The sequence below is a fragment of the Strongylocentrotus purpuratus genome, unplaced genomic scaffold, assembly GCF_000002235.5.
Source record: "Strongylocentrotus purpuratus isolate Spur 01 unplaced genomic scaffold, Spur_5.0 spur5_scaffold_2, whole genome shotgun sequence".
Classification (NCBI taxonomy): domain Eukaryota; kingdom Metazoa; phylum Echinodermata; class Echinoidea; order Camarodonta; family Strongylocentrotidae; genus Strongylocentrotus; species Strongylocentrotus purpuratus.
Window position 1 is genome coordinate 11,056,181 of NW_022145605.1, and position 120,046 is coordinate 11,176,226.

At 35.5% G+C, this 120,046-nt stretch overlaps 7 protein-coding genes and 1 long non-coding RNA gene across 8 annotated transcripts; 2 read left to right on the forward strand and 6 right to left on the reverse strand.

Annotated features, from left to right (window-relative positions):
- Nucleotides 1-15,317: 15,317 nt before the first annotated feature.
- Nucleotides 15,318-19,939, reverse strand: LOC115926657 (slit homolog 2 protein-like). The gene has a single exon (XM_030991640.1). The coding sequence runs from the start codon at nt 18,979-18,981 to the stop codon at nt 16,231-16,233; it is 2,751 nt and encodes a 916-aa protein (XP_030847500.1). The 5' UTR covers nt 18,982-19,939; the 3' UTR covers nt 15,318-16,230.
- Nucleotides 19,940-25,124: 5,185 nt separating this feature from the next.
- On the reverse strand, nt 25,125-30,774 carry LOC105438591 (slit homolog 3 protein-like). Its single transcript, XM_011666588.2, has one exon. It carries the CDS (start codon nt 29,516-29,518, stop codon nt 26,768-26,770), a length of 2,751 nt encoding a protein of 916 aa, XP_011664890.1. The 5' UTR covers nt 29,519-30,774; the 3' UTR covers nt 25,125-26,767.
- A 1,137-nt stretch (nt 30,775-31,911) lies between these two features.
- Nucleotides 31,912-41,203, reverse strand: LOC579272 (ubiquitin recognition factor in ER-associated degradation protein 1). The gene is made up of 12 exons (XM_779398.5): nt 41,136-41,203; nt 40,221-40,335; nt 39,687-39,719; nt 38,808-38,929; nt 38,183-38,319; nt 37,096-37,168; nt 36,337-36,405; nt 35,881-35,949; nt 35,392-35,448; nt 34,864-34,952; nt 34,592-34,679; nt 31,912-32,837 (listed from the first exon to the last, which is right to left on the reverse strand). The coding sequence occupies exons 1-12, from the start codon at nt 41,136-41,138 to the stop codon at nt 32,766-32,768; spliced, it is 927 nt and encodes a 308-aa protein (XP_784491.1). The 5' UTR covers nt 41,139-41,203; the 3' UTR covers nt 31,912-32,765.
- Nucleotides 41,204-41,647: 444 nt separating this feature from the next.
- Nucleotides 41,648-57,885, forward strand: LOC753011 (cell division control protein 45 homolog). The gene is made up of 18 exons (XM_001180929.4): nt 41,648-41,809; nt 45,222-45,374; nt 45,773-45,910; nt 46,456-46,527; nt 47,044-47,115; nt 47,488-47,595; nt 48,970-49,031; nt 49,467-49,517; nt 50,116-50,235; nt 50,613-50,684; nt 51,134-51,292; nt 51,901-51,955; nt 52,825-52,875; nt 53,831-53,886; nt 54,328-54,550; nt 55,085-55,206; nt 55,541-55,617; nt 56,110-57,885. The coding sequence occupies exons 1-18, from the start codon at nt 41,759-41,761 to the stop codon at nt 56,172-56,174; spliced, it is 1,707 nt and encodes a 568-aa protein (XP_001180929.1). The 5' UTR covers nt 41,648-41,758; the 3' UTR covers nt 56,175-57,885.
- Nucleotides 57,886-64,185: 6,300 nt separating this feature from the next.
- Nucleotides 64,186-65,912, reverse strand: LOC105438592. Its single transcript, XR_971019.2, has 3 exons — nt 65,698-65,912; nt 65,279-65,349; nt 64,186-64,833 (listed from the first exon to the last, which is right to left on the reverse strand). It is a non-coding gene; the product is annotated as an uncharacterized LOC105438592 (long non-coding RNA).
- A 309-nt stretch (nt 65,913-66,221) lies between these two features.
- On the reverse strand, nt 66,222-86,402 carry LOC582272 (probable ATP-dependent DNA helicase HFM1). Its single transcript, XM_030991019.1, has 28 exons — nt 86,177-86,402; nt 85,447-85,489; nt 84,567-84,826; nt 84,081-84,143; nt 83,640-83,707; nt 82,777-82,909; nt 81,907-82,058; nt 81,451-81,531; nt 80,655-80,837; nt 80,045-80,091; nt 79,453-79,606; nt 78,750-78,882; nt 78,097-78,198; nt 77,041-77,234; nt 76,642-76,688; nt 75,841-76,022; nt 75,338-75,421; nt 74,584-74,675; nt 73,920-74,074; nt 72,626-72,723; nt 71,790-72,004; nt 71,397-71,480; nt 70,217-70,374; nt 69,698-69,801; nt 68,625-68,882; nt 67,888-68,195; nt 67,243-67,537; nt 66,222-66,889 (listed from the first exon to the last, which is right to left on the reverse strand). Exons 3-28 carry the CDS (start codon nt 84,625-84,627, stop codon nt 66,222-66,224), a joined length of 4,119 nt encoding a protein of 1,372 aa, XP_030846879.1. The 5' UTR covers nt 84,628-84,826; nt 85,447-85,489; nt 86,177-86,402.
- A 1,520-nt stretch (nt 86,403-87,922) lies between these two features.
- On the forward strand, nt 87,923-95,927 carry LOC100891361. Its single transcript, XM_003731488.3, has 5 exons — nt 87,923-88,028; nt 90,860-91,552; nt 92,407-92,450; nt 93,018-93,072; nt 95,484-95,927. The coding sequence occupies exons 2-5, from the start codon at nt 90,882-90,884 to the stop codon at nt 95,674-95,676; spliced, it is 963 nt and encodes a 320-aa protein (XP_003731536.3). The 5' UTR covers nt 87,923-88,028; nt 90,860-90,881; the 3' UTR covers nt 95,677-95,927.
- Nucleotides 95,928-99,524: 3,597 nt separating this feature from the next.
- Nucleotides 99,525-100,805, reverse strand: LOC100888281 (melatonin receptor type 1A). The gene has a single exon (XM_030991641.1). It carries the CDS (start codon nt 100,655-100,657, stop codon nt 99,749-99,751), a length of 909 nt encoding a protein of 302 aa, XP_030847501.1. The 5' UTR covers nt 100,658-100,805; the 3' UTR covers nt 99,525-99,748.
- Between the last annotated feature and the right edge of the window lie 19,241 nt (nt 100,806-120,046).

Sequence of the window (120,046 nt, forward strand, 5' to 3'; positions counted from 1 at the left end):
TTAAGAATAAAAATGATGACTCATCGTAATCCTCTTTAGGGACCGAGTGCTACTTCGATTTTCTTTCAGTTTACTCGCATCAATTCAGTATCAGCGACCTGTTGGTTGGAACTCATGATGGCTGTGTACGCTCATGCAATAAGCTTCGTAGTACTGTGTGGAATCACTCTGCGATATGGTGTAATGATGGATCACACCAACATAACCCTTAATCATACGTGCTCGGAAAACTCGAGTGACCGTAGCGCCAATTGCTCATATCGTGGTCTTACATCGGTTCCCCGGAATCTTTCACACGACTTACGTTCCCTCAACGTTTCTCATAATAACATCTTTATGCTCCTGGACAAATCGTTCGTGAACTATACACAGCTAGAAACTTTAGACGCTAGTTATAACTCCATCTACCTCATTGAGAATGAAACGTTTGATAATCTCCTGTTACTTAAGGAAGTAATGCTCCATCACAACAATATCAGTGTCCTACCCTTTTCCCTCCTGGAGAAGAATGTTCATCTATCATTGCTAATCCTTAATAATAATAGACTCATTGGAATTCCTCGCATCTTTGGAAACAATCTGCAAGCTAATCAGTTTGCAGAAGATGGGAAGGACGCATGCGGATGTAAGAATTTGTCACGTTTTGATTTGTCTTTTAATAAAATCGGATCACTGGAGCAAGGAGATTTTATAGCTTTACGGAATTGCTCCTTCGATGGATTCAACTTGAATCATAACGATATAAAGAGTCTCCCTCGTGCCGTTTTCACGGATCTACCAGCAGTACATTTACTCATCAATTATATATCACTGGCTAAATTCCACGCCGAGTCCTTTCTGGGTAATAAAGCAATAGTAAAGGTGACATTGACCAGATCGGGCATAAAATCTATTGTACCCATGAATATATCGGAAATACCAAGAGATCTTTTTCCAGGTATAACAAAACTTTATCTACAAAAGAACAAATTGATAAGTATTCCAAAGTATGCCCTAGATGGTTTCGAAAAACTCCAGGTACTAGACATTGGATTCAATCATTTAGCTAGTCTTCATAACGAGTCGTTTTGTGGATTGAAGTCGCTGGTTAATTTGAGACTGCCTGCAAACAAAATTAAGTCGCTTCCACGGGGATCTTTTGCTTGCGCCGAAAAGCTCGAGAACATTGATTTATCACGTAACGACATTTCTGTATTAGATCCTCAATGGTTCGACGGAAGCCACCGTCTCAGCACTTTGACATTCTATCAAAGCAACATTCATGATATCAAAACTCTACCATGGAACGCAACAAATCTTCAGACTCTTATCTTAGCCAATAATAACCTTAACTCCGTGAACAGAAATACGTTCGTTGGTTTAAGAAATCTAAAATGTATTGATTTCACCAGGAATTATCCTCTCACAATATCCGTTGATGCTTTTGAAGAAAACATTTCTTTGGAAATGATCATAATGAAAAATTTAGCCAAATTCACTATGACTGGTTCTTTTAGAAACATGCATCAACTAGTATTCCTCGATATGTCATATCTTCATAGTCGCTTAGAAGTTACTTCCCGTGGTCAATTTACTTATACGTCGGCGCTAAGGAGTCTAAACATGTGCAGAACTTACATCAAAGCCGAAGATCTTGTCCAACTTAAAAGCAATATATCACTGTTTTCAGGACTGGTCTCGTTGCACACCCTAAAACTGGCACATAACTTCTTTGTTGATTTCCACCAGGTTCCTAACGCATTTACCACACTTTGGAATCTTCTTGAGCTAGATCTGTTTGACTGTCAGATACACCAAATTGATTCGGGGATATTTAGGAATCTCACGTCACTTACATATCTCTCGTTGGCCGCAAACTTTATTAGAATCATTCCCGAGAAAGCCTTTCAAGATTTACAGAATGTACGTACCCTAAAACTAAATTCTAACTCTATTACAATTATCGAGAAGCAATTATTTTCTGGAACTTCCAGTCTCCAGAATCTATACCTCCAGAATAACCAAATCTCCACGATAGAACCTTTTACACTAATACCAACAAGTCTAAAGGTGTTAATAATTGCGAAAAATCCCTTCACATGTACCTGCCAACTTGCGTGGTTCAGAAAATGGCTGGACAAGGTGAATACAGAAACCGATCAAAAAAATGAGACTCGTTGCTCTAGTACCTCCTTCAAATCGCTAAAAAATCAGACTATCTGGTCGTTCCATCCTAAAGATTACTGCGGAGTCAATATCTATCTTATTGTAGGTGTATCTTTGGCAATCGTGACCGTTCTGTCGCTAAGTATCCTTGTGTACCGAAAGCGTTGGTGGCTGAACCACAAACTATTTCTCTTAAAGTTGGCCATCATAGGGTATCAAGAAATCATTGAAAATCAAGGTCCTGAGGACTACGAATATCAGCTTAACCTCATGTTCCGTGAAGATGATGAGTGGTGGATTAACGATTGCATGAAGCCATTCCTGCAGGAGAGAATGCCACACCTGGAGCACATCGTTTTCGGGGATAATGGCCTTCATCCAGGGTCTTTTTACTTAAACGCCATCTTTGACGTCATCGAGAACAGCTACAAGACGGTCTTGTTGCTTAGCAACCAGTCAGTGGAGGATACCTGGTTCATGACCAAACTCCGTATGGCCGTGGAGCATATGAATGACACCAAGTTGGAGAAGGTCATCCTCATATTTTTAGAAGACATCGATGATGACCAACTACCGTATCTTGTAAGGCTGTTGCTGAGTCGGAACAAACCTTATTTGGTGTGGGTGGATGATGATGAAGATGGTCAAGAACTCTTCTGGGCAAAGTTTGAGAAGAGCATGAGGGCTAACAGGGAAATGAATAATGTGATTCCAGTTTAGTAACATAAAGCGTGGCCTTGAACATAAAGCATTTCCCTATGCTGATATATAGAGTCATGATAACTCTTGTTGAAGTATTAAAGCATAACGATGTACAATGAACAAATTTATGTGGGCGAGTGGAATTTCGAAACGCATATTCCAGTTTCTGGATCGTGCCCTTTCAACACTAGTGAGCACTAATTTTTTTGTTTTTTTGTGTGTGATTTGTTTTTCTCCTGAAAAATTGAAAATCGCGCCGACGAATATGTCGCTCAGTGGGGGGGGGGGGGGGTGGTGAGTATTACCTATTCTTCCCTTTTCTTTTCTTTTATGCCAGGGGAGGGGCGCCGTCTTCTTTCTTTAAATATAAAGAGGTGAAATTAACGTGTTTTTATCTGTTTTTTGCCAGGGGAGGGGGGCCTGCCCCCTTGATCCGCCACTCTGTGTGTGACCTCAATTTCAAGATGGGTCAGGTGCACAGAAGTGAAAAATATGTATTTTCAATTCTGTGGTCAGGTATAATCGAAGCAGTTACTAAAATGAGAATGTAAATTGATTCGTAGCCGGGGTATTAAAGAATTAAAGATTAAAGAAAAAAAGTGTAGGATATTATTTGGGGTCTATTTCTGATATAAAGGAAAAGGTATTTTTATGATCTACTCTTAAATAGAATTAATAAAAAATGTAGTCTAGACTAACTCGATATAAGAGCCAATTGACATTAATTTACCAAACGTTCTTTGGCTCGGTGGTAGAGCAGTGGTTTCGTAACCGGGAAGCCCTGGGTTCGAAACCAAAACGATGCTAAGGTTTTACTCGTTGTCGATGGAAGAAGTAAAAGAGATAACGGTCATCAAAATAACGGAGTTTTCATTATTTCTATCTCTCTCTCTCTCTCTCTCACAATATACACACACCCCTTCTCCCTCTCTCTATCTCTCTATCTCTCTCTCTCTCTCTCTTTCCCTTTCACACACTCTCTCTCGATCACCTCCTCTCTATCCTTTTCTCTCTCTTACCCCTTTATGCTATGCAATGGGAGGGGTCAAATCGATTGCGTTCACATGAGAAAAAAGAATGTCAGATGAAATTTCTTGTAATTTACACACCCTATGAAATTTCAGGATAGTCAATTTCGATGACAATACTTGGTTGCATAACAATTATGTAGATTTCAATCTCCATTTTGTACAATAAGAAATCAAATAATGAACTTAACATTTCAACATGAAATATAATCTGTACTTGAATTGCACTAATATTCGTCTTGATGTATAAACTTCTATTTCTTGTTGGTTTTTACCGTACAATTTCTCCTGTAAAGACCTCTATTTTTTAAGAAAATTTTCATTATCACGGACACATGGAACTATGAAATATTAAGAAATATTGTTTTCTCATTTTTGTCTTGTTTTTGTTTCTTCTTTTTTTCCTTCACTTTTTAACCTGTAAATAGTTTGTTAATGAAAATTTCGCAATGAATCAATTATTTTCTATTGGTTCAGTTAAAGTAATTTTAGTAGTTCTTTAAATATATAACACGAAAACCCATGAATACACTCACACAAAACACATTTGTAAATGTGTATATTATATATGCTTATACGCATATGAAAAAGAACTTTGATTCGATATTTTTGAATGAATAAATAATCTATTGACAGATGTTAGTCCCGATATATTGATTTTGGATTCGCATGATGATTGCTCTTGTCTCACTCCCATTGAATTTTATTTAAATATACAAAATTATAATATCAACGTTAGTGTTATACATAATGCCCGTAGTCTCGCTAGAAACTTTGAATATATTCACATATTTTGGTAATACACTTTCATCAAAACTCTCTGTTATTGCTATATCAGAAACTTGGATTTATGGTATTCCTATTGTTCCTTTTCATTTAGATGGTTATACTGTTATACATTCAGATAGAGTAATCGGTAGATGAGGCGGTGTTTGCTTTATTTCTACTGTTCGCACTGATTTATTTGATTAGTAAGATGATTCTGTGAATATTTATGTGTAGATCTTATGTTTATACTGACCTTTAATTATACAGGTGTTATTTACAGAAAACCTAACTCTGTTATTGAGAATGTTTTACATTTTTATAATGATGCATTTGGTAATTTATCGCATGGGCATGTTGTTATAACCGTTGATTTTAATAAGATCTTCTTAAATTAAATAATGTTTAAGTGATAGTTTCTGACGCTTGTAAATTTGTAAATACAAACGCCTCGTTCGGGCTTCAAAGTTGTAACAAATTGCAAATGCACGAGTGGAACTATAAATACTGACATTGTTGAAATATTAACTATGTTGTAGTTATTTGAGTTAGTTAAATACACTAACAATAATAATCTAATAGCCTCACGTTCGTAAAATCACCAAGAAATCTGTCACTTAATTGAGAGGGGTTTAAACGATATAGATTGGTCATGTTTGTATATGTATTACAGTGCAGAACAAATGTATAATGTATTTACTCTCTTAAGTAGATTTTATGATAATTATTTACCTTTTGTACTTAATAATTCTAAAAGAACTAATATACCTTAGCCATTGGTAACTGGATATTTATTAAGGAGTATTGAGAAGAAATATAAATTGTATAAAACATTTATTCGTAATAGATCTTATAGAAATGAACATAAGTTTAAATCATATCGAAATATAGTAAATAATTCATTAAAGAAGGCAAAGAAACGTTATTAGGCCTAAAATAAAAAAATTGTTGTATTGCCTTCAGGTGCCGAAACATGGGTCGGTCGGTCGGAAGAGATTTTTTTTAAAACATTTTTTTTGTCGCACTCTTTGGGCCGATATTTTTCAGTTTAGGATGTTTTTTTTTGTTTTTTTTTCCTCGCCCTCTTTTGGCATATATTTATCAGTTTTCTAGCTGGTGCAGTACTATAAACACGTACAAGAGGCCGGGGTCTACTTGCATGTTTACGCTAGTAGGATTTTGAATTTATTTGAAACTAGGGCAGAAGACGAGTGAGAATTTGGGAATAATTTGATTTTATATCCCATTTAAACAAACAAAATACATATTTTTGTATTCATTAATAAAAAGAAATCTAAAAAGCGGTTTAAAAAAAAAAAAAAAAAAAAGATTGCCGACCGTAGATTTTCAAATTTGTGGGTCGGTCGCAAAGGGCAATACAACAACCTTTTATTTTAGGCCTTATTGTGCTCAATTTGGGGATATGGAATAAAATGGTAAGGGTACATGGAAAATTATCAATACTTTATTGAATAAATGAATGCCCTCATTGCCTTAGTATTTTGTAAATAATGCTGAATTTATACAGAATGAACAAACTATCGCAAACGAATTTATTTCCTTTTACTTTGCATGCAAATTTTGCTGGAAAGGATTCGTTGTCCCAAACTGATTATTTGTGTGATTCTGTATCGGAAACATTATATTTTAATGATATGACTGAAAATGAATTGTTTGTAAAATTACTAAAAGAACACTTATTTGTGTGGATATATGATAATATAAGTTGTAAAGTATTTAAACAGATGATTCGATTGTTCGAAAACTTAACCTTTGGAATATTTTTAATAATTTGTTAACAAGTGGTATTTTTCCTGGTAAATCAAAGATTGCAAAAATTATACCTCTCCGTAAAAAAAATGATTGTCATTTATTCAAAAATGATCGATTGATATCTTTAATGCCTTGTAAATCCAAACTATACTGTCGCTCATAAAGGTGGATTTTTGTTTACCCCAATTTATGGAATTATTTTGACAATGATTTATTCCTAATAAATATAGATAATAGTATAAATTCTCAGAATTTGTTGAATAATAATTTTCCAGTGTTTGTTTTGCGTGACTGCTAAAGCATGTGTATGCTACTATGATTATCAACTAGGGGACCTACGCCTTTAAGTCATAAATGACAGTAATGACGATTAATGCCGCACAAAAGGGCACTAATATGGCACATCGACACGGTTTTGATCCTGGGGCCTCACAGTAACGAGACCATTGCTTGGCCATTGAACCATGACTGTACGCAGCGAGGGCTAGGGTAGGGGGCAGCAGTTCCCACAAATAAAACAAAACAAAGAAAATACAATAAATTTTCAATAATTCATTGAATTTCCCCCCCCCCCCCCCCGGTCCCCAACAGAAAAAAAAAATCTTCTGTGTCTCAATTGCTAAAGTTATTTTATCCTGTAAATCTATTAAAGCTTATATACCTGATTATCAAATAATTATTGATTCGGTGTTCTTAATGTCTATCTCCCTTTCTCTTCTATTGCTCTTTCTTTCTCTATCTCCCATGCATATTCTCTTTCTTTCTCCTTCATTCTACCACGTTTAGTCTTCTTATTTTTGCCTCTCTGTCTCTCTCTTCTCTCTTTCTCAAATACTCATTCCATGTTGGTGTGTGGTTTTGGTATATAATTATCTCCTCATTTTTAAATGAAAAATACAGAAAGGAGTCATATTTCCACTCAATGCCCCATGACAGATATATTACAAGAATATATAGCATGCATGTAATATCATTACTCTTCAAATCCTTTATGCTAAGCAGAATATCAAGTGCCTCTTGAAAATAAGCTGAGAAAAAAAAGTGGAAATATTAGTTAAATTGAACCAGTGACTGGATACTTTATATAAACAAATTGTGTTCTAAACAAATGAGCGGAGCAAATTGATTTGTATGTGTGTGGCAATGTTTCGGTATGAATGGGAACATTGTAAATGCAGTGTGTGTATGCAATGTGAATTGTAGTATATATTATAATTGTAAGCTTAGAAACACCTTTACATGTATGATCTAACTATAATACACGTTATTAGGAAAAACAGCCAAAACATATCGCTGTTATTAATTTACTATAGATAGTTCATTCGTCGTATAATATCCTTCTTTGATAAGACGGTAGAATAAGCACAGTAAACCAGGTATAAAACATTTTTTTCCAGGAAAATTATTCTGATTTATAATTATGAAAAATGAAGACCTTTTCCTCTTATACATGTACTGATGCCCAGTCAAGACACTCATTCGCTTAGGGATCGTAGTCTAGTATTCAACGCACTTTAATTGTAGTCTCGGTCCGAGTACACTTTATTCAGCGGCTCTCAGTGATCCCCACCCCCTCCCCTTCTCTCTCTCCCTCTCTCTCTTTCTATCTCTTTAATGTGCACACACACTTCTACTTTGCGTCGCTTTCTACCTTTTTTCTTTCCCTCCGACTCTCCCAGTTGGTCTGCATTCACATTACTATATATCTCTTCTTCTTCGTATGAAGTTTAAAACATCGCGTGCACTGTGGTAAACTATTCCAAATGGAATGTGAGGCATTTCTAACAGATATTTTTGGCAAAAGTTGTTTTTACTTTCCATATTAAAGTGAAATGATTTACAAATGTAGTATTTTAAGCTTGAATTTCATTAGTAAATGAAAACAGTGCAGCTACCTTACATGTTAGCAATAAGAGACAAAATTGAAGCCAACTAATGTTTTGTGATATATAAACAAATCGAAAAGATTCAAGCACTTACATCTTAAGAATAATGGACCAGAATGAAATGTATAACTGTAAACTTTTCTGTAACTTATAAAGAGTGTTAATTTTCATTCGACTTGAGTTTCCCCAAATAACAATACAATATGAATAATGAAACAATGTGAATAAATTATATAGTGTAATTAATATCGAGAAAGTTACACAAGTCTTTAATTTATGCAATATATCTATACAGTTTGACACTTTACTTAATATAACATTATTATGTGTGCATCCCAACAAAATATCTACAATTTACCAAGAGAATTAACAACTTCTTTCTTAGATATATATATATACCCAATAAACAGAACACTAAAAAGTAACCTCTTTTGGGAGTGTATTTTAAGTGATTTTAAAGTATGGTGCCTTTTGAACTAGATTTAAACGTTATCGACACGTGCCTTCATTCACACAAAAAAGGTACTCCTGTTCACGTTTGCATCTAACCTAAAAACAACCAATTTATCACGCGACTGGAGTAACGTGATTCCACTTACCTCTGTAAATCAAGTGTTTATGACCAAATAACCACTTGACCAAGCAACGAGTTTTTTGTCCGTTAACTGATGGTGGTGATAAATACGTAATTATTTGGTATTGTAAGCACCTTTATCGATTGGTTTCACAGGTTATCCAAGGTTGATGGTAATAATCACGTTACTTACACCGGCTAATCGTCTTCTTGTTCTGTCCGTGAATCTCTGGTTATATTAAATTAGTAATTCTGAGGTGTCTTACACACCTCTTTAAATGGTTTCAAAGTTACCATAAATTTCTTGGTTATGATCACGTGGCTCAAGCTGATTAAAAATCTAAGCTGCGAATACGTGATATTTAGGTGTGAAAAATAGTAATTATTAGGTGTCTTAAAACACCTTTTTAAATGGTAGTCAAAGTTGCCATAAGTTCCGCGGTGATGATCTCGTAACTCAAACGGATTATTAATCTAAGCTGGGCATACGTGACTTTTAGGTGTGAAAAATTAGTCATTATTGGGTGTCTTAAAACACCTATTTAAATGGTTTCAAAGTTGACAAAACTTTTATGGTGATGATCATGTAGTTAAAACTGATTACTAATCTAAGCTGTGAATCCGTGATATTTAGGTGTGAAAAATTAGTAATTATTAGGTGTCTTAAAACACCTATTTAAATGGTAGTCAAAGTTGCCAGCAGTTCCGCGGTGATGATCTCGTGACTCAAACGGATTATTAATCTAAGCTGGGCATACGTGTCTTTTAGGTGTGAAAAATTAGTCATTATTAGGTGTCTTAAAACACCTATTTAAATGGTAGTCAAAGTTGCCAGTAGTTCCGCGGTGATGATCTCGTGACTCAAACGGATTATTAATATATGCTGGGTATTCCGTGTTTTCCAGGTGTGAAAATGAGTTATTCTTGGGTGTCTTGATGGTTTCACAGTTACCATTTAAGTTCCGTGGTGATAATCCTGTGACTATTGGCATATTTCTGTGTTCACCAGCTGATAACGGACTGTTGGCATATTTTCATTGCACCAGTTGATAACTGGTCTGTGTGCATATTTTCAGTTGCACCAGTTGACGACTGACTGTTGGCATATTTCCAGTTGAACCAGCTGACACCAATTAATTTGCATATTGAATATGGGGTGCGTGCAGATCTATGTTTTTTAAACAATTTATCTGAATTTACAGCATATTTCTTAATTACTTTTGATTTAGTTATATGCAATTCCTTTCGAAAATACTACAAATATAAATTACCAGTTATTAGGACATTTCGCTTCTTCGTATAAATTACATTTAGTTAAACACGAGTAAGGGAAACATTAACTATGAACTAAAATAATTTCAATAAAATACAAGTATATGAAAAAAATTCGATTAATTGAATTATGTAAGTCTACTTATTACCAATGCCTTTACATTGGAAATACAGACGTACCAATATTGAAGTGTTGTTGCCGTTCAACTGGTTGGAAGTTTTACCAAATGGTTCTAATGGCTCAGCTAGACCAGTTGAATTCTAACTGGCCTGGATCAACTGGATCATTTAGCCCATTTCAATTTTCAGGTTTACCAGTTGGCATTAACTGGTTCATCAACTGGACCAGTTGCAACTAGCTTTCTCTCCTGGGATGTTTGCACTCTCTCCTCCCCCCCCCCCCCACCCCCTCTAATCCTAAACTGCTTCCGGCGCGCCTGGACGTAATTATGGAAGATCCAAGACACGATGTTCAGAAACGGGATGAGAATAAGAATAAATTCATTTATTGTGTAACATTTGCGTAATTATTGGGTTGAACGCGGGTTATAGTAACATATTTCCTCTTCGACGTAAATTTCACGTGAATGAAGAACATGATTTATCTCAGGTCTGCCTCGTAATATTCACGTGAATTTCACGCAGATATTTTGACTAAAACTATCACTAACGCTTCACGTGTTTCTGTGACGCGATAATTTCGTTTATGAAGATGTAATTTCTAACCAAACAAAAACGGGAGTATTAGGTTTACAAACCATGGTCTCCAAGGTAGGGATAATCACGTTATTATAATGGTGATATTGCAGTGACAATTGCGTGATTTAGTGCACGTGTGTTTTAAGTGACCTAGTGCAATAAACGTATTAACACATTTACGTAAATGTCAGGTGTTTGAAAAACGTAACTCTCCTCAAGTCGATACCTTGATATTGACGTGATTTTCACGTGATTTTGTTTATTGGGTATACATAATTAATTCGGATATATATCAAAATACACACACCTACTTCAAGCACTCTACCAACAATCAAACAATGCAGTCAGAGTGAATGGTGAACTGACCGACTGGTTTAAAACCACAGTTGGGGTACGCCAAGGATGTGCCCTTTCCCGAAAACTTTTTAACATCTTACTCAAAGCTGTGATGCTTTACGCAATACATGACACCAAGATCGGCGTAAGAGTACAGGGACAGCTGATCACCAACCTAAGATTTGCTGATGACGTAGTCCTTATAGCTGACAATGACAGAGACCTCCAAACAATAGTTGACCTAGTACATCATAGCATCTCAAACTTTGGACTGAAAATAAACATTACCAAAACAGAGTTACAAGCCATAAGCAAACAACCTCAACTATTGAATATAAACGTTGTAGGAGAACAGCTAAAACAAGTAGATAAGTTCACGTACCTGGTAGGAACAATAAGCCAGACAGGATCCTGCTCGGAAGAGGTAAAGCACCGCATTGGGAAGGCAATAGGAGCATTCCAAGCACTCAAGAAAATCTGGACATCAAAAGATATACGCTGCTCAACAAAGGTAGAACTGTACAAAGTCCTGGTGTTGTCTATTCTGTTATATTTTGCAGAAACATGGACATTAAAGAAGATCGACGGAAATAGACTTCACACTTTTGAGATGGCATGCCTCAGGAGAATCATGGGTGTGACCAGATTTGACAGGCTAAGGAACACACATATACGAACACAACTAAATATGGAAGAAACCATCATCGACAGGGTTGCCACAAAAAGACTGAGATCCCAGTGATGGTGTGGACGGCTTAAGTCAAGTCAAGTCAATTCGAAGTGATATAGGCTTGTTACTAAATTAATTTGAAACAGTATGTTTTTTTAATGAAATATACAATAGTTGGTTTTCAGATTAAGAATCAATCTTTTAGCTTTAAGCCACTTAACCACGTTATTCACTTCTTCATTAACATTACGTTTCACATTACTAGTATACGATTGATTTAACATAAGAGTCATCGGCGTACATCACAAATTCTAAGTTTTCAGAGGATCTAAATAGATCAATAATATGTATTAAGAACAACAAGGGACATAGGATAGACCCTTAGGGAACTCCACATTTCATAACAGAAAATCGGTTATAGAATATTTAAACACAGTATATTGGAGACGATTGTGTAAATAATCTTTTAAACAATTAAATGGGATCCCACGTATTCCATAAAAACACAATTTTGACAAAAGAATTGAATGATCAACAATATTGAAAGCTTTCGATAGATCCATGAATATATTCCAATACAGAAATTATGTTCAATTGCTTAAGTTATTTCATCCTGTAAATCAATTAAATCATGGATAGTATCATAAAATTGACAATCAGAAGGTACATTATTTTTAGATAGAAATTTATGAACACATTTTTCTAATAGTTTGGATATACAAGGCAATAAAGATATCAGTCGATAATTTTTGAAATGACAATCATCTTTTTTATGGACAGGTATAATTTTTGCAATCTTTAATTTGCCAGGAAAAATACCACTTGATAACAAATTATTAAGAATATTACAAAGGTTTAGTTATTGAATAAATTATCTTTTTAAATACTTTCACTATGAATATGACGGACAAAGAAAGAGGACAAAATATACAGTTCTTCAGGTAGACGAAGGAACATCCCTTCCCTGCTATTATGCAAAAATGTGTAGAACAGGTGTCACATGCATATTCAACTGTTCTACACATTTTTACATAATAGCAGTGAAGGGATGTTGTTTTGTCCACCACAACAATTGTTCAGGGTAGAATGAGGAACTGTATATTTTGTCCTCTTTCTTTGTCCGTCATATTCATAGTGTTTACAACTTATATTATCATAGCCACACGAACAAGTGTTTTTTTAAATAATTTACAAACTTCAAACAATCCATTTTCAGTTTTAGCATGAAAATATAATGTTTCAGATACAGGATCGCACAAATAATCAGTATGGGACAAAGAATCAATTCGAGCAATATTATAATGCAAAGTAGAACAACAAGAACTAAAATATGAAATAAATTCATTTGCGATAGTTCGTTCATTCTGTATCAATTCATCATTATTTACAAAATACGAAGACAATGATGTTATTCTTTTGTTCAATAAAGTCTTCATAATTTTTCTTGTACCATTAACATTACCGTTCATTTCCCCCAAATTGAGCACAATAATAAAAATGTTTTGCTTTAATAAATTATTTGCTCTATTTCGGTATGATTTAAACTTATATTCATTTCCAGGAGACCTATTGCGAATAAATGTTTTGTACAATTTATTTTCTTCTCAAATCTTCTTAATAAATATCCAGGTCTTTTAAATTTATTAGGTACAAGAGGTAAATATTTATCATATAATCTACTTAACAAGATAATTAAAAAAAACATTATACATTTGTTTTGCATCGTAATACATACACAAACATGACCAATCTATATTATTTAACCCCCTTCTCAATGCATTGACAGATTATTGGTGATTTTACGATCATGAGATTATAAGGTTATTATTGTTAAATTATTTAACTAACTCAAATAACGATAATATAGTTAATAGATCTGACTTGTCAGAACATATAGTTCCACTTAATAGTAAACATATTATCACTATTACCTGTAATTCGAGTTAGGATGTATTTAAATTTTGAAGCCCAAACGAGGGGTTCATATTTACAAATTTACAAGCGTCAGAAATAATCACTTGAGCATTATTCAATTTAAGAAGATCTTTATTCAAATCATCGGCTATAACAACATTTCCATGCGATAAAGTACCAAGTGCATCATTATAAAACTGTAAAAATATCAAAATAACAGAGTTAGGTTTTCTGTAAAAAAACCCACCTATTGTATAATTAAAGGTCAATCCAAACATAAGATCTACACATAAATATTCACATAATCATCTTACGAATAAAATAAATCACTGCAAACAGTACAAATAACGCAACACCACCTCCTCTTCCTGAATGTATACAAATGAAACCATCTATTTAAACAAAAATTAACAATTTGGGTATCAAAAATCGAAGTTTCTGATATAGCAATAACAGAGAATTTTGGTGAAAGTGTATTCCCCCAAATGTGAATATTTTCAAAGTTACTAGAGAGACTACGGGCATTAAAATGTATAAAAATAACGTTGATATTATCATTTTGTATATTTTAATTAAGTTCAATGGGAGTGAGACAAGAAATCAATATATCGGGATCAACATCTGATTTAAGATTATTCGAATATCGAAATATCGCATCACAGTACTTATGTATGTGCGTATGGGTATACATGCATATTTACAAATTTGTTTTGTGAGAGTGCATTCATGGGTTTTTATGACATATATTTGAAAAACAACATGAATTACTCTAACTAAACCAATAGCAAATAATTGATTTGTCGTGAAAATTGTACATTAACAAACTATTTACAGGTTAAAAAGTGAAGACAAAACGGGGAAACGGGGGTAAACTTAATGAGAAAACAATATTTCATAAATATTTCATAATTTCATAAGTCCGTGATTATAACAAAATTCTCAAAAATAGAGTTCTTTACAGGAAAAGTTGTACTGTTAAACTAACACGGAATATTGATTGATCTATTCATTTATTCAAACATATTTATACATGATGACAAAGCTGTTTTTCACATTGGTCCTGACATACAGAATAACAATGAAATAAGCCAAACATAAAACATATATAATACATGGATATTAAACAACTTGACATTTTATAGCGATTAGAGACATGGGTGAACATTTATAGATTTACCCAGAATCCTAAAATGACATTATCCAATGATTGGAAACACAGTTAAGAAAGAAAAAATATATAAAAGTGTATACAACAAGATGAATATTAGTGCAATACAAGTACAGATTGTCGTGTTGAAATGTAAAGGTCATGATTTAATTTCTTATTGTACAAAATGGAAATTGGAAGCTACATAATTGTTATGCAACCAAGTATTGTCATCAGGATCGAGATTGACGATCCTGAAACTTCATAGGGTGTGTACATTGCAATACATTTCATCTAACATTATTCTTTCTCATGTGAAGGCAATCGATTTGCCCCCTCCCGTCACATAACATAAAGGGATAAGAGAGAGGGGGTGATCAATAGAGAAGGGTTTGTGTGTGTGTGTGTGTGTGTGTGTGTGTCTGTGTGTGAGAGAGAGATAGAAAAATAGAATAACTTCGTCATTTGATGGCCTTTATTTCTCTTACTTCATACATCGACAACGAGTAAAACCTTTGCATCGATTTGGTTTCGAACCTTTGGCCCCCTTCTGGTTACGAGACCAGTGCTCTACCACTGAGCAAAAGAACGTTTGTTAAATAAATTTCAATTGGCTCTTATATCGAATAATAATAATAATAATAAGCTTTTATATAGCGCTTAATACAAATGTCTAGACTGCATTCTTCATTAATTCTTTTCAAGAGTAGATCATAAATAATACCTTTTCATTATCAGAAAAGATCCAAAATGATATTATACAGTTTCTCTATTCAATTCGTTAATCATAGAGAAATCTTTATTACCTCGATTACGAATCAATATACATTATCTTTTTAGAAGCATGCAGTGATTATACCTGACCACAGAACTGAAAATAATATTTCAAAGTTATGCTCTGTATGTGTGAGTTTGGGAGGTGCATGCGTGTATGTGATGTGTATGCGTGTGTTGGGGTCAAATTCTCATTTTAACCCTAACGATGTTCTCTTTATATTCTTGACAAAGAACGAACTACTTCACTTCCACAAATAAATCATCATCTTGGTGCGGGGGGGGGGGTTGAAGTGTATGCTCTTTTCAATACTTCCTAGTTGAACACTTGACAACTTACAAGTATGTTCAAAGTTTTGACTGAAATTGTATGAGACAAACATAACTATAAAGACGCATGTCACGTTGGATTCGCCAACATATTATAATTATACATTAATCTCGACTAGAAGATTTTTTTTCTTTAACGCACGTCTAGTTATAACCACGCGTCACGACACGCTATCTTTTACAAAGTGTAATACGCTACTTTTTTTAATATGTTACTAAACTGGAATTACATTATTCATTTCCCTGTTAGCCCTCATGCTCTTCTCAAACTTTGCCCAGAAGAATTCTTGTGCATCTTCATCATCATCCACCCACAGCAAGTAAGGTTTGTTCCGACTCAGCAACAGCCGTACAAGATACGGTAGGTGGTCATCATCGATGTCCTCTAGAAATATGAGGATGATCTTCTCCAACTTGGTGTCATTCATATGCTCCACGGCCATACGGAGTTTGGTCATGAACCAGGTATCCTCCACTGACTGGTTGCTAAGCAACAAGACCGTCTTGTAGCTGTTCTCGATGACGTCATAGATGGCGTTTAAATAGAAAGACCCTGGATGAAGACCACTATCCCCAAAAACGATATGCTCCAGGTGTGGCATCCTCCCCTGCAGGAATGGCTTCATGCAATCGTTAATCCACCACTCATCATCTTCACGGAACATGAGGTTAAGCTGATACTCGTAGTCCTCAGGACCTTGATTTTCAATGATTTCTTGATAACCAACGATGGCCAACTTTAAGAGAAATCGTTTGTGGTTCAACCACCATCGCTTTTGGTACACGAGGACACTTAGCGACAGAACGGTCACAATTGCCAAAGATACACCTACAATAAGATAGATATTGACTCCGCAGTAATCTTCAGGATGGAACGACCATATAGTCTGATTATTTAGCGATTTGAAGGAAGTACTAGAGCAACGAGTCTCATTTCTCTGATAGATTGTTGTATTCACCTTGTCCAGCCATTCCCTGAACCACGCAAGTTGGCAGGTACATGTTAATGGATTGTTTGCAATGATTAATACCTTTAGACTTGTTGGTATTAATGTGAAAGGATCGATCGTGGAGATTTGATTATCATGGAGGTATAGACACAGGAGACTGGGAGTTCTAGAAAATAATTGCTTCTCGATAACTGAAATCGAGTTGGAATTTAGTCGCAGGGTACGTAAATTATGTAAATCCTGAAAAGCTTTCTCGGGAATGATTTTAATCGAGTTAAAGCGCAACGAGAGAACTGTTAGTGACGTGAGATTCCTAAATATCCTCGAGTCAATTATAAGTATGCGACAGTCAGTCAGATCTAGCTCACGAAGATTCCAAAGTGTAATAAATGCGTTAGGAACCTGTCGGAAATCATAGAATGAGTTATGTTGCAGTTCAAGGGTGTACAACGAAACCAGTCCTGAAAACAGTGACCTATTGCTTTTAGAATGGACTAGATCTTCGGCTATGATTTTAGTTTGGGATAAGATTAGAGTTCTCAGAGCCGACGTATGACTAAACTGGCCATCGGAAGTAATTTCTAAGCGAGTATGAAGATAGGACATATCGAGGAATACTAGTTGATGCATGTTTCTAAAGGAACCAGTCATGGTGAATTTGGCTAAATTTTGCATTATGATCTTTTCCAAAGAAATGTTTTCTTCAAAAGCATCAACGGATATTGTGAGAGGATAATTCATGGTGAAATCAATACATTTTAGATTTCTTAAACCAACGAACGTATTTCTGTTCACGGAGTTAAGGTTATTATTGGCTAAGATAAGAGTTTGAAGATTTGTTACATTCCATGGTATAGTTTTGATATCATCAATTTTGCTTTGATAGAATGTCAAAGTGCTGAGACGGTGGCTTCCGTCGAACCATTGAGGATCTAATACAGAAATGTCGTTACGTGATAAATCAATGCTCTCAAGCTTTTCGGCGCAAGCAAAAGACCCTCGTGGAAGCGACTTAATTTCGTTGTGACCCAGGCTCAAATTAACCAGCGACTTCAATCCACAAAATGACTCGTTATGAAGACTAGCTAAATGATTGAATCCAATGTCTAGTACCTGGAGTTTTTCGAAACCATCCAGGGCATACTTTGGAATAGTTATCAATTTGTTGTATTGGAGATAAATTTTTATTATACCTGGGAAAAGATCTCTTGGTATTTCCGATGTATTCATGGGTACAATAGAACTTATGTTCGACCCGGTTATGGTCGCTTTTACTATTGCCTTGTTACCCAAAAAGGACTCGGCGTGGAATTCAGCCAATGATATATAATTGATGAGTAAATGTACTGCTGGTAAATCCTTGAAAACTGCACGAGGGAGACTCTTTATATCGTTATGATTCAAGTTGAATCCATCGAGGGAGCAATTACGTAAAGCTAGAAAATCTCCTTGCTCTAGTGAACTGACTTCATTAAAAGACAAATCAAAACGTGACAAATTCTTACATCTGCATGCGTTCGCCCCATCTTCTGCAAACTGATTAGTTTTCAGATTGTTTCCAAAGATGCGAGGAATTCCCTTGAGTCTATTATGATGTAGGATTATCAAGGATAGGTGAACATTCTTCTCCAGGAGGGAAATTGGTAGGACACTGATACTATTGTGATGGAGCATTAATACCTTAAGTAGCAGGAGAGCATGAAATGTTTCATTCTCAATGAAGTAGATGGAGTTATAACTAGCGTCTAAAGTTTCTAGCTGTTTATAGTTAACGAACGATTTATCTAAGAGCATAAAGATGTTATTATCAGAAACGTTGAGGGAACGCAGGTCGTGTGGAAGATTCCGGGGAACCGATGTAAGACCGCAATATGAGCAATTGGCGCTATGGTACCTCGAGTTTTCCGAGCACGTATGATTGAGAGTTATGTTGGTGTGATCCATCACCACACCATATAGCAAAGTGAATCCACAAAGTACTACGAAGCTTATTGCGTGCGCGTTCACAGCCATCATGAATTCCAACCAACAGGTCGCTGAAACTGAATTGATGTGATAAAAACTGAAGGAAAATCAAAGTATAGTACTCGGTCCCTAAAGATGATTACGATGAGTCAGCCTTTTTGTTCTTAAAATGAAGCCCAGGTCTATCGTAAAGAGAAATATCCGCGGTAGAACGGTGAAGTCTTTGAGGCTGCTGTAGAAACTGTGTTTGATGCCTTCTCAAAATGTGTTTGTTTGTTTTAGTTGACTGCTAAGAATGTATAATTGCATCACATACCTAGAATATCACCACTTGATGTATTAAAGTTGGAGTTATTTAAGTATCATCTCTATCTTTAGCCAACCAAGCTGATCCAAGAGTTAACTGGATGGTCTTGCTTTTCCTCCCAAGAAGGTCGAAAGGCCAATTTCTGGACTACATCAGAGAGATATCCGCTGGAATGAAAGGTCAGTAGCTCCTACAACTGTGCTCTTGACTGTTCCTCGGTGTTCTTTTCGTTCATTTGTCATAAATGGTACGCGCTTTTAAGTCTAAGTTCTCTGTAACACCATTTCATTGACTCATTTCCAGCTTTGTCATTTTTCTTTGACTTTTGAAACAAGCATCTAATTTCCTTTCGCCAAATGTGCAGTGTCTATGAACATGATACACCTATGTAAGATTGAAGTCCAGTGACTCGGTTCTCGGCAGAGAATTAAGGCTAGTCTAAAACTAGATCCTTCATCAGCAGAATTGTTTCAAGATTGTTCCCATCAAATCGTCCTTTCTCTTTTTGATGACCCTGATCAACATTTTTCCTCTTCCCTCATCTTGGCGTGTATTTTTTTTGGAATAAATCCTGTCAAAGCGGAGTCAAAGATGCTTTAAGTTCAGGTATTATTTCAAAATGAGACAAGAGTCGAGATTGTGAAACACCGTGAGATGCAAAATGAAATGAAGCGTTGGTTAAGCCATGTGATCAGTTTGTTAATTATATCACACGATCATTGAAGGAGAAAAAAAGACAATACAATTACTTCAATTGGGCGGTCTGTGATAGATAAGGAAATGACGGCGCTTAATATTGAGCAAACAAGGAACTGTGATACTTAGTTTTCAAGAGGAAGGACACTTTAAAGAAAAATCCCGGGGAGAAAAAAACACCCATTGATTTAATCAAATAGATTTTATGTTTAGATATTTCATTAATTAAAGAAACGATGTTTAACGGTTACTTTACAGCTTGTGGCTGATATTCTTGGCTTTGATCCATTTTTATTTCAAGTTTTGATATAATCAATGCCTTTCGACGACCGATATCCTGTCTTGAGTGATAGTACTGTACTAATTTTTGTCGAGTGTAATACGATATGTTCTGTTTTCTTTTTAAATACTTTTTGCCTTTGTTTTCTTAAGTTTTTAACAATTTTTATTTTTATTGCTGTCTTTTGTCTGTCTGTATGTTTGTTAAATTGAATTGAATTGAATTTATATATTTATACAAGGTAAAAGCCCAAAAGGTGACAAAACTGGATTCTGGTGGGGCCATGTCAAACATAAAGAAATAGATAAAATAAAAAAAATTAAATAATTAATAGTAAATAATGATATATTAATACATGTAGTTAAAATAAAGAAATTAAAACAAGTGATGGTTACAAAAAAAATTATACAATCTTAGAACAAACGATGAAACACAAAACATTAATACTCAACAGATCGATAAGTTTAAAGGTTTAAAGTGTAAAAGTTCAAAATAAGTATGAAATATTGTAAGCAAACAATGCCACCTGTTTATCCAAGCGTGAACACATACCACACAAAAATGATACCAAATGATTTGGGATAAAACACTCTTTCATAATAAGATGTATACTAATTTACTGTTCATAGATGATTTTTAAAAGAATTAGCAATTTTCTAGGTGTAAACTTTTTTTTTTGACTCACACGGTATATATACATAGAATCAATTTGTCACAAGTGCGCAGACTCTGTGTGATATTTAAAGAAAACATCTTTAGAACTTTATGATGGAAATGGCAGAATAAAATGTGATGAATCACCAACGAATAACAACATTAATTTCAAAGGAGTCAAACTTACAATTGTCAATCCGCTTTTATACCAGATGTTCTTGACAACCTGAGACTTGCCCCTGGATTGCCCGACATGGCAATAAGTATTTTATGCAGACTGGTATTGTACTTCATTCATTAATAACACGTCGTTAATGAAACGAATCATCACTAGGTCCCCAGGGTGTGCATCTGTCCCATTCTACCACTTTTTTTTTCTTCTTATTTATTTCCTTACTTCCTTCCTCTATCTCTACTGCATACATGTACCTGACTCCACGCATGGAAGCACACACATGCATACATGTAATTGGTATGTTATGCTCTGATCACAACTTTATATATGTCTTTTCATGTAAGCAAGGTCACTTTTAGATAAGTATTTTTTAAACAGTTGTTGTCTTTTGCCATGCTTATTTTAATCAATTGTAATATTTGAAATGTTATTATTAAGTGCAATAATGTAACCTATATTACAGTAAATGTCTTCAACTCAACAAATTTGTATGTTTAAGAAGAGGTGCTTTTATGATATTTAAAGGAAATAACTATCTTTATGACAGTGTTTAAATGCCATTCACTTTGTCCACAATGATGCAAAATAGTGATCTCTTAATTGATGAATAATTTAGTTGAGTGCATGCATGAATGCCAGCTGCTATGTTCCTTCTCCTTCCCTCTTCCCTCACTTTACCTGAAGCTTTGTTTTAGGTGTGCATCTCTCGATTTTCGACCACTTTTTCTTATTTCTCTCCTTTCTTCTACACTGTGTCTCTATTGTATACATGTACCAGACTTCATGCATGCCCTCTTTACATGATTTTAGTATGTCATGGCCGCTGTATATGCAAATAAGTGACATGTCAACCTCTGATACACAACATAGTGCACTTCCCCCACCTTGAGATTACAAGGTGGGCTTATATACCTGATTATCAAATAATTATTGATTCGGTGTTCTTAATGTCTTTCTCCCTTTCTCTTCTATTGCTCTTTCTTTCTCCTTCATTCTACCACTTTTAGTCTTCATATTTTTACATCTTTGTCTCTCTCTCTCTCCTCTCTTTCTCAAATACTCATTCCATGTTGGTGTGTGGTTGTGGCCTATAATTATTATCTCCTCAGATTCTAAGTGTTCCAACACTAAAGATATAAATGTAATTATTACATATGCACAATATGCAATATATAAAATGTACATGTTAAACTATTTCCAAGGGAAAACTTACAACAGTCTTGCAATATGGCATGTTTTTAAAAATGAACTGTGTTTGGATAACATTTCAGATGTTATATCAAATGCCCTCCAACATTAGAGCCCTAGATTTTTACCTAATCGTAAAAATGAATGTATATTTCGGTTTCAATTATTTTGTTGTTAAATGTATTTTATAACCTAATAAATACCTCTGAAGAGGGAAAAAAATTATCTCCTCATATTTAAATGAAGAATACAGAAAGGAGTCATATTTCCACTAAATGCCCCATAACAGATAAATTACAAGAATATATAACATGCATGTAGTATCGATATACATAACTCTTCAAATCCTTTATGGAAATAGAATATCAAGTGCCTCGTGGAAATAAGCTGAGAAAAAAATTGGAAATATTAGTTGAATTGAACCAGTGACTGAATATTTTATATAAACAAATTAAATTGTGTTCTGAACAAATAAAGGGAGCAAATGGATTTGTGTGTGTGTGCCAATGTTTCGGTATAAATTGGAACATTGTAAATGCATTGTGTGTATACAATGTGAATAGTAGTATATATTATAATTGTAAGCTCAGCAACACCTCTATGCTCTAACTATAACACATGTTATTAGGAAAAACATCCAAAACATATCGCTGTTTTCCCAGGAGAATTATTCTGATTTATAATTATGAAAAATGAAGACCTTTTCCTCTTATACATGTACTGATGCCCAATCAAGACACTCATTCGCCGAGTGAGCGTAGTCTAGTATTCAACGCACCTTTATTGTAGTCTCGGTCCGAGTACACTTTATTCAGGGGCTCTCAGTGATCCCCACCCCCTCCCCTTCTCTCTCTCTCTCTCTCTCTCTCTCTATCTCTCTTTAATGTCCACACAACACTCTTACTTTGCGTTACTTTCTACCTTTTTTCTTTCCCTCCGACTCTCCCAGTTGGTGTGCATTCACATTACTATATATCTCTTCTTCTTCGTATAAAGTTTAATGCGTCGCGTGCACTGTGGTAAATTATTCCAAATGGAATGTGAGGCATTTCTAACAGATATAAAAAGTTGTTTTTACTTTCCATAAGTAAAATGATTTACAAAATGTAGTATTTTAAGCTTGAATTTCATTATTAAATGAAAACAGTGCAGCTATCTTACATGTAAGCAATAAGAGACAAAAATTTAAGCCAACTAATGTTTTGTGATATATAAACAAATCGAAAAGATTCAAGCACTTACATATTAAAAATAATGGACCAGAATGAAATGTATAACTACCTCCTGTAACTGTAAACTTTTCTGTAACTTATAAAGAGTGTTCATTTCCATTCGACTCGAGTTTCCCCAAATAACAATACAATATGCGAAATGAAACAATGTGAATAAATTATATAGTGTAATTTATATCGAGAGAGTTACACAAGTCTTTAATTTATACAGTATACCTATACAGTTTGACACTTTCCTTAAAGAGAAACTCCAGTACTGGTAAAAAAAAGAAAATGAATTCACACAGAATCAAACGAAACTTACACCGAATGTTCAAGATTACAAATAAATGTCATGTGCCAAACAATTTTGGAAGAAAATGTATACTGGCTGAGTAATGAGCATAGAAAGACAAGGAAATCAAGGTAGTACCAGCCCCGACAACATGCGTGTTGTCCCATATATAGCTTTCTGTGTACGGTGCGTGTTACTTTACCAAAACTCGGTCAAATTTATTATGATTTTGATGACTCTAGAACCTTGCAGTGCACACCAATACTTACATTCTACATGATCAACTTTTTCTGATCCTTTCCACACCTTTTCTTTCACAATGCAATCGCATTACCAGTACTAAAGTTTAGCTTTAATATAACATTATTATGTGTGCATCCCAACAAAATATCTACATTTTACCAAGAGAATTAACAACTTTTTTCTTAGCTATATATACATAATTAATTCGAAGTGATATAGGCTTATTACTAAATAAATTTGAAACAGTATTTTTTTATTATGAAATATACAATAGTTGGTTTTGTTCAGATTAAGAATCAATCTATTAGCTTTAAGCCACTTTGCCACGTTATTCACTTCTTCATTAACATTACTTTCAACATTACTAATATCCGAATAATCAGATTGAGTAAAGATAAGAACTTTTTCATTGCGTACATAACATGTTCTAAGTTTTCAGAGGATCTAAATAGATCATTAATATGTATTAAGAACAGCATGGGACCTAGGATAGACCCTTAGGGGACTCCACATGTTATAACAGAAAATCAGTTATAGAATATTTAAACATAGTATATTGGAGACGATTGTGTAAATAATCTTTTACAAAAATAAATAGGATCCCACATATTCCATAAAAACACAATTTTGACACAGGAATTGAATGATCAACAATGTTGAAAGCTTTCGATAAATCCATGAATATATTCCAATACAAAAATTATTTTCAATTGCTTAAGTTATTTCATCCTGTAAATCAATTAAAGCATGGACAGTATAATAAAATTGACAATCAGGAGGTACATCATTTTTAGATAGAAAATTATAAACACATTTTCTAATAGTTTGGATATACAAGGCAATAAAGATATCAGTCGATAATTTTTGAATAAAAGACAATCATCGTTTTTTATGGACAGGTATAATTTTTGCAATATTTAATTTGCCAGGAAAAATACCACTTGATAACAAATTATTAAGAATATTACAAAGGTTTAGTTATTGAATAAATTATCTTTTTAAATACTTTCACTATGAATAGGACGGACAAAGAAAGAGGACAAAATATACAGTTCCTCAGGTAGACAAAGGAACATCCCTTCCCTGCTATTATGCAAAAATATGTAGAACAGATGTCACATGCATATTCACCTGTTCTACACATTTTTACATAATAGCAGTGAAGGGATGTTCTTTTGTCTACCACAGTAATTGACAAAGAATCAATTCGAGCAATATTGTAATGCAAAGTAGAACAACAAGAACTAAAATACGAAATAAATTCATTTGCGATAGTTTGTTCATTCTGTATTAATTCATCATTATTTACAAAATGCAAAGACAATGAGGTTATTCTTTTGTTCAACAAAGTATTCATAATTTTCCATGTACCATTAACATTACCGTTCATTTCCCCCAAATTGAGCACAATAATAAAAAAACAAATTGCTTTAATAAATAATTTGCTCGATTTCGGTATGATTTAAACTTATATTCATTTCCAGGAGATCTATTGCAAATAAATGTTTTGTACAATTTATTTTCTTCTCAAATCGTCTTAATAAATATCCATTTCTTTTAGATTGATTAGGTACAAGAGGTAAATATTTATTATAATCTACTTAACAAGAGAATAAAATACATTATACATTTGTTCTGCATTGTAATACATATACAAACATTACCAATCTAACCCCCTTCTCAATGCAGTAATATATTTTTGGTGATTTTACGAACAAGAGATTATTAGGTTATTATTAGTAGAGTATTTAACTAACTCAAATAACGATGATATAGTTAATAGATCAGTAATGTCAGTACATATAGTTCCACTTGCGCATTTGCAATTGTTCATATTAGTAAATATATTATCACTATTACCTGTAATTCGAGTTGGGATTGTATTTAAATTTTTAAGCCCAAACGAGGGGTTCATACTTACAAATTTACAAGCGTCAGAAATATTCACTTGAGCATTATTCAATTTAAGAAGATCTTTATTCAAATCAACGGCTATAACAACATTTCCATGCGATAAAGTACCACGTGCATCATTATAAAACTGTAAAAATTCAAAATAACAGGGTTTGGTTTTCTGTAAATAACACCTATTGTATAATTAAAGGTCAGTCCAAACATAAAATCTACACATAAATATTCATATAATCATCTTACGAATAAAATAAATCACTGCGAACAGTACAAATAACGCAACACCACCTCCTCTACCGATTAATCTATCTGAATGTATACAAATGTTACCATCTATATGACAATGAAAAGGAACACTAGGGGTACCACAAATCCAAGTTTCTGATATAGCAATAACAGAAAATGTTTGTAAAAGTGTATCCCAAAATAAATGAATATTTTCAAAGTTTCTAGAGAGACTACGGGCATTAAAATGTATAACACTGAGGTTGACATTATCATTGTGTATATTTAAACTAAATTCAGTGAAGGTGAGACACAGCAATCATCATGCAATGTTCCCTTTATATTCTTGACAAAGAACGAACTACTTCACTTCCACAAATAAACTCCATCTTTAGGGGGGGGGGAGTTGGAAGTGTGAGCTCTTTGCAATACTGCCTCGTGGAACATTTGACAAATTACATGTATATTCATGATTTTGAAATAAAATGAATATGAATGAGACAAACATTTTTTTAAAGACGCATGTCTCACGTCGGGTTCGAACTAATCCCGACGCAAGGAACGTTTTTTTTTACACACATCTAGTTACAACCACGCTCATGACACACGCTTTTTCATGCAAGCGTAACAAACCACATTTGTTTGATCTGTGCTAAACTGGAATTACATTATTCATTTCCCTGTTAGTCCTCATGCTCTTCTCAAACTTTGCCCAGAAGAGTTCTTGTCCATCTTCATCATCATCCACCCACAGCAAATAAGGCTTGTTTCGACTCAGCAACAGCCTTACAAGGTACGGTAGGTGGTCATCATCGATGTCCTCTAAAAATATGAGGATGATCTTCTCCAACTTGGTGTCATTCATATGCTCCACGGCCATACGGAGTTTGGTCATGAACCAGGTATCCTCCACTGACTCGTTGTTAAGCAACAAAACCGTCTTGTAGCTGTTCTCAATGACGTCATAGATGGCGTTCAAGTAGAAAGACCCTGGATGAAGGTCATTATCCCCGAAAACGACGTGCTCCAGATGTGGCATCCTCCCCTGCAGGAATGGCTTCATGCAATCATTAGTCCACCACTCATCTTCTTCACGGAACATAAGGTTAAGCTGATACTCGTAGTCCTCAGGACCTTGATTTTCAATGATTTCTTCATACCCAATGATGGCCAACTTTAAGAGAAATAGTTTGTGGTTCAGCCACCATCGCTTTTGGTACGCGAGTACACTGAGCGAAAAAACGGTCACGATTGCCAAAGATACACCTACAATAAGATAGATATTGACTCCGCAGTAATCTTTAGGATGGAACGACCAGATAGTCTGATCTCTTAGCAATTTGAAGGAAGTACTAGAGCAACGAGTCTCATTTCTTAGATCGATTTTTGTATTCCCCTTGTCCAGCCATTTGCTGAACCATGCAAGTTGGCAGGTACATGTGAAGGGATTTTTCGCAATAATTAACACCTTAAGACTTTGTGGTATTAGTGTAAAAGGTTCTATGGTGGAGATTTGATTATCCTGGAGGTATAGATTCTGGAGACTGTGAGTTCTAGAAAATAATTGCTTCTCGATAACTGTAATAGAGTTAGAATTTAGTTTGAGGACACGTAAATTCTGTAAATCCTGAAAAGCTTTCTCGGGAATGATTCTAATATGGTTCGCGGCCAACGAGAGATATGTTAATGACGTAAGATTCCCAAATATCCCCGAGTTAATTTGTTGTATGCGACACTCAAACAGATCTAACTCACGAAGATTCCAAAGTGTGGTAAATGCGTTAGCAACCTGATGGAAATCATCGAACAAGTTATGTTGCAGTTTCAGAGTGTACAACGAGACAAGTCCTGAAAACAGTGATCTATTGCTTTTAAATTGGACTAAATCTTCGGCTTTGATATTAGTTTTGGATAAGTTTAGAGTCCTCAACGCCGACGTATGACTAAATTGGCCACAGGAAGTAATTTCTAAGCGACTACGAAGATATGACATATCGAGGAATACTAGTTGATGCATGTTTCTAAAAGAACCAGTCATGGTGAATTTGGATAAATTTTGCATTATGATCTTTTTTAAAGAAATGGTTTCTTCGAAGGCATCAACGGATATTTCGAGTGGATTATTCATGGAGATATCAAGAAATTTTAGATTTTTTAAACCAACGAACGTATTTTTGGTCACGGAATTAAGTTTGTTGGAGATCAAGTTAAGAGTTTGAAGATTTGTTGAATTCCATGGTATAGTTTTGATTTCATGAATGTTGCTTTGATAGAATGCCAAAGTGCTGAGACTATGGCTTCCGTCGAACCATCGAGGATCTAATACAGCAATGTCGTTACGTGATAAATTAATGATCTCAAGCTTTTCGGCGCAAGCAAAAGATCCTCGTGGAAGAGACTTAATTTTGTTTGCAGATAGATCCAAATTAACCAGCGACTTCAATCCACAAAATGACTCGTTTTGAAGACTAGATAAACGATTGGAACTAATATCTAGTAACTGGAGTTTTTCGAAACCATCCAGGGCATACTTTGGAATAGTTATCAATTCGTTGCGTGATAGATAAAGTTTTGTTATACCAGGGAAAAGATCTCTTGGCATTTCCGATGTATTCATGGGTACAATAGATCTTATGCCCGAACAGATTATAGTCACTTTTACTATTGCCTTGTTACCCAGAAAAGAGTCGGCGTAGAATTCAGCCAGTGATATATAATTGATGAGCAAATGAACTGCTTGTAGATCCGTGAAAACGGCACGAGAGAGACTCTTTATATCGTTATTATTCAAGTTGAATCTATCGAAGGAGCAATTCCGTAAAGCTACAAAATCTCCTTGCTCTAGTGATCCGACTTTATTAAAAGACAAATCAAAACGTGACATATTCTTACATCCGCATGCGTTCTCCCCATCTTCTGCAAACTGAGTAGTTTGCAGATTGTTTCCAACGATGTGAGGAATTCCTTCGAGTATATTATGATGTAGGATTATCGAGGATAGATGAACATTCTTCTCAAGGAGGGAAATGGGTAGGACATTGATACTGTTGCGATGGAGCCGTAATACCTTAAGTAGCAGGAGAGCATGAAATGTTTCATTCTCAATGAGGTAGATGGAGTTATAACTAGCGTCTAAAGTTTTTAACTGTTTATAGTTAACGAACGATTTGTCGAGGAGCATAGAGATGTTATTATGAGAAACGTAGAAGGAACGTAAGTCGTGTGAAAGATTCCGGGGAACCGATGTAAGACCGCGATATGAGCAGTTGGCGCTATGGTCACTCGAGTTTTCCGAGCACGTATGATTGAGAGTTATGCTGGTGTGATCCATCACTACACCATATAGCAGAGTGAATCCACACAGTACTACGAAGCTTATTGCGTGAGCGTACACAGCCATCATGAGTTCCAACTTCCAACAGGTCGCTGATACTGAATTGATGCGAGAATACTGAAGGAAAATTAAAGTAGTACTCGGTCCCTCAAGATGATTACGTTGAGTTAACCTTTTTGTTTGTCTTTCTTAAAATGAAACCTAGGTCCATATCCACGGAAGAACAATGAAGTCTTTGCGGCTGCTGTAGAAATCGTGGTCAATATGGCTTCTCAAAATGTGTTTGTTTGTTAAGTTGACTGCTAAGAAAGTATTTTTTTATCACGTACATACCCAGAAAATCACCCCTTGGTGTAATAGTTGGAGTTATATTAAGCACCATTTCTATCTTTGGCCTACCAAGCTGCTGCAAGAGTTGACTGGATGGTCTTATTTTGCTTCCCAAGAAGGTCGATAGGCCAAGTCCTGAACTACATCAGAGAGATATCCGCAGGAATGAAAAGTCAGTAGTTCCTACAACTGTGCTCTTGACTGTCCCGGTGTTCTTTTCGTTCACATGTCCAAGAGAGTATGCGCTTTTCAGTCGCAGATCGCTGTAACACCATTACATCGACTCATTTCCAGCCTTGTCATTTTTCGTTGACTTTTGAAAAAACTTCCTTTAGCCAAATGTGCAGTGTCTATGAACATGATACAACTGGTAAGATTGCACTCCAGAAACTCGGGTTTTTGGCAAAGAGTTAAGGCTAGTCTAAAATTAGATCCTTCACCAGCAGACTTAATTGTTTCAAGATTGTTCCCATCAAAAGAACCTTTCTCACAAGCTTTAGGTGCAAGTCAATTATTTTTTTAATCCGCTTTTCTTGATGACCCTGATCAACATTGTTCCTCTTCCCTCATCTTGGTCTCAAAGCAACGTGTGCCGAGTCAAAGATGCTTTAAGTTCGAATGAAACAAGAGTCAAGATTGTGAAACACCGATGAGATGCAAAATGAAATGAAGCGTCGATTAAGTCACGTGATCAGTTTGATAGTCATATTACGTGATCTTTGAAAAGAATAACAATAAAAACAACTTCATTCGGGCGGTCGGTGAAAGCTAAGGAAATGACGATGCATATCATAAGTTCTCACAACAGTTGACACAGTGACACGACTGGATTCCGTTGGGGTCCTTTCGAACATAAACAAATAGAAATCCGTACTAGTTGGCAGCTCTGTATGACAGATAAGTTACAAAAACAGATAACATGCTTGTAGTATCAATGCTTGTGACAGAGATATACATTGCTCTTCAACTCCTTTATGCCAAGCAGAATATTTAATGCCTCGTGAAAAAAAAGCTGGGAAATAAATTGGCATATTAGTTAAATTGAACACAGAACAAAGTGAAAATTATTCTTCTATGTTAGCAAATTCTTTTAATGCATATATCATAAACATTCACAAGTATGTTATACAAGTATGTATTAACGAGATATGAACCATGAAGTAGATTGTAGAGGTTCTTTGAGTAAGGATACGTCGCCCAAATGGCTGCATGATCGCTCTCTTAGTTTTCTTCATTCTTGTTGTATTTACCTTGTTAAGCACATAGAGAGAATCTAGTTTATTATGTCCTTTAAATATTAATCGTTATCATTGTTATTATTATTGAGTACCGAAGCTGTGACATCATACAAATCTATTTTTTAAATTTCTCAATTTTGTCTTCATTTTCCGACAGAGCATCAAAAATAATGTCCAAACGTCGAAAAACGATTGAATATGTTAAGTATTGGCTGAGATATGACCATCTGAATAAATAGATGTTCTTTTGGATCTCAGTGTTATACTGCTCTGGCTCATAACATTAGGAGCCAGATGAAGAAAAAATTGAGAAATTCCAAAAATAGATTTTTTGATGACATCACACTTCACCACTCTATTGAGGTTGGTAGTAGCTCCTTGTAATTGTAGCATCAGAAATGGTTATGGTGTACATCCCAGAAGTGCGTTTCTGCCATACCATTACCGGTTTGGAAACAAAAGTATCCCACAATGTTCAATAAATAAATAATACGATACATTGTTAAATTTAATATGATATCAGGCATGACCAAACAGTGCCTAGAAAGTAAGCTGAAAGGTGACATTATATGGTATGTAGTAATACAAGAACCAAGGGAGCCTACTGTTTAAAATAAGGTGAAGGCAGTGTCTCCAATGTATGTTGGGAGACTGGATGAACACTCAATATCTGATGAAGGCCATACAAAATGAACCACTGACAGTGGCCGATAATTTTTTAAATTTTTAAAAATGTAATGCTTCCTGGGAGAAATTTCAATAGTTCGAACATATTTGTGGCTTACACCCAGTAAATAAGATCGATTGATCGATCTGTAATTGAAAAAACAAGTCAGAAAAAATCTTGGAACCAGCAGGATTTGAACCTGCTTGTTTTTGTTCGGTGGCCACTCAAACAGGGCTCAACGTCTTTTTTTATTACTTTGTATTTCAATAAAATATTCTAATCTGTACACTAGTCAAATCAATTGATGGCTAATCAAATCCTATGATTTTGTATTTATGCCATACCCATGCAGGACTTCAGAGTAATTGAGTAAGGCAAGAACACAAATTACAAAGGTCATCTTTTAAACGAGAGAAGCTCATGCAAAATAACCCCATTCTATGAATAATTCTTTGTTTGTTTTTACCTCACAATTCTGGAAAGAACCAATGATATGACTATAAATGACAAGAACATAAATGTGTTTTTACAAATAACCAGAAGTAAAGTAATAAATTGATAATATCCATTTACTTATACATTTTTCTTTTCTTTCCAATATAATTTCAATGCGAAAGCTTCTGTTACTGAGATGGAATACGACCTGCAAAGTGATTTGATAGAACACTTTATCTTTTAGGGAAAACTACTAATCCATGAAGATTTTGGAGAAAAAAAAATGTTTGGAAATGAGTCAAAACATCAAGCAATGGCATAAATACAAGGGCATAACAAATGTTCTTCTGGAGCAAGAAGGCCGTTAAGTTCATAACGACTTTACAAAGTTGAGGGCCGGTTACATACCAACAATTTGATAATAATCATGACGAAAAATATGTTTATGTCTATAGGATCTTAGAGGATCGGCACTACTTGCTCATAAGAATAAATTGGTGATCCCCATGAACATAGACCAATCTTAATCATTATTATTATAAATATAACATCGTTGATATGTTACCAACCCCAACGCCCTTCTGTTCCTGAAGTGACTGTATGGCCCGATACTAAATGTACAAGAAAACAAGGTGACGTTTCAGCCCTATTTAGTTCTCGTTTTTGTGCGTAGCTTCTTTCCGTCTCCCTTGAAAGCCTCAAAAGAGTCCACTTCGTCCTGGGACAGAGAAAACAAAAGGAAAGGAGGATGTCAGAAAGGGAGTGCATAAAAGCTGCTTTTTCATTTGTAGAATTTTTCACTATGTAAAATATTTCAATTGTCAGATATATATAAAACCATCCTTCCAAGAGAGAAAAAAACGCATGCTAATTCTCCCCATGGCATATCCAACTTCATACCCATTTCATCTTGCCCATAAATGTTTTGTCTCTATCCATCTCTCTGTATGTATGCCCATCTCTTTTTCGAATTTCTCCCCTCTTTTCTTATCACTATTCCTATGGCACTATAAAATTTTCCATCATACACACTACTTTTCCCATTTTCTCAACGTAAGCCTCCATTTACATCTAATATTTGAAAGAATACTATTTTTGATAAAGGTCGTCATCTATGGAGCACGATTCCAAACCATCTAAAGAATCGACCTTCCGTAAATAGTTTTAAACGTTCCTTTCGATTGTTTTTATTAAATTTGTACTCAACAACTTGAATATTATATTTGACTCATGACGTATATATTTATACAGTGTATATATATATATTTTTTGTATTATGCTTTCTTTTTCTTCTTAATGTGATGTTAATTACGTACTTGTTTAGGGGTCAACATTCAACAAGGCTAAATGCTCTTTTTTGTTGACCCCTCATTCAACATAAATGTGCTTTCTTAACTAATTTCCTTGTTAATTTTATTGTATTCATATTATCTGTAATGTTACCCTTCTACATGTATTTATGTATTTCAATTTTTTTTTCTTTTTAATACTCTGTATGTATTGTATATGTTTTTTATGAAGAATGAAATAAATACCATACCATACCATACCATACCATACCTATGATCTTTCACCTCCTGACCACCCTCCCCATTCTACCTCTACCCCTAACATCTACATACTAAATCTACAGTATGATATCAACCTTCACTCTTCCATCTATTGTCCTTTCTCAAGCATGGATCTGCACCATACCTTTGTTAGGCACTTTAATTTACCGACTATCCTCCCCCACACCTCTCCAGCTTACTTACTATGCCTACTCCATTGCTAGCTAATGAAGGTAGTATTCTCTTAACACTAACCCTAAACCTGTCATAAATCTCAACTTCTGGAGATGTTGGGTCACCTCCCTCTATATTTCCCACCTTCCTTAATACCATGCCTACTCCTGTGTTAGCTGCTGGAGGTAGGTCATATTCTATTAACCCTCAAGGGCCTAAACATAAACCTAACTTTAGACCAGTTCTGGTCATGCGATTGCACTGTGAAAGAAACGTTGTGGAATCGATCAGAAAAGGTTGATCATCTAGCGTATAAGTATTGGTGTGTACTGCAAGGTTCTGGAATCATCAAAATGATAAGAAATTTGGCCAAGTCTTGGTAAAGTTACAAGCACTGTACACAGAAAGATGTATATGGGACTATGCGATATCTATCCAGGCCGGGTCAATAATTTACCAAATATATCAATTGGTAGGCGGTTTCCCTGTAAATTTTTTATCATCACATATTATTAAAAACATATTCTTTCACATGATTGGTAATAAGAGCTTCCATTTCATTTTTTGAGAGGGGGGTGTTTCCAAAACTGGTCTATACCTTTAACATTCAACCATGACTCTTAACTTAACATAGAACCAAACTGTGACCCTAAATTTATAACCTTACATCTTTGACAAGTTAAAGTCTGGAGAAGATGTTGGGTAACCTCGCCCTCCCCCCCCCCCCCCCCATCTCTTGTTTACTTACTGTTCCTACTCCATTGCTGGCTGCTGAAGGTCGTATTCTCCTGATGAAAGTCAATGTGCCTTTCTTGTAATCGTAATTTGGGATGCCTCTGAAAAGTGATTAAAAGAAAAATTATTTAAGAAAAAATATCAAGGAAGAATTTAGTTTGTGGTCAAGACAACACTATCATTGGGGTTTCCGAGACCAAGGTGATATGTAAACTGTTGAGTCCAAACACGACTAGGTTAGGGTTTGAGTTGGGTTTCTTGAGAGCACGTGAAAGAGATGCCTACCTTTGTGGGATGTCTTCAGGAGGAATGACAGGCTTGTAATCTACGTTCTTCTTCTTGCCATCTAACCTATGACCTTCTCCTTGGAATGCCTGGATGAGAGAGAGACAGACAGACACAGAGAGAGAGAAATAGAAAAATAAAGTTACATTAAAATTAGATTTTAAATGTATGCTACTCTGTACTTTCATAGCAGTGATATTTTTTATTCTTTCAGAGACACATATATTTATAATTTGAAATTACATATTTTGAAATATATGGATTAAAAAGCTGAAGAAAAACAAAAAAGGATTTTTAATGTACTATTACAAAAGTTCATCAGCAAAACGATAGATCAATGAGATGTATAAAAAACAAATGTTACAATACAAAGAATTAAAGAATGAGAAAGGAATTGGGTAGAAGTGACCGAGAGAGAGAGAGAGAGAGAGAGAGAGAGAGAGAGAGAGAGTAAAGGAAAAATCAAAAGGGGTGGGTGGGAAAACGGAGGAGAGAGGGAGAGAGAGAGAGAGAGAGAAAGGGACTTACCCTGAATTTGTTTACATCAATGTACTGTGAATAATCTGTGTTGTCTACTTGCATTTCCTGTTTGAAAGAAACATTAAGAGCAAAGTGTAACAGTATAACACTTGTGCATAATAATTCTTTCTCACACAAAAACACAATGATAGGTGAAAATGTGGTAAACATAAAAAACAAAGAGGGAGAACTTTCTGGTATCGTAGACATAAAACGTACCCACTTCTAATCTCTTCATGAAAGAAGAAAAAGTACAAACACAAATATTAAAAGCAAGTGGGAGGTGTAGACAAATAATTTGTGCTTCTTCTTCATTAAATACATGTCTACATTTAAAAGAAGAGAGTTAACACAGGTAATGAAGCATGTTTCTACAAAACTGCCATAACATCAGCAGCCTACCACTGACACTAGTACAAATCACAGTCAACCAGAGTGGCTACTTCTTCAACAAACATTTTCTGAAGATGATGAAAGATTTTTTTTTTCTTTTCTAACCTCATGTTGATGTTCCTTAGCCCTTGGCATTTGAGGCTCTACATAATCAACTGGTGGGGCAAACTCAACCTGTAATGATAGGGGTAAACAAAATTAAAAGTTATCAGACATACATATTTCAAGACATTCCTGCTTCATAAAATTACCTGTATGAGGCACATACGATAATGCATAAAACTACCTCATGAACATGCTTTTATGCATGCACTTGGTCTATCAGATTTTCTTTTGAAAGAGTAAACAAATCAAGTTTTGACTAGTATAATCAGAAATTGTTCCTTTTAACATACACAGACAATGATTGCATTGCACATGCTCACTGATACAAATTGATCAAATTCTGTGTTTTTAAAGCATTCAATTGTAATGTACAACTTATATTCATTTTATTTACATTTAATTCCAATGTACTTAGATTCAATTTTATTTTATCTAATTCAATTTTAATATACTTACACTCATATCACATTCAATAATTGATACAGCATCGCTGGGCTTTGTTTCCAGAACCTCCAGCTCATAGATCTAAAGAAAGTAACAAAAATAGTCAGAAAATTAATATATCTGTAAAATGTAATACTGGTAGAAATGTTGTTGATATATGAAGGGCTACAATGTATATAAACTCAGAATATTATTATTATCACAGAAGTCAGAATCAATACTAAATTACTCTTTGCACATTTGAATGACAATTTCAAACAGTAAGTTCAGTATGTTGAAATTTTGCAAAATGTATAGAATGTCACCATAACCTACATAAATTGTAATGCTGAGAGGAATACATTTCCAATAATGTTGTACTCTTCATTTAAAAATGTAAGCTCTCATATTGTCTTCAATTTCACAGTATATTGCTACAGTCAAACCTGTCTTAGTTGCCACCTCTCTATAAAGACCACCCGTTGTATAGTGGCCATGCATTTGTCTCCCTCAGGAGTAATTCTGTGTTGTAAACCGGTCTAGAAAGGCAACCTGTCTACAGTGGCCACTTTTTCTGTTTCAATTGGGTGACCTTTATAGACAGGTTCGACTGTATTAACATCTTGATCCATTGGTTACTGAATTCTCATATTCTCCATTGGTTTCATACAGGTACCATCTGCTTTCAGTAGGCAATGGGTTCCTTTTAGAACACACTCGGTTTTTTGAGGAACTAATGACACAACTGAGGACCTGATTTGCCAATTCAAGCTCACAAGAAGTAATGATTACCTTGTCGTTGTATTTAATGGCCACCATGTCCCCTTTGGTGAGACACGCGAATCCTCGCAAGATATTCTCCAGGCTGTTGGTTGATAGCAGGTTAAGAAGACAATGGCTCGAAAGAATATTTTTTACAAGCTCAAAAGTTCATACATATCTTTTGAACATGAACATGCATTTCATTGTTTGAGAGAAAATTAAAATGGTGGAATGTGTATGAATTTGTGAGAGCTTAAAAAGGATATTCAGCAGTTTTAGGCCAATCATACATGAGTACTGTCTACATATAAGGGAAATTCACTTCTTACATATTTTGTTGTGTTCTGAGTGGATTTCACTACATGTATATGCTTGAAAGAGAGGGGAAAAAATAAAAAGTTTACTTTCACATTTGATTTTTCAAATTTTAACAGGAAAGTCAACATAATACTATTAGTAATCTAAATGTTCAAAACAACTTGTGTGGATATTTGTGATATCCAAATGTTGTGTTATCTTTTTATTGATTTATCTTTTAATGAAGAATAAACAAACAAAATCAAATTAGCAGATTCATTTTAACATATTTGACTACAGCAAAATACACACAATGCTAAATCAGCTGCAAATATATGGTACATGTAGATGTGTACTGATTCTAATATTAAAGGTAAAGACCAGTTTTGAAAACGCCCCCCCCCCTCAAAAAATGAAATGGAAGCTCTTATTACCAATCATGTGAAAGATTATGTTTTGAATAATACGTGATGATAACAATTTTGCTGAGAAACCGCCTAATAATTGATATATTTGGTAAATTATTATATCTATTTGGACCTGATAGATATCACCCACGTGTTGCGCACGTGTCGCGCACGTGTCGCGTAATCCCATATACATCTTTCTATGTACAGTGCTTGTAACTTTACCAAGACTGGGCCAAACTGCTTATCATTTTGATGATTCCAGAACCTTGCAGTACACACCAACACTTATATGCTAGATGATCAACCTTTTCTGATCGATTCCACAACGTTTCTTTCACAATGTAATCGCATGTCCATAACTGGTCTTTATCTTTAAGACTTTGATTCAAAGTTGAATGATGAAAGGATACACTGCCTTGGGATTTGATATATCTAGAAAGTCCACTGATTGGGGCTGGAATTTTGAATATGTTGCTACAGGCAACCCATTTGCTTCCACTTGGATGTTGAGAAGATCCCCCTCATCAAGTAATAAGTTCTGCATCATCTACATTTAGATAGTAAAAATGAATAAAAAATAATGATAGATAACTAAAATAATAAGCAAAATGAAGAGTTACAAATACATTTTGGGAGAGATAGAAGGTAAAAAAAACTGCAGGAATAAAAAGTACAAAATGAGATATTCATTTACAAATTAAGACAGGGGAGAGAGAGAGAGAGAGAGAGAGAGAGAGAAGAAAAGGGGGAGGGGGTCTAAAGTTAATGTACAGAGTATGGAGTTAATGGTGATAAATCAGACTTACACTTACATGTATTAAATCAAATTTCATAAAACCTGACGATTCATAGCTTTTGAATTTAAATGGTTATCACCATCATAAAATCACTAACATTATCATATTCATCATAGTTTTCAACACTGTAGTTATTATAATCACTATCATCAGTATGATCATTATAATAATAATCATTAATATAATCAGTATTACTTTAACTTTCAATGTCTCAATTTCATGGCAAATAGAAACTTACCCAGTACGGGAGATAGACTTTGCCTTCGTCAGCCACAAACTCCAGAACTCCACAATTTGTTGTCCTGTTAGCTTTCTTGTTTGTGAGCTTGAATAACATGGGGTACTCAATGTGAAGTCGTGCTGTTTGGTTTGCACAGACACATGGATAAAAATTGTGGATTATGCAAGATAGTAAAGAGGATGTTGGTATAAAATTGATGACCATTTAGTGTACAGTACATGTACATGTATATGTATATATATTTTTCCTCATCTCTCTATGTATCTCATTCTAATTCTATCCCTCTGCGCCTCAGAATAGTTTACTGGATCGATGGCGCATAATAAATGCTGTATTATTATTATTATTATTATTATTATATAAATGGCAAATATTTGATTTACAGTATCTACAATAACCAGTTTCAGGTTAACATTAAAAAATGCACTTTCCACTTTCTTTCCATTTAATCAAGTTATAGTTCTGATTTTGCATTGTTACGGTTACATGGGAATGTAAACATCCATATACAGTAATCATATACCATATTGTTTAAGTAAAGATTAAAGCAATACCTGTAAAGCAGCAATCATCTAGACGACCTTTGCAATCAAGGAAAACAAATGCCTGATTCTCATGAAAAATGAAGTATTGTGATTTTGTACATATATATATAAATATATATATATATATTTTAAAGCAACAATTGGTACTAAATACAAGAAAAGGTGAGAAAACAATTAACAAGTGAAGAAAGTAATGAAGTGTTTATATCTAAAGACTTAGTGATAAATCAAAAAATGAATTTAAAGTTAAAAGATTTTCTTTTTAGTCTAATCAATAAAGAAATGTAGTCATATTTCATACCAAAATCAAACAAACATGAATTGTACTTACACAAAGTATCTAGAGCAGATGGAGGCATTATAACTGCAAAAATAAGATTGTAAAACAGGTATCACTAGTATTCAAAGTCATTATTCGAAACCATACATTATAATCATTGATCCCTTTAGAAGAAAAAAAGAGCCATTGTTAGTTTCATACCTGGCATGCATGAACCTGTGTGCTTTATCCAGCAGGAACTTTATCTGTTCACTTTATTACATTTTAGTATTGGTGAATTCAACTTATCTTTGAGAGAAAATATACTCATTTAGTGACTCTTCAAATGTACAAGAACAAATCTTTCTCAGCTTCAAGTGAACAAGCTACTCTATATCATATGTTTAGATTTAAACAAATATACCTTGACCTCATTTTCTTTCTTTTTTAAAGAGAAAAATCACAATTCTAATTGTGTGCATGATTCAATGCCTATGACATTTAGTGTATAGTACATGTATATGTATATTTTTCCTCATCTCTCTATGTATCTCATTCTAATTCTATCTTTTCATTATTAGCCTGACAATACATGATGATACTTACTTTTTCCTCCTCTCTCTACATCTTCTCTGTAGGTGCCCGAGAGCATAGATACAGAGAAACATCTGTACTGTGTCTTGAATTGGTTGGGAAACGAGGCAAATGAGTTGAATCCAAACTGTAGGGAAGAAAAGTAAAGGTAATGAAATATAAACTGAACTGTGATGACAGGGCATTTACTGCTGCTTCACTCCCACTTCGGAATTCCCTACCCTATTTGATAAAATATCCTTTTTAAAAAACCTTGAAGATCTATCTTATGTCAAAAGAATTAAGTTCAATTCAATATTTTCCACTATGTTTTTCATTCAATATCATGTTTTTGCTTAGTCTCTTCTAATTTTCTACACATTGATTTCCCCACTATTTTTAATATGCATGTTGTTAGGTGCCTTCCTGAGGATTTATTGCTCATAACATGAAAGTCTCTGTACAAAGCCAATGCAAAATGCATCAAGAAAATCACTGCGGAACCCGTTTTTCACATCGACAACGCGCAGATTAGAATTCAGAATCGTCAGCGAAAATGTGGATGATCCTTATTTGTGCGGACGTGTCTGTCCGTGTTTACAAAGACGATCCATATTCTCGGACCAGCATCCCCCACTGGTCACACTCAGCGAGTAAGCTAGCACTGTAGCACCTCGTCTCATCATTCATACTCGGAGTCAGAATCATAGTCATACTCATATTCATAGGCATAATATTGATCAATCATGCCTATGATTATTGCGCAACTCTCACCATGCTCACAGGATCAGGACACACACAACAGACACGTATGACTCGACATGATTTGTCACAAACACAAAATTAGAATGTCGTCCAAAGCCTCCCTCAATCAATTATTTCAATCAATTGCACTTTCGAATGATCATTTTCATAATTTCTAGTTAGAGTAAATGCAAGCAAACTCACCATTATGGCAAATATGCTCCTTTTTCAAAACGTTGATTTCACAGTGTATGGTCGGGCTGTTTGTTGTGATTCTTGATATAAAAATGGATTAAATAGCAGCTTGAATTTCGTAGAGCCAAGTGATGATCTTATTGCCAATTTATAGCTAGCTTAGTGATGTCGTAAATAAAATAATAATCTAATAAAATGTTTTAATATAAGAGACATTGTCAATTTAAAATGTTTTATTTGTTTTATTTAAATTAAATTACATTAAATGGTTTGAAATCTATGCTTCGAAGTACATGCTCTCTGCACAAAGAACGGGGAACAAAAGACATACACTGTAAGAAAGTTAAGAATAAAATTAGATTGAATAAAGATTAAGAATAAATGTTGGAGTAAAAAATAAGTAGAGAGAAGAGGACGAAGAAAAAAATGGGAGAAGAAAAAATAAGAAAACCAAACAAAATCCATACAACAGTTTATAATGGCTTGTCTTTAAATTGTTAACTTAATAATCCATTATATATCCTCTAGCTTCAGTACTTCACCTCTTGACCTCATCTCGCGGGAAAAATGATTTGAAGCTCGTTGACTTTGTCGCCAGATTTGCACATATTTATTCCTTATTTAGAAACAAAATGTTCATTACAGATATACGGACACAATTCTATGACGTCATTTTACATCATGTAAGTATTTTATACTGTATTTTCAAAATATAGACTTAAAAAGAATTATTTTTATTTCTGTTGATTCGCATCGTCGCATTTGAAGTCCGGTCCCATATGTGCTTTTCCATGTTTGTTATTTTTATATTACTTTTGTTGTTGGAAATGGGCACAAAACTCAAGAAAAGACACAAGTCTCAAACTCTCAATTAAAGCTGGTCATCAGGCAATTAGAGTTACTTCCGTTATTTCTAATATTATTTCTGCTTGGACCTTAGGCTTTCAAGTCTACTTTAGCAATGATACAAAAAAAATGATTGATTCAAAATCAAACTAAGTCAAACTCAGTCTCAAAGATTGATCATTTGGCGCTTGTTCAGAAGCCTACCCAAAATTGACCCGTAACTCCGGCGTGGAGATACTCTATTAAAACATACCCAAAATGGAGTAAATATTCATTAAATGTCCAAATAAAGATCATGAGTTCAAAGTCGTTATGACTAAGCCTAACGTTAGAATCTAATATAAAGTTAGGGTCTAACTATCTAGTTTATTACCTGTTTCGTGTAAATTTTCATGTTATTTTTGGAGTATTTTTCGGATAAAAGTTGATATTACTTATTAGTATACACTTTTTCACAGGTTTCATGGCAAACCGCTGCACAATACAAGTGCATACTGATGGTGGGTTTCGGGCGGGCGAGTGCCTGTTTGAAGTTATCTACCGTAATGTCTCAGATCCTCACAGGGTGCTACAAGAATTTTTTTCACCACTTGCCCTGTCGGGCAAGTGGGTTTTCAATTTACTTGCCCAAACAATATTTCCACTTGCCCAAAACTTTAAAGCGAAAAAGGACTCGAGGTTAAAGCATTTATTATCTCGTAATGATAAGTTAGTGTTTTAGATAGCAAATTAATGCACATACATGTACAGTGTAACTGTACTGAATAATAACCTAATATGTCAAAGAAAATGGTCAACAAAGGATGGTTGAAGGTTTAAAAAACGCATTTTATTGATTCTCCATAAATAATCAGATTCACATGAATCTCGGCAAGGTAGAATGGTTCAAGCAGGTTTAAGTTTTTAATATTCAGTCATGTAAAAAAGCATAATGACCCTGTTGTAAAAAATATGATACAAACATGTCATTAATGGTAGCCACATGTACCATGGTGCAACATCACATGTGTGTCTGTGCAAGCCGCTGTCATTTGGAAACGTAGGCTAATTTTCAGCTGTTAATAATTTGGGTCAACTCTTCCATCAAGAAACGTCATGTAAATAATGGGTAATCAACTATTTTAAATAAAGTACGGACATTTTTATTTCATCATTCACTGCTATAAATATCATGCCAAAATTTGTAAATTCTTACTAAATAATAATATTGAAGATATTTTACGATAAATCTCGGATAAGTATGCGAAAACTAGACTAAACAACGTCGCTAAAACCATGAAAACAAAACAACAACGGCTTATATTCTGGGGGTCTCGATACTATTATCAAAATGACTCGCTCGGTCGGATCTTGAGACCGCAGTAATAAATTGAAAACGAGACAAAAACATTCATCTGATTTATATGAGCAGCGAGTTTTAAATAATATGTTCACAATCATTAACAGTCATTATGAATAAATATCAAACATTTGACTTTTTGTACTTACTAGAAAATCCCTGTTGTTTATTCCATTCCGATTCGCACGTGTTCATTTCCCTAGAATAATGACGTCATATTTGGCGTGATTCAACCAATCGGCAATCAGAGAATAGCATAGGCCTGTCGGTGCGGCCTGCAGAGCTAGAGAGAGAGAGCGCGAATAAGCTCGCAGCTGGTACGATCGCGCTAGCTGTCTCTAGCTAGCTCACGGCCGGCCGTGCGTGGAGGCGGAGCGGCATTCATGGCTTGAAGTGTCACTGTTGCATGCGCGCTGAGCTAGCTGAGCTGGCTAGCTGTCTGTGAAGTTTTTTCGAAATCGGAACGATCGCTTTTTTGCTTCTGGATTTTGACGACGGGTAAGAAGTTGACGGGTGAATGGTAGAGTTCTTGGACACTAGGAAATTACTGTAAAAGTATCACTTGCCCGAATCGGGCAAGTGATAATTTGATTTACTTGCCCGACGGCTCAATTTGGTTGCCCCGGGACGTCGGGCAAGCGGGTTTGTCGCGCCCTGCCTCATTACGGCGGTAGATAACTAACTTTACACAGGCGCGCGTGCGCCTGCCCGCAACCCACCTTCAGTATGTGCTTGTATTGTGCAGCGGTTTGCCGTGAAACCTGTGAAAAAGTGTATACTAATAATAATATCAACGTTTATCCGAAAAATACTCCAAAAATAACAAGAAAATTGACATGATTATGAAACAGGTAATAAACATAATGAATATTTAGTACTGTTTTAGTAAGGTATCTCCACGACAGAGTTATGGGTCAAATTTTGGATAGGCTTCTGAACAAGCGCTGATCATTTTGTCATTTTTGATACAAAATCAAAATCTTGTATGGTTATAACTGTTAAATTTAACTTAGTTAAGACTTAAGTTTTAGTTTACTGTTTAGGTTGCACATGTCAAAACCTGTCAAACTGTCAACCAATTCAAAACTTGTCTTAAGAATAAGAAGTTAAGACACAATTGTTCAAAATTGCTTTTGTTTTGATGATTACCTTTACTCTGTTCACATTTGATGTAGTCGAGTCTAGGCCTATAATATTCCATATGCATTGACTATTAGTATTATTATTGTATTGTTATAGACCTATGACTTTTGTAGGTTTATTTGTAATTTTTTGTTTTGTTTAATATGTAATTGTTTAATTTTTTAAAATTGTATTGTGTTTGTTATAGCGCTAAGACTAAGAGACGTGCTTGGAACGTGCTTTATAAGTTATAAAATATAAGTGCTGTTTTTATTATTATTATTGGCATTGCACTTTACAGCTAAGAAGTTACAGGAGTAATATTAATATCATATTTTACCTTAATATCATCATCACTTCAGTTAAGTCAAAATAAAAACTGCATTAACAGTACAATCTCACAGGCACAGATCAGACATTTACATTTACATTAAAAGAAAGGGAAAAGATTTGACATGATCATGCCTCGTGCCATGGGCTGGCAATTTTTTTTAATTCGTTTCCCCCGTCAGCACATCTTGATCTAAACAGACTTAATGATGTTTTTTTGCATAATTTAATAGGGATGGTTTCCAACTAATAGAGAGTTTGTGTGTGCACTGTGTGTGCATGATGATGTTGATGCAGTATAAGGGCAACAATTGAAAAACATTAAGAAAAACAAACAGACAAAAAATAATCACTCTTGATCTTAACTTTGGATTGCCTAGAAATCACAGAATGGGAAGCAATGACATTTAAGCTAAAACCTTTAAATCAAGAATATTTTTTTGTTTCTCTCTCCACAGAGGGTGTTGGTCCTAGTTGCTGATGACGTTGATGCAATATGTGCATGCAAGATCCTCCAGACTTTGCTCCAATGGGATCACGTTCAGTACACCCTGGTTCCTGTATCAGGCAAAGACGATGTAGAACAAGCTTTCCTGGAACACTCTGAGCAGGTAGGTCGCCTCTAATCCAGGCTTTTTTTAAAACGGTGTTTACCCTTGGTCCAAATCAAAAAGGAAACTGTCTTTGTGGTATTTCTGTAGGGTAGTTTAAGAGACCCAAAACCGTTTTGGAGGCGTGTGTGTGTGTAATTGAGTTTTTACAGATGTGTATCAACTATTAATCAGATTTGATTATTTACGTCTGGGGACCGACCTTTAATGTCACCATCCGAAAGTTGAAAGGCTTACGGTATGCTTTCTGAGTATCCTTTTCACAAGGCAACACCAAAGAGTTTTATGGCCAGTCCACCTAGTTTTTTTCTTGTTGGTTGAACAAAAAATTTAAGAGATGCAGTGGGTTTTATGTATTGATATTTACAATATCAATTACTGGTATTTGTCTTCTTCAGCTCAAGTATGTGGTGCTGATAAACTGTGGCGGGACTGTAAATCTGCTGGAATCGTTGCAACCTGATGAAAATGTAGTCTTCTTCATATGTGATAGCCATCGACCTCTCCATCTGTGGAATATCTACAACGAAACCCAGGTCAGTCAGTCCTTGAAATTCCTCTCCCATGGTATTGAATCATTTCGTTGGATAAATACAACAAGACAACCGTTCGAATTCACTAACTTAGGCAGTCAAAGGACTGAATCGCTGAGAATGACTTAACAAATCAACCAGATTCATTATAAGATTATATAAGAAAAATTAATAATTTTACGAAAATGCTATGGACTCTTTTGTTTGAGTTGAGTTTGAGTTTGAAGTAATTATCCAGACAAAAAGTACATCAATATATTCAACAATTAAATGTGAATGCTGCAAGCTAGAATGGTTTATTCATCTCGAATTGCAGTGGAGTTACAAATGTACCTCTAACTTCCTGCAGACATTTTGGAGGAATCGCTCTTTTGTTCTCTTCAAAGATTAAATGACAAATGTAGAAGTATTCAAAAGATATGTATGTTATGCAGAGCATACAGAGGGCTCTTTCAGCCTGCAAGAAAAAAATACAGATGCCAGAAACTAAAATCCCTTTGTCCAGTACAATATTTTAATATATTTGTATGTGTTGTTTTGTAATACAGATCAAACTTTTGATGAGCCCTGATGATGACTTTGATATACCATCGTATGAAGAAGTCTTCAGAGATGACGAGGTAAAAGATTTATTCAGTAGAATTTCAATTACAGAATAGTATTGCTACAATATAAATCTAATTATCCATAGCAAAACCCCATATCCTGTAGCATGTCATTAAAAATGTGAATCATATGGTAAAAACAAAGGCCCGTAATTTTGAATATTCCATCGTATGAAGAACTCTTCTGTCGGGATACCATGTTACAAGCATTTTTCTTTTCGGTGTTCCTAACCATAATTTTATTTACTGTTTTCAATTGATATACTGTTATTGTTTTCATTTGATGTTATTTTATGGTTGGTTGAATAAATACAAAAATTATGAGGTAAATGATTCTTTTAGTAGAATTTCAATTACCGAATAGTTTTGCTAAAATGTAAATCAAATTTTTCATAACAAAAACCAAACATTTGTAGCATATCATTAAAAATGTAGTATCACTAAATTGTGAAATTTTGTAAATAACAAAGGCCCATTATTTTGAGAGATTATAATGAACAGTCTTTGTGACTTTTTGTTAAATTTTTGTAGTCGGACAGTGATGACTCTGGGGCGGAAAGTGACTCATCAGAACCAACGGGCAAGAGAAGAAGATATGATGAGGTATGTATTATTAATTGCTACATGTTGCTGTGATGTATAATATTTGACTTGTATCTAAAATGGGTATTCAAAGACACAGCCCACATGATGAAAGTAAAGTATGAGTACAGAAATGAACTGTTTACAAATAACCAGTCTACCAGCCAAAATATCCATACTACAAAACAAATTAACAGAAGTCATTTGTTATCACTTTATTACACTTAATGAAGCTTACATGCACTGAGGGAGAGCTTATGTTACAGTTGTATGCCGTATTCTAAATCTTTCTTGTGCATGAAAAAATAAAACTAGATTAAATATTCATGCTTCTAGAAGAAACTTTTTTTAGATAAATTTCTATCCCTAAATCCATTTATGTTTTATATGCAGGATGCTCTGGTACGGAAAATGAACAGACGACAGGAGAGGAGAAACTGGGACGATAAAAGAAGCAAGATCCTGTTTGACTACGAAGAGTTTTCCTATTATGGTTCTTCTGTAAGTAATGGGTATACAACTTTCTCACTGTTATATCCAGAAGAAAGGGTTTGAATATTTATGATTTTAATGTATTTAAAAAAAAAAAAAATATCTCAAGGCTTAAAGAGAAGGCATGAGTTCTGGGAAGAGGTGACAAATAATTTGTGAGCGTTATCATTGATATTATGCAAGTGTGGAAGAACATCAGAGAAAAAATGTTCCCTGAAAAACATGGCTCTTCAAATGCCTTAAAGGTATTACAAAGTTTTGGTATGGGGTCATGAATTTGGTTCAAATTAACATATTGGAAGCATATGCGGTCCTACAACATACATTGATCGTTGTCGCGGTTGAAATCGAGTCTAAAGTTATGAAATTATAAATAATAAACTCTTTATGTTGTATAGCTCCCTCTCAAGGTCAAGATATTAATTTAGCTATGAAACAATGCTTCTTGACTAAAATCGACCGATTAGCTATTCCCGTTTGGAAATTATATATCCCAACTACATATTCTGAGATTTTCATGGTCGCAGCTACCATTGTACGGCCGTAGGCGCTATTTGAAATTTATCAACATTTACCGGGAGCACCGGTAAATTTTTATATTCAATTTTTCTCGAAAACAGAAGTGTTGTAGGGGCTAATTTTTTTAGTGCTTATAATACATCCACAGGGGCATAAAAATATATCAAAATTGTAAAGATTCACTATCCACCCAATTTTCAAAATTTCCCAAAACTTTGTATTACCTTTAATATTCTCAATATGGCATGTAACAGCATACAAACAGGGACAGATTTTTATGCCACATGTTCGTGTAGTCCCATATACTTCTTTCTGTGTACAGTGCTTGTAACTTTACCAAGACTTGGTCAAATTTCTAATCATTTTGATGATTCCAGAACCTTGCATTACACACCAATACTTATATGATAGATGATCAACCTTTTCTGATCGATTCCACACCATTTCTTTCACAATGCAATCGCATGACCAGTACTCAACTTTATCTTTAAGTTGAGAATTTAATATTAAGGTATTGAAACAAAATATAATGCCATCTTACTGGCACCCTCATTCAGATTTTTACTGTACATGATTATAGTCCCAGACTTCGCTCTCTCCGGTGCAGTGTATCCTATCAAACTATGCATACAAAAATATTGTTTGTAACATTCTTTGTTCATTAAAGTCTCTTTTTGTATCAAAGTTTTGTTAGCATAATAATTTCAAAAATCTGTAATCAAATGTTATTTCACAATGAAACATTGATATCAAACTTAGTGAAAAATGTTGCACCTTTGATTGTCTTGACCATGAATTGCCTATTAATATGATCACATAAAGAAATGAATTATGCATTTTTTATTCTTTTGTTATCATTGTTAGGCTGCTGTGGTGATGTATAACTTAGCATGGAAGAAGTCAAAGGACACTAATGACTTGCTTTGGTAAGTTTTACAGCTTTGATTAAGTACCTTACATAGTACATTATTTCTTTCTTTCCTTTTTTGGAACACCATCCTGATATCAAATTGCTTTGAAATAGATACAAAAAAGTGACCATTGGAAGTTTAGAAGATAAACGTTCTATCTTTGTTGTTTTGTTTTTGTCAGTTAATAGTCAATGAATCAGTAACATAATAGCAGAACCGTTTCTGCTGCTGTAGTGCTATGTGTATACTACATTTAACCTCAATTTGGCCTGTGGCTGGAACTAATCCAAAGCAAAGATGAATGAAGGTTATTAGCCTCTAATTATCCAATCTTATCTTGATTTGCTAGTTTTGTATGGTTCATTATGTAAAAAATGTATTCTATTGGTCTTGATGTACTTTGTAAACAAGAGCAAACAAAGTAATTATGAATGCTTATCCGTTGATCAGGTGGGCTATCGTAGGGCTTACAGATCAACTCATTCACAAGAAGATTGACAGGTAAGATTTCAATCATCATTTAGTTTATGATAAGATTAGTAGGGATAAGTAAAGAAAAAAGTTTTTTTTAACTATGAATAATGTGTTATAAATGAATTCTTTTTGTGTTAATTTTGTCTTCACCAAAATGGAGCAAAGTGATATATAAATTCACATTTAAATGTTGGGGAAAAAAAGAAATGAAATCTCCTTGATAGATAACAGATTTTTTTCTTCTTTCCATTTATAAATAAAGCCTTGAACCAGACCTAATCATATATGATGTCAAGAGATATCTTTATCACACAAGTATGTTCTTTCTTCCTAACATGCTAGTACATATATAGCAATGGTTAGGGCAGATTGAAACCCTGTTACACCATGCATTAATGCATGCTAGTGAATTCCATCCTGTGATGAAATTGTGTAACAAACGTTACATGAATACTACAGAATTTATTTAGATTTTCCACAGTCTCTTAACAGTTGTAAATGTTTATTGTTTATGACAGAAAGAGAATTCCATTTTGTGTAAACAAAAAAGAAGTAATAATTTCTATGTTCACTGTTGAATTGATCTAAATTTTCCACAATGTTTCTTAATGAATGTTTATGACAGGGAGAAGTATGTATCGGATGTGACAGAATTGAATCGTCATGTTGCGCGTCACAACCATAGAGGAGAAGACGAAGAAAACACTGTCTCGGTCAACACCATGAAGATCTCCTTCTTGCCTGAGTATCCTTTCCATGAAATGATAATAAAAATAACATGGAACAATTAACATTTACAAACATTATTCATGTTAGCATTCTGCCTTTTTAAAATATTCAGAGTGGGTCCCCACCATGACAATCATTTCATGCGATTTTTGAAGAAGGCTTCCAGCTTGTTTTTTTTAAATGGCTGCCACTTGGACTAGAAATTACATATAGTGGCTTATTATGAGCTAGATGCATTCGAATATGACGCTAGAATTAAATAACTATGCAAAATAAAAATGGTAGTATTGTTAATTGTTATGAAGAGAGAGGGGGAATTTCATAAGAAAGCTCTTGTCTTTCATTTTTTTTTAACCAAGAGGTGGTTTATTCCTTAACCGTTGATGATTTTAGTCTCCAACTAGTTCTGTACAGACATTGGTCTATCTTTGAGAGTTTGAAGCACTCATCATACACAGCATGCAAGTGAGTAAAATGTACTTGTACTCTAAAAGTACCGTCACAAGATTAAATAGAAGTAGAGGAGAAGAAGAAAAAAGAGCAGAAGACAAAAAAAGAAGAAGAAGAAGAGGAAGAATGAAAAGAAGGAGGGGGAAGGAAAAGAAAAATAGGGAGAAGAAGAAGAAGAAAAAAAAATTGAAAAAGAAAAGGAGGAGTAGAAATATATAATGGGATTCATGATACATTTCAAAAGTCGCATCAGCAGAATGATCAACGCTGTGTGGTGATGAATATGAAAGTGTAGGAAATATAGGAGTGGGATTACAAGTGCATAGTTGTAGCTTTATTGGTTGTGCTAGCTCCTGTAGGTGTTCGTGTGATAGTTGTGATCATAGATTATACATGCAGTACCAAAAACTTGCAAAATGTAATACATAATACCTTGTATATTGTCGCTTCTCTTTTCATTCCAGCCTCAAGCTATGGACACTGAAAGGTCAGAAGAAGCTGAATGAGTTCTTGGCCGACATGGGTCTGCCTCTGGCTCAATGTCAGCAGAAGTTCTCCGCTATGGACATCACCTACAAGAACAGCATTAGGGAGCTCCTGGAAAGCTCGGCAAGAAAGTTTGGGTAGGCCAATTTTTGATCAAATATTTAATGGGTTTTTATAAAAACACTCTTGTCATTAGAGAGTCAGTAATTGTCTTTGTTTTTCAAAGTTTTCTGTTAAATTTCATTTCAAGATAATGTTACATGCAGAATGATATGACTATGGACCACAGGGTATGGGGTACAAATCTCTTTGCTTTAGGTAGAATTTAGGTCGTTATGTGGTGCTCCAACATTTGTTCTGGCTAGAATGCTCTAGACTTTATATAATATCAAAGATATCGAGTGAAGAATAACCAGTTTTAGGTTTCGTTTAAGGTTAGGTATAGTATTTGGTCCATGGTTGTAGTTAGCAACCCAGTTAGTGTACTGTAGGAAATTTACAATGGAGCAGTTGTTTCCATAGAATGTATTGTACAACTCCTTCGCATTAGATATTAATCAACATTTGCCAATCTCAATTCATCTGTAGTAGGAAGAAATCCCTTGAATGGTTTAGTGCATTATCATGGCATTTTGACTAAAAGCAAATGATATCCAGTGCATTTGACAGGTGTATTGAGTCACTGTTTTGCATGCCATGCATGAATAGTATGTTTGAGCATTATGAGTTTACCTTTTATTCACAGACTGGAGAACATTACGTTACCATCGTTCCTTGCTCAGTATGGATTCAAGAATAAGGTGAGAGAAAAATTAATGATGTATTTATCAGGAATCTCATATTTACAGGCAGAAGATTGCATTGCTGAATCTGTCTCATTGCAAACTACTTTTTTTATTATTGAGTGCTCGATTTATTTTGTGGTGAAATATATGAATATTACATGTATGCTATGTTTGAGCAATCTGTCCTAATGAAAATTGATATGAATACATTTGTGGCTTGTCAATAGGCATACATATGTACTTCATACCTCATACTTCATACCTCAGAGAGAGAAAGAGAGGGGGAGAGACAGAAAAACAAAGAGAGAGAGAGAGAGAGAATGAGAGATAGTGAGAGAGAGAAAGAGAGAGAGAGAGAGAGAGAGAGAGAGAGAGAGAGAAAGAGAGAGAGGGGGGACTATGTGGGAACTTTCTGTTCAGAATGTTTGATGATCGTGGGAGTAGAGAAACGGTTATTGAAAATTATAACTTTAATTGCCTCGAGGAAATTGCAAGGGGTAAATATAATTCAGGGCTTCTCGAATGCGAAGAGATATGCAGTCACAGTTTTAATTTATTACAAACCCGATGAATAAAATATCTTTCATTACTTAACGGGACTTAGAAAGAAAAAGGGGCATTTATCTGAAGTAAAAGAGGGAACTCTTGGGGTAATTCAAAGAGGGGCGGTACTGATCAATTAATCATTAATGGGGGTTGTCTATGATTACATTCAGTTATTTATGGTGGATTGTTCAAGCAAAGACAAAGCTGATCCTTATAAGCCAACTCAGGAGTAGATGTTCTATAAGAAATAAAAGGTTCACACAGTTTATTAGAAATAATTGCAATTTCATTATAGGATTGTCTGCATTTCATAATATTTTTTCCCCATCTCTACCCAGTTCTGTGCCTTTGATATTGCATATGCAGTAGAAGCCATCTTAGAATCAGTGGTAAGTATCTTCTGTCCTCTCAGACTTTTTTTTTTCCTTCTACTTGCTGTCCTTTGTGTCTTGCCTTTATGTGGACCAATATTGTCCACTTGATGCCAATTTTTAGCATTGTTAAAAACGCCATTGTGTGTCTTTTTGTCCACCATGGAATGTCTTTTTGTTACATGTAGGTGATCAGATAAATAGTAGCTGTTTTTCCTTCCTCAAGCAGAAACACTTATGAGCCTGATAAGTTAACTGATAACAGAATGAAAAATGAATTCCCTTTCAGTATTGTACAAAAGCAAATGAAAGCCTTGTTTCCTTCACCCCTCAAAATTACGGGTCAACGGGTCAAATTTGCCGCATTTACGGTGACGACATAACATGTGGACCTGATCGACTCCCCTATATAGCTGAGGCGATGAGCCATGCTTAATTAATGCAAAGTCATTGTGAATATGTGTACTCCACGTTATATGATGTCATCAACTCGATAAATAGTTTTTAGGTTGAAAACTTCTGATTTCAAAGGTTTAGATTTCAAGTTTTCAGAGAGCTGTTACTCCTCTGACAGACAAATTGCATATAATTGATAGTATTGTAATCTTTGGCTCATAGGCTTTCCGTTGATATGATTAGTCTATTTCATTTTTCACTTTCAACAGGGTCTTTAAACATTTTATGGATTTGACTTTTAGTAGGTAACAATCATGGCAACTAAACATTCAACGAATGATATTCATCTCAAATTTCTGTGACAAACCGATCAGACTTTTATGCATATGGACATTTGTTCCCCCATAGGATATCGTCTGTTTGGAGGCAGAAGGGAATTAACTCATATACTTTCCCACAGGCTTTGAACAAACGATATACATTCTGCTCTAATTTTAAGTGAAAGAACTATATTCAATTTGACTATTGGAAGTTAAACTACATGTGTATTTATTTATTTACATTATTTTATTCACAGGACAAGAACAAGTCATCAGAGGAGAGGTTTTTGGATGCACTAGATTGTCTTTCAAGGTAAATATTAGTGTTATTTTTAAGATACAGTAAAGAATAACTGGTACTTTGTTTTGTAACAGGGCCATGCATACATGTACACACATTTACGACATCATCTGAACACCTGCTTTTTATTTTATCTTACTGAGAGCTAACTCTTCCGCCCAAGTTCATCAAAAAACGTGTATCTCAACTGAGGGCCAAAACCTCCATAGTATGTATGTGTACTCATGCACAGAGGGCCGGTGATATTTCCCTTCATGTATATAAGTTTACTGTTATTTGAATGTATTGTGGAGGTTTTAAATATGAGTTTATATGCCATGGGTTAAATCAAACCTTTGTCAATTCAGGCTTTTAATGTTGGAACCACTCAAATATATTTGTTGGTATATCTTAAGTTAGCTTTGTTGCTATGTTGGGACTGGGTCGTAAATCATGCTGAAACTTTTCCCACAGGTCGTACATCGACAAATTACACAAGGGATTGGATGCATCTAAACTCCAGCTTCAGGCCGTGGTCATTCAGGTCCAGAGCCTACTGGACATGGGTCAAGTGGTCAGTGCTGGACCTTTCCTCTACGCCTTTTTGCCTGAGGGGACACCGGAGACCAAGTTCTTTGCCCATCCCAACTGTCTGTCCATGCTGGCAAGGTTTGCTCTGGAGGCCTATGTTAAGATGGTGAGTCGAGTCTGTGATTTTTTTGATTTTTTTTTATTTGTTGTTGAAATCATTTCTTTTTTGAAAAAAAAGGGGAGTGAAAGAGTTTATATAATCATGTAGTGCAATATCAAGTCTATTGTAAGATAGAGATACAACTATAAATGAGTTTAGTAGATTATTGTTTGTTTTGTTGTTTGATTTTTTAATTGTCTATTTTTATAAAATATTAATTATTACTATATTATATAATATGTAATTTTGAATTTTGTTATCAATTAATTATTACAAAATTGAGACTGATCCTACTTGTTTGGATTATAATCAATAACATTTGAATTGAATTTGATTGAATTGTAGTCATCTTGTACTTAATACAGCATAACTTGGAGGCTAAGTCTTAGGCAGTGGACATTTCAAGCTTCTTCTTTTTTGTTTTTATTACCCTGTTGCATGTTTTGTGCTTTGGTCCTTCAAACTGGAATAGTTGCAAGTTTCTTGTTTTCATTTCAACGTTTTATTTTTCATTCTCTAATTCCAATTTTCTTGTGACAGTCTAAGAGCAAGAAAGCCAAGAACCTTCCATTGGTGATGACAGCCCCTCTCAACTCCGAGACAGGCACATCTCTGGTGATCGGGGTTCCTCCTCTACCGGAGCTGGAGCAGTCTTCAAGAAAGTAAGTACCACCAGCCAGAGTAGTTTCATTTGCTTTATTTCATTTCATTTCATTTTTTCCCCACATTCTTACTTAAAAAACATGCAAATACTTAATAATGTACCTTATAAAATACAAAGGAATTATGTTGAGACACATCTATATTCTGACACCCAAGTGTTTTGAAACCCCAATTGTTTAGACACTCTGTTTTCTTACACCACTGTGTTTGTAGACTCCTTATATTTTGATCAACTCTAAAACATTGGGTTGAGTGTGGCAAAAATGCACATTAGTCCAAAATCAAATCATATCCAATGAAGTAATAAATTACTTTTGCTATGTTTCTTTGTAGTTTCTTTGGCCGTGCTTTTGAGCAAGCTGGAAAGAAGACTGGTTCAAGGACTCTTCACAACCACTTTGATTCATCAAGTAAGTATATTTGGTTCATTAGTTTTTCTACAGATAATATCATAATATCTTGTCTCCCCAATGAAAGGTAGAAACTGGTGGCAGCCATTTGCAGATAGGCAAAGGTAGTCACTCAATGTGACCATATATGTTTATGCAGTTCACTTCATATTTGTATTGCCTATGATACAAAAACTACAATGATTTGGCATGGCATTTAACAGTGACAAATTTGAAGATATCAAAATCTTCATTTCTAGAATTACCAGTGTATTGCCCCTGAGACAATGTAGGACCGAGTGCTGCTAAATATTTTGATAAATACAAATTAATATTTCATCTTTGTTTTATATATTATGTTACCTTCATTCTTCAATCATTTTTTTTTTACTCTCTTTATATTCCCCATATTTCTTTCTTTCTTTCTCTATCTCTCTCTCCCCCCACTTCTCTACCCTCTCTATCTCACTCTCCCTATCTTTATCTCTGTCTCCCCTCTTTCTCATCGTACAGTTATGGAGCTAAAGACAGGAGACAGAAGCAAGTTCTTTGATGCTCTGATATCATTGTTATCATAGGAAAACAAACATAAGAAAACAACCAGGTAAATTCAATGGTGCAGACAAGTTTAAACCTGTAGGCAAACAAGGTACAATTCTCTATGTCTCTTAATGGAATCATGAATAGTTGTAAATTTAAATCTAATATACAGTTAACAACTAAATTACTCATACCTTTACCAAGTTTTAAACATTTTAAGTATGTGAACAGTTCATTTATCCGAAATTGTGTTTCTTGAGAATGTGACATATTACAGCTTACATCAAATAATATTCAATGAAGGCCCTAATTCAACCAATCCACCTTTCATCCTTGAATTACAACCAAAAAGCCAAAAAACATCAAATTTTCAAGGGGTATGATAATGTAATTGTTAACTGTAAGTATTTACATTGTACAAGTCTTCACATTTGGATTTCTGTATGATAGTGTTACCCTTGAACAGGATTTAGCATTTTTTAGCATAGAGTTGTCGTGGTCAAGTGGATATGTCACCGGACTGTGGTTCACAACGTCTGCGTTTCTAGTCCCGCCGCAGTACTAATGTCTTTTGGCAAGATATTAATCTACATTTGCCACACTCAACCCAGGTGAGGTAAATTGGTACCTAGGAGGATTATTCCTTGACATACACTGTGCGCTGATAACGGCTGCCGGAGCCAAAGCTAGGGTAATAATTTCCAAAGCTCTTTGGAAGCGAATAGAGACTTTATACCATAATGTGTTATGCGCTATACAAGAACAGACTATTATATTTCCTTCTGTTTAATTGTACATCCTTTTCATCTAGAGATCAATCTTGGGCCAGTCGAATGTGTGTCTTTCCAAGAACTCTTTTGATATTAAAATAAGTAATCTTTCCAGAAAATTGAAAGGCACTGGCGTATGAAGATGGATTGCTTGAGCCCCATTTGCACTTGATTAACCGGCACCAGAAACATGCATGTGTCTAGCATTAGGTGCTGGGAGGAACTACATGTAGCACCTGATAGATAATGCAAATATAGACCATGATTCAGGGAAATGTTTAGAATTACACTACTGTATTTATATTGTTTGTCCATATGTGCATTAAAATGCATCATATACCTTTAATAAATGGATTTCTGTTATATAATATTAACTATGATTTATAGCATGTTAATGCTAGTTCCCTTGTACATATTATGTAAATAGATGTTTTTTGATACATTTATTTGTAAATACATGCAATTGTATAAAAAATAGAGTATACACTATATGTGTTGCGTCCTTGTGTTGGAGTGGCTACCACATATATAAGTAAGATAAGATAAGATAAGAATAAACCCCCCTCTGAGAATTTCCTATTCAAGGATTGGTCCAGAACCGTTTATGTGACCTTTTTTAAAAGAGTAACATTGTAACTAAATTTCATTTTCATTTCCTTTAGAATAAGATAAGTTTTCACTAGTTTGCAAATTCGTAATGATCAGTTGTGCATGCTTGTAGACATTACTTCTTATCTGGCCGGTCAAGTGAGTTGCTCTCAGCTGCATTTACAAACAGCCAAGTTATATATACATGTATACGATTGGACTGCCGTCTGCGAAGCAGCAGCACAGGCAAGTTTTAATTCTCGCTGGCTGACTAAAATAACCTTATTTTCCTGTGACATCACTAAATAGTAGTACGAAGATAATTAGGCCATTACTTTCCTTGACGTATATATTTTTCATAATAAACCTAATAATTCAATAATAAGGGATATAAAACTAATATACACTGTATTTCGTCCAGGCACCATGGAGTAGTACTATTTCCTTGGGGATGTGTCCTTATGGAAATACAACTACGAGTATAGCGGCAGAGCAGTGTATATTGTAATGCTATGAATAGAACATCAGAGGTTCATTTATATTGTATGGCTATTTATGATGTGCATGCATACATACTTTTTTTTCAGTGCATGTGTATAGGAATAAGAAATTATCTTTAATAACATTTTACAAAATACATTGTGTGTAAGAAATCTAAGTCCTGAAACAAACTCTTCAACTTTATCACGTAGGATAATTACTCATTTGTCAATCGTGGGCCCTGTCCTATAAAGAGTTGTGATTGATTTGGATCAAATGCAAGTTTGAAGTCCACTATCTCTTATGTTCATAGTTGCGATTGATATCGATTACAAATAAGTTGCGGTTGATGTCAACTCTTTATAAGACGGGGCGCTTGTGTTACTTACACTCTTATATCACTGTAAAAAACATATTTATCTATTATTTGTGGAAATAAAGCATGTACATGTATATGTCATTACGATAAAGAAAATTGATTAGCTGTAATTTGTTATACAATTGTCTGTTCTATTGATACTTAGTCTAGATTCAAAAGTGAGAAAAGTGCTAGGGTATTCACAGGCTCAATGTTCATGATGTCAGTAGTCTTGAACCCTGGCTCAATAGTAGTTGCATCATCAAACTCATGAAATCTGACCCCTTTTTGCCACCGATGCCATCTAAAACATTGGGGAAAAGTTACAGCATAACCATTCAGGTTTAGCCCCTGAAACGGTCCCTATTCAGATTGATTTCACCCCGCTTACCCCATGCACAAAACTGTGTACATTGGGAGTAGTATAATTGGACATTACAGAACATATAGACCGAAAACAATTCTGTTAGGATGGGTTGTAAGATGCCACTAAAAATTTGGTTCAATTATGCCTCATAGAGCCAATGAACTAAATTTTATCATCAGGAAGAGTTGTTGCTGTTACCATACATCTCAAATATATACAAAAAATTACAAAAACAACAAAGTGCCCTTGGATAAAAGATAATTGACTTGTCACTTCCCTCCAATTCCTTCTTAGTAGCAGTTGTAGAGCTGCCAACCAGCGATTTAAAGGTAAAGACCAGTATTGGAAACGCCCCAATTTCAAAAAATGAAATGGAAGCTCTCATTACCAATCATGTGAAAGAATATGTTTTGACTAATACATGATGATAAAAAATTTGCCGGGAAACCGCCAACTAATTCATTATATTTGGTAAATTTGTTTCTCTCATGGTCTGTGAGAGATATAGGATAGTCCCATATACATCTTTCTGTGTATAGTGCTTGTAACTTTACGAAGAATGGGCCAAATTTCTTATCATTTTGATGATTCCAGAACCTTGCAGATGCTAGGTGCTAGATGATCAACCTTTTCTGATCGATTCCACAACGTTTCTTTCACAATGCAATCGCATGACCATAACTGGTCTTTACCTTTAATCGTATTTCTTCAGTTTTTTTATAAGTAAATACGATTTTCCTCAATAAAATATTTTTTTTGTGTGTGTGTGTGTGTGTGTGTGTGCCATTCTGTCCTGTAAAGTATCCTACATGCATCTCACATCAGCAATTTGGGGATGTTCATTGGTTCATTGAACATACCAGCCATGACGAAATCATGCATATTTAACCAATGATCCATAAAAAAAATGTCTCCCTGTATGTAGGAACTGTAAGAGGCATTGATCTATATTTTGTTTTTTTAATACAATTTTTGTCAGTAAAATACAACTTTTGGGATTAAAGAATACAGTTTTTGAACTCCAGAGGTTGGCAGGTCTGCAGTTGCCGTATCAAGGCTCCCTGATAGAGAAGGAAGGAACATAAGAAATATGTAAGCTCTCTTGACCCTGCCAAGAAAGCTTGGTATCACCTTACTCTATTGGGATCAAATTATTCCATCTCATATTATCCCTCTGAAGAGTCAGAATCAGTTCATTCCAGAAGTACTCCTGGCCTCTCTCATCTTCCGCCCACCAGAGGTAGGTCCTGCGTTCACTCAAGTACAGCCTCACCAGGAATGGAAGCTCTGCATCCTCAATGTCCTCGAGGAAGACCACTGTAATGTTCTCCATCCTAGCATCGTTCACCTGCTCAAAGGCTATACGGAATTTGATCATGAACCAGTTGTCCTGGAATGCAACTCGGCTAAGAAGCAGGACAGTCTTGAAGCTTTTCTCAATAACGTGGTAGACCGCATCGAAGTAGTGCATGCCAATGATGAGGTCGTCATCACCGAAGACGTTTCTGTCAAAGTTTGGAAGCCTTTCTTCAAGGACTGGTCTGAGGTGTTCCTGGACCCACTGTTCGTCATCCTCCATGAACATGATGTTGAGATCATATTCAAAGTCACCGTGATCGCGTGCATCCAAGACTTCCTGGTATCCAACAACGGCAAGCTTCAGCAAGAAGAGTTTATACTTGACAAGCCAACGATAGCGATAGACCAAAAATATCATGGCAACTAGTCCGACAGCTGTGAGTGGAATGGAGCAAACGAGGCCGATATTGGGGCCACAGAATTCTTGAGGAACAAATGTTAACAGTGGTTTACCTCTTACTTTTTCTAGTGATGACATTGAGCAAATTGATTTGCTTTCTTCAACAAGTTTCAGATTTGAGGAGCTGTTCAACCAGTAGAGTAGCCACGCAATGTTACAGTTACAATCCAGTTGGTTCTGTGAAATGTCAATCGAAGTTAGTGTTGAGTATAGAGGTTGAAATGTACTTTGATTCAATGCTGCAAATTGATTTTCAGAAAGAATCACCTCTGTCAAGTTAGTTGTATTCGCAAATACCGCACTATCGAGGAAGTATACCTTGTTCCGCTTTATGTTGTATGATTGTAACCCTTGTAAATCAGATAGCAATTGAACTGGAAGTTGTTGAATTTTATTGTTTTCGAGGATTAATGTGTGGAGAGAAGCGAGTCCACGAAAAGCATTTGAATCTATTTCTTTGATACCACAGGAGGTCAGGTTAAGTACTTCAAGGGCATGCAGTTGCTGGAACATTCCTGGCACAATAGACACAATTAGATTTTCACATAAAGAGATTACTTTGAGCTTACTCAAACTATCAAAAAGAGATATGTTTTTGTCTTCGTTCCATATTCTTCGCAAATACACTTTAGATTTATTAAGAAATATCTCTTCAAGTGATAGAGTATGAGCAAATGTTTTTCCTGGCTCCAAAATTTTCGCTATCATAGGGATAGATCTACAAATATCTATGCGCCTGAGTAAAGGAGCATTTAAAGAAAGTGTTTGAAGATTTGACCGTGTCACATTCAAGACTTGAAGACTGTGTAATCCTGTCACATTTGATATTTTGAGAAATCTTAGATTGTTATTAGAGGCCAAATCTAATACAACTAGATTATGAAGACCGCGAAATGTATTCTCATGTATTTCAAGCAAATTGTTGTGATCCAGGTACAGCTCACGTATATCTGTCCTCCAAGTGGTGTTGAAAGGGTTAATTGTTTTCATGGAGTTACTAGACAGGTGAAGAACTTGAAGCAGCTTCATTCCATAAAAACATTCTGGTTCAATTATGCTGATGTCGTTATATACAACAAAAAGTTGTTTTAATAGAGTTAGATTTGAGAAAGCTGAGTGGTCGATGTGTTTTAAGTAGATGTAGGATAGATGCAACTTGACAAGGGGGTAGTTATGCAAAGGGTCAAACAAATCTAGAGAGATGTCCATAGGTGTATCTAGTATGGATAAACGTTGAATCTGGGACTGAGCTATTCCCGCGAACAGGTCCTTCCATAGGCCCGAGTGTGGAGTAGAGCCAAACTGTCCCAATGACAAACTCTGCACACGAAGCGAACTAATAACTTCCGGGGCGATGCGAGTTAAACGGTTTCTAAGGATATGAAGATAATTGACGTTACAGTCAAGCTTGAAGTTTTCGGGGGTGATTTCATGAATTTCGTTACCCGTAAAATCCATCTTCTCAATTTGCTCTTTTCTTAACGGGGAACATGTCAAATTGACATGCGAAATATCATTATTAATGAAGCTAACATCATTTAGCAGGGGGAACCACTGAACAAAGTCTGTGGGGAGCAGTTTGATGTTACAGGATGCCAGCGAGATCCGGGTTAGGTTATGAGACCATGGGATTCCACTGGGATTGCTAAGTTGAAGACCCTCATTATAGCTCAAATCCAGATTTTGCAAATGCATCAGCGTAGCAAACGTAGCAGGTTCAATATGGCGGATATTGTTTTCAGATAGATCCAGAAAAATAAGTTTGGTATACCTCGCAAAAGAGGAATTTAACAGAGTATGGATGTGATTGGTATGTAGGTAAAGAAACTGAACGTCTGCTAGAAGATCATCTGGAACTGCCATAAGGTTCATTTCTGTACAGTACACCATTTTCCTTATCACGTCTACTGTACATGTCCTTCTGAATTCCTTCAAAGTCACTGAATGCTCTTCGAGAAAGAGAGTGTCTCTTTGACGTTGCCTTAGTGAAGTCACTGGCAAAGCATACATAGCAGCAGATATCAGAACCACGAGAAAAACCTTTGGTGACATCTTGCGACAAAAATAGTCTTCTAGTGATCTTTGAATATGTAGAGAAGATGTAAATACCGAAAACTATGGTCCATCATCAATGTAAAATGAAGAGCCGTGTTGAAAAAAAGATCAGCAAGAACTGAACTGTACTGAAATTTAGGAATGCTTTATTTCCTGATATGTCGACACCACCTTGACAAAGATCAAAATGAAATCTGACATAAGATGGGCGTTGTACAGTGGCTATTGATGTTAAAGATTTGAAACATTAATCACTATTACATATGAAAGTATAGCACTTTGGAAGCAATTGCATGTACATTAAGAGTAATTGATCAAAGCGATATGGATCGGATTGTCTTGAAACAAAAAAGAGAATACTGTTTATGGGGGCTCGGAATAGAGATGTCATAAATGTATGATAAATATCAATCTGTGCTAATGAGAAATGTGGTATGAGTTTAAAGGAGGGATGTGAAAATTAGAGAGTGAAATTAATAACAGAAGCATGACATGTTTATTAAGACAAAGTTAGAGATGATTAGGAGGGGGAAAGGAAGAGTAAAAGTGAGAGTGAGTGTCATTTATAATATTGTGTTGAAAGGTTCATTGTTCAGTTAATTTTTGAAAGTCATTGATTATTAAAAAGCTGCTCTGCATGGTACAATCACTTTCAGTTTCGTTTTTTTTTCTTCAAAGTTTGTAGGTATGTAGTGGCTAAAGAGGCCATGTAATTTTTGTTACAGCACATTCAACATACAAAAAAAATTAGTGCTGAAAGAGAAAGAGAAAAGGAGGGGAAAAAAATAGTGAACCGTGAGAAACACTCAGCATACTTCCTTATGTCACCAGTGAACACTCAAAATCATTTCTTTACATGTTTTGGTACACTACAAGGTTGAAGTTGGGAAATTTAGTGAGTGTAGGATATTGACCGTAGAGCATTTGTCATCAGAGCATGTTTCATAGAAAACTTGCAAGTGTCATAGTGCGCAAAGTGCTGGTGTGCATTTCAAATAGGATGTTTATATAAAGCTTTCCCCTAACTGAAATTTGACATTCTCAATGATGTTTAGTCATCAAATTCTGTATTGTAATTGAACATTTAGTTGTACAAAATTAGATGCTACTGTAAATACAGGGTACACTATTGTCATGTACATACAAATAAGCAAAAAAATTAGGTGTTTTCCCAACTTTTATTTTTCAATAAATTAGATCAAATAAATAGATTTTCAATAGGTAATATGCCTTTTTATATGTAAAATTTTAAATAGAGATATGAATATATATCAATTTACATTTCTTAGTATTACAATCACTTGTTTTGTGTGAAGTACAGTATATCCAATTTCTGAGTTTATATACAGTGTGCCAAATAAAATTTACGATAAAACTTTGTCCTGTACAAAGAACACATAACAAAAAACAAACAAAAAACATTTCAACTAGGAAGCGATATTGTCTCTTTACACATACATGCATCACATTTCAATATAATACAAACATTGACATTTACTATGTCTTTAACAAATGTATATGATTCAGTTAATAAATGTGCAAGAAATCTCTCACAAAACATGTAATATTAGATAGATAATACAACTGATTTTTGCTCATTGTCAGCCTGGTTATACAGCTGCTTGCAATTAAGCATCAAGGAAGTACAGGTAGAGAAAAAAAGTAGTGGTATTCATACAAGAGATACAGCCAATGAAAGTGCCATACCTAAAAAAAAATATTTTGTTTTAATAAGATGTATCTCTAATTCAATATTTTTCTTGGCTATCTTCCTGTCAGTTTGAATTGCTTTTTTTAATACTCAGGAATATTTCTCTCCAAAATAAATCAAATTCTTTATCTTCAATATTCATACCAAACTATCGTAGAAACAATGTAAAGTGTAATAAGGCAAAAACTCTCACGAACCATAATATTCAAGTAAAACAAATTCACTGTCTTTCCAGTTTTGTGCTTTCCCTAATATTTTAAGTCGTTAAAATGCTACTTATTGTAAATAAAGAAATAATAATATATAATAAAATAATATTCATTAATTTGAAAAAAATGTTGAGGAAGTTGTTTATAGTCTTCATATGATACACATTCATGTACAATTTCTAATTTCCAAGTTGATAATTTATTGCATATTCTAAAATAACATCTTAGATTAAAATAGTTTTATATCAGCAGATAAAATGTATTTTATTATGATACATCTATGCACTTCAACATTAAGATGCCATTGTCTACGGAAACCATATGTGAATATTGTGAAGTTAACTGGCTTCAGAAGAGATCTTTAAAGATGCTTTCAAACTCTGGGATATCATCATCAGCTCTGTAGAAGAATAAACAATCAGAAGAGATGGAAAATAAGTGAACAATTGAATGAATGATTGCAATAATATGTCCAAATCAATAACAAGCATACATATATATATATTTTTATTTTTTTTTTGGGGGGGGGGATACAACTGGATACAGGGATTGCTGTACAATTTTAAAGGTTTATACAAATAAGGTAGGCCCTTAAAAAAAAAATTAGTTATATTCTGGGGACTAAATATATAAAAAAAAAATATATATATATATATATATATATAATTCATAAAAATAATATTTTTCAATATGTTACTCTATCTTGCTTTCTTCATGATAGTACTTAATGCGATACAAGCATTTCGTTGAAAGGGTACCCATTTGAACATTCTCTAAATAAAGATAAAAAAAGAAAATTTGAAAGTACTAAAATGCCTCGGCTTCAGTATCAAAATTCCGCTTACTCTGGGGATTTGTTGACAAAGAAGCTGCCAAGTCGTGGTCTCTGAGAAGGCTTGGAAAATGATCCTTGTTTCTGTGAAAGTAAAGTGAATAGCAATATAGAAAATTTGAGATGAATTTAATTTTATTGTTTGTGGACTGCAAAGCCATTACTGTTTACTTTCTCCCCAAAGTCTTGAAAAGCATGAAAGCCATGAATTTAAGTGAAACAATTACCATCAGTAAAATTCTTTCATTTTTGTAAACTTACACAATGCATGAAGATGAAAGTAGTGAGATTCAGCAACATTAGAGAACAAACTGTTCACTGACATAACCAAAGGATGATAAGCTGTTTCCCTAAAGTTATCAGCCTTCCAACTCACAACAGATAAAATATACTCTAGGATATATTGATGATCAATGTGAATAATCAACATACCTTTTGTAAGTAGTCTTGTTCCACAGCATCTAAACAGGTCATCAGGGATTGCTCATCAGGGCTTGTATTGCTTGCTAGAGGTGCTGTGTGTGGCTTCATGGATGGAGTGGCTGGATTGAAGTCTAGATTCCTGACAGCCTTACCATACAGGGGCCTGAGAGGGGATCTTTCGGGTAGCCTTGTTAGACAAGATGAACAAATGATGAGAATGGTATGATTTAAGTACAGTGTATATGTTCCTGCTAAATGTGGATTCATAGGGTAATGCTGTCATGACATCCTTTCCAATATATCTTTATCCCAAGCAAATTACAACATTCACTTTCCAACAACAACAACAACAACAAAAGGTTTGATGGCTATGTTCTCACAATGACCAATAGCAAAAGGAACATATTTGTATACATGTTACCCTTCAAATACCATCAGAGGTTTGAGTTGCTCAAGTTATAGGGTCTATAAATATAATAGTTGAGAAAAGTTTGTCTTCTTTTTGTGTTAAAGATTACTGTTTATTACCAATGTTACACTGTTTTAATCCAGACTGACATTGATTCAACTGAAATAGAGAAGGTGAGAAGTCGACATTGGTCATACCGTGTTCCAGTCCTCCCATTATGACTTGTAGGTGGGAGGGGTTTGGTCCAAGCATCACTCAGCTGGGGTCTTGGCAGGGACTGGACACCACCTCCTTGAGGTCTGTAACCTCCTAGGTTATTACTGCATGCAGGTCTCACAGTTGGATGCAGAGGATGACCCCTCCTTCCTAACGGGACGTACTGGTCAGCAGGACTACTGGTAAGGGTGTACTCCATGACTGGTAGGGAGAGGGTTGCACTGGACGCAGCAATGGACTCACTGGGGTCCCCTCTACAGAGCTTCCACCCAGGTGGCACACTCACATTCGGGACAGACTGCTCCTGCATCGGATGTGGCTGCCTTGAAGGCACACCTCCCCACAGGTACCCTGGTCTCTGCGGAGCTGGTTGGGTCGCGCCTTCATAGGGCTTAGCTGAATCGCAGGAGATGACCTTCACAGTGTCATTGAGGGTTGGATGAAAGTGACTGTCAAGGTGATCCATGCAGATAATGTCGTCCATGTCATCCACGTCATAGATGTCGCTTCCTCCAATGTCAAAACAAGGAAGATCACCTGGGCCCTCATCAAAGCCAAGAGATACTTTAGGGAGTTCTGTTCATTAAGAAACAAATTAAACATATTTTGTACTCTTTCACAGAACGCAATTGATATTCAATGAGATAATATGACAGGAAGTTTTTGTATTGCTCTCACTTTATCATTATCCTACTTCATTTGTTTATGTTTATTTCACCTGCCTTTTTAAAGATAAAAATGCATTTGGGTCCTTGCTTGACCTTTTTTAGTAAATCAATTTAAAAAGGTATATTTCTGAAAAAGGTAGCAAAAAGTGACCAGTCACAGAGATGTACTTGTGTGTAGAAGATAATACAAAAATTATCTCCCCCTGCTTTAATACAGACAAAGGCAAATAAATCAATGCTTCATCAGTAAATGAAACCTACCATCATCATCATCATCACCATACATATCTCCACCCACACCATGGGACACCTCAGGCTGGGTTTCAGAGAGCTCTATCTCCCTCTGATGCCTGTAGAAGTCCAGGTGTTCCCATCCCGTAGTCCTCTGAGGCTCCATGGTAGAGGGATTGGGTGTGGCGGTGCAGGTGGTGGTGGTGCGTGGGGTTTTGGCGACAGGTGTATCAGCTGCCTTGTCCATTGCGGGGAGCAAGCTTCTCTTGGGTGTGTAGGCAAACCGATCCAGCGTGGGTAAGGGGGTAGGAGTCGAGTCACTGAACTGTGTGACATAGATGGCAAGAAACACAAATAATAGCAAGATATGTGACTTGTGTACCATATATTTACTGAACTGTGTGACATACATGGAAAGAAACAAAAATAATAGCAAGATTTGTGACTTGTGTACCATATACTTTCACTGAACTGTGTGACATAGATGGAAAGAAACACAAATAATAGCAAGATATGTAACTTGTGTGCTATATATTTTCACGGAACTGTTGGTAAAGATGTAAACAAACACATAAAGATTCATATTTTGTTTAACTTGTATATGGTAATTTTCACGTGTCATCCTAGATCCCTTCACTCAACTTAATAAATGCTACAACAGGTACGTGTTATTACCTTCAAGCGCTTGATATTTGGTGTCGTACTTATATCCCGAGCTCTCTGTCTCATCAGGTCCAGGAACCCATCAATACCTCGAGGACCTCTAGATCTAGATGGTGTGGTGGCAGCGCTCTGTGGGTTGTAGGCGTTGCTGCCGGTGGTAGCCAGTTCTTCATCAGGAGTCTGCAACCTCTTGGTTGGTGGAGCCCTAGGTCTGGGAGGGGGTCTGATGGGGACGCCAAACTTACAGCAGTCATGAGCGCAGGTGTCCTTGTCCAAGCAGCGATGGCTGCAGGGCTTACGGCTTCCATACCCTCCAAAATCTGTCAAGAAATATTATAAGTTCATAAAAAAACCTCTTGATCAATGTCTTTTGGACCAGGGATGTTATATTGAAACCTTTTTTTTTCAGGACTAAAATCAATGAATATAAAAGAGTTGTGATACCAGTTTAATTAGGCCTAAAAAAAAAAGATGTTGTATTGCCCTTTAGGTGCCAAAACATGGGTCGGTTGGTCAGATTTTTAAAAAATTAGTTATTATAAAAATAAAAAACTCCCTCTTTGGGCTGATAGTTCTCAGTTTTGAATGCTTACCTAAATACATTTTTTTTCTAAAAAAAACGGTTAAAAAAAACTTTTTTAAAAGGCCGACCGTCGATTTTGAAATTTTTGGGTCGGTCGCAAAGGGCAAAACAACATTTTTTTTTAGGCCTTATGGTAACTGTATATAGTTTCTGTGTTACCCCTCACCTTGTATACCATCATCGCAGGGTGAAGAAAACTCTGTATTTGTGAACCCTTTTTGAGAATCCATCCTGTCTGATTGACCTAGTAGGTGACTCCTGTTCTTGTTTGAAGGGTTGTTTCCAGGTAGACCAGGCACCAATCTCCTCACAGGGGATTTCTTCTCGGCCAGTTGAGGGGGCAGGGCTTCATTCTTTACTGCTGCTCTCAGATGCTTTGGTCCAGAGTAGAATGGCGAGTAGGAGCTCTGTACATCCAGACCAACTGAATGTTTGAATTTATAATAATAATAATTTGGATTTATAAAGCGCTTGATACGAAATACGGTCTTTAAGTGCTTTACAGATATTATAGCCTCGGTCATCTGATTCATTCATGCAGAATGTGCAACTTCTCCACTCCCTGGAGAGTATTCCTACTATATGGTTACTGTGAGGGCATTAGGCAATTACTAACACAAAGGCTTTTGTCATCCTACCAGGTCCCCATTTCTCTCCCGGGTATGGAGTGGCAAGTGTAGAATAATGCCTTGCCAAAGGGCACTTGTGCTGCGATGATATATTCACATTAAAACATACCTTCCTGTTTTAATCAGGATACATTTTACTTGTGTAGAATACTAATATACACATAAAGAAGTGTTTATATGTACTTTCTCCATTGTATAACATTGATGAAATATTATCTGGTTTCGATTAAAAAATGACAAAAAAAAACTTTTCTTATCGAGTAAATGCTTAGTGTAAGGTACTTTTGAATGCCCAATTGCCTCATAGTTATTCTATTTAGAGTTAGAAAAATATATGTAGAGGTGTTCATATGAGAATATACACTTCATGGATTGAATGTGGTTTTCAAGCTTGAGTTCAGTTTTAAATTATGGCACTGTTAAACCATTGAAAACTAATGACTAGGAATAAGCCCATTGGATAAGTATTAAAATTGATTTTGTATCAGTGAGAGGCACAGGTATGTGACTTTCAAATTATACTGGAAAACAACAATCATTGATAACAAACTCGGTTTGACTGAGCATGTTTGAGATCCGTCAAAAGATTTTTATCATCACATGTTCTCACCAAAGTCTTGACTGATGAGGTTAATGTTGAGCTCCTCTCCTTTGATTGCCCTCTTGACTTCCACTTTACGCATCCACATACCTGACTGCACCAGCTGGGAGTCTCTGAAAATAAATGTATATTGATGCTTGATTATTCTACTTGATTATCCTGCTGTTGTGGATAATACTCCAGCAAAAGTAGTAATGGTAGCTCTTTTTTTGTTGAAAATATTTAAATATTACGACATTGTCCCAAATCAAGTGTTCTCATAAGTGAAAGGTACAAGTAATAAAAAGAAGTAGTCAAATAGCTTAACTCGTACTAATTTTTTATCTTCATGTCATCACAAACACAAATTTGCAATATTGACAAAAACAGGAAAAGCATCCTAACACAATTGACATAGATACCAAATAATTTGATTACACAACAAAACCATGAAGTTTACCAGATATAGGAATCTAATAGTTGAATATCATAAAACATAATAATAAAAACTATTCCTTTTTTGTTGCATAAAGTGCTATTCACACTTACGCTACTCTTTGCTTGTAGACCACTTTGTTGTCTGCATCTCCGATAAGTAGAATGACCATGTGGTTGGGTTTGGTGGTCTGTTTCTGAGCTACGGCCTCATGGTTTTGGAGACAAACTGTGATATTTAGTTCTGCTCTCACAGGACTGTACTTTGATACCTGATTGTGTTGGAAAAGAAATGATACAAAATATCATAGTGTATAATAATTCTTCTGTAACATATACATACCTCCTGAATTTAGCTATCCCGTATTAAACAGTTACAAAATCTTTGTACATTAATCTTGGGTTGCCAGTAAAGAAAAATGAGATGGCATGCAAGCTTTCAAAGTTATTTCAATTCTAATTCAACTGAAATGACTGTTTGTATAATTTGTAAATTCTTTATATATTTTTGTTTCTTAAAAAAAAAAAAAAAAAAATTATGGTTCTGAAGTGTTTTCACATCTTCAGGAGATAACAAAAGTAAAATGTGCTGAACTTGTAATCATAAAGAAGAGAGATAGCAAGAGGGGGAAAGGAAGGGAGAGAGAGAGAGAGAGAGAAAGAGAGGGAGGGGGAGAGTGAGGGAGAGAGATAGAGAGAGGGGGAGAGAGCAGGAGGAAGAGAGAGAGAGAGAGAGAGAGAGAAGGGGAGGGGAGATTCTATATTTTGTTTCAATACACTATTAGTAACAGTGCATAATAGTGACCAGCCATTACAATGACTTGTAAAGGTAATGACCCATTTCAACAAGTGTATCAAATGATAATAATTATATTCCTATAGAAGACTTACATACATACATGTATAACATGAGATGATGAGAATGATGAGAATCAATGATCATGGGGAAGGGTGTATTTGAATAATTAGACTGTTCTATGTGTGCATGTGTTTCTATGTATGCATGCAAACTAATAAAACTTAAGTCTGTCTTACCTGTTCAATGGAGACATCATACTTGGGAAGATGAGAGACAGCCTCTACAATCTGATTCCCAAACGGAGGATGGCGATTTACAATCTGAATAAAAACAAATTCATTGACAATATATACAGTAAAACCTGCTTTAGAGACCATCTGTTTACAAGGACCACATATTTAGTTTCCCTTCCAAATGGTTTCTTATAATTGAAGCATGTACTAAAGGAACCTGTCTACCGGTACATAGACCACTTTTCATGTTTCCCTTGGAGACCTGTTCAATGGAGACATCATACTTTGGAAGATGAGAGACAGCCTCTACAATCTGATTCCCAAATGGAGGATGGCGATTTACAATCTGAATAAACAAAATCATTGACAATATACATGTATACCATCTTTTGATATTTTGCAAAGACCTTTAAATTCTTCTCCTTCTTCTTCTTTGGGTTAAGTCTACCTCCTTCACAGTTGAAGATTCTTGCAGATAAATGAGTGTGTGTGTGCTAACGAGAGCCAGTTGCATGGTGCAATGCTATTAACATGGTGCAAGTAAAACATTCTCAGTTGCAGCCTCCCGTCAGGCATTGACGGAAGGCATCCACAAATTTGATACTATCCAAACTTGTCCTCTATTCTATGAAATCAGGTTTTCACACAAACTCACCAATTCCAGTTCCCTGGGGTTCTTATTCTCCAGCTTCTGGAAGCTATCCAGACCAGCATGGACCAAGGCATTGGACATGGTGGGACCGATCTTCTCCAGCTGTCTGGCTACATATCTGGAGTTCTCCCACAGCTTGGCTTGGATGCACTTGGATGTGAGCAGGGCATTCAGCAAGGCTTTGAATTCCGTTCTGGTCATGAGGTACTCCGTTAGGCCTGTCAAGATGAAAGTGTGGTATAATCAGTGGATACTTGCTACTTGATGGAGTATAATCTTTAGCAGCTCATTCAGGAAGCTATACTGGGACGGTTGGTTAGGCGAATAGCTGCAAGGAGTGCCATGTAGTGCGGAAACGATGTGTGGATATTTATTTTGATCAGTAGACGATGGATATTACTTTTTTTAGTTTATTTGTTTAGAACTTGTGGGATGGAACACCCTGATCAGCAGAAATGTTGCTTTTCATAGATATGATGAACCTGGTTGTGAATGTAGTGCATTCATCAGTTTGATTTGTGCAATATCCTGGAATTTGGCAAGTCCTGCACTTTTAGCTCTCACGGACCTCCTAAGGAAAGTCATATTGAACAATATGTTTACATTAAGATATGTATTTCTTCTTGAAACAGAAGCAGGTGACCCCTCAGTGAAGATCATTCCCATGGAATTTATCCTATGTCAAATATATCCATAAATCAAGCATAACAAGTAAAAAAAAAAAAATTGACACTTGAAAGTTTTCATCAGTCTTATACTCATTGAGTACTGAATTCCCTGAAGTGCCTGATACATACAACGGTTACTCAAATGTACATAAAATGTCTCTGTTTCCTTACATCTGGTGAGTCTCTGGCCTGCCCTGAATATCTTATAGCAATCCTGATTTAGAGCAAACTCCTGGATAGGAATGGACCCTAAGGTGGCTTGGATCAAGCTGAATATCGAAGGAGGAAAAAAGAGCAGAAATATATATATATATATGAGGAAATCAATGAATGGAATCAACAGAAAATGGAAGAGACAGAGGAAGAGAAGATGATATAAGAAAAAGAGAAAGAAAAAAGAAGACAAATTAAAATAATTTTTCATGAAGTAAGAATGCCTTTTCAACCATATATTTATCTCAAGGAATACTCGAATACACAATTTAACAATGATTGGGATTTTTTTTTTAAAGCATAATTTAATATTTTTCAAAAGATAATTTGTGTTTCCTTTCATCTTTCCTCCCTTTTTGTATTTTCTATCTTAAATGAATATCTTACATGTATCTATGAATCTGAAAATTTATTGTCTTGATAGACATTCACTGTTTGACAAAAAAACTTGTATGAAAATCATAGGAATGAATAACTATTTGGACTCTACGCCACCTTATTCTAAAAAGGAATACAATGAATGTTGATTAGAAAAACATATTCCTATGTACAATTTTTGATTAGCTATCTTTCTTTTCTACAAGTCTATGCCACTCAAACTTTTTCACTTTTTTATACTCAGAACAGCACTTTCATATCAATTGTTTTGAAATTGCCATAGTTCATGGTGTTTTGGTTCTTATTCTTGTTCATGAGTATATATATATACTTGATCATTCTATCTCCTGATCATACTGTTTGTACCACTTGAATCTCATCTATATATACATGTGTGGCGTAACCGGGCTCTGCCGGGGTAGCGTTCTGCCTTGCAGTCTCTCAAAACCCGGTCCACGCTCTCGACAATCATTCATCAACTATATCTCTCAGTGGGCTCTCACAAAAGTATATCGTGTAAGAAATAACGTGGACTAGCTCTCATTTTACTCACTCCCGCAATCACTGAATGTCTGACAGGACTAAAGAAACAACACTTGCACAGTATCTGCAGTCAAGTAACTTTACTCGTTCCTGGTAACGGACCTTTCGCAACGACAGCCCGACGCTGACTCACAGATCACAACTGTATAGAACCTGCCCCAACGGCAGCTAAGCGCTGACTCACAGCTAAACGCTGACTGACTGACATCTCACGATGTACACATATATATTTCACAATTAACTATAACGCCCTCTACGTCTTACTAAACCACTGGACTAGTTATGCTACACATGTTTTGTGACTTCATGAATCTCAAACACTCTGTCTTACCAGTTGACTTTCATGTCGTTTGTCTTGATCTTGCCACTCATCGGGTAACGGATCGTAACATGGTTCTTATCCTTGTTCATCTTGTTCAGCACCTTCCTCTCATTCACTCGGAGCTGAACATCACTGAACTCCTTGCACTTGGACACAAGTACCATCTTTAAAAAAACAAGATCCATAAGGTTATAGCATAAGGTTAGAGCTGATGTTGTAAAGATCTTGAGTTGGTGAAATCGTTTTGAGTGAGGAAAACTTAAACAGGTACCAATGTGTGTAGTATTTACAAGGGCTGGGATATTTTTTCTTGAGAAGATATGTTAGTTCTTATTAAAAGAACTGTTGCATAATTCTTTAGTTTTTATAGCTTTTTCAAGAACTTGTATTTCTTTCAAAGAAAGAAATGTTGTGCTTCATGTAAATTTCTCTCTCTCTCTCTCTATCTCTACTTGTGCTGGACATCACAGAATTGTGTACATTTGAAGAGAAGCATGATGTAGAAAAGTTTTACAATCATACAGAAAATGCAGAGTTTGTCAATGTCAGGAATATTTACAGATAACTAGTATGACTGCCATCCACTGCCAAGCAGGTGTTAAGGATCTAGAGCACCTCCATTCATGAAATAGCAAGGAAATCATACTTTTTTTGTATGAAATTAGAGACTCACCAAATCTGACACAGTCTCATTGCCATCCAGTTTGGTGAACTGCTTCATGGTCTCAAAGGCTACACAGTACCTTGCCATCAGTCTGCCTGTCTCTGTTAAATAATAATAATAATAATAATAATGTTACGACTACCACCACCACTACTACTACTACTACTACTACAACTACTACTAATTTTCATAAAATACAAAGGGCGTCAACTTAAAAATACTTGCACACACACACAAAAACAGAGAACATTATCATACAAAGCTTATAGTAATTACAAGAAGAGAGTAATATCAAAATAAATTAGAAAAATGTGTTTTCAGACACTTCTTGAAAGCAATGAGAGTATGGCAATTCGTTAGTACAGGGGGTTAAGGAGCTCAAGGTTTTGGGGCAATAATATACATCTATTAGAACATGATGTTACTGTTTGATTTTACAAATTTGATGTCTTGATGCTTTCTGCATTTATGACCAAGTTTTTTGCATGGAATCATGGACGAAAACCGGATGTGGCAAATTTATTGATTATCGTGATATCATACTGTATGAATTTTAGTTTGCTATTAAGGTAAAATACCAGACTTTGAAAATTGATAAGGTCTAGCTTTAGTATCATTTTATCTTCAAGGAAATTTTGATAGCTACAAGAAGACCTAAGTGGCAAATTTCAGTCAACATTTCTATATATCTTTCACTAGGTATACAGTCATATGACCATCTACCAAACAGTCCGATAAGGAGGGAGGTAAGCCTGACACTTACCAAGAGGCTTTAGTTCTTTACTCTGCTGGTCCATCTGTATGAGATTGATGCTAGCCAGTGATGTCAAGTCTTTGGTGCACAATTCTTGTGGAGAGAGTTGGGGGAAAAAATGGATATTTTTCAAATAATGATCATGGACATTGCATACAGCAAAAATCAATTAATTGATAAATAACAAACCAGCAGCAACACAACAACAAAAGGACAACAAGAAGAACAAGAAAGAAAATCAACAACAACAATTTTTAAAAATTTTAAATAATTTTGTTTTTATCATCATCTCGTGCCGTCCCTTCGGAAGGGGTTGGCGGCTATGCACCTCCATCGCTATCTGTCATGTACTCTTGTTCTAACCTTTCCGTAGTTAAGACCAGTCCATTTCTTGACATCATCAAACAAAGTGAATCGCTGTCTACCCGTTTGTCCTCTACCAATCCTTCCAGCAAGATCTTCTACAATCCTCCTCCTCTCATCACATGACCAACATACATTTTGTTTACTACCTTTCAACCGTTTGTCCAGCTCCATCTGAGTGAACCCCTTTGGTAGGCCGTAGTGGGTGGGATTCTTCTGGACGCGTATGTAGAGGAAGGTAGACTTGAGCCACTCAAGGGCGATGTCCATGTTGTCGATGGTGTGCAGAACTATCTCAGCATTCAGGTGCTCTATCAGGTGGTTGTGAAGACTGGAGAGAGAGAGAGAGAGAGAGAAGGGGAGGGGAGGTGAACATAGAAGGAGGGGTTGAGAGAGAGGGGAGGAGGAGAGGGGGAGATTGAGGAAAGGAGGGAGGGAAAAGAAAAAAAGAAAAAATGGTTGGGAGAGAGGTGGAAGGAGGAGAAGGGAAAGAGAAAGAGGGAGAGAGAGAGAGAGAGAGAGGTAGAGAGAGAGAAATAGAGTGCAAGAGGGAGAGAGAGAGAGAGAGAGGTAGAGAGAGAGAAATAGAGTGCAAGAGGGAGAGAGAGAGAGAGAGAGAGGTAGAGAGAGAGAAATAGAGTGCAAGAGGGAGAGAGAGAGAGAGAGAGGTAGAGAGAGAGAAATAGAGTGCAAGAGGGAGAGAGAGAGAGAGAGAGGTAGAGAGAGAGAAATAGAGTGCAAGAGGGAGAGAGAGAGGAGGGAGGGGAGGAAGAGAGAGAGAGAGAGAAAGAGAGTGATAGAGAGAGAGAGAGAGAGAATGCAAATATGTTTGGTCATTTCTTCAAGGAAATGAAAACAAGATATCGTTAAAAGAGTGTTGTTTATGTATTTGTTCTACATTATGCAGAATAAAACAACACAGATTTTCTAATTGAACTAAGCATATTCACCTGCTCTCTATTTCCTCTGTTCCAGCCAGGAGATTGTCATATTTTCCCTGTACATGAAAACAAATGATACAAGACTATGAATAAGAAGCCAAATAAGGATTATGATTTATAATAATAATAGTGATACAACAAATTTATATGGCGCTTGTGACATAAAATTTTCAAAGTGCTGTACACAAATCAAAATTATAGAGTTATAGATTGATAGAGCAAATATTTCATTAAAGTTTCTCAAGTTATAACATGATTTTTGTCTGTATTATATGTAGTACATGTAGTACACGTATGTATGTCTGTCTTTTTGGTATATTTGTTTATGGACACAGTATTTCATAACCTGTTTGATATTTGCAGTTATTATAATGATTATTTAAAAAGAAACCAACTACTGGTTACGACCTTTGTCTTGTGTTTGGTCATAATGACTGCGGTGGCGCTTGTATCAAACTGTGGTCTGCCGGCCCTGCCTATCATCTGAAGGATCTGTGTCTCGCTGTACTCTCTGTACATCCCACCTGCATAGTGCTGTGTAGACTTGACAACCACGAGATGGGCAGGGAGGTTCACCCCCATGGCTAGGGTACTGGTCGACACTGTGGTGTGGTAAAGCAAAAATACATTACTTAGCTTCAGAAGCAGCAGAGAGAAATAGTGCCGAGGAAATTCCTCATGAATAAAATCAAACTGATAGCCATTATGAGGAAGTGAGTAAAAAGGTACGTGACTTGGCTCTGGAAATTTCAAGGTGAATTCATGAAAACACTTCAAATTCGAAGTCCTTCTGTACAAGAACAATTTTGAAGTGAAAAAGACTAGGATACAAGAAACCACACAATTTTTTGGGGGAAAAATGAGGAGTTAAAAAAAATATATATATATATTTTTGGAGGCCATTTTAAAAAGAGTTCTTTAATGTAATACAGAGCAGCACTATGGGTTCTATTTTCATAATTAGAAGGCATAACCTAATCCCTTGGATAGGACTTCAATGAAATACTAATCCGTTCTTTGGATATACATGTACAAGCATACAGGTATAAACAACCTTTGGAGGTGAATCATGTAATCAATGATCTACTGCGGATATGAACACATAATCATGTACATGCAGATAGTGCTTAATCACTTCTACATCTTGAAGGCTATTGCTGATTTGAAAATATATGCAAAGCTAAATTCCCCTTTTCTTTGTGAATAACACAAATATACTTAATCCCACAGTTTTGGTGACATACTGCCTAGAAGAACATTATTAAGCCTATGGGAATGAATGATTAAAGTAGTTAAAAGTTCAAGTAGGGCTCTTACAATTCATTATTGTACCTCCAAAATTGTGAGTAATGAACACCATATGTCAACCCATCAATCATTTAAATCTTAACCCTAGTGTACACAGTGGACCACAGTTGCGTTACAACAGGTATATACCATGGTAAAGAACAAAGAGATACTTACTGAGTACAGGGAGATCCCCTTGAAGGAACATCTCTTCAATAGCCTTCCTGTCTTGTAGGTCCAGACCAGCATGGTGATAGCCAACTCCATTCATGACCAGATCTATGCAGCACAACATTATGGCATGATTCTCACTATACTTCAATTTTTATTATAATCTGCAACACTGATAGTAGTCCCCTTTAACACTTTTCATCAAAGTCTTCATTATTCCATTGTTTTGAAAAGGAAAAACAAAAAAAGGATTTCTCCATAAATTACATTCTTACATGTCTAATTCATATTTCACAGTTGCCATAACTGGTGTTTATTTATGGTAAAAGTGAAGATAGTTTGCAAGTTTCATATTCTATTTATTTATAATTGGAAGAATACCATGGTACTTTTTTCTATAAAAGGGATTTTGTCTTTGTTGAAAATGTGGTTAGAAAAATAGTTGACAACGCTGGACTACAATCTGCCGATGCCACCTCTTCATTTTGTTCCATGTACCAATATCTCTGTTCAATGTTCTTCACTGTCCTAAATTGTAATAAACAACTTCCTGTTTCCAAAATAATCTATCACTTTGACTCCAAGACAGAGTATTAACAATGAAATTACATGAACAGTACTTTTGTGTAGCATCATCTTTGATTTGACCTTTGACCCACCTCTGAGTTTAGAATCCCTGATCCTATTGTTGTACATCTGAAGCCTCTGTCTGCACTGTGCATTCAAGATAAACCTGGCTTCTTTCACTAGGATAGAAGCAGCCTGCTCTACAGCTTTCCTAGTAGAACAGAACTGAAGGAAAGGGAGAATTAGCATGGTTAGCTGCTCTATACAAAATAAAATACTAAAAGGTTGAACAAATAGTACTATGCAAATTGCACATACATATTATTTATTATCAGTAGTAGTTGTATAGTGGGGGTGGCATTGGTTGTAGTAGTAGCAGAAGTAGTAGTAGCAGTAGTAGTAGTAGAAGTAGTAGTAGTAGTAGTGGCAGTATATGTAGTAGCAGCAGTAGAAGTAATAGCAGTAGTAGTGATATACTATATATTTGATGTGCTTAACTCAACCATAGTAAACAGGCATACAGGTATTATTGTGCAAAGTGAATCCCTCTCTACCCCTAAAGGAGCTCCATTTAACGTTCTGTCTGGTTTGGAGCATAAGCTTTTTATAATAGAGATGAATTTCCTGAAAGCCCAGTTTATGATACAGGTATCATTGAGAAAAGAGTGAATCCTGTACATAAAGACCACCTGCCTATGAAGACCACTATTCATGTTTCCCTTGAGCAGTCTTTATATACCGGTACAGGTTTCACTGTATCATATTAAAGTGAGCACGTTTTTCTCATTGTCTTACCACAAGAGTAGGTTTGTTTTCTGAGTAGGTCTGAACGACTCCACTTAGCTTGTAGTTGAGGGAGAGATCAAACTTGAACTCTGAGAAGTTATCAGAGCAGGGATAGCCAATCACAACCTTACGAAGCGTCACTGGTCTGTGGCTGTCGTCAAATCTATAATGGCAAAACAAACAAACATAACAAACAAATAAATAATCAAAGCAGGTGGCACATTTGGTGTGTTCAGATAAACCAAAATATCTTTAGATCTGATTTCTTTGTGATTAGTAACTTTTATACAATTTTACAAAATGTGGTTTTTAAGGGAAATTGTCTTTTGAAAATGAAAATACTTCAAAACTTATACTTCTAATCACAATTTGCATCTTGATGAAATTACTCTGAAAATATATTTCTCTTCTTTTTTTTTTTTTCCTTTTTTTTTTGGGTGGGGGTGGGGGGGGGGGGGTATGAGTCTTTCTCTGTAGGGGGGGGGGGCTGTTTGAGCAGTGTACAATTACCATCCAAGCTTAGACGCCACATAGTCATTACATATCTAAATAGCTACTTGTGCATGTAGCACAGTGTAAAGCTTTCAGTTTCTATACTCACTTGTGAAAGACAGCAGTTTGGTCACCAAATCCAAGCCATTCTGCAATCTGCAGGATGAAAAATTACATAATTTTAACTGCAATGTATAAAGAAAGGTCATTTACAAAGCATAAATAAATCCTGATGATTTAAACAACCTCTCTCTCTAACCTTCCAAAAACTTATATAACACCACATCTTCCTAAATGACATACACACCTAATTCTTAACCTGTATACTTGTATTATATAGTCATGTTACTCGGCAAGAAATATAAGACTTTAGAACACATGCAGAACTAATGTATTCACACCATAGAAATTATACAAATTCTTGCATTTCCATAAATATTGGTGTTTATCTCCTAGTTTCTATGAAACCTTGTATATTCAAGCCATATGTAGTTCATCCTGAAGATAATCTGCACTAGTTATTGTGACAATATTGTTTATCAGATTTAAGAAAAGAAATACTTATAATGTTGATATCAAAAGAGGGCAGTATACAGCCTCACTGGTAATGAATTACTCTCTTACACTACACATCAGCTGTGTGAACTATCTTTTGTTTGTGACACTTAAATAACACTAAAACGATATTGAATCCGTTATCATATTCTCGTTGCACTCACATCTTTGATGTTGGGAATGGTAGCGGAGACAGCAAGGAAGCGTAGTCCTGAGCCACTGCTCTGCTCCTGTGTACTGATGGAGGTGTTGGTGCGTTGGTCTGGTAGAGCGGCCTGGACGGTCTTCATCCTACTGATGACGGCCTCTACAGTGGCTCCTCGGGTCTCTTCATTCAGAGAATGAACCTAAGATGAAAATGATAGGGATTATAAAATAATGAGATTAATCATCTATTGAGCTATTGTCACATATAGACACATGGTGTAGTACAACTGGGCCCTGTTTCATGGAAATTTTTATCAAACAAGTTACAATTACTGTTTTAGGCTACTGAAATCCTTGCATTTGATTGGCTGAGAGCATATTTGTCATAACATGTTAGAATTTGTGATTTATAACAAGTTTTATGAAACAGGTTCCTGGTCCAAAAACACTCATATTCCCTGCCATCTATAAAAAGAAATATATGAACAAAACATCTGTGCCTACTGTAATTAATACTATACATAGTTTTTGGAATAGTGTAAGAATATATTACCCTTGATGCCACCATATTGCCATCATTTTCATACTTATGCAATATGACTTTTCTTGGACATCAGTTGTATATTCCCCTAGAATATGTAAAAGATTGACTAATGAATGATTATTAAATTTCTTTTGTTTTGCATTTCATTTTGAGAACCCATTTGATATTCATGTACAGTGATGACATATATCTTAGGTATTATGTTACTGGTATTAATAACAATTGACAAACATATTGGACTATTTTTTTCAATTAAACAAACTACTTACTTCATCAATGAGGAAGAGTTTAACAAGTTGAACCAAAGAATGGTTGTCTCTCCATTTCCTTGTCATGCTATCCCATTTCTCCTGAAAAGTCAATGCATTCCAATTATAAACCAATTAGTGTGGAGTATAGAAATCAATTTGATAGCCAGCTTTTATAAATAGATACCAACTTTTTTCCTTGGGTTTAAAAGAAAAGGCTATCAAACTAAACAAATAAATAAGATAAACATTTCAAGCAAAATGGAGAGATATGCATACAGTTGCAGTGCTGATGCTCATGTGCTGTGTTATCAAGTAGTATTGCTTTAGTAGTAATTCTATGCCATCCATGTACATGGATTTCTTCAAAACAGCTAGATCACTTATTCAAAATAAAATGAAATAACACAGAAATTCAAGAAAATCAAAACATCATCCTCCAAAGAAAAGGAAATTGAAAAGGAAAGAAAGACAAACAGGTGTAGTGAAGATGATATTGACGGCCTGTAACTGGTAGAAGTCTTCAATATCAGTATCTCCTGTCAGCTCCTGGCATTTCAGACCCAGCGGTTCAAACTTCTCCTTCCATTCATCACAGCGCTGGCTGCATAAGACCTTGATAGGAGCCACTGGAGTAAATTGGAGGAGAAAGATGAGAATGAATTTCGCATGAAGAGTGAGAAAAAATTAAAGAGAGAGAGAGAGAGGGAGAAAGAAGGATGAAGAGATAAAGAGTGAATGATCAAAGAGAAAAAGAGAAAGAGTGGGAAGAATAAACAAAGGAGAGGTAAATAAACAACAATGGTACAACTAGAAACTCTGAAATCTTTTAAAATAATCAGATTGAGGAAATGGAATTTGAAACAACAGTAAAGTCATGATGACACTTATCCAACTTATACAGTAACAATGCACAAGGTAATTCATGGAGAAAAAAATTAAATGAAAATGAGAATGATGATTATTGAATGCTCCTGTAACAACATGTATCTACCTTAGAATACAGAAGTATCTGTACCATCCATCATCTTTTACAATTCCTCTGTTACCCATTTTCCCTTCTATTCCCTGTTTTGTTAATGTTGAAATGTTAATGTTCCTTCATTCTTCTCTCTCTCTCTCTCTCTCTCTCTCTCTCTCTCTCTCTCTCTCTCTCTCTCTCTCTCTCTCTCCCTCCCTTCCTTCCACCATTTCTCTTTCATCATTCACCCCTTAATCTTAAAAATTCCATTGCCTGTGCCTACCCAGGCAATGCTGCACTTAAATATACTTTCCAACAACCCATCAATGAACAACAGGAATAAGGTGATAAGGTGTTGAGCTGAAGTTTGATCTTTGGTGACTTACTGTATACTACTTTAGTCCTATTATCATAACCTCCCTGCGAGATCAATAGTCTGAGAATGGCAAGTTCAAACAGAACCGTCTTTCCTGATCCAGTCGGAGCACTTACAACCAGGGGTTTATCCGTATACAGGATCTAAAATCAAGATTTAAATGGAAAGAGACCAAAGGTAAATTGTTTTTACAGAGAGAAAAAAAATCAATAATGATGTTTTCATCTCTATTACTTTTGTTTTTAAAGAAAACAAAAAAGAATTGAAAATAACAGAATTTAGAATTCCCAGTGTAATTATATATAGGGGGAAATTATCAATATATTTCATTATACATATAAAATATATCAAACTAGAGTTTTTGTCACTAGTATTATTTTTCTATTTATAAATGATTATATGAACTTTAGATAAATAGATGGATAACTGGTTTATTAATGAAAAAAATGACATAAATACATTTGTACAAACGTTTAAAATACATTGGGAAATATATATTCAAAAACATATTGCATATATTCAAATTGCATCAAAAATTGATATTATTGTTATTATGATATTACTGTGGAGTAGTAGGATATAAGTTTAAAGTTTACATTTTAAATGTGGTAAGTCATATGGTAAAGAAAGTTTAGTAAAAAAGGTGTAGGAAGATTTTGTTGAATTTCAAGCCAGGATTTTTAAAAATCAAATCTGAAATATCTCAAATTCAAAGCGTACGATTAGAAAATAAACAACGCTTACACAGCAGTTGTTTTTACACGTGATAATTGTTCCAGACTTAATCTAGCTAATTTATATTCTCAAAACGATTACAAGTTTAGAACATTATTCCAAACTACCCATATGTGCCCAATTGCAAAACTGACTTACATCATCCAGCACTTGTGATTGCACAAAGTTGAAGTATGGGAATGGGAAGATTGATCTGTACTGGTCAGCTAAGTGAGTTTGACATCAAGGAAAAAGTATGGAGAAAAGTAAATTATGAATAATTTGATTACTCATAAGAATATGAAAATAGTGACACTATCAATCCTCCAAACCGACCTTTCCCCATCCAGTATCTCATTTTTTGTCATTAGAAATGGAGAGAAGATAGAAACAATTTTCTACCACTCATGTGACCTAAGAAAGGTCAATTGCAAAAGTATTATAAGTAATATCGAAAAAATGTCTCAATTATTGCTCAAAATATTGCTTCATATTCTTAATTAAAGGCTACTTCAACATTTGGGAGGCTATGTTATTTTTTAAGGCTTTCATCCAATATGTCAGCATGTGTCGATAACTCTTTGATTATCAAAAGGATACGTATTTCTTCAATAGAACGCAGACACTTCGCCCCTCTCTTTGTTCCTCCTGGGGTTGATGAGGCTGAGAAATAGAGAGAAAAAAACAACCAAAAAAAATTACTTTTTGTATTCTTTTTAAATGTTAATCATATATTCACTATGAAGACATTGATGTGGAAAGTGTTTTTTTTTTAAATGTAAGATATATTATAGATTTGAAAAAATGTGCATCTCTTTTCAAGTATTTTCGGTGAAATTTTGCACATATAAATTAATTTGACTTCAGCACACACTAAAGTCAATATATTGCCAATTAGTGCAAAACTAGTCATGTTACTGGCCTTTAAAAACTGAAAACACTTCTTTTTAATTAACTGTACCGTAAATCTAAGCATATCAGGAGCTCTTGTAGCGCAGTAGAATATATACCTAATGTTGGATAGTTTCTGCGCTTTATAAATGTACTATTATTATTATTATTAATATGAGCTTCTCAATCAAGTACCTGGAATATGGATGGAAGCTGGGAATTCATCATCTTGACTATGCCTTAGCTGCGGTGGCATCTGCACATGAACTTCTCTAGCTGGCTGGCTCGGGTAAGGTTGCTCATCAAAAGGATGTCCTTTCTCTCGAGGGGCTTGCAGGCTTTGAGAGTCAATGGTGTCATTGAACAAGTCCTCTTGCGATGATAGCTGGCTTTGAACTTGGCTTGGCTGGCTGGCTTGCCTACGTTGCACTGGAGGCACAAACCGAACTCTTGGCCTAGAAAGTAAAGGACATAAAGAGTTAAAGATACTTAATCATAGGAATAAACGATATTAAAATTAAAAATGTCTACATGCCATATTTTGTATTTCAGAGATCAGGATAAATTAAAGCCTGTAGTGAGAAATATATTCAATACCCCATTAGTCATCTTCTCTTTTTTTCCTTCTCTTGTTTAGTAATCAGTTATTAAAATTGAAGTCTTTTGGCTTCTTGAATGAATAATATTAAAAACAAACTCATAGAAATTGATGATTTTGCAACACAGAAAATGTTAATAATGTGCTCATTATTAAAAATTTCATTCAATTGTGTTTATTTAGTGTTTCAGAAAGTATGAACCAACTGAATGATATGCCATGTCGTTGAACTTCCTAAACAGTGACAGAGCTTAATTTCCTTTGATGTAGAAATCTTTCTGCAAGTCCACTGATTTTGATATGAAGTAAGACGTTCTGACATGTGCTACATAATTCTTTTTCAAATTACAAATAATGCAAGAAATGTTAAACCTAATTACAAACCTAAAGATGTATACAGGACATTTTTCTTCTTCTTGAATGAACCTAAATATCTTTAAATAATTGCAAAACAGTTTCCAACATAAAAAATCTTACCTTGGTTGAAGACCTGCAGATCTTGATTTTAAGATTCCATGGCCTGAAAAGACAATTGTGAATAAAAAGGGCAAAAATGAATAAAGTTGTATAAGATATACATGTAATCCCAGTAAAGTCTATAAAGAAGATGACATGCATAGACACAAAAGACTGATCCTTCATTAATTAATCATGTATGCATGTGAATGTAAACAAGAATATCTGAACAAATATTTAAATAAAAAATTTAAAAAACAGTGGATCACTGCTTTTATTTAACTCAATCCTGTTTGAATTCTGCAAAATATGTATGACTGGGCATTCAAGTAACTTTTTCTAGCATCAGGACACATTTCTACGTAGTATAGGCCTGTAAAATCCTTTTTTGCTGACAAAATTATCCCTTACCATAATCGTAAGTTTTGGCCAAAAAGTGGACTAAATGACCAATAACATCGTGAAAAGGGTCAATAAGAACATTTTTGGAATCAGCACAAAATTTTACCCCAGATAAGCAATCAATACCCTCCCCACCAAAAAATTCTTATTAAATCCCCCTACATCCTTGATATAACAATGCCACAGCTGATATTTTTGTTGACTATTCCCCATAATGCATCACATGAAATTGACCAAACACTAGTGTTGCTAGATGGCGCTGTGAATTGTGAATCCATGGTATTAAGATCCACAAGTACTTCTCTTTTTCCATCTAAATTTGGGATAATAAAAAGTAATTTGAATTGACCTTTGCTTGGTGAGTTGCCGAGTGCCTGAGATACTGAAAAGGAGTCCAAGTCATCGGTGAAAACTTGTGACGGCAAAATATCATCTAGCAAGGGTGGAGCTGGGACATCACTCAGATCTGAAAATGGCCTCCTACAACAGAAGTGAAGATTGCATTTGTTTTTTTAGGCTTGAAAATTGTACTCTGTTATTCATGGCCTGTGCGTACAACTACAAACCGGGGGAGGGTGTAGCCCCTCCGCCCCCCCCCCCCACCTCTCATCGGCAATAATTGGGCAAAAAAGTTACAATTTTGGGCAAAAAGGTAAATAAAAGTTAAAAGAAGAAAATAAAGCAGCACTGAAATAATGACTGCAGAGAATCCTTCATCTTTTTTTTGTTGGTAAGCCTTATAATAGACTCTGTAGACTATAGGGCTTACTTAGAATAGATCTTCACTTATTATCAATTACATAAGGCAATACCGTAATCAACCTGGCTGCAGGTCTAACAACATCAGTATAGTAACATGCTTTTGTTTTTATATTTTTACCTGTGACATTATAACCTCTGACATTTTACCTGGCACCATTAGACCCCTAGACTATAAACTATTGAGTATTGATTCCACCCCATCATAATCATAGCGTCTATTTAAAAAAAAAAAATTCTTACCACATCTTTAGACTTTATTTTTTAACCTTGACCTGTCCTTGTCTTCTGTTTTTTGACGCAGTGACAGTGACTTAGACCATTCAAAATCGTTGTATTGTAGCAGTAACTTTTATATGCCTAGAGTCGAGGCTAGACGAGGCCGGCTGGCCAGGGCTGGAGATTTACGTTGTCATGACTAGACCCCTAGTGTCCGAGAATAAGACTTCTTCAATTCATCATGTTCATCGAGAGCTGTGTCGATGGCAATGCCAATGCCAATGGTAATGTCATGGGGATGCGCTGTCACTTGTGTCAATGTCAGTTTAGATTAAGTAAGAAACTTAGATCTAGAAAGGTCTAGATCTACTCTAGTCTTCTAGAGTAAGTCTAGACCCCTGCAGAATCTATCATAGTCACTCATAGTCTGTTCAGCTTATCTTTGGCTTGACTTGGGTCCATCTGGCTTGGCCTTTGCCGCTTCTGCATTTGCATCTAGGTCATGATTTTGATGTTGGCTAGTTCAAAATTCCCTGTGTAGCCTAGACTGTAGAGTGTAGTGTGCCGAAATTGCACGACTCAAAAGTCTCAATATCAAATGGGCACAGCCACAGTACAAACTCAGCCTCAGGCACAGTACAGTAGGCCCCTTACTTAGCCTAGGCTACTGGCCCTAGATCTCTAATTCCACGACCCAATAGTACAGACTTTAGTGAATAAGCTGTAGCTAAGTAAGTGTGATGTGGCCACTGTACTCCTGTAATAAAGTAGAATTTTAGTCGACTATTATAGATCTCGTTCTCGATCTCTAGATCTATAGTTAGCGCTAACTCTATATCATAAGTCGTCTGATATGCGATCAGCTGGTCGCATCATTTGTTTGCAGACGTGATTCGCAGAAAGTTTTGATGATTAGAAGTTTGATCCATTGACATCAGTAGGTGATAAATTCCTACGATCGTTCAAAGAATGTACTACTTCTCTGAAAAGATTATCTATTGGAGGTAACAGAACTCCATATTATAATATAGCAAGCAATTATGTGAGTATTATTATACAAAGTAGAATTTCAAATGATACAGATTTTTGTGAACGTGAACGTTCCTCCTGCCTGAAGACTTTCAATGTTGGTACACCCCTACAGCACTTTTGGATTATGCCGATGCCTGACCGGGGGAATTGAAAACGAAAAGCACAGAAATTATGGAGAATTTCTTTAAAAAGCAAGTATAGTTTAGCCGTAATAGATTAAAATCAAAATCTTATCAGTAGTGTGTGCACACTCATGATGAATAAAGTATGAATTCTCAAAGGAATACGAGAGCTGGACTAGCTTAAAAATGCGGGACTTTGTCAACTCGGTCCCTTGTGCTTATTTCCATGTTATGTTTTGAAAGGGTTGCACGGCGCGGTGCACCGCGGTGATCGTTACGTGAGTGTGTAAAAAACGGTTCGGTTAGATTGTTTGCATTGTATAAGTGCTCATACTAAGGTCACACATCTCATGTCCTTTTAGTTAGCCTGATGGAGTTTGAATACAAAATTAAGATACTATCCATACTAGTCATAGTATAATCCACAGGTACTCCGGTAGTGAGCACGCAAAGCGTGCGAAATCACTGTCTACGTGACTGACTTACAATTACAGAATAACAGAGGTCAGAGCGTGCTCCCTATGGCAGTTGGGGGGGGGGGGGGGTGGTGGGTGCAGGAAGGGGGAGGTTCCCCCTCCCTCGCAAAGCGCAGAAGCTTTGATGTTTGATTAAATTATTAGAGAAAGAAGATGATTTGTTGCACAGTTCTCGCCTCTTATCTTATTAATCCTTGTCTGAATTCAGTTCCCGCGCGAAAGCTTCGACTAGAGTAGACCTAGAGGAGGGGGTTTTCGGCCACTTAAGACAAAATCCTATTTTTTGGACCCTTTACTTCCTATTTATTATCATTTCTTGTTCAAATCATGAAGCAAATATTATTATTATTTAAACAAAAAAAGAATCCCAGAAAAAATATCACAAATTGCCATGACAATATTCATTTCAATTTTCACTGTTTGGAGGCAGTTATCGGCATAGCGAACCAGTTTTCGGCCACATTTACAAAGTCAATAGGAAGCGCGCGCCGTGCGTTTCCGCGCTGATCTATAGCACTAGCGGGCGGAGCAGGTATCCCACGCCGGAGCTCCCCGGAGCTCGCAGGCCGAAAACTAGTACTGCGGTGATCCGAAATTGGAATCTGAATTAGACAGAGATATCGTGTGTGCGTTGCGGTGTCCGGCTGCATTGATTTAATACATGCGGTGAGATACTTTTGAGCTTGCGACTAACACAAAATCGGGCTCTAAATCTGAAAAATACTTTAAATAAAGCTCATTTTATGGTACCCATATTTCTTACAGACATGCGTAAGATACTCAATTTTTCAGATTCGGGTAGTGGGACCGCCGTTTACATCGCTAAAATGTGATATTTTAGGATATATTTTCCATTGCGAATGTGGTTCTTCAGTGACTCTGGCATGGTATGGTATGTGTGGGATAGGTGATATGCTGTTATGCGATGTATTTTAAAGGGATTTTATCATGCATCCAACGGATCGGCCGAAAACTGGTGATGGTTGATTACCCCCCCCCCCCCCCTTTACTCTACGTTTCAATCAATTATTAGAGAAATTAAGAAGACGATTCATTGTCCCGTCCTTGCCTCTAAATTCTTGTCTGAATTCATCCCCCTCCCCCCCCCCCCCCCAGCGCAAAAGTCAGAAGCTTTGACGTTTCATTCAATTATTAGAGAAAGAAGATGATTCGTTTTACCGTTCTCATTCTCGACTCTTAATCCTTGTCTGAATTTTCACCCCCCCCCCCTTTTACTAAGAATAATATAAGGGTATATTTTTTTATAAACCATCAAATGAAAATATCCAGGGGGTACCCATCTCAAAAACAAAACTGATTCATCGGTCATGAAATGAAATACTCACAATTGTATTTTACAAGTAATTCTATGGTTTAATCTACACAAGTTTTGAACTATATCGCTTCTCTTATTCCCTGGTACTACTTTCACTCTTTTTTTATTCCTTATTCATTTGAATAATTACAGTTTTCCACAAAAAAAAAAGTAATATGTTGGAATTGCGACTAAGGCTATGTTTGGCTCCTCTGGCCTCTTCTCGCCGATAGTATCGATTTCACAAGAATGGATATCTAGCTAGTAAGCTCTTCGTGAAACGGTTTAGGAAGATCAGAGACATCTCCGTAGTTGGCAGACAAAGTTATGACTGTCATGTCGTTGGTTTCGAGAAACGGGCACATGGTATTTTTAGATTGAGGGCCCTCTACCCTAGCCTAGACTCTCTCTAATCCTCTATTTTAGTTTTTTCTCACAAAAATTAAATCCCTTTCCCAATTTCCAGAAATTAAGTAAAGGTAAAACAAATTGGCAAAGAAATAATGATTAATGTAAAAATATATAAGATAAAAGAGATAGACGGATATGCATTAGCATGTATGTGTTGCTGCCTGCTGGTATAATAGAACTCCAAGTCAGAAGAGGAAGAAGAGAAAAAGGAAGGAGGAAAAAAAGAGGAAGAGGAGAAGTTCTAAGTAGAGACAACTAGAGTCTACAACTAGACTAGTGACTTGAGCAATTTTCAGATACACCATATTGTTTTCTAGATGAGACTGTGATACATTTGGGCCACACGATGACCGGGGTAATAATATGATTGCAGGGCCCTCAGGGAGAACAGTATGAATACTGATTAGGCTACCCTGGGTAAACATATTATTATTATTATTATTATTACACATGCAGTTTGGCCTGGCAACTTCAGCCTTGAATTTAGGATGCGGTGTAGGGTGATCAAATATTTAACTTCATTATCAATAACAATTCATTGTAGATCTATTATTTTTCAAAATCAAGGTGACTGAGATATTTCATAAACTGATATTTTCTTATTATTTTCATATTAATGAGCTGTGATTATAGATGTAGAATTATCACAATTTTCTTAATTGACATTATTTTTGGTTTAAAAACAAATCTTTATGCAGATAAAATTGTCATGATGCAAGTATGAGACGTTCTGCTGCACCATCCCAACAGGGCCTGGCCCCTAAGAGACCTAGGTTCAACCCTCCATTTCGTTCCAGCAACCCTGTCCCCCTCGGCACTCCACGACCATTACCGAGTCAACAAGTGACCACTTCTAACACTCAAAGATTACCTAGAACTCTACAACCAGCATCAAGTGACAATGATGAATGCTTAGCTACCACCATAGGAATTAAGGAGACATCAAATGATAGAGAACAGGTACAGGCAGCGGTGAACTCTGTACAGCCGGGTGAGGATGGAGAAAAGAATGACCATCAAGCATCAAGAAACCATGGTGAAAATATTCCAGGCAGAACCAGTATTAAACTAAAATCAGAAAATATTTCAGGCAAAGCTAGTGTTATACTAGAATCTGATGCAAAAGACATGGGTGAAAGTCAACCACAAGGTCATACTGAAAATCAGCAGCTTGCTGGAGCAGATGTTAGGGATACAACACAAGAGGTACATAGGTTAACTCATGTTGATGGAGAGGGTTCTGCTGGAACCAGACCCCAACATCTCCAACTCAAGAAGAGCGGGTTGCAGAGGAAACCGTTCATGGTGAAGCAGCTCACACCAACTGTCAAGCCACCAACCGGAGAGGCAGAAGACGATGGACCAAAGCGCCATTATTATAGTGTCATGTGGTAAGGACTGAACTCAGAAATTAACCTTTTGCCCGAGTGCAATTTTTTAACTCATTCAGTATGAGATGCAATTTTTTGCAAAATGCTCATCACTGGTTAGAAATTGTGGGAAGTTTTCTGATTTGATAACATCAAATTTATGTAAAAAATCACTTGGGGGGGGGGGGATCCAAATGACATATCGTATTCTTTTCTGATTTGTTAATGAGTAAGATAAAGCTTGCTTGGTCTGAATAATAGTTAGGCAAGGCTTACAATATGTACTGTAGTACAGTGCACAATTTTAGATTTTGTCAATGTCTTTTGTCCGTCAGTTACAAACATTCTATTGTTACATTATCAATGCCCTGGATGCATATTAGTTTCAGTGTTATAATCTTAATAACAAATAACCTTCTTGTGATCATTATTGCCAAATAGCATTGACAACTGTCTTCAGTGAAGAATGATCTGTATATCTTCCATAATTTTTCACAGTGCCCTCTTGTGCTAAGATCTATGAAGTTGGAAAGCTACATGTAAAAACTTAGTACAAAACTCTAGGGGTGCCCTGTTAACATCCTTTGATTAATTTGCACTGAAATATAAAAAGATAATCGTTGTCTAATTATTATAATAAAAAATAAAGTTTTAACAAAGAGCTAGTCAATTTGGAGATACCATGCCGATGATGATGATTCACAGAATTTATATGGTGCCATATATCTGTTTCTAAAAACATTCAAAGGCGCGAGCTCCTCCAATAAACTTAGCATTTATATCTTAGGCAATGGAGCAAAATCATACTTCAAGCTCTCCTGAAGAGAAATCATTTCAGCTGTGTATTTAATTTCATTATTTTCATTTTTTCGCAGGTGTAAACTCTCAAAGAAAAAACACAAAAAGTGGGAAGGAGATGGTAAGTTTATCAGACAACTTTTTAAATAACCTGATGCAAGTCAATCCGAAGTTTAACAAGTAAAAAGCCAAATTTGTACACATAGTGAAATATAATTCTCAGAGAATGGCAAGAATTTATGTATTACAGCCGGTTTCCTGAAGTAATATTTGTACGTATACTTTCCAAACAGACGTAGAGGTCAATGCGAATTCAAGATTTTAAGTCATGATTGCACAAGAATGGCTTGGGATTTCTGTAGTCATTACAGCTCATGGTACCATTGTATGTAGACTTCTCAAGGTTTAATAAATGCTGTGCCATTGATTAAGAATTTTATTTGGGCTATAAAATGTACTCGTAAATAATACAAGTAATTTGATTCAATATCTGATGTACATTTTGTAATTGATATTTAGAAAACTGCTGGTAACTAAAGTTTAAACTTTCTAATTTTCAAGTAGTCTCATCGTAATTCAATGTCCTTATTTATGTAATATTTAAGAAAGAAAACAAATTTGTATCTTTATTTTTTGCATATATATCTTCATCCTCTTGTCTTTTTCTGTTTCTTATCTCATTTCTCAGCTCTTCTGATTACTAAAGGCAGATCTGTGACCCTACTCAATGTAGAAGGGAAAGAGTAAGTTCCCCAACAAGATTCAACATACTGCAGGAATTTTCCAAGCTAGGGCTATATTGATAAGTTTTAATTTTTTTTAAATTGAGAATTCTGGTATTTTACTTGGATTGCTACATTTTGCTAACAATATGACATGTATCTGGAAAGTTATACTCGGAGAGGAGATATAGCAAAAACTTTAATTGCCAGATTTGTATTATGTTAGAGAAATAGTTATTCAAAACTTTTCAACATGTTGCCAGTTTTAGGATGTTGGGATGTTGAGCCAGGCTTCATGTACATAACATGGGCAATTGTCCTGTATACTTTCAGCTACCCAAAATCTCAGTGTATAAGACACACCCCTATTTCGGGGGCCGACTCTGTATTAAGCAGCAAGCCAGGTCCATGTTCGAAAACCCAAGCGGGAAAGACCTTTATTTTACTGCCAGGTGCAGTTGAAGGTGCTGATTTGTGCTTGTGAACTTGCCACAAATAATAGTAACAATGTCATTTTTTAAAACTAAAGATAACAGACAAATTTTCCTTTAAGTCTATACAGAAATCCGGCCAAACAGGTAGTGTTCTAGTTTCCAAGTGGTGTTCACACACCTTGTATGACTGAGCTGGGTGACATTGCCAGGCACAGTGCAGGTGGAGGGGCATAAATCAACACTTGTTTTTTTAAACCTGTGTATAAGATGCACCCCCAACCTTCAATTTTTTTTTCGGGAGAAAAAAAGTGCGTCTTATACACAGAGATTTATGGTACATTTATAGTACTGTTGTTTTCATGATTGCTTCACTCTTAGCAACTCGTAAGCTTGTCAGAAGCTTGGCTAACATAGGACATGTTTATTTGTTGTGCCTAATGTAAGGTATGGTATTTAGAATCACATGAAAATTTCAACAGTAGAACATATGGTTAGTTTTAGACAAATTGTGGTGAATTGTTTATCAAGCATTTAGTTGGCATTTCATGATGCTGGTACCTGTAGTATTTTAGAGAATGCATGAAAAAAGGGAATCCACCTGCAGAGGAGAGATGCATGTATGGACACATGTACAACTTGATAACAGCTAGGAGGCAAAGCATGTGATTACAAGTCATTAAAAACCACAAGTGTATTGAATTGCAGACCTTCAAGGTACATTGTCCTGAGAAAAAAATGTCATAGAAAGTTATACATGTACATTGTACATCACCAGCTCTTAATGATGTCCTGGAGATAGATATACAAACAGTAAATCCTTTTAGGGGTACTACTCAAATGTTGTCCCCTGGGGGGCGTTTCATGAAACAATTAGTCGGTAGTTTTCACCGACTATTTTCCAGGCCTCTGATTGGTCAAATTTAGTCTAAATTGACTAAATTGTTGGTGAAATTAATATTAGTCTGTAAAAACCACCAACTAATTGTTTCATGAATATCAACGGCTCTGAATGATGTTCTGGAGATATACAAACATTAAATCCTTTTAGGGGTACTACTCAAATATTGGGGGCGTTTCATGAAACAATTAGTAGGTGGTTTTCACCGACTAATATCATTTTCACCGACAATTCTATTGTCACCGACTATTTTCCAGGCCTCTGATTGGTCAAATTTAGTCAGTGCTGACTAAATTGTCGGTGAAAATGATATTAGTCTGTAAAAACCACCGACTAATTGTTTCATGAAACGCCCCCTGATTTATTAAATTTGAATTTGAATGATAATTAAAATTAATCTGCATATTCAAATATTATTCAATTTAAAAAAAAACAAAAAAAACCGACTGTTAAACCGACTGTTAAAAGGAATCACTTCCAAACTCCAGACATGTTGTAATGAAATAGAATGAATGCTGGTAGTTGCTTTTATTATTGACAATTAAAACATTTGCTGCCTTCCACCTTGAGCGAGAGTCAAATTGCAGGAGCTCATATTAACTGTATGAACATGAAGCTGAGAAAGAATTTCATGGAATGATGCATGAATGACCTCAGACTGCACGTACCAATGATAAACTCCTGTATCAAATGTTCATAGTTATGATACAAGATACAATAATTTAAACATTATTCCCATGTCAAAAAATTAGTTAATCATTATCGAGAATTGAGTCCTTAAAGAATCCAGTAACTGATATGAGTTTTTCTTAATAGGGGAGGGGGTTAGGGGATATCAAGTTTGATTATATTACTCCTTATTCCTTCACTAATTTCATTATTTCAAGCATTTTCATTAAAGTAATGAAATAGAATACCGGTATGCACCACCATCAATTACTATATTCTTAGGACCCCATTGGAAATAAACTGTTGACATGTTGAGGCATATTACTTTTTATGTATTTTGAGGTATATTCCTTTCAATGTTGCCTCAAATCAGCATTTCATAATTGATAATGTTTACAAAACTTTATACAATTTCTTCATTTTGTTCATAGGATTGGTAAAGGCAGTGGATACAGACCATCTGAGCTAGATAGTATGGAGGAAGGCCATACACTGTGTGTAGGCGGCAAGGAAATTGAGGTAAGATACAAGCCTAATCTCGGCTTTGTGGGAGAGAAGAATTTATCTGTTTGGAGCCAGAAGGTCTTTGCTAATATATACTTCAAGTCTTCAACACAGAGATAATGCCCTTCTGGCTTTAAACAGACAAATCGTCTGTTGATGCTATCGTGAGATTGATGTAATGCTACGGTAACAAAGGTTCGTACGAACGATAATTTCGTACAAATCTCCCTGTTTTTCCATTGTCTTTCCGAGTTTCCATTGTCTGAAAATCGTTTGTACGGCGTTCGTAATGGCATCTGTGACAGAGGCTTTATTGTGAGTATTGTGATAGTTTGAAGGAACAAACACTTCGCAGTCCTAGTTGAGAACAGAGTGTCTGAGCTAAGAGACTATGTCAACTGCTTGATTTAATGCACCCTGTAGGCTCTGTACTTACGCAGCTCCAGAGACTGACAGAGCTAGGCTCTGCTCAAGAATTTATGGTATTGTGTTTAAGCGTCAAATTTGAGTCTGTGCCATTAGACTAGTGTTATATCAGGGTTTATAAGGAGGTATTATTTGTGTGCTTTATTTAGACTTTTCTACACATGAATATTCCAAAACCTCTATTTCCTGAATAGATTATCAGTTAAATCGTGTGGGCATGTATTAATGTTTTATATCTTATTGTTTCCAAGACCTAGGGAAGGCTTGAGTTTATATTAAATGCTTTGTGAATCTTATTGAGGAAATCTGTTTTTCTTTCTTTTTGGTCAGGGAGTGGGTGGGAAGGGAGGAGGAAGGCGGTTACAAATGGATCAGTGACAATCCTGTAGATATTTCAGGGAGATCTCATTTTAATGAATAGTTAAAAGGGAGAATAGTATATTAATCCAAGGTCATGGAAATGTGTGTTGTTTGTTTTTAATTCTGCCTAATTGCCTAGAGTTAAAGAAGATTTTAACAATGTAGGTGTTTTGCAAAGTAGCTGACCAATGATAACCATGATGTGAGATGGGTATTTTAGAAATCTCACTAAATAATTTTGTATTTGTTTTTATCCTATTCCAAAACCAATTTTGTACGCAAAATACTTGTAAGATGTGACAGTAGTCATATTTTCAGGGGCATGAAAATGGTTGTGCTTTGTTTGTTTCATCCAAAAACATGTTTGTTTGTTTTTTTCTTCGAAGTAGCTGAATAATCTCACTTTAGAGTTGTTTTGGGGTATTTCAAGAGATGCCATTTTATTTGTCTTTCTAAATATAAGAGTTCTTGCAATCATTTTTGGTCATGAAAACCGCTGTATTTGTCATTAATTCTTCCATGAAAATCCCCCTGCCTAACTTTTTTTATTTTTCTATTCTATTCTTTTTTGGAGTAGTAGTTCAGTGGTAATTTTCTGTCACAATCAAATGACATTTGAAAAGATCTCACTGCAGTTCTTAATTTTTTTTTAGGGTTTTGTAAATATACACTGTTGTGGGAGTTGAAATGCGACTTGGAAATGCAATGTAAAATAGGAAACTTTCTGGATGGAGTTACATGTATCAGTGATTCTTTCCCTTGGTTCCTCTCTTGTTTCAATGTTTGGGGTTACAGATAGGTTTTTCATATCTTTAGTTAACCTTACCTACATGTATGACAAATTACAAAAGAAAAAGAAGTTTCATTTGCCCCTCACATCTCATGATAAAGAACAGGTCATGCAGGTAATACCAGACTGTATCAGGTGTCTACCAGACTAAAAAATAACTGTAAACATGTTTTGTTATCTGGTGTACACCTGTAGGTAGACTCTTGGAAGGACATGAGTAGTTAGGAAGTAAGTAGTCTACCAACTCCAGACTTGGTATTGTAAAGGTGTAGTTTCATTGAGAATGAGAAGATCCCTCTGCAATTTGAGTGAGCTATAGTCTCAGGCCTGGCTTGGATTATATGCCCCAGGGAGCGGAGCATGTGTACTATCATTTGCGGATTAGCAATTAAATCCAATGATAGGGGTAATAATAATAATGTTAAGTGCTTACAAACAAAGTTGTTAAGTGCTATACTAATATGACTATCATTATTAGTATAATTTTACCTGGGCCTGTATTCCATAAACTTTGCTTCAGCTATAGAGCTTAATTTTTGGGATGTGTATCCACTTAACTTAAAACCAACCAAGAAAAAGGGGAAAGAAAAAAGGATAATAAAATACATGGATGTGGTGAGCGATGTACATGTACATTGTAGCTCTGAAATAGCTCTAATAATCTTGAAAGGAGTTCTGGAGAAAAAAAACCTGGAAGGATTCATAATAAATGCCAAATGGGAATTTAGTTTTAACACAAGAAACCCTGGAAGAGTTCCAGCAAACACTGCCACAATGCCATCTACACATGATTTGAAGAGAGATAAAACCTTCTTAATTCTGCTTTAGTTTATGGAGTGATTGCCATAGTCTGCCCTTTTTCTTCACGTGTCTTCTCAGTATCATAATATTTTCATCACTCATCACTCAATGAGGCCTTACATGTACATGTATCACACACAAACTTTAATTATTCAAAATCTTTAATTTATTTGTTCATATTTATACAGACATGTACAATTCTTTCAATTTTTTAAGAAAGTTTATCACTCTCATGTATACTACACCGGTCCATTGCATGATACAGGACTTACTAAATTTATTCTCCTCAATGTGGGACATATCAAATTTAGCCACTTTACAACAAGTTTGGCAACATCCAAACATAGATCCATGATTCACTCTAACCATTACCGGAAGAAATTAATGTATGGGTGAATAATACAAGACAGAAACACAATGAGAAAGTAGAAGGTGTAGGAGCAGTAACAGAAGCACTGTTGCCAAATTCAAGTCTATACTTGGCCTAGCAGAAGGACAGAGAGTCAAGCAAAAAAAAATTCTTAAGAATAAGAGAAAGCAAAATGTAATTGTTCATGAGTCGTATTCCATTTTTACATTGATGGAAATAAAAGTCTGTTGCCAGGCACCTTCTCAATATAAACTGGAGAGTGAATTTGTGTGCAGTGGCAATGTTGTCGTTATAAATTCTTATAAATCAATAGTTGCATTCAAAGTCTTACGAAATGAGCCTGATTAACCTTTACCATCGATGAAATATACTTTATTCATATAATTTGTGGCTTAAGATGTAGTTAATTCTATCAGACTTATGACCAATGTACTTTCTAAAAAGCATCATAAACTTCTGCAGACTGCAGAAGTTCAGTGTCGTAATTCGTATATTTCATAACATGAAATTTCATTAATTTAGACCATTAATTGTAAAGAGAATATCTGGCATGAAGTATCACTCAAAATGTTATCTCCAGCCATAATTTTTAACAAAGTATAAACCATGTTGGGCCTGCAAAGATAAGTATCGATGATGCAGTCGATGCAGTCATTGCAATGCATTTTAAATGCATGCTGATTTCCTGAAATGTTGTACCAGTACATAAATTTCGTTCACTGTAGGAAGCACATTGATGTTTATAAACTTTAATTTACCCTTATGACAATACTGAAAATCAATTTATCAGATATATTTACTTTCTCTGTATGCATCTTCATTATCATCAAATATTCTCCTTATTCAGGTAAAGACAATAAATGTCCAATGTACATGGTTTCTTCAGCACAAGACTGACGTAAGAAATCTACTGACAACCCTTTGTGTGCTTAATTAATCCGTATCCGGAAAACTACCCCTGGACAACCACCCCCGGATAACCACCCCCGGATAACCACCCTCTATGACAACTACCTCCTAGGACAACTACCTCCTAGGACAACTCCCCCCGCCCTCCCCCGGACAACTACCCCTAGGATAGTTGTTCTATAGGATGGTTGTCGTGGGGGTAGTTGTCCAGGGGTAGTTGTCCTAGAGGGTGGTCATCTTGGGGGTAGTTGTCTGGGGGGCAGTCATCCTAGAGGGTGGTTGCCCTAGGGGGTAGTTGTCCTAGAGGGTGGTTATCCTAGGGGTGGTTGTCCAGGGGGTAGGTGTCCTAGAACCGCTTTGATATACTAATGTATAACCTTGGACTGCAGCCTTCGAGTTCTGTCACACATGCAGTATATGGAAGGTGTACAAGCAGTGGCAGATACGTGAGGGTTTCAGTCAGCAGTGAATGAAGATTTAATACACAGAGCATTCATTTTCTTCAACCCACAATGTGAGAATATCATTGTGTGAGTTTAACTACCGGTAGCAGAAAGATATGACTCTGATCTCTTCTTCCTGGATGAGTTATGTGAATTCCAAGTATCGCTGGTCAGGTTGACCGGTCTATCTGATGGTATTCCTGAAGCTGGCACATGAGGCTCTGGACTCTGTTTCAAGAGAAGTCTCAGGAACCTTGATGGCAAAGGTATCTTGGTCAGATTGCACGTGATGATGCATTTGAAGACCACTCGAAAATGCGGGTGCTTTAATCCGTAGATGATGACATTGGCACAACTGTTCATCACCAGGATAAGAGCAAGGTACAGAGACGCGTGACGAGCTAGTATGTTGGATTCAGATATGGCTATGAGACATAAGCTGTAGGGTACAACACAAACCATGTAGGCACAGACAACATAGAAGAGGTTCTTTGTAATCTTGATGCTCACACGAACCTTCTTATCGATGCGGTTGGACGAAAGGTTACTGGAGTGACGCTGGAGAGATAAGGAGTGCTTCTTGAGGTGAAGGTATATGAGAGAGTAGCAGATTAGAATAATAGAGTAGGAGATGACTCCAATCATGGCTGCTACGATCTGATAAACCTTCGCTAGATAATGCGCAAAGTCCCAGGCACAGAGGTGAGTGAACTTGTCGTATCCGAGTTGACCATACCCTGCAGCCTGGGGGATGATGAGCACGCAGATTGGAAGAAGCCAGGAGAAGAGAACCATGAGGAAGATGTTCTGGCCTCGGTAGATGGATTCATAGACCTTGCGGGACTTGGTGATTAAGCAATGTCTATTAATAGAGATCATGGCGAGGGTGATTACGCTACTTGTTATGGAGATCACGATGGTTGATCCGGCCATCTCGCATACCTGATCGGTTAGGGGCCAGCCATGCTCGGCCAGGAGACCAACCACCTGCAGAGGCTGCATAGTGGATACCAACAGGTCTGCAAAGCCAAGGCTTAGCACAAAGGCATTGGTGGGATTCTGAAGCTTGCGGGAGAACGCGATTGCAGTGATGACCAGCACGTTGCCGAAGGTTCCAAATGATGCTACCACTATGTAGAAACATGCCACAACCAGTCTTTCACGAAATGGCACTACTTCCAGATCGGTGCTGTTGTGAGAGATGTTCATGATGAGTTTGCCTGCATGAAAAGAAACCAAAAGACATTGATTTAATAAAGTTATTTTTGGAAACCTATTTTATTCATTTCAATGACATACTGTACATGTACAGTGTACATGTACTGCAATGTATACAGGATGTATGACACATGTTGGCTACTTTGTAAAACCTGATTTGATAGATTGAGCTCACATTTTGCAGAACAATGTCTTAGAAAGTATATGGGCCTCCAATTTTAGCCCCCCCCCCCCCTAGTCATTTTGCCCTCTTTCTCACTCACTCTCTCTCTCTCCTCACATTTCCCCTCACCCTCATTTATTCTCTATCTTTTTCTCCTTATGTCATGTCTCTTAGGTCTTTCCTTTTCTCTCCCCTCTCTTTATCCAATATCAACATTGAAATCTACTTCTTTCTTAGACCAGGTTTAATTCTTAGAAGAATTTTTTAAATCAAACTACACTGTATGTTAATTAATAAGTCGCCAGACATTCCTACTCACCCTTTAGTCAATTCATCACCAATCATACATTGGACACCAATCAAACATTGAACGGTATCAGAAAATGTTTCCTGAATACTGAAAGTACCGAATAAACTTTAGTTGCAAGACAAAAATCAAAGCCTGGCACCATTTTCTGAGACAAATAAACTTCCTGACGAATGCAATCAGTCATATCTTTGTGCTAACTGAACGCAAACTGAATGGTGATGAACCTCTCTCCAAAATGGAAAGGAACTGGTACTTGATAGTCAGTGGTCAAACTTGATGTCACACTTTCCTACTCATGAATGATCCCTGGATTGATAGCGGTGTCCTTGGCATATCCTTTACCTACGTGTCATTAAATTTGAGTAGGAAAACAGTCTGACCACTCACCCCCTTTCAGACTGAAGGAATTCATTATATTGCTATACAAGAATCCTATAGCTATATGAAAAGTAATTGCTTTTTTTTTCTAGTCTGAATCTGAAAGTCGTATAAAAAACGTACAGTGAAAAGCATACCAAAACTTGATAAGCATCAGGGTTTTGTTCTAGCCTGAATAATATGTACTACGTAAACTGTGTAAATGACCAGAGCAGGGCTTATCGGGAACCTGCACTGATGATTGGCTAGCTGTCGTGTCAACTGACCTCTTCATACAATGTTTCTTTATACAAGTTTCATATAAATTTTCTCTTGTCTGAACAAGCCATAATATGCCCGGATGACAAGAACTTCTGCTGGCAGGCAGCCAGCCGCGTACAGTAGTGTACGTGTCTGGTGTTTTGATGAATCAATTAGTTCCGCCCATGTGGACAAAAGTATATTTTTTAACGAAAAAAATGTGAACCTTGCATCAAAGGATATTTGCAAGGATCCAGGTACTGTAAAAGTAGAAATATTTACGGTACATTAATTTTCGCAGATTTCACGCTAAGATCGGCAAGCCCGAATTTTAGATCTCGCCAGAATATAAGCATGACTTCTTATGTGTGATTTGAACGGGCTGAATTGCTTGCAACGTGAATTTAAGAACCGGTGAATATGTTTTGGGGTCGCTCAGCGCACAAGATTAATCACGCAAAAATAACAGCGTTTACAGTAGTTGGCCTAGAAGACTCTCAAATTTAAAATATAATCTGACACTTACTTTGGCACATTTATCTGGGCTTTATTTATTTCAGCTATGATAGAAGTTGGTGGGTTGAGTTGTAATTGGTTTTGATAATGATAATAATAATATATGATTGATTCTTATTAGGCACTTTTACAGAATACTGATCAGAGCACTGATACAAACAACAAAAATGCATTTAGAACAATGGCATATATACATACCGGCACTTAGCAGTAAACATAATATTTATAAAAAAGATAAGGACATAATAATAGCAATGCAGAGATGCCCTGTTGAGAGCAAGAGAGGTGTTAATATAATTAATAGAATCACAGAGGCAAAGCTCGCTCTGCATTTCTCCAAGCTACCTCATGTAAAGAGTACTTACCAAGAACACAGCAGTGAACCAAGAGATTCTGCTACACTGCAACTGCTATCTATCCTTGTGTTTGGTACAAGTAAGCCAGGAGATACTACGAAAATAACTTCTTGGTACAACTAACTCAAGTCTCTAGAAGTTCTCTAGTAGTTAAACTTCTTGTCCATGAATAATACAAATAATCAAATTCGTTTGATCTGTTGTAAGAGTCTAAGAGCTCCATTTCTCAAACTGCACCTGGGAAAGCGCCATCTTGTTCTTATTAAAGCTGAAAGCTAACTGTCTTCTTCGTCATTGTTAGATGAGTCAAGCTTTCCTTCAGACAAGTAATGTTTCACCCAAAACCAGAAGATGGCAAGATAAGATCACTGGAACTCTGTTATCTTTACATGTTCACTTTATATTGCAGTAGCTCTGCATGCCTTGAGAATGGTGTGTTCAATCAAGGAGTTATTACAGAGCCTCCTGATCAGGATGTCTCAACCTCTGGTTTTCAGTGTCACCTTAGATCATGAGTTCTTGATAAGAGAGTCGACAAACTTTTCTTTCTATCTTACTTGAAAACTGCTCCTCGATGTTCCCTCCTATACAATGTACTCGGTAGTGCCAAGTCTGGTACAGTTGCACATGTACATCAAATAAATGTGGAGGGGTATAATCAAGGTTGATTGTTGATATTTTCTTTGTTTCTTTGCTGGGATAAGACTCTCAAATTATGAGATTCCCAGGTATTTGTTCAGGGCTGAGAATAGGGTGTCTCAAAAAGTGGAAAACTGTTGTGATTAAGATGATTTAATTGATAGTCTGAGAATGCATCATACACAGTATGACCCATGTCTTTGCATATATTTTCCAGTTTTTTACTTTTTTGAACTTTGAGATAATTTGCTCATATGTTATGAATGATAAAGTTTTTTCACTTTGATAAAATTTGGTAGAGCACATTTTCTTGAGACTCTAGTCTGAGGTATCTTGGGACTTGGTGTTAGCAAATTTCATACCCACCTTATCCATGGAGAAAGATTGTTTACTGTTGCCATATATTCAAAATGATATGAATCATGATGTACAATGTCTAAGCAGGCAGGGTCATAATGTTCAGATACCGCTCTCTCCTAAAACTAAGACATGAACTACATGTGAGTCATGTCTGAGTAATATCAACATGTTTTTCCTTTTAGCAATGCATTATGTTCAGTTTTCCCAAGCAAATCACAGTCTCATATTTTGTGAGAGATTTTTTTCAGGTAAAGTTTGCAAACTATATATGGACAAATCTTATCCCACCATCCCCAGCTACTCCAACAAATAGTTTAAACATTTTCACTAGTTTGATTAATATATCTTCTCTACAAAGACTACAAATCTCCTCTATGATTACTTTTGATATTATAAGTAGACATTTAAACAAATTCTTTATATTACTTCATGAGATTATGGCGAAATATATATAGAGCAAGAACCCTCTTTTGGCTCTTAGTAGACAGATTTGATTGCAAAGGAGATAATATAAGCTCTTCTTTGTGTACAGAATCATCGGAAAGAAGAATTACAATCATCTGATTTTTGTTTCGCCTGCGTAGCAAAAAAAGCGAGACATACTGTAGGCGCCGCTTTTCCGGTGACGGCGGAGACGGCAGCAGCGTCAACATCAAAAACTTAACCTAAGGTTAAGTTTTTGAATTTTTGATATAATTTTGAAAGTATAAGTTCTTAGTCAATGAAACTTGGACTATAGGGTTATCAAGTATCCCCAATCATGCGAGTAGAATTTCAGGTCACAAAGTCAAGGTCAAAGGTGATTTCAGGTCAACAGACTTGGACTATGTTGTGGCATCATCATCGAAAACTTAACCTAAGGTTAAGTTTTTGAATTTTTGATATAATTTTGAATGTTTAAGTTCTTAGTCAATGAAACTTAGAATATAGGGTTATCAAGTATCCCCAATCATGTGAGTAGTATTTCAGGTCACTAAGTTAAGGTCAAAGGTCATTTTAGGTCACCAAACTTAGACTTTGTTGTGGCATCAACATCAAGATTTTGAATTTTTAGCATATTTTCAATTGTTTAAATGCCATGAAACTTGTACTCAAGGGTTATCAAGTATCACAAATCATATGACACAAATTCCAGGTCACAAGGTCAAAGGTCAGTAGACTTGGATTATGTTTTCAAAACTTAATATGAGAATTAATAATTTGTTTAAATTAATTTGTTCATATTTCATTCAAGTTATCGATCGTGGTACATTTAATAGTAAATAATTCTTCTGATGATTCTTAGTCATATTCACTTCAAAATGTGATTATATTTAGAGGATTTCAGTATTTGGGGCCTGCTAATGGGCCACCCTGCCTATGAATAATGTTCCAACCTCAATTTTTCATCATATCGAATTGCATAATGCATTAAAAGAGCCTCTGTATAATTGAAAATTTGTTTTAGAAATTTATCAGGACGCACACACAGTGTGCCAATGTATATGGACCAACTTGTCGTTTTGGTATATGAAGAGCTCAGATCCAAAAGGTACTACATGATTTTGTTTTTCTTTTTTAGTTTGTGTGCATTAATGTACACATTTCCAGTAGCCTGTATACACTTTAATAGTAAATAATTTTAATGGGCCACCCACCCTGCCTATAAATGATGTCCCAACCTCAATTTTTCATCATATTAAATTGCATAATGCAGGCGAGACCGCCGAGAGCATTTCCCTTTTTATTTTTATGTGACACCTTGTATTTCAGAGGATCATCCTGGGGATTATATAACGTATATTTCTATACTTCCTGGGTTTGTATGAGATCCACTACCAGATTAAAAAGCTATCTTGGCTAAACATCAAGGACATAAGGATGATTGTTGCCTTTTCCTGGATAACATGTTCCTTGATTTTGGGTATCCTTGTACAACATATTTCTTTTGTGTTGGAAAGCAAATTAACTGAATTGGCCAATTACTATTCTTTATATGTACGCTTTAAAGTAACATGTCTGTTTTGATCAATTAATTGCCATAGGCAGTTTGAAGATCAAATTTTGATTCTGAATTATAAAACAAAAAACATTTGTTTCTCCAACGAGGTATCCATTACTGTAGGTCTATTCTTAAGTTTGGCAGCTAGCCTATACAATTCTGTAGATGTTTTACCCTTTTTTCGGTAACTGAACTTCCAATTTGTTGATTGAAATTGATTGCCTATTACTGTTCCATATTATCAAACAGCCAAAGAGTTTGTCAAAGGAAAGGATGATAAGAGAAACCGAGGAAGAAAGAGGGAGGAATTAAAGCAATATATAGATATCAAAAAAGGGGAAAGATACATATATGGAAGTGGAAGAGAGAGAGAGGGGGGATGGGGAGGGAGAGACTGAAAATGATGTAGACATAGTATCTTAGAAATCTATAGACATACATGTATGTACCTGTATTTTAAAGAGAGCTTGGGAATGGAATATTCACTTTGAATTTCATATGTAGGAGAAAGATGGGAAATTTTCTTCTGGGAGAGAGAAGGGGGGGGGGGGAGGTGGAGAGGATAGGAAATACAGAGAGGGAAGGAGAGGTAGATAAAAAATATCAGGTTAGAAATGATTAATATCTGTAGAGTTCAAACTTACACCTTTACATAGACAGTTGGGATGTTGGTGCTGTACATGATCCTTTTTTAGTATTGATCATGTATTGCCATCATTTACTTGTCCAAAATTTAAACACATGCTTATGCATATGTACCCTTCCCTAAACCTAATTCAAAGAATAACACTCCACAGAGTCCTTGTAAGGGGGAAGTCCTGGGCAAACACTTGCCTCCACAGGACTTCCCTCATGAGCAATTTATAGAATTTCAAGCAGGTTTCCACTATAACTAGAAAAGGAACATCCCAATGCGGACTTAGATTCGATATGAACCTTTTAAAGTTCACTCTCCATCCATCATCAGACCATCGTAATTCAATTTTCTCATTCAAGGCCCGTGTACAGAGATTCTTTTGATTATGATCCAATGTTACAGTCTCGTTCTCACATACATGTAACAAGGTAAACGTCTAAAAAAAAAAAAAAAAAGGAAAACTGTGGCAAAATGAAGCACATGTTGTAGGTGAATAAATGATAAGTGAGAGCTGAAACAAAATTTGCAGCATGCATCAGAGGCCCCTAGATGCATGCATCCTCTGTGATCCTGCCATGATTGCTCCAACCCTGGACCGTACTGTACTTGACCCTGACGGCCTGACCCTTAGCATAAATGTAACCTACAGTTAATAACTGAATTATTCATACCCCTCATAAATTTGATGCGTTTTGTGTTTTTGGTTACCCCAGGAAAGAAAGGTGGACTGGTTATATATTAGCGCCTTTGTTTTGATTTGATTTGATTTATTTATTTCTGTTTGATTTTCTTTTTCTTTTGCATTTTTACAAATATATAACAAACAAATATTGCAAATTTACACATGACAAAAAAATATATGTAGAATAAGGTAAGGCTGGGTGTAACCAATCGAGAACATCAAACAGGAGGGTTGACAAAATAAGCAAAGCTTGATAGTATTACTACCCTCAAAGGATACATAATAATACAAATATGGAGGAACAAAATATTGGTAAAAAGGGGGAAAAGACAGAAAAAAGAAGAGAAAAGAAAGAGGGGATGCACATCAATATTCACAGACTTATGTGGTAGTTGGATTTCAAATTGATATATAAAGATTTTAGACTTAAACTTTGATATGTCATATTCTCGTGAAATATATAAATTGGGACAAATAAATTTGTCCACATACTTAAATAAATACAAAACTTGGTAAGGGTATGAATGATTCAGTTGTTACTGTACATATGAAACTCAATTACAAGCCTAACGGCCTAACCCTATTATTTTGGTCATAAAACACCTGGATCAATTGTAGCTGGAGCTTACATGTATTTTGGGTTACCAATGTTCTAATACCATAGATTCATTACACAAGTTAAAAATGACACTTACATTTTTTTTTGCCAAGCTTGGTTTGCTTTAAATGCTTTTTACTGCATCATATCTGAAGGAGGCTTATAAGGGTCATGTTCTAGCAGACAAGCTACAAGTCATTTTTTTTTTCTCTTGAAAGGCCAACGTACTCCCCATACTCCCCACCGACCATCTTAACCACTGGCCATGACTTTTCTGTGGACTGTACAGGTCATGAGAAATAATTTGCTTATCATGGAATGAAAGGTCCTGGAGGTTAAGCGTGTTTTAATGAGTCATTCATATCGGTCTAGGGTAAAAGCCTGACTATGATGACCTGTCAAGTTCATTTAAGTGATTTTCTTAAAGACAGTTCAGACTCGACATCGTCTAGCTGTTTGGAGCCAGAAGGGCATTGACATTATCTGCTTCATTAGCATAATAATGTCTGATTGTTTAATGTAAGAAATTATAAATGATTAGAAGACCTCACAGTCTTCTAAAACTTAATTTAAACAATCGTAGTTTGGGAGAACTCTGTTTTCAAGAACACTCTTGCATACTGCTAAGGTGCTATATGTACATAGCAGTACCTTTTCAATCTAATTTAGAGACAAACCACAGACCTGGGATAACCGTACTGATGTCCGGCTACTCTCTACTTTCAGTTCTGATCTTCAGGTCAAGCTTGTGTGACTACTACATGTACATGTAGCTGCCTGCTTGTGATTTCTGAAAGGTGTTTTAGTTAAGCTTTCAGTTAAGGTGTCCCTTAAGGTGTTTAATTTTTTTAAAAGGTGTCTTTTATGTTGTTAAGGTGTCTCTTAAGCTGATTTTATTATCCCTTAGCCTCAGGGAGCCGGGAGTATTAAACCCATATAGGATTGAAAGAATTTAGTAGTCTAGGGGTTATGGTGTCAGTTATTTAGGTGTCTGAGGTGTTTTTGTAAAGGTGTCTGAGGTGTTTTTGTAAAGGTGTCTGTTAAGCTGTTTTATTAAGGTGTCTGTTAAGGTATATTAAGGTGTTATTTTAAAGTCGTCTATTATCGTGTTTTTTATGGTGTCTATTCAGGTATGGGCTATGAAAGGTGTCTTTTGTTTACCCTCACTTTATTTCATCAAAAAGTTAGGATTTGGGCTGCATTGGGGAACTAGATTAGGTCCAGGTTTAAAATTAGGGTTAGGGTTAGTAATATAGAGTTGGGTCCAATGTCGGAGGTATAAATTTACCTAGTGTCAAAATTTTAAAAAGTATGCCAGCCAGAGCCTGGAGGATGTGTCGTGTTGAACAATTGTCATGTTATCATGAAGGTCAACAAGAACTGCAAACTTCAGTTTTGTTCATATTCAAAAACACAAGATCTAGTCTTAGTCTTAATTCTTTTGTTTTTGATAATCAACTGATAATTACTTGATAGTTTTAATGAAAAACTCACATGTAACACTACAGTGCATGTTGCACTAAAACCCTGAAAGACAAATTCTTTTAGCAGATATTACAACTCAAAAGCATATCTGTCATGTTTACAAAAAAGAGAAAATGAGTGGCAACGCTTACAATTGTCTTGAAAACATAAAAGAAACCTGATCATATATTGTTTGATATCGATGGCCTATTGAAGTCCATACAAGTGTGAATTACCTGGTGTCCTTTGTATTTTTCAATAATATTAAAGAGAAGGTTGAGTTCTGGGAAGAGGTGAAAAATAATTTGTGAGCATTACTCATTCTTATTATGCAAGTGTGGAAGAACATCCGTTAAGACATGTTCCCTTAAAAGCATGGCTCTTCAAATGCCTTCATATTCTAAATATGCATGTAACATCGTAAAAATCGGGGGCCGGCTTTTTACGCCACGTGTTCGTGTAGTCCCATATACATCTTTCTGTGCAAGTGTTTGTAACTTTACCAAGACTTGGCCAAATTTCTTATCATTTTGATGATTCCAGAACCTTGCAATACACACAAATTCTTATATGCTAGATGATCAACCTTTTCTGGTCGGTTCCACACCGTTTCTTTCACAATGCAATCGCATGACCAGAACTCAACTTCATCTTTAAGTAATGTCTCAATGTAAACCCAGCAATATTAAAGGTAATACAAAGTTTTGGTATGGCCATGGATTTGGTTCAAATGAACATATGGGGAAGCATATACGATCCGACAATATTCATTGATCGTCGTCGCGGTTGAAATCGAGTCTAAAGTTATGAAATTGAAAATAATAACTCTGTATGTTGTATAGTCCCCTCTCAAGGTCAAGATATCAATTAAGCTATAAAAAAATGTTTCTTGACTAAAATCGACCGATAAGCTATTCCCAGTTGGAAATTATATATCACAACTACATATTCTGAGATTTTCACGGTCGCAGCTACCATTAAACGGCCGTACGTAGGCGATATTTGAAATTTATCAAAATTTACCGGGAGCACGTACCGGTAAATTTTTATATTCAATTTTTCTCGAAAACAGAAAGTGTTTAAGGGGCTAAATTTTATCGTGCTTATAATTCATTCATAGGGGCATCCAAGTATATCAAAATTGTACAGAGTCACTATCCACCCAGTTTTCAAAATTTCCCAAAACTTTGTATTACCTTTAAACTTTAAGTTTGCAAAACCTTGGAGCTACTAAAACAACAACGCATTTTTGGTACCAAATTGAGTGTTCAAAGTTTAAACTACAAGCAGAGCAAGCACTCTTTTTAGCTACAGGCCGATGAAACATTGAGGTACTGTATGTCCACACTGTACAAGATATAAGTGATAGACCTGCTGCTTGTAGTTAAAGCATTTAACCATAAGATAACCTGTGGTTTAAAACGTTGAGTAAAGGCAAGGCAAGATAGCCTCAAATTTTAAAACCAGAATCTAAACTTAAAAGTTGACAGACTCTTATGTTAACCTAGCTATGAACTCTAGAGAGGGAGACACATCATATTTAATTGATACCCTGATGTAATGTCTATACTTAATGAGATGTTTATGTTTTTGAAGTGGTTTAAAAGCTTTAGTACCACATAAACAAAACTTGAGGGCTTCCCATAAATGTTTAGTGCTTCACCAGCGTAATATGTCCATGTTGGCACGTAATTCAGTACTTTGTAAAACATGACCTCATTAAGATAATTAGGATCTTGCATCTAGGATTTCACTTATTATGATGGTGATGACGCAAAATGAATCAAGGTTTGATTATTGTTATTACGTTAAACAAAATAAAATAAAGCTTGCATTTCCATAATTTGATTTAACAAATTCGTTTTAACTGGCTGCCTGCCGTAGCAACAAAAGACTTAACTCCGTTTCAATGATGATCAGCTATGCACAAAGAAGATGAAAGACTTGATTTATGGCTGATCTCATTGTGGAAATGCAAGCATTACTTTAAACCAACAGAACTTTGTTATTCCCGGCTCATTTTTCCTGATTGAAGTGTCATATGAAAGGGCAGAAAATGAACTTTCTTGAAATGTGATTTTCTCTTTAAAATTCATATACAGCCCGCCAAATGACTTTTTGATACCCTCTCTTCAAATTGTTTTGAATCACTCATGCATGAAATATGCATTATATGAGTTGCAACCCCAAACATAGAAAAAAAATTAATGATCGTTCCCCTTTAAGATTTTTGCTTGATTTCTTTGAAGCCATTAGGGCATGTGATATACCCTGGATAATACTAGGACAGTATTGATGTTGACACCATGCCTGTCAGTCAGTGTAAGAGATAAGTGCTAGATGACTCATAGCATAGCACACCTGAATGTAATTATGCAGTCATGATATACATCAAGGGTAATGACATGTCCATTAATAGCAAAAATGAAACGGAATGAAAGGAAGTACCTTGGAACACAAAATGCATAATTTTTTGGAAATGATATGTATTTATGGCATTTAGGTAGACCCAATTAGGACACAGAGTTAGTGAATAACTCATCTACCTGAGTTAGGCTGACAAAAAAATGTTAGTCAGAATTGTTGAATTATAAGTTTTAAGTCACTTAAAATCATTAACTCTTACTCCTGTTTGTGCAACTATATTTCATTTTATTGAAGCTACTATAACTAGCCCACTGCTCTTTACTGTAAAATGTTTATTCAGATATGTCAAATTACAACTTTTAAGTCACTTAAAATCATCAACTCTTACTCCTTTTCGTACAACTATATTTTGCTTTTAATAGAAGCTACCTTTAGTGGCCTACTGCTCTTTGACAGCCCTCTCAGTCTCAACAGGTGAAAATGAACACTTTTTTTGTTTGTATCAAAAGAAGTAATTGAAGAAAATGGACAGGTAGAATCTCTTTTGGTTCAGTTTCAAGGTCAAAGTCCAACTGCATGTAGTCGTTTTTTTTTACGTTATACTTGTAGGTGTAAGTAAACACAAATGGTTTCATGTCACTTAATAGAAATTGAAGAAAGTGGACATTTTGATCCTTTTTCCCCCAATATCAAGGTCACAGTCTAGTCTACCTGTAGCTAGCCCTCTTCCCCATATGAAATGAACTTAAGTGGCCTAAAAAGGAGAGTGGAAAGGATTGACATAATTACAGAGTTGAAGTTTGCTTTATCAGTAAAATAAAAGATACAAGAAAAAAAATAGTGTTTCAATTGCTTTTTTAAATTAATTTCTTGTTTCATTATTAATTTTCTTGTTTCATTATTGCATTCTTGGGATGCATTCTATCTACTACAAAATTTGTCTTCTAGTGTACTAGTTTGCTATCAAGTTAGGATTTAATAAAATCTTGTGTCCAATGCAAACATACATCAGGATCTTGATATCTGCATGTAGGCCTAGATATGTGATGATCAGCAAAATGTCATTCTTTTTTTTTTAATTTCTCTTGGACATTTCTCATCTTCTTGATTAATCAAATGGTTAATCTACTTTATTTATAGTCTCTGAAGTGTCTACTGATAGAAAAAAAACTGATGATGAAAATTGAAAAACATACCAAGTGGAAAATTTGTAGAAGTAGGGCGCTGTGTTATGACCTCTTCTTGCTTCTGATATCAGTGTTTAAATCTATGAGTTTCATAAATGGCAAAATGGTCACCTGTGATGAATTGCGTCTGCAAGGGAGTTCACAATAGCTCGAAAAAACATAAAATATTCAGCAACATTTGCCATATAACTTACAAAAAGTTAGGTATGGGGTACTTATGTTTTATTTCTTTAATAGACCTTGCATAGTGCAGCTTATCAATTGATATTAAGTAAGGATTGATAGATTCTTTCTTCCTCATTCTTATTTCTAAGCATTCTAAAGGTCAAAAACATTTTAGTTTGGAACATGGATGTATGTATGCGAGGGGAGGGGGTCAATGTTAAACCATCTCACCATACCATATTTCATTGGCATGACTCACATGTCCCCTCTCATCTGAATGTAGTTATGTTGACCTATTGGGAATTGTGAGTAATGAGGTGAATGTGTTCAGACAGTCGATCTCAATCTTGCTCAACATTCGTCTTGTTCCAGCACATGCATTCATGAAAGATTGCAATCTCCTCTGCTAAAGTTACTGCTTCAATAGAATTGGAGGGAAGTTAACTCATATTTTAAGCAAGTCATATAAAGACATCCGTAATCAGATGAGCATTAAAATATTTCTCTAAGTTAATGCTCAACTTGTTCAAAGTAATTTTATGTTAACCTTTGTGTCTCAAATTTTAAAAAAAAGACAGGTTCCCCTTGTAGTGTGTAAGTCTTTGTATCAAGATATTAAAAAGGGTCATTGTTACTGAATATTCAAAAGCAGTGAAAAGATCTGTTTAAGTGGTATCAAATATATTAATACAGTTACCATACATTAAGTTTCAATATATATAGTCCAGGCATTTCGTGAAAAAAGGGGTCAATATTACCTCCAACTAATTGCAACAGAAAGTCTGTCAACTGTTTTATACCCAGAAATATGTCCTCTATAACATATCAAAAGTCTTAAGGAATCCAGGTGGGGGAAAGTGCAATGGCGGCCATTTACATTATAACCCTCCTGCCACAAATGATGACCATTTTTACAGAATCCAACTTTTAGCATTACAACAATAGGGAGATGGTTTGCAATTGTCTCTTTCCTTTGTGTGAGATGAAACCCTACTGCTTAATCTAATTCAGCTTTATTATTAAAGGACCCACCTGCATCCATGTATATTGTATTTATGAATCATACTCCCTGTGCGAGTATAAAGGGTGTATCGCAATAACCACCGTTAGAGAGCCAGTATGAGAACAGCATGCCCTCTGTTGCTCAGGATATGACAGGGCTATGTGGTTTCTGATTTGGTCAATAAAAGATCAAATAGCCATACAATACCTTTATTTTCACTCCTTTTACGCAGGGTTTGGAGTATTTGTAGTCAATCTGGCTCCCCAAAGGTTCCATTTTCCTCCCATGATCAAGATTTTTATCGGTAGAAAAGAGGAAACAGTGTAGTTTGTGGCAAAAACCCTTGCTCATTATATCAAAATGCAGGATCCGCTGAACTGAACTACATGTATGTGTGTGCAGGTGGTGTCATGGCAGTTGTTATTGTTCATTTAACTCTTTATGCGCCACTTAAAAAAAACCCCTGTGCCACATTCTTTTAGGGTCACACATTTCGAGGGAATCTTTATTGACTCTGCTGAATCAAGAGGCTATAACTCTTCACTGGATGATCATGATGAAAAATATTGTGCAGCAAAGTTGTAGACCGGAAAACGTGCTTTTCGATGAACCGTCATTTGTTATATTTTGAATTATCATTTTTATAATAATCATAATTATATAATGTTTAATTTTTCTTATTTACGGCAGTTTTTTATCCCTCTAGAATTTCTTATTTAGCAATGATAAGACATCTTCAAATCGAATCTATTAGAAAGGTGGACTTCTTACCTTTCTTTACATACCTTGCTCAAGTATTCTAACAATTCAGAAGGTTAGTATTTAGGTTGTTGAAGAAAAGAAGTTCAATAGGGAGAGACTTGAAAGTACCCCGCTCAGCCACCCTTGACAATGGGCTAATCTGCCCATTGAAATCCCTATTACCCCAGGTTATTGTCAATGTCCGGTTTAGCGGGGCATGAAAAGGGACGTCGTGGGGATGTTTTTCTTTGTTGTGCCATGATAAGTCAATAAGAAATAAGAGAATGTTATTGATTTTGCCCACTGGTATGAGCATGTAAAAATGGTATAGGCATAATATATTATATGTGATATACATGACATAATCAGCATCTTATTGAAATGTCTCATTATGAATGTTCACCGCATCTGTTCTCTCACCTTCTTTACCCCTCAATAAAATTGATTTCAAGTACATTTATCACAGCCATAGATATACAAAGAAAGAATGAATCAATCTTAAAATATAAACTATATTGCATTGTTTTCCATTTACTTTATTGTGAGAGAGCTTATTATCAGAAATGATTGACGAGTGGAGTATGCAATGAATAAAATATGGAGAACGGACGTGAGAGACATTATGAGAGAGAAATAGTGATATGAAATGAAAGGACTTTACTGTGAATAAAGATTATAAGAGAAAGAGATAAAGATGACGGCAAGACAGGATACATATTGATACGAAAATAACAATAATAATGAGATAGAGATGACGGAAAGAAAGAGAGTAAACACTGATAGCATAAGAATGAATAAAGATAATAAGAGAAAGATATAGAGATGACGGCAAGACATAGGGTACATATAGATAGGAAAATGATAATAATAATAAGATAGAGATGACGGAAAGAAAGAGAGTAAACACTGATAGCATAAGAATGAATAAAGATAATAAGAGAAAGATATAGAGATGACGGCAAGACATAGGGTACATATAGATAGGAAAATGATAATAATAAAAAGATAGAGATGACGGAAAGAAAGAGAGTAAACACTGATAGCACAAGAATGAATAAAGATAATAAGAGAAATATATAGAGATGACGGCAAGACATAGGATACATATTGATAGGAAAATAATAATAATAATAAGATAGAGATGACGGCAAGAAAGAGAGTAAACACTGATAGCATAAGAATGAATAAAGATAATAAGAGAAAGATATACAGATGACGGCAAGACATAGGGTACATATAGATAGGAAAATGATAATAATAATAAGATAGAGATGACGGCAAGAAAGAGAGTAAACACTGATAGCATAAGAATGAATAAAGATAATAAGAGAAAGATATAGAGATGACGGCAAGACATAGGGTACATAATTATAGATAGGAAAATGATAATAATAATAAGATAGAGATGACGGAAAGAAAGAGAGTAAACACTGATAGCATAAGAATGAATAAAGATAATAAGAGAAAGATATAGAGATGACGGCAAGACATAGGGTACATATAGATAGGAAAATGATAATAATAATGAGATAGAGATGACGGCAAGAAAGAGAGTATTACACTCATAGCATAATAATGAATAAAGATAATAAGAAAAAGATATACAGATGACGGCAAGACATAGGGTACATATAGATAGGAAAATGATAATAATAATAAGATAGAGATGACGGAAAGAAAGAGAGTAAACACTGATAGCATAAGAATGAATAAAGATAATAAAAGAAAGATATAAAGATGACGGCAAGACAGGATACATCTTTCTTTCATTAGTTTTATTCATTCTTATTCTATCACTGTCTACTCTCTTTCTTGCTGTCATCTCTAGCTCTTTCATTAATTTTTATTCATTCTTATTCTATCAGTCTACTCTCTTTCTTGCTGTCATCTCTATCTCTTTCTTTCATTATTTTTATTCATTCTTATTCTATCACTGTCTACTCTCTTTCTTGCTGTCATCTCTATCTCCTTCTTTCATTTTTTTTATTCATTCTTATTCTATCAGTCTACTCTCTTTCTTGCTGTCATCTCTAGCTCTTTCATTAATTTTTATTCATTCTTATTCTATCAGTCTACTCTCAGGGAACACTTTTATCACTAGAGTCTTCGTCACTGCTCGATTCGTCGGAATCAGAGTCCATGCTCCATGCTTCCATAGTAACAAGATCTCGAGCCTCCTCTACACTAAACACACGTTGACGTTTTCCAGCAGGTGCCATCGTAACATCAGTAAAAAAAATCCAAAGAAAACCGCTAAATACACGGTAATTTCGAATGTAACACTATGAAGAAAAACAGTTTACCGGAAAGTGTGCGATGTATACAATGTAAACAATAGTAAACGCAACGCGTGGCTACACACTGCGAGCGGTATTATGAATGTCTAATTGACTCGTATACATCTGTGCAAAAATGCGAAGTTGGCACGCCTACGTCCGTGCAAATCGGCGAACAAAGCAAACAAAGAGTTAAGTTTGATAGCAAACATGATTTTCTTAATAAATGTAAATATTGATCATATTGTTTGATCATTTGATATTGAATATCCAATGATAATGTTTGTTCACACTTTGCCCATATATATCAAAGTGAATTTGTTTTAAGTGTTGAAGTAGAAAGAGGTATGGCTTAGTGGAAGGAGCTATGTGGTGTTGGCATCTTGGGTCACTGGTTCAAACCCATGCATGTAGGTAGTGGTTCATCTGAGTAAACCATTTATGATTCTTTAGGCTTGATCATTGATCTTTGAGTACCCCAGGCAGGACTTTAAATTAGTAGCCTCCTGTATGTTTACGCTGCCTTTAGATGTCACTATGTCTTAGGTACAATTAAATAACATAGGAATATCAATAATAATCAATTACTTTAGTTACTGCAATTAGGTGATAGACATTAAATATAGATAAGAATAGAGTTTTAGTTTTTGTTTAATTTATTTCATATTCACTACATAACTCATAAATAAACATTAAAAAGCTAGGCTTGTAAATTGTAGAATCTCACAAATAAGAGCAGTCTGTTGTACATGTTAAATACATTTTATAACTAAATTGAAAATAGAAAAGAAAAATCAAAAAGCTAGAGAAGCGAAATCAGATGAAGGACTAATAACAAAAAGAGTAGTATGTATCGGGGAGCCATGGGATGAATTAAGTAAGTGTTAATTAAAGAGGAACATTTTGAATTTGCTTGTGAAGGTGTAAAGAGTTTGTGCAGGTAGACTAGTGACACCGAGAGAGGTTTTTGTTCTATCATCTGCTGCAATCGTACCTTCATCTTCACCACCAGGCGTCTCCTCCTGCTTTCCCAGTCCCAGGTCTCAGAGTTTCGTTTTCACCTCCTCATCTAGATTCGTCATGCTCGTACTATGAATAAAACATCCTCTGAAAGGAAGAACTGATTTCTTGTGCCACTCACCCAATTTGCTGATTTTAAAAGACAAGTACATAAAAGCCAAGCTTTGAAACTCTTTTGGATGGTGACGTTAAAGGTCGGTCCCCAGACATAAATAATCATATCTGATTGATACACGTCTGTAAGAACCCAATTACACAAACTCACACTTACATGTACTCTTGCAGTGCTCAACTCTAAACAAAAATCCTGTGCACTTCGGCCCCTAAAGTTTAATTTTGGGTCCCCCACTTTTGAAATTTAAATGGTGGCCCAATGCATTTAAACCCTCAAGATTTTGATCTTGGCCTCTGTGAAGAACAAGACAGTGTGGGATCCTGTAGCCTGCTTCTATATGGTACATGTATATACATGCAGGTAATTCCATGCTCTCTGTGAATTTGATTAATGTTATACCGGTACTCTCCTGATCTTTAGAAATATTAAGTGATTATGAAGTCTGGAGTAGGCAGACTAATCTCCCACCAAGTTTTGTATTTAGAGGTAGTATGTACATGGTGAGTTTACATACCCCAGACCCCATACAACTCCATTTCAATTTTCTTTTCTTTTGTCATTTTGGGAGTGGGGGGGGGGGCATCAAAGATAATGTAAAAGCAGGCTAAAGCTTAAAGATAAAGTTGAGTACTGGTAAAAAAAAGAAAATTATTTCTCACAGAATCAAACGAAACTTACACTGAATGTTTAAGATTACAAATAAATGACATGTGCCAAACAATTTTGGAAGAAAATGTATACTGGCTGAGTAATGAGCATAGAAAGACAAGGAATCAAGGTAGTACCAACCCCGACACCATGCGTGTTGTCCCATACATAGCTTTCTGTGTATGTGCTTGTTACTTTACCAAGACTCGGTCAAATTTATTATGATTTTGATGACTCCAGAACCTTGCAGTGCACACCAATACTTACATACTACATGATCAACTGTTTCTGATCCTTTCACACCTTTTCTCTCACAATGCAATCGCATTACCAGTACTAAAGTTTATCTTTAAACCCAAATTTTTGTTCTACACAAAATTGTCTTGTAACTTTTGAAAAGTTGCTAAGTTGCTCCCTCATGATATTTACAAGTGAAAGATTGTTGTGGTTAAAGGTAAAGACCAGTTATGGTCATGTGGTTGCATTGTGAAAGAAACGTCGTGGAATCGATCAGAAAAGGTTGATCATCTAGCATATAAGTATTGGTGTGTACTGCAAGGTTCTGGAATCATCAAAATGATAAGAAATATGGCCCAGTCTTGGTAAAGTTACAAGCACTGTACACAGAAAGATGTATATGGGACTACCCTATATCTCTCACAGGCCATGTAGATAAACTAATTTACCAAATATATCAATTTGTAGGCGGTTTCCCAGCAAAATTTGTATCATCATGTATTAGTCAAAACATATTCTTTCACATGATTGGTAATAAGAGCTTCCATTTCATTTTTTGAAATTGGGGATTTCCAATACTGGTCTTTCCCTTTAAAAACTGATTGATTGTGTTGAGGGATTGTATAGTGCATTTCGATTGGATTCGTGATGACAAAGATGCATGTAGTATACATTTAGGAGATTCCTCAGAGACTCTTCTTCTCAATGTCCACAGGATTTAAAAAAAAGATGAGTCTCTCAAATTCATTGTTTTCAATTCATGTGGAAATCAGTAATATTTTTGAAAGTTACACTTTATAATTGTCCAAAGATGCTTTTGTGACATATTATAAACAGAGAAACAGTTTTGTCACCAATTTCCCATATCTGAGTAATATAATCTAATAATATCAAAGTCATAGGTTTGACCCATATCCTACCCCAACAACCCGCTTTTGAACTCATCTAATAATCTAATTCTTTTGACAGGAGGAAATAATCATTGTTATTTAGGGTGCTTTACATGATTCATCTTCTGAATTGCATCTGTGTCATTGTTTTATCCTTCTCAAATAGTAATTTTATTTCCATTCAGTCTTGTGATGAACCT

Excerpts from the sequence above, each read along its gene's own strand:
- LOC115926657 (XM_030991640.1), bottom strand. The coding sequence starts at position 18,981 with ATGATGGCTGTGAACGCGCACGCAATAAGCTTCGTAGTACTTTGTGGA.
- LOC105438591 (XM_011666588.2), bottom strand. The coding sequence starts at position 29,518 with ATGATGGCTGTGTACGCTCACGCAATAAGCTTCGTAGTACTGTGTGGA.
- LOC579272 (XM_779398.5), bottom strand. Across the intron at positions 39,720-40,220 it reads TGTAGAGAGAGGAGGAAAAA|TTATAATGCCTCCATCTGCT; the intron begins GTAAGTATCATC and ends TTATTTTTGCAG. Across the intron at positions 37,169-38,182 it reads ATATCAAATCCCAAGGCAGT|CCTGGAGAATATCTTGCGAG; the intron begins GTATCCTTTCAT and ends ATCAACCAACAG.
- LOC753011 (XM_001180929.4), top strand. The coding sequence starts at position 41,759 with ATGTTCATTACAGATATACGGACACAATTCTATGACGTCATTTTACAT. Across the intron at positions 47,116-47,487 it reads AGAGAAGAAGATATGATGAG|GATGCTCTGGTACGGAAAAT; the intron begins GTATGTATTATT and ends TTTTATATGCAG. Across the intron at positions 54,551-55,084 it reads TGGAGGCCTATGTTAAGATG|TCTAAGAGCAAGAAAGCCAA; the intron begins GTGAGTCGAGTC and ends TTCTTGTGACAG.
- LOC582272 (XM_030991019.1), bottom strand. The coding sequence starts at position 84,627 with ATGCCACCGCAGCTAAGGCATAGTCAAGATGATGAATTCCCAGCTTCC. Across the intron at positions 84,144-84,566 it reads AGCTTCCATCCATATTCCAG|CCTCATCAACCCCAGGAGGA; the intron begins GTACTTGATTGA and ends TCTATTTCTCAG. Across the intron at positions 82,059-82,776 it reads TAGGACTAAAGTAGTATACA|TGGCTCCTATCAAGGTCTTA; the intron begins GTAAGTCACCAA and ends AATTTACTCCAG.
- LOC100891361 (XM_003731488.3), top strand. The coding sequence starts at position 90,882 with ATGAGACGTTCTGCTGCACCATCCCAACAGGGCCTGGCCCCTAAGAGA. Across the intron at positions 91,553-92,406 it reads CATTATTATAGTGTCATGTG|GTGTAAACTCTCAAAGAAAA; the intron begins GTAAGGACTGAA and ends ATTTTTTCGCAG. Across the intron at positions 92,451-93,017 it reads CAAAAAGTGGGAAGGAGATG|CTCTTCTGATTACTAAAGGC; the intron begins GTAAGTTTATCA and ends CTCATTTCTCAG.
- LOC100888281 (XM_030991641.1), bottom strand. The coding sequence starts at position 100,657 with ATGCAGCCTCTGCAGGTGGTTGGTCTCCTGGCCGAGCATGGCTGGCCC.